Source organism: Pagrus major, chromosome 1 (genome assembly GCF_040436345.1).
Source record: "Pagrus major chromosome 1, Pma_NU_1.0".
Lineage (NCBI taxonomy): Eukaryota > Metazoa > Chordata > Actinopteri > Spariformes > Sparidae > Pagrus > Pagrus major.
Genome location: NC_133215.1, coordinates 8,545,729 through 8,671,180, shown reverse-complemented (window position 1 = coordinate 8,671,180; position 125,452 = coordinate 8,545,729). Strand labels below are relative to the sequence as shown.

Below are 125,452 nucleotides of genomic sequence, written 5' to 3'. Positions count from 1 at the left end.
ACTAGGGAGTCCAGTTTGAAGGCTTGTCAGAGGCAGTGCATAACAATTTGTTTCATGTCAGGATTTTAGCAATTATGGCAGCTGTAATTCACCCCTTCATCATGACGCCTGAGAGGACAACACAAGTGGTGATAAAACGCTATATTCAACACACAACAATGTAATCTAACTGAAATGTTGATGACATCTGTCTCGCAAAAGTTGAGGCAAGCTGTTTCGAAAGAAACAAACAAAAAACCACTGTTGTGCTACAGTGGGTTTTGTTGGCTGTGTTTTTTGAAGCAGTGCTGCTTGTCTGAACGCATCCTTAATGTCCTCTATCTTGTTGTTGTTTCATATCGCTATGCACAAGCCTGGAAAGGAGAGCTTGCAGTGCAGCCAGCTTAGCCAACAGATGTCTGTCGCAGGTTGTTTGGGTGGCCGGTGTGTCAGCACTTTCTTCTTGTGTAGCTTTAGTCGTTATGTATTCAAGAGAGTACGCTACCACCTGTGGTAGAGTCAGACTGTATCTTAGTCTGAGATCAGTGTTCCTGACTAGATGCTGGATCATTTCATTCCTTTCATCATCCTTTCTGCACCCCACTCTTTCATTGTTGTATATTCTGTCTTATCCCTTATTACAATTTACCTTGTTTTTATTACTTTCATTATAAAAAAATTGTTATAATCTTATTATAAGCTCTTACCAAACATCCCAATTATCTTTCCATTTATTCTGCTGTCATTAGGCGTGTAAGGTATTCGTGTGCGCATATCTAAGGTGTAAACATCCTTAGTGTGAGAGATATTGGACCATATCTCAACATTAAAAGGGCCTCAACACAATAAACAAAGCACCTTAATACAGACAGATCACTTGCAACAGGATGAAGTTGGCGTTATTGTATTTTTTGGCCGAGTTCTCCTCAGTGATTTTTCCTCGAGCCAAAGTTTCTTGTTCACGTTTGATGCATGTCATAAAAAAGAGATATAATGATATAAAGTGGTGAACCCCTGCTGTCTGTGCTCAGTGTGAACAACTGTACTATACATTGAAGTAGGCACAGGTACTGAATCACAAACACACATCAAAAAAGAAAATACCCTCTCCACCCTCTGGACACTTTATTTTTCTGCCGGGGATTCTGATGTTGAAGCAAGACTATAACTTATGACAGAATAAATAACTCATTCTTTCTCTTACATATAAAAAATTGAAATCACAGGCAGTAAAATGTATCTTTGCTCAGTTCAATTCACTCAGGGTTTGGCTGCTACAGCCTTAGTGGGTGTGGTATGACTAGTAGCTTATGGTGGCTAATATTACTTTTGAGAGTTCTCGACAGATGTCTACAAATAAAATCTTATCTTCTTTCATTATCCCAAATGTTTAAAACAATGTTTGAATCCAGAAACCCAGAAATCCTGTTGCATCAGATAGATTTTCATCAGTGATGGTGGTTGTTTAACGGTGTATATATCACCAGTGAGGCAAGTGACAAGTGTTGTAAAGCGCTTTGAGCGGTCAGTAGACTGGAAAAGCCAAAAGTCCATTTTCCATGTTTACTGTACTCAATTTTAGAGATGATGTTTGTCAGACTAGTTGTTTCCCCAAGTTTTTGGTCCTAAACTCATTGTCTCCTGGCTCCACTCTTAATGTGGCCATCGTAGAGGGGTATCGATCTTCTCATCTAACTCTCGGAAAGAAAGAGGATAAGCACTTACACCCTTAATGAAGCCTCGTAGGAAGTGTTGACAATTTGGATCATTTAACCATGACAGCAATCTTTACCTTACCTGAAAGTGTTTGTCAGTAAATCATGTTCCGTAAAGCTTTAGAGCTATAAGCAATAATCAATAATCTGGGCTATCTATCAGATAATAAACCAAGGCAAGATAATGAAGACCAGCGTAAGAGAAGGAAAAAGCATCAAGCTTTAGATTTAAACCACAGAAGCACATCGCAAATGACCGGGTAGCTCCAACCATCCATAGTGAGTCTTCAGCTGTGTGATCTCATGGAAGAGACAAAACAATAGAAATAAAGTATTCAAAGCAAAAATAATCGAGCCTTTTTTACATTCTTAGTGAATAACATCGAGGTAATTTCACACTCCAGTGGGCCTGTGCATTAATCACTCCATGTGTTTGCTGTCAGCGTTCCTGTAGTAGAATATTTAGCAGCCTTTGAAGTGAAGGGAATACACTGTGGTACTGTTAGTGTGAGAAGGGAGGGCAGTAGAACAGTAAGTAATAAGCAGAACAAATCTGGTTGTAAAATTAACCGATTTAGACAATGACCATCTTGAACAGGAAAGAGGTTAGTTTGGAAGGAATTGGCTTACATTCAAACCAATCTTCTAAAGCTCTTTACAGCTGGCAACGTGCCCGTAGCTTTGTCTTCTCTTGATGATTTATGTAGAAATAAAAGCTGGGGTGAAATGTTGGTCCACTAAATTCATTAGCTGTTTAAAGGGGTCCAAAACACTGTTTTATAAGCCATATCATAGTAATGAATTATTACATTAAAAAAACAAGTCAGTAAGTACTTTTCATATCAGAAATCACGAGTCATCGATTAAATGCAAATAAGGTGAAGAAGAAGAAGAAGAAGAAGAAGAAGGAGAAGAAGAAGGAGAAGAAGAAGAAGAGACTATAATTATGAATAGTCTACTGACTCCTGAAACAGCTGGTTCTTATAAGAGATGTTTTGCTACAAACATGCTTCTGCAGAATGAAATGTGGTTGATGAAAGTGCTAAGAGTGAACAGGACAGTAAAGTTGCGGGCCAGGAGACGAGTCAGAAAGTGCAGGAGGTATAAGCGGGACACCACCCCCTTTTTAGCCACCTTATTTCATTTTCTTTTTAACCGGTGCAGCATCTCTGGCCTTTTTCACACTAACAGCCCTGGAAACTTGCAGACCAGTTGCATGCATTAAATCGTCTAATGTGATGCTACTCAGCCAATCGAATCTGTGCATTACGTGACTCGATTCAGTGAGTGAGACAGATCCACACACAGGGAGAGTCGAGACGAATGACAACAGTCAAAGAAGTAATGTATGCTCTCAAGAGAGAAAAGCAGACAGCTGAAGCAGAGCTCTCAATCAGGAATGCGTAGACTTTTACCTGTTCATTCTTCCAATGGGCAGTTAAATAATGTATTAGATTAAAAGCAGCCATGCAAAGCAGCACCACTATATAAAGCACAATGCGTCTTTTAAATCACTCAAATCCAAACTGAGGGCACAGAAAATAAAATATTTCATATTGTACTGAACTGGACCTCTGAATCTCGCCTCTCTGTTGGTTTCAGCTTGGACCAATATTCTGTAGCTTTTCTGTGGCTTTTCATAAATGATAAAATCGCCGACTGCATGAGACCAAAGCGATGAGGCAGAGGCTCCTAAATACCCCACAGAGCTGAGGGGACCTGCAGAGTGAAGTTCTGTCTGGGTTTGGTACCACATGTGACCCCTGTCACATCATACACATTCGATCTATAGATGACGTACAGTACGATGAGTCACTGACAATGCAGCAGACCTCTGATAAATGTGCGTAAACCAAGACATGAACTCAAGCAATTGGAGTCCAGTTTATACACGACTGTCTGTTTTTGTTGGCTGGTCCAATGTCCAGAAAAAGTAGAAAGCATAACTGTTGGTGGTGTTTATGTAAGACCGTGAAGATGATGAAGACGATAAGGATCACTGTGTTCTTGCTGCCTGCTGTTATGGCTTTTCTTTCTGCTTCCATCTGAATTAAGCGAACCCTCTGCGGCAAAATGTTACCAGGCGAGACACAGCTGCCTTCCCAGGCTCGAGCCTGTTGCGACCACTTACTGTTGTTAAATAAAGCTATGTTCTTGTCCGTAGGCTCGATCTAGTGGGCAAGTTCATAAATTCCATAAATTTACTGCGGAACATTGTTATCATCGTACAGCTTCTCTCCACAGCTGTACCTGGGAAATCAGATTTGTTTTATGAACCTGTGAAGGCCTGGCTTTGTGTGGTACATTGTATAAAGGTAGAAAACTGTTTAGTAACACTGGTTTGGTAACATTACAATCTGGATGTTGTTGAATCGTTAGCCTCTTTCCAAATCTACTTACTAATTCCAACCAGGTTTTGTGTATTTACTGCCTCCACACTGGAAAAGTGATACAATGTATTCACTGCTGCATTGATTGTCTCTGCTATTCCCACATGTAATGCTCAAGGGAAACAGAGAAAGGCCAGAGTCTTTCTTAATGTCGCCTTCGTCTCAACTGTCACTTCACAGGCATCAGAAAAATGTGGATGAAAACACCTGCAGCCAATCACAGGAGGCGCACAACTGGCAGTGTCTTTCCAGCTGTAGTTTGATTGATTGCTCAGCAGTACAAAACACAACATTAATTTCCTGAAGTCTTGTACCAAATTAATATAGACGAGACTCAATCAGAGTTCTTTGTTTAACTTGACGGTTAGATTTATCTGGTCTTCCCTTCTCAAGCCATAAAGAGCTGATTGGCTGAGAGAGCACACAATTTAGGGAGAAGTGTGTCACAAATGACCCACACAACCCGTCACTTAAAGAGGCTCTGCACAGTAGGAGTTATGATGAATCATAAAGAAGGCTCAAAAGGCTTGCAGGTCTCCATTGGAGCCTGGGGTGGCAATGGCAGGCAGGGATGACCAGATAGTAGCGCTGACCCTCTATAATAGTGACTGCCTCCATTAGATAAGGTTAATTTTGTTCCTCCACGACTCTCAGCCCAGGTGATCCTCGGGGCTGCCTGTGCCCTCAGAGATCTCTCCCACGCAAGCTCCCAGTGTAGCATTTAACACTCTGGACTCATAACAGCTGCTGAGCTCTGGAAGTGGGTCTGAATTTTCTTGCTCTAATCAAAATTCTAATCCTGTTTCCAACAAGGTTCACACCCAGAGAAATCCACAAATAAGCTAAGGTAACTGTGCATTTCATACGATAGCCTGCCGCTATAACTTCCAGGATAGAGTGAGGAAGGAAGTCAGCGAATGCGACTAAATGTTTTTCATCAGTAATGGTGGTTGTTTAATGGAGCTCACAACCAACAAAGTGAGTTTGTCCACGGTATTATTTGTGTTTTACTTGCAGGAGTGTTTATTCACCCTAAACAGCCAGATTACCTTAAATTCGTCTTAAGCAAGCAAGAAAGCAACAATGCACAGAGGATGTGTGTATCTGTGTGCGTGATGCAGGTCAATCACCAAACCCAGCACTCACCAGAGACTCTGGTTCTTCTTCTTTGTCCCCTCTCTGCAATGTTACTGGACACTGGACAATGGAGGTCACCTCCGTGGATCGCTGCTGCAGAATCTCTCCCTCCTCCAGTGTGACTCCAGCTGTTTATTCCTGCAGAAGGTCTGGTCTTTCTCCTCTACAACTATCTGTTTTTTGGGGGCTTGTAGGATGCAGTTATAGAGGTACCTACTTAATTTTGACTCAACAGGGCGAAGGAATTTTTGACTATTGTTCATATGTTTTGAGAACTTGTATTTAAGGCTAGGCAAGGCAAGTGAACAATTTGGTATGCAGTATTTATGCTTGATATATAGTTTCATATAGGAAATTTAAATTTGGTATTTATCTCTTTATTTCTTGTGCTGAATGCGATTGGTTTCAGACTTGCAGTAGCTCCCTATTAAAGATGGCTTCTCATTTTAACAAACCTTTTTGCCTGATGAAGGTTGAGTACAGAAATGTTACATATAAATGCATTTTTTGCAAGTATTATGCAAAGAAATTCTTTATATATAAATATTGATTAAAGCAGCTTTATTTATTTTAGTCGGTGTTGTGCTTGCATGGCGCCTCCCTAATTTCAAATTACCACTAACAGAGACATGTATAAAAAACCAGCACAGGAGCACTGGTTGGTTTACAGCTGGTTTTAATATTAAAGCTGCTTTGCTGCTGTGTGCTCTGTCCTGTGGGGAACAGGTTACATACACGCAGCGTGCACAGTGTTTAGAAAATGGCAATGATGGGTCAACAGGTTTATCCAACCTCGCCGACTGATCAAGGCTCATGGGGCAATAGGTCATCCATCACTACAGTGTGAGTCATCCATGAAATATCTTCCGTTAAACTCTCCAAGGCCAGTGCCATTACGGCATAAATGAGGCTAGCATTATTAATGGTGGAGGCATTGATGTTCTCTGACAGGAGACAGACAGAGACAGTGGAGAGTCGCAGGTAAAAAGTTATCTGACTGTCCTGTGTTTCATCCTGTATTTCTCAAGGAAAAGGAAATTTCTCAGTTAGTGCCGGTATGTCCATAGCACTGTTTATCCCTTCTGAGGCAAGTACCCATTGTTATGAGTAATGTCACTGACTGAAGATGAATCCGCAGTTAAACTGAGCACAGATGGCAGTTTATTGCAACATAAGGACATAAAATTAAATTCTACATTATTATCATCCTGTCATAGTTGATAATAATGTCATTGTCATTGTTAGAAATGGCTTTTGATTGTGGGTGTACTTAACAAGCTGAAAGAGAGGATAATTAGTGCATCTTAACCCCTTTCTACCTCCTGAAAAGGATTTTCTTGTTTAATCAGCCATACAGTATGTTTCAATAGCTTCATGTTGCCTTCACATTCATATCATTCTCTGTGAGCCAATAAAACATACAGTAACACAGAAGAACTCACCTTAACACGCACACACACATAGCAAGAAGACAGTGGAGGAGGGCATACTTCACTTAAGTGAAAGTACCAGTACTTAACTGCAAAAATACTTCACTATGAGCGGTGGTGACTCCAGCTGTCTGAGGGGCAGAGGAGAAAAATAAAAAGGGCACCGTGGAGGGCACTTCATCATGTTTTCTCAACTGGAAAGGCACCAGAGACGGCACTTGATCACGTTTTCTTGCACAACGGGTCGCTGTAGAGGGCACTTTATCATTTTTTTAATCTACTACAGGGAAATCCAAGAGGACAAGAAGAGGGCACTACTGGAGCTTTTCAACATGGAGTGCGAATGTTTGTCGTAGTGATGATCCAACATAAAATTATTATCCAACCTTGCAGTTCTCCTCAACTTAACAGAGCATTTTAGCATCGTTCGGATTGGTGTTTTGGTTTTATGATCCACAAATGTTTTGGTTCGTTCTCACTGCTCTGATCAACTTTGTCTCCGGCGACAGGAGGCAGCTGTCACTGCACACCACCTGCCCAGCGCCAAACAGGTTAGACACAGTTACTCTCTTTGACTTCAGTCTCTTTTAAACTCAACTAAACAATGTTCGAGCACTGGATGGAAAACTATTTATGCGCCGACATCTGGAACTTTAAAGTGATAGTTCGGGTCTTTTGATGTGGGGTTGTATGAGGTACTTATCCCTTGTCAGTGTGTTACTTGCAGTAGATGACCATCAGCTCCCCCCCCCCCATGTTGAGAAGCAGCAAGTAGCACCGGCAGGAAGTAGGTAATACACTGACTAGGGATAAGTATCTCATGCAACCCCGCATCAAAAGACCCGAACTATCCCTTTAATGCACATTATCGTATAACACCGGAAAAGGGGCAAAAATGCGTTATTAACTCACCCACTCTGGATGAACAGCTTGGAAAGACTGACAGACAAACAGTAAACAATACATAATGCATATCATGTCAAAAGTAATAACCTTTGTAGGGAACACATTTTATATGTTAATCATTTTTCACCTCGTCTTTCACCTTTCACCATCTATCTCTGTTGTTCGACGATGCTCCCTTTGAGTATTTATTGTTTGAAGTACAGAGGGTGACTGCTGACAGGATGAGAGAGGACAAATTTCAAAAGCTGGCTGCTAGAAATAATAAGTGAGAAAATGACAGGCTGAACCTTTTGGCTAAAGAGAACAGAAGCTGGATGTGGGTTCATGTGTGAATCAGTGCGTGTTTGATAACAAGAGAGAATAATTGAAACGGAATGAAGACTAATGACAAAAAAAGGAAAAATATAACTGTCAGGACATTTTACAGAAGACATTTGTAAGAGATAAAATCCACATTTAGACAGGGTATTCATTAAACTCTATTTCCCTCTTTAGCACACACACATACACACAGCCCTCTGCTAATGTTAGAGGCCTTTTATGTGAGATAGGCCAATCTATTAGACAAGGCCTTTTATATTTCCCTGATTTATTCTTCCCTTTTCTCTTTTATACTCAGAGACAGGGTAACTATTTCAAGCTATAAAACCAGAAAACATTTTTGACGCTGGACGGATACTGATGCTTTGTATTTACGGTCTTATAAATATAGACTGTAAATATAGAAGCAAATAAATCCGTTGTCATCCATAATTGCTTTCTAAGTTAGTTCATACAATTGTGATGTATAATATAATATTGTGACAATTTGTGCTATTTATAGGCTGATAAACTTGAGCACCTCCTACACGCCACTACTACATATTTAATGTGTGCTTGGATGGGATTCTTTGTTTTGCTCTCGCCTCAAATTGACTTTATAATTCTCCAGTATATCACTTAATTAAAAAACAGTGAGACAAAAAGTATCGCACATTGCACCTTGATGTGTAGCCACAGGCCATTGGCTCCCATAATGTATATTCACATTGTAATGTAGTGATAGGTAATAATTAATTCTCAACAGGGATGACTGCTCTGTGTGGGGTTCACGATGCTGGAGGTGGAGTGAGAAGGTGGAACTGCACTAAAACTGATGAATGAATAAATAGGTTTATCTGACGCTCATGTTCGGGCTCATGTTCGGGCCAAACATTTGTTTATTCAAAGTATATTTGTTATCATTTTAAAGATGTAATATGTTACATTTCTGCATTAAAAATGATTAAACCTTTCTTATATATTATGTTGAGTTACATACTTCCAAATGTTTCTAATAATGTTCAAAACTTGACTTTCACATATATCTATAGTGATGTCAGTGTCAGTGGAGTTAATAAGAAAAGTCTAAAATGATCATCAGAGTTTGGAGAGAAAAGGGAGTGGGAGGAGAATCTTGGCATACAAAAAGGATGTATTTCATTTGTTGCTTGTTTCAGATAATCTCTCCTGCTGTTTCCTCCACCTGGCGTGTGCGAATGAATGAGCCTGAAAAGAAACTGTAGTCCACTGAAACTCGCAACACCCCTCTGTGCTGGAGTGGGCTGATGATAAATGATCCCACTGTTGATGGCAAGTTATAGTGATACATTACTCAGAAGTAAAGCAACACACACACCCACACAAACACACAAAATGACCGCAACATACTCAAAAACAATAAGTATTTCCAAAATTGTTGCTATTCACTGTTAGATGCACACCTTGGACTTGGAAACACTGCAAACAAATCAATGCACTCCCAACGTGTCAAACACAACAGCCTCCTCTCCTCTGACGTAGTCTTCAGGTGGAGTAGTATAAAGAGTGAGAACAGACCAAGTCAGGTGGTGATTGGGTGGGTCATACATTGAACTTTCCCGTCGGAGACCAGGGTTCGTGTTGTGTTTGGGACCAAGAGTCAAGAGTTATTTGTTTTAAAGTTATGTTTCATACATAAGTCAACGTTTGTAAATGATGTCATTTGTGTAATGTGAGTGACATACATACTTACTTTACGTTAATAACAATCCAAAAGCCATAATGTCATAATATGTGACATTTTTGTCAGCAAGCTTTATTTGAAGGTCTAGCTGGATGTTGCATATAGCTTGAACACGTGCCGTTCACGTGCAAAACTTCTGCTGGTGGTAGTGAGTCATAGTTTGAAGCTCAAGGCCACTGACCAAGCTGCTGTATTTGAGGACTTGGGAGTGAGACTGTGTTGTTCCAGCAGTAGACAACTTAGACAGCCAGATATTCCCTTCAGGAATTAGTGTTGACCAAAAACAGAGCTAAAAAGAGAATGAACGCTGGACGTACAGTATATTTGGTGGGCGGCCAGGCCAAAAATCCAACACCGTATCACAGTTCACAGGGTGATAATATGACAGTGTTTATTTACTCCTTGTTCCACTGCTCTTGAGTGGCCAAAAAAATGAATGAATACTGCTTTAAGAATCTTCAGTGATAAAGTGATTAAAAATAATAATAATAAAAAAGTAAACCTCCTCTTTAATTGCATCAAAATCAAATGTGTTGTTTCCTGGTTGAGATTTTCATTGTTCATTTTACAGCCGGACGTTGTGGCAAGATGGAGCAGGTGAAAACATGGCGTTACATTCATGGTGGACAGCTTTTGGAAGATTTACAACAAGTGATGAACGCATTTATCTGAAATTTGTGTTTAACAAGATATAGAATAATGGTTTTCTAATAAAGCTTCATCTCTCTATTTTTACTCCCTACCCCAGGAAGCCCATTTCCTCCAAGATTCAATTCCAACAGTGTTTAATAATCAACCCATGAGATACAAAACGTGAATAGATTTTTCATCTGTTCATATTTTACTTGGTTCATGATTCACTGTATGATCAATTTGTCTTGTACCCTGCTGTCTGACGTGCATGTCAGCACAGAAAAAATGACAGCTCAAGATAATGGTGACAGTATTGATGACTGAAGTAGGAAGAATAATAACAACATTAATATCTCTTTATGATTTATCCCTCTGCATTATTTTTCTTGCACAAACAAAATCATCCATCCACATACTACGATCATTTACATTTTCAGTCATTTCAAATAAATTGTTGAAGATGCTGCTGGATCCTTGTGAATTAATGCGCATCCAATTCCAGATGTTATGTGAACCAAAACATCTGTGACCACGGCAGCGTTCTCTCTTTTGCATTTCTAGTAAAGCTGTGTTCATTCATGGGAAATTCCACCACATGTGCTGAAGGTCTTCATCATGGATGAAGGAGGACTACAAAATAGAAAATCAATAGGTCAAAAATGTTGATTGATGAACTGACTGCCTGAGGTAGGAGAAGGTACAAGGGACCTCTCTTCTATTAGAAATTGGTCCCTCCCACGTGAACCCACTCATCTTTCCTGTTGTGAGACTCTGTCAGCCTCTATCTGATTTGCACCTAATCCAGTCACGGCTATCAGATCTGCAAAGGTCATGGGGGAAAGAGTCATTTTCTTCATAGTGTCACACAGATCACACAGATCACACAGCGCAGCGGAAGTCATCTCTGTAGGCTTCACTGATTACCAAGGATAGTCCTTGCAAGTCTGTTTAAAGTGCTGTAACATTAGTATTCAGTGTAAGGCTGCAGTACATGCTGCAAGACAGAAGAGAAGAATGTAAATTAGTGTATTACATCTTGAAGTAAAATTGCTTGTCATATACATCATAGTCTAAGTCACTGCTTAGGTTAGACTGATATATCAGATGAATGTTGTGAATTGCCTTAAGAAGCTGTTACTCAAATTGCTGCTACCTCAGTAGTTGAGAAAAAGCATTGACCTAACTTTGTCATGTGAAACCACCGTCCTCATCACCACTGTTTGAACAACAGAAATGGTTCAACCTGCGATTCCAGGAGAAAAATTAAAGTAAAGGTAAAAGTCATAAATCTCCCAGTAAAGACAAATAAAATATAAGCAAACTGCACACAAGTGCTGACCCTGCACATTCTGCATCTACTCGCATACTGTTGATGTAACAGGCCAAGTTGGCCCCAAAGGGACATCAGGGGCAGAACGTGGCATGATAATGCTCCCTCCATCTATGCCAGGTTGTGGCGGCAGCAGGCTAGGCATGGGAGTCCAGATGTCCTTCTCCCCAGCAAAGTTTTCAGCTTCTTCTCAGGGATCCCGAGGTGTTCCCAGGACAGATGAGACACAGTCCCTCCAGCGTGATTTGGGTCTACCTCGGGGTCTCCAGCCTGCTCCTGCGAGTCCTGTCTGCTCCTGCAGAACTTCTCAGGTGATGTCAGGTCACAAACACTATATCCATGTTTGTCTGAAGCAGGGCGGCTCAAAGTTTGATTGGCCTCCCAGATGTAATGTAATCATTAAATAGAAAAACTAGAATTGTACCTAAACTGCAAATACAAGTGCACCGATCATTTTTGTGCAGACTTTTTATTATGCAATCAAAATGAATCTGTGGATGACAGTATGGCAGTAAATGCAATGCGTCAGATATTAGATATAGGCCTATATGACCTCCGTGATCCTGCTCATGTTTTGACAAGAAAGAAAATCACTAATATGCTTCTAGAAAATAACCCATTTAATTAACTTTCCTGCTGAATAAAGGGGCTATAACTGAAGACAAGAACATGTGAGGTGGATCGCTGCATGCCAGTATCAGCTGCTAACCTGAAATACCTTTGTTGCCCCTGGGTTGTTGATGATAGTATCATCCATTATTGACTCTGCTGATATTGGCATTCGTATCAGCCTCTAAAATCCAATAAGAGTGAAAGTGCAGGATCAGCACATGAACACACATCACTCCACATGGGATTAATTCATGTATGTTGCTTATCTGAACATTGGTTGCAGCTGTTTTTCCACATCTGTGCCCCTCTACTCCACATCCCATCTTTTACCTCCTCTTCCCTTCCCTGTATCTTCAGTTTATTCCCCGTCTCCCTCTCTACCCACATTCTCAGTACCACCATCATGTCTCCACCTTCTCCTTTTTGTTATTGGTATTCTCCTTCCATTAACCCAACACACCTGCAGCAACGCCTTGGTGCTTCTTATTTCCGTGTGTCAATCAAGCCGCCCCGCAGATAAAACCCATCTGTGCAATTGGTCGTATTTCAGCTGATGGCTCGCATGAGCAGCCGCACGCACTCGCACAACTGCACACAACACAAATGCATATCTTTCATAACACAGTATGTGATTCCTTGTGGAATGCTGCTTGGTAGATTATTGACTGAAAAACAGATAAGCGGCAGCAGGTCATGAAAATGTGATGCAGGCCGCACATCAACAAACACTCACACAGTCATACAGAATGTAATACATGTGCTCATGAAATGACTGTGTATTAAACTTATCCTATACAGATTTATGGTTGAGCAGAAGAAAAACGCTCACAGCTTTGTGATGTGTCCTGCTCTGATGATATTGCCTCTCTCTGGAGGGCTGCCCCACGGACGGCAGACATGTTGTGGATGTTGGAGATCCCCCTGGGGTGGAGAATTCAGAAAATCACATGACACACACATCTCCTCCCCATCTTGACTGCTCCACTGAATTTGCTTATTTTATTAATTAGTAAGTGCAATTCTTAATCCCTCTTCAGTTTGTGGTTCCTCTATGCATCATCAGGTGTCTCTCCCTGTGTGTGTGTGTGTGTGTGTGTGTGTGTGTGTGTGTGTGTGTGTGTGTGTGTGTGTGTGTGTGTGCTAGGCGTATGAGCATGCACGGCAAGTTAATATTGTTAAAGTATTCCCTGGGGCTGGAGAACACAGGAAGCCTGAATCAGCTATTGACTCTGTCCTCCTTCATTAGAAGAGTATAAAATCACTACATTATTGATTCCTCTCTTTAACCTTTGCCTCATTTGATCTCTAACATCGTTTTCTTTCCCTCTCTCTGCTTTTTGCTCCAATTTTCTTTTTGTCGCCCTTGTTCTCTCCACTTTAGGGACCCTTCAGTGCCGCAAATTCCCATTTCTCTGTCCTCACCTCCCGCTCCCTCTTATCTATTTAATATCCTATTTTTCTCCTAATTGGCCATTTTCCACTTTTACAGTTACAATAGTTACTGAGGCAACACATTGTGTCTGAGTGACCTTGAAATTACCTCCTTCTCTGTCTACTGTGAGTGAAACATGATTTGACTGGCTTCGTTTCTATTTCAGGTCCTCGCACAGCAGTTCCCAAGAGGGGTATTTTCTGCATCACGACGACATCTTGCCTCAAAAATCAAGAGCCATTTTAATAAACATGAAGTCTATAACAGATTACAACTACGAGACATGAATATGAGTATAGTCTGGAAATAAAGACTATTTAAACGCACTGAAGCAATAAATGAATGTGTAAAAAAACTCACACGATTATGAATTCTCAGCATTTTGCTGTTAAGTTGTAAAAGTTGACATTGTTAGCAACAAGACAAGGTAACAAAATACAATACAGATTTTTCTATAGATTTCAGCCTCCAGACTCTTTACAAGCTCCATAAAGCCGGAGTGTTTGTGGTGATGTTTACATGCTGTGGGTGGAAAAGCTACTGAATGTAGGAAGTCTTTCTGTGAGCTGCTTTTACATTTTTCACAACAGATGGCAATGAAGGGCACATCTGCAGGCACTTCTGCTGATTTACTTCTTATGGTTTGTGTGTACATGTGTGTGCCGCATCTGTAAGTGTGTGGTTTTTCTTTTTTTTTTTTTTTTTGGTGCGTTTACGTCATCTAACAGAAATCACTGAGGCCGACCTCAGGAGGGCGAGGGCAGGTGGAGGCGGTGAGGAGTGCCACGGAACACCCGAGAGAGAGAGAGAGGGGAGCGACTGAGTGAGACTGTGACGAAGAAAAAAGGACAGTGAGGAAAAAAGTGTTATTAGCCAGTAAGCGGGGAAGATAAGGGGTCCAAGAAAAGGAGACAAGAGAGGCGGGAGGGGCGAAGGGGTGTGAGGACAGCGGGCCAAAACAGGCAGAATACTCTTGGGGGTGAGGAGATGAGAAAGAAAGAGACAGTGACAGAGAGAACGGGAGCTCTTGTGTCACTCTGAAGAGGACATGTCTTCTGCCTGACCTTTTCAGACAAATTCACACCCCTCCACCCTCTCCCTCTTGCATTTCACTCAAGTTATAAAAAACCTGCACTCTGTGGCTCCCCCTAGCTTTTATGTCATGCACTCAAGCTCTTTTCTCTCATAAATATTGGTGAGCGAGGGCGACGGCTCTGACCTCTTCAGCTGCTGCTCTCCACTGGGACCTTGGTGTGGTGATTTAGCAATTAAAGATTTACTCTTGCTGCATACCACTTTGGATTAGACCCTCTAATGGCCAAGATGTGAGAGTGTTGCTTCCTTCCTGCGTCTACCCTTCTCCCAGCTCGTCACAATCATTGAGCTGTTAACTGTTTTCTCTGCTTAATTGAGTGGCACAGTGTCTCAGCGTTCAGTGCTGTAATCTTACAGGTGGGGCCTTGGTTCTTATGAGCATTAATGTAAACATACATCCTCTGAGCCTTCCACTTCCTTCTCACATGAAAAGACATAAAATGTATGCAAGGTGTAATGAATACTAAAATGAATACTGCACTTGTCACAGAGCTAGAGTTGGTCCCTTGGTGCTAGGGTGCCCTGTGGCTGTCGAAAGCAGAGAATGCATGAATTTCCTCGTGGGGATCATGAAGTGTTTATGCAGAAGCCAACCGGATGCATAAATATGGGATATATAGTTGGCTATACAGTTTTGGTAACATCAACAAAACAGCGTTTTGTGGCTGAATCAAGGTCATCACTGACACAAACATAAGCCCATAATTGTGCCATCAGTGCCAGGCCTGGGCTCACATGTGCAGTGCCCAATGAAAGCCATCAGTGTCAGATCAGTCTACCATATGGGTACAATATCCATATCCAGTTGTTCACGTTAAAGAATAAAATGTGCATTTAGTAATGAAAGCCAATCAGCTTGCTGTCGGCCAGTTCCCCCCTCATGCTGTGTACAATACAGACTGATGAGTGTAGCAGTGCTGCTCTCTGTGGGACAAACTTGGCAACTGCAATTTTAGCTGTCAAAAACAGTCACTCATCTTGGTACATGGCTGGTGATCTTTTTATTTTTATTTTGTGAACTGATGTTGGTTGAATTTTTCTTTCTGACTCTGGAGGTGGATTCCATTGCATGAGAAAATGCATAAAATCTTCCATAACAGCTGCTCATCCAGCATCTGCGATCACCTATAAAGGTCACCGGTTTATGATTTAAAAAGTCTACTCATCCACACACGGAAAAAACGTGTATTTAATATGGTAAAACAACAGTACAGTGCTGCTTTGATCAGTTCCTCCATACACAACACCTTTAAAGCAAGTCTGCAACTGACACTCTCGCGATACGCGATCAAGTCTCGCGATACTACACGCATCTCATTCGAGCTAAACTGGAGGGATTTCTGCATGAATGTAGTGAGAGCAGCTAACACGCTAGCAGAGCAAAACAGAGTAGCAAAACAGAGATAACTTATCTACGAGCAACTTGCTCAGCTAGGCAAACAAGTCAGCTTCGAGGTGAGGGCATACTGCGTGCTTCCAAGCGAGACTGTAATAACGTAAATGCTAGCTGGCTGTTGTAAAGATTGTTAGCTTGTTAGCATCCCCTGAATAGCTGTAGAAAGTACTCACACCTAAAATGTAACGCTAACTTAGCAGTACGCCTGGTCTGTTAGCGGCATAGCAGCCAGAAAAACAGTTAAAACATAAACACTGAGACGAGAAAGATAAAACGCTAAGATATTTTAAATATTAGCTTTTGTTTTTCGCCGCTAGGTTAGCTTGGATAACTTCTTTTGCTGTGTTGCTGTTAGTGAGAATAGAAGCTAGCTAATGTCAGAGCTGTCTGACACTTAACTCAGCAGCCTTTGTGCGTTTTATAACATTGAGTTGGTGAACCTGACCTGGGACAAGTTATCATAAGAGTTATAGAGTCTGTCTGTTTATTTTCACATCATATTTGATCTTTTTGACTGAATAATAGCCACTAAAATAGCTATGTTTTGTTTCCAATACTGCTGTACAACTTTACAGACCCCTGCTTTTACTGTGAACCTTACATTTGTGCTCTGCAATACCAGCGACTCTCAAAATGGATTTAGAAGACGACACCACTGTGTTAACAACCTTGAAGTCCTTCAATTCCTTCATCAGCCACACTGAACCTCCACAGCGGCTGTCAGAGCACTCAGTGGGAAGTGGAAACCTGCAGAGCCAGTACAAACGCAGCATGGAGGTATACAGACACTGACCGCATAGACAATAAGCTGTGTAACATGCAACCTCTGCAACTACTGACTTGTGTTTCCTTTTAGTTGTTGGAGGCAGCAGAGAGGCTTCACTCCAAGAATCGCTACCTTCAGTTGGACCAGGAGAAGAAGCAGATGGAGATGAGTCACAAGCGAGCTCGATTTGAACTAGAGAAGGCTGCTTCTGACAGCGCACGAGACCTGGAGGTAACAGGTCACACATCCTTAAACATTCATATGATACGAATATGTGCATGGTTAAGTTAAGGGTTACTTTATTGTCTCTCGTAGGAGAGATTCTCTTGGATTCAAACATCACAGTAAAAACACTTTTAATACGAACACCTGCAAACATAAGCTTAGGATAAAACAACAAAGTAGTCATGAAGCCATTAAAAATGACCAAAAATTTAAGACGTACTGTTTATCTCAGAACATACACACCTTTAGTACATAAATCAAAAGCAAACGAACACCTCTCACTTTACATGCTACAAGCACAGGTCTCTAACCTTCTGTCTGTTCTCCAAGAGTTGTCCATCAATAGTTTCAGTAAAGGCACCCCATCAGAGGTTTTTTCCCCTCAGAGTTGCAAAAAGGCAAGAGTTGTTGGTGGTAATGACATGTAGGAGAGAAAATGAAAAGAAGTTTGTTGCTGCTCAGTGCATTAATGTTACATCTCCATGTCCCATTTACTTTCTTAATAAACCTGACCAGTTTTGTGAACCCAAGATGCTGGGTCAAATCATTGCAAGCGATCTTTTTTTTCCAATTGTGCCAATGATATTTGCATTTTCTTAGCTTAGCTTCCTCAGTACAGCAATATTCCTACAGACAACAAAAACTCAGAGTCTCCAGAGGAAATGGAGGCGCTGATGGATTTAAGCACCAACATTAGCAACATTTTTGTGCCAGCTAAAATCTATATAAATGTGGACTCCTAACTACTTATTTGTGGATTTGGAGTAGAAATGCTCCCCGGCAAGGATTGGTCTGTGTGCTCTTACAACGTGTACACGCCTGTTTCTTTGTTTTTGCGGGTCTTGGGACTGATAAAACACAACAGCAGAGCCTAATTTTTCGCTCCTTATCACTCTTTTTCGGTGCAGTCTCTGCAACTTCTCTTTCCTCTTCAGAACAACCCCCTGATGCATTTGAATACTGATTTGTACTTATGTAATTTTACTAAAACATTTGTACAAGCTTCAAAGTAATTGGGTCAGCCCTGTCTTACAGAGTAAACGAAAAGTGTGAACTAATCCATCATTAATACTACTGTATTAGAGAGTGCTGAATTAAATTTAACTTTGTAGCCTGTGAGCCTACCACTTAACATCAAAAAGGGTTTCACCTTCAAACAGAACAATTTTTTAAGCAAGATGTGTGGATGATTAGTGTTAAAAGCAGGAAAGAAATCTGTAAAACGCACTCTGGCATTAGCAACAGTGCTTCAATACAAGATTCAGTATTTTGGAAATGGCATCATTTGTGCCATATGGTGAAGATTATCTCTAATATTAAGTTACACTAAGACTTAGTGGGCAGAGATTTTTTCCTGCCTACTCTCATACACAGAGAATCCTGCATAAAGTGTGAGAAACCATTGGGTAAAACATGTTTCTTAACCCTTCATGTTACAGCATGAGTTTGGCCGGAACCAGGAGCTTGTGGGGCAAATAAAAAAGTTGGAGGAGAGAGAGACCGGGGCCGCTAAGAACCTAACAGAGCAGATGGAGGTGAATCGTGCTGTCCGTAAGAACCTGGAAAGCCTGAACAAGAAACTGGAGGAGCGAGATATGAGACTGAACACTGCTAACCAGGTACACACGCACACACGCACGCATGCAGACACGCAGACACACAGACACACACTCACTGTGTTTGTACTCTGGTCATGTCTCTTATCTTATGTCGGCTTACGTCTGTAATCTGTTCCCAGCACATCAGTTCTTTGAAGGATGAGATCAGAGAGCTGAAGCAGAAGATTCAAAACCAAGACTCGACAATTTCTACTCAAACTCTGGAAAACCAGGAACTGCAAGAACAGTTAGATTTACAACGCAGGTACAGACACGTATAGAGGCTCTCTTTCATGCTGCTGGATTGTAAGCTGTGCTGCATAAGATAAATGCTGACCACACACTTCTATCTGATCTGTATTATAATCAGGAAGTATCAGGAAGTCTCTCAGCTTTGCCAAAGTCTCCAAGCTGCTCAGTCCTCCTGCTCAGAGCACATCATCAAGATTAAGGTATGTTACACACATTTCTTTTGGCCACTCTGTGATCTCATGATAGACTAACTTGTCCCACTATGTACAAACAGATCACATCATGTGCTCAGTTCATTGATGCCCTAGCTGATTGTAACGGTACAGAGAAGTCACGTTTGAGTACGTACCGTGGTGTGGGAGCCGTGGTTAATTTATTTTCAACAGACGGTATTGTGAGTTCCAGTTTGTTCCACCTAATGTAATTTTGTCCCCCCTGAGATAGTTAGTACCGCCTGTAGTGCATTATGCAGTAAACAGTGAACATACATTCTCAAGTAGGTCATATTTTAATGCAGGGCTCATAAGAAAACAAATAATAAATGCAGTGTTTCCTCTGTAATTGTTTTTTAGCAGTGGTGGCAGGGAGTAAATTTTAGTATTTAGCATCCATCCCTGTTGGTCTTCGTTTCGGTTTGGCTGCACTGTATTTAGTTACCTGATCATAACTGAAGGCAGACTTCTCTGCACTATGCTTGTTTATGTTATGTTTTGTTTTGTTATCTAGATTAAAATATTCAGTTTCTCATTTTATCTCGCTGTGGTGGTAATGTTTTTACAGTGGTGGTCCACTACCTCCTGAATGAATGTAGAGGAAAAACTGGTAAAGGTGATGTAAATGCCAATCCCTTTCGGTAAGGTCTTTGGCCTTGTCTGCTTTCTCATCTAGAGGCTGTTTAAAAACAGTGGGTAAAAGTTGTTGGACTGATTGACACATCTGGCTCATGCCTTCTAATATGCATATTGTTTGATGGGGTTTTACTCACAAGCAACTGTTGAACAACGCTGACACACTGTCCTTTTCCGATCCACTCCTCGCTCGCCGAAATTTTCCCACACTGCTGTTTTAAAAGAAACTGGATAACGTAATGTCCAATATCTCCGGTGTCCCATTTCAAGTTGCCATAGTGTATAGGCACTCACAATGTTTCCTCCTTCTCCTTTTTCTGCTTTTGTTGTTAAATGTTTGTTGGAAAACAGCTTTTAAGTTTATTACTGCTGCTTACTCAGCTGGATTATGGATCAGAACCTTAATACTCTCACCCATTGACATATACTCTCGCCATACTGGGACTGCATGCACCGAACCATTTTGTCTGTACCGTGACTGTTTGGGATGAATACATGTTACACCCTTGGTGAGCATGACTTTTGGCCACTCTGTGGTCTTGGTTTGTGATTACAGTGTTTGAACAAAGTGGCCTAACTTGTCTGCTATGCACATACTGAGATCAAAACATGTGCTGTCATCAATTTAAGGATGCGGTTGTTGATATAGTAAGTCAATAAAACAAAAATATGATGATCAACACTGTATTTATGATGTACATGCTGAAATGAAAGCAGGAAGTGACATTGGTAATGTATAAAATAAGTTGCATTGCTTGTTGCTCTCGCCCCTCATTACTGATGATAAGTTAGAGAAGCCAAATCGTACTGAGTCGGAGCATCCAGCTAATAACTAAAAATGACTTGGTGAGGAAAAGTCAAGGACAAATGCAAACAATAACACAACCAGGTTTTGACTTACAACCAAGACAATCTAGTGCATAAAAAGATACTCCATACCTCATGTATAGTTTATCATTTGAATTATTGGACGTCGGTTTTAAAAAAACATAGTGTATGTTTAAGGCTTGTTGCATGTGTGTATGCATGTGAGTTTTCCATGATAAAAATTCATGTTCATAAACTCTGTAATTTGCCTATGATTAAAAACGGCAAGGAGTGCTGAATTATTTTGCAGTGCACTGAACAGACACATTCTGTTTATTTTTTTCGGCTGATTTCTCTCTTCACGCTTTGGCAGGAATTGGAGTTACGTCTCACCCTCCAAGAGCAAGACATCGCCATCGTGAAGACTGTTAAGGCGGAGGTTGCAAAGGTTCCAGACCTCGAAAAGGAGTTGAAGCGCCTCAGAGAGGATAATGCCTTTCTCAGGTCAAATACATTTGAAAGTTTTTAATGCCTTCCAAAATGTTTCACATTTCAATAGAATAGAGTGCTCAAAGTTTTTGCTTCAAACTTGTTGACATTTCATTGTGACTTGGGGTCAACAAACCACAACAGAAGGCATTGAGTGACAAGTGACTGTGCTGCTCATGTTGTTTTTGCATCCTCCAAACCAGAGGATGTGTTGAGGTTTTTGCTGTGTATTTAGCGTAGTCTGGATGCCTCCAAACCACATTGTGGATACAATCACTGTGAAAAGCTGAGGAGGGAAATTGGGAGAGAAGTAGTGCTGCATGAGAAATGTCAACAAACTGTCAGACCGAGTGCAGAAAGCAGCATTCAGTGTTGCACAAGATAATGGATTAGAAATAATATTGCTAACACCACAATAAATCTGCAGAAGATCTTGTAACAGACTGCTGGTTCATGTCACTGCTTTGCTGGTTTTAGGATAGTTCTCATTAGGCAAATGTGCATGAGAAAGAAGCAGAATATCACGTTGGAAAGTAAACTGATAACATCATCACTGATAATATCTATTGGCTGTCCTCTGCAGTACTAAAGGATTTCTAATTTGCAGCTGAAGAAGTGCTGTACAAAACTCAACACTCGTTTCTTTTGTGCTCATCTTTGTAATTATAACCTGTTTGATCCATTTTTAGAGAGAAACTACACGTAATGTGGGTTTTAGGATAATAAGATTACTGTGATACAGATTAATATGTTGCCCAAATTCCTGCATTAACCTGCTCATTTAGAGTAATCCTTGTGTGTGTACAGTTACTGTGATCTCCCTACATCCAAATCAGATTTTAAAATTAAGCGTGAATGTAAAAGTATGCCATTCCTACATCCGACACAAAGCCCAAAGCTTTGAAGTTAATTTTCTTCTTTGTTTTTTTGTCTTTGCACCGATCACTCCGCTTTGTCCAGGGAGAGCAGAGAGAATTGCAGCCTTTTGAAGGAGGAGGTGGAGGGGCTGATGAGGAAGCTGGAGAGGACGGCGAAAACAAAAGAAGAGCTTGTCAATATGGAACTGGAGAAAGAGGTAAACTCTGGAGTTGTGAGATTGTACACCAGTAGTTTGAATTTTGCAGATTATGTTTTAGGGTGCATGTTTGTGTATTTTTGACCAACTTTATATTTTTTGTAGTTAAAAGAGGCAACATCACACAGATCAAAGAAATAACTAACAAACAAACAATATGACATAACTGAAAGAGAGAGAAAAAAAATATACTCAATGTAAGCATTGGTTTTACATATGACATTGCTAAAACATTCGAACGGCTGTAATTATGTACATAGTATATAGAATACATAGTGAGTAAAGTGGACATAGTAAGTATAATTATCCCTCCTGTATCAAAATGACAGTAACAACCAAGGCAAGTACTACTGATACATCATGCTACCATTTACATTTTTACCTTTACAAAGGTAACAATCCTTTAAATATACTAATCACAGCTTAAATCATATAGTTATCATTCATATTCAACCAGCTTTTCTTAACTCAGGTTTAACATATCGTTTTTGTTGTTGTTCTTCTAATATTTGTATAATTTCCAGTGAAGTCTACCATAAAGTACCACTGTTATGTTGTTAAACTGTGGTCTATCATATTTTCTTTGCACTTGACTGTTTTCATAATAACTATGTAATGTACTATCTATACATGGACAAGCATGTGATCTTTTGTGTCTTAAATCCTTAGAGGTTGGCGGAGAAGCTCCAAGCCTGGGAGAACCTGGGACAGTCTACAGGACTCAACATCAGGTCAGTCACACACTGTGTCAAACTGTGCCTGTGTGTGTGATTATGAGATGGACAAGAGACGGAGACAAGTGTTCAAACATCTTACATTTTTATCAAATATGAATAAGAACCACTAGGTGGAGCTCTGGTCATTGCGAATAAATGTGCCTGATCACTCTGGATTGATTTCACCAGCGTCTATAGGTGTATGTGGTTGTTTTATACCTGCTCATGTGTGCGTTTAGTGTGTCTCAATGCATCCAGTCAAAACTGGTAATGAGAGAATGATTGCATGTTTCCCTGTGAGCAGTGGAGCAGGTCTGACAGATTATAAACACTGCAGCCTTGTCCTATCGCATGCCTGCATGCACATATGCACGCACGCACGCACACCACGCACCATTTTCTCTATGATTAACTCTAGCTGTGATATAAACGAGATGTTAAATGGAACACATCCACACAGCAACTCTGGTTTGTCTTGTAGTGTGTATGTGTGTGCGTATAAAATGTGTGTTTGTGTGAAAAAGGTAGATGTTCTATAAAAATTATTAAATGAAATCTTTCCTCTTTTAAGATTTCATTTTAGTCTTATGTTATATGTTGTGGAATCTGATTTCATTTGTTAAAGTTTGCAGTTATTAAAAGACCTGGGAGGTTCACAAGAATGCAATATCAAACTCAGTTTGATATACACAATATTTGGTTGGGCTGTCCATCATTTTTCTGAAAATTTAAGCCAGTCTAGGCTGTCATCCTGGGTAAATTGAGTTGGAAAATTTGAAAGCCTTCTTCAAAATTCAGGTGTTCAGGCTGCCATGTCATTGGCTGCCTGAGTGCTGTTGCTGGGAAAAAAGAAAACTGCGTTGCACATAAGGCTTCTAAAGGGCAGCCATATGTGTGAGGCTCATACTGATCAAAAGTAAAGGTTAATGCAGCTTGCAAACAGCAGTTAGAAACTCCTTCCAGCTGTTTTTACTGTTTACTAAATGGCCAAGTTAATTGTCAGGATGTTGTTTTCCCCGACACAGTCCTGTGATATGAAGGCAAATGGAAAGCAGGAGTGTTTCAGTCAGCAGTCTGTTTACCTTTATTTCACTCAGTACAACAGTGCAGCGTGAAAATTAGTATTGATTCTCATTTTTGCGTTAGTGGCATATTTTGATTGCCTTAAGCAGTCACAATTTAATCATTTGCTTTGTGCTGAACCTTTTTAGGCATGTAATTTCTTTATATGTTTTATGAGGAAGTTAAAGTCCCCCTCCACTCAAAAATGTGTATTTCCTTTCTGTTCCTACAGTTAAATGTTTGTGCATCACTACGTCGAATGTTGTATGTGCAAAGTTTGACTCTCGAAGGCTCTTTTCCCATTAATCTACTCAAAGTATAAAGCTTCTCTGTGCTTATTGTACATTGGATTTTAAGAGGTGGGCCTACAAGCATGATTTCTGACATCACTCAGTGAAGTGGCAGACATCTTCTGTGAAATAGATAAACTTTTGAAATGATGCATATTCAGGGTTAGGGTTAACCCCAACCTAACCCTAAACCTAACCCTCCCAGAAAATCTCTGCCTCCATCCGACATGCCTCCTACATAAGTACTGTTGCCAAATGTCCGCCCACAATTCAAAACATGGGAGCAACATTGCGACATAACTTTATTGTCCAGCTGAGGACAATCAATAATCAACATAAGCTGCAGACTCTCGATTATGCTCGGTCTCTGCATTGATGCAGAATCTTCCATGTCCGCATCGTGATGCATCTTTTAAGCGAGAAATTTCGACGCCTCTCGTAGAAAAATGACTGAATTTTCATTTTGGGTGAACTTTTCCTTTAAAACATGTCTGAAGGGGACCTTTTAAAGAATGATGACATAACTGAAACTTAAACTGGATTTATGTCATTAAATTGTTTTGTATGATTGTCAAGTTTCAATAGAACAGAAAATTGATGACACCGCATTGATAGAATAATATCACAGTGAATTAATGCTGGTGTCTACACAAACCTTTGTCTTTCCACCCCATTTCTAGGCTGCTTCTGTCATTATATATGAAATATCTCATAGGGGCTGTAGTGTTTTGGCAATCTAGTGTGTATTTATATTATTGAGTCGTTAATTTTGCTTGGCTGTAAGTCATTTCTTATAACTGCAAGCTACTGACATACTTAATACACTGACTGGCTTTAGTTTACATATTGGATGCTTTCTGTCAGTAGACATTACGGGGTGGTCATTAGTGGTGTGGCGAGAATATGTTGTGGAGCAGTTGTTAATGAGGACTAAACACATTGGCGCTGTGGTTAAGGAGTCTGTCTCTTACAGGATTTGGTTTCTTACCAGCTATCTATCGTGTTTTGCCAGATGAAAATAACTTTTTGGACAGAAGTTAACCCTTCCCAACAACAATCAGTGTGACTGCCTGGTGGAGTAGACAAGCCCCACAGCCGCAGCTTGAATTTGCCAGCAGTTGGCTGGTTGCTGGTGTTTATTTCCTTTCCTTCTGTTACACAGTCTGATAACATTGTGCTTGCCTGTGTGTGTACCCATGTGGTTGACAATTGAAAATAAGATTGACAGAAACAAAATGAAAATATTTTCAATGTTGAAGAGACAGACGATGAAAATATACAGGGAGGTTTTCAGGAAATGGATTTCTTTTTCTGTAATGCTTTCACCAGCTAAGGAGAGAATTGTCACAAGAAGAACGAAAGAAGTTTGAAATACGGCTTTAGTTGTTTATATGTGAGTTTGTGTGTATTGTCTATGTATACCCTGAACCTGTTCTCAACAATAAGTAATTCTTTCTTTGCATTTGTATTTTCTAAACTGTTCCTAAGTTTCTCAAATTAACATTTTCATTCTTGCATTTGGCAAGAAAATATGGTTCTCACTCTGGGCTATACTACTAAATAATTATACAATGCAGGCAGTCAAACTTTCTTTGTCTGAACCCTATATATTGTTTCCTAAAAAAAGTAAAACAACAAGAGTATTAGACTCCAACCTCCAACCTGGGGATTGACTGTTTCTCTCCTTCAGTCTTTGTTAACTTAATATCTTTGTGTCAGGCGGGAAAAGATGAGCTAATTTAAGATGTTCCCCGACGCTGTGGGAAAAAGTTTTTAGAGGATTTTGGAGCAATGGATGTAAATTGAAGTTTATTTTCTAAAACTGAACCCGCTACACCGAAAGGGGCAATTTGTTATATATGGCGGAAATTTTAGTTTAGAATGCACTTCATTCAAGCTCAAAATGAAATAAAACTCACCAAAACGGCAGTGGTTTGTCTTTACAAATAAATCCTCAATTTACGGAGTAAGATGTGAAAATATTCCAGCTCTACACTCTGATTTTGCTTGCTACTGATGCCCAGCTCTCTCTCTGTCCTCTGACTCTTCATTCCTATCCTATTACATGTCTTCTCATCCCAGGAGTCATAGTCCTGATCAGAGATGATGTAAATCACCTCCCTACCTACTTTTATCGGCCTCAGGGTCTGTGTTCAGTCCCAGTATGACACTCAAGGTTGCGGTTAAGGCTGACTTTTGTCGCCTAATAGCACCACTTAGCACCACTTAGCTCCATGGCTGACTAACAGTAGCTAGTTTCTGCATTCAAAGATAGCCACAGCAAAGTGCTCAGTAAGTGCTTATGCTGCCCCCTGTACTTTGTGAACTTCAAATTCTGTCCATTTTGACAAATGGCACCTTTAAACATTCTCTGGTGTTAGAATCATTTCCCTTTCTTTTGTTAACTAGCACCACCTTGCCAGTGCATATACTCATGGTAACCTCCTAGTAGTTCACAACCTCCCACCGAATAATAACCAAGAAACATGTTATTTGCAACATCAACAGAGATGTCTGGCTCGTGACCTGCAAAAATCCCCCCCAAAATCGGCACAACACAGAGAAAGAGCCTCTCATATAAGATTAGGAGAAGGCTAATCCCTCTCTGCTCTGGGCAATGTGGAATTACCTACTTTGGGTACCATAGTTATTCCATCGTATGATTCATGAACTCATATTTTAGTCATGAGATTATTTCCATACCTAAGGCTCCACCTAGCGGATGTGGGAGTGGTGATGAATCCACGCCACCCAACATTCACATGGCACACTCCAGCTTTGCAGCCTTGATGTTCACCTCAACTGCTCAGCCTTTTCTAATTTGCCTCATGACTCAGCGGATTGCCCGATGCTGGACCACAATAACAGATCTCTTGTGAAAACTGAAGTTGGATTACATGCATGATTTGTGTTATGGAAGAAAAGCACTGACCGCCCATGGGTTAAAAGTTACAAATCTTTTGCTCTCATGTCCACACCTAACCTCATGATGTCAAGTTGCAACTCAGATCGATGAATCAGTTTTCACTTGTGTCATTTTGGCAGTGAAGTGCCATTTTGAGCTAAACGTCCCACATGTCTGCCCATTTCAGAAGAGATAATGGAATTCTTTTTGTTGGACAGATCTGTAGTTCAGGATTTTGGAGGTCATGTGATCCATCTGTCAGAATATGTGACCTTCTGCATTGTTGCCTTCCCACTGAGTGTTCCTGTGTGTGTGTGTTTTGTAATCAGTCAATCTCTCCCACAAAGTGAGTTTGTTTTGTAGAATTGTGACCAGTATTTAGCCCACTATCCTCCACTCATCTCTCCCTCTGCTGCTCATGCCATTTTATTTTCCAGCTCCCTACCGGCCGACTAACAAAGGAATATGGAAAAGCCATCGTTTCCATCTATTCTCTGTCCTTTCTGCTCTCTCTTGTATTGATTTTTCATTGTGTGTGTCTGTGAATGCGTGTGTGTCTGTACACATGTGTATGCTAACTGTTCTGTGTGTCTGTCTGTAGGAAACCAGAGGATCTGTCCAGGGAGGTGATTCAGATCCAGCAGAGAGAATTTACTCTGAAAGAGCAGAACTACACACTCAACAGCCGGTAACAAACACTTCTTCACACACACACACAAAATCCCTCTCTCTGCCTTCAGACCTTTTTCTCTCATTCTGTCTGCCTGTATGCCTCTCTCCCCCCATGTATCTATTAGAGCGTATCTCTGAGAAGTCCTTAATTGTCACAAAGTTAATTAAACTGGTCCTGATTCTGATAGCACTCCTGACAGTAACCACTGGTGTGTGAGTGCGTGTGTATGAGAGAGATTGCGATTGAGAGAGAGGGGGAATTCACTAATTAAACTTGTCCTGTTTAGGCAGAGGTGATGTCTGTAGGGAGGGCTGCGCGCATGCTCTGGTATATTCATGCTGCAGCTCAGTCCAGCTAAGAAAGCTTTCATTAGCTAACAAGCGTCTCTCTTCTGCTGAGCGTATTGGGCTCATTATGAAATATTAGAAACGGCAGAATGGGAGAGTGGTGGGTGTGGGAGGGAAGGGTGAAGGGAACGTGTGGTGTAATTATTGTCCTCTGGTATAATTATTGTCCTATTGATCAGTCCTGGCACAAATCTCTGCTGCAAATCATTTCTGGACTGTTGTCTGGGAATTATTAGGTGTCAGTCAGGTACGTTTTCTGTTAGGGAGTATTATTCTAAATTGACTATAAATTGCTTTCTCAGATTGTCTTAACATTCAGCTCTAATCCTCCTGTTTCCCTTTTCCTCTGCCCTCTCCTCTCCCCTATTATTAACCTACACACACGCGCGCTTTTGATTCTCACCTATTCATTTATCGTGGTCTGTCAGTGTGAGGAGTGTGGAGCGTTCTCAGTCTGAGCTCCGTGCAGAGCTGACCCAGCAGCGCGGCAAGACTCTTGAGGAGCAGAAGAAGAGGGAGACGCAGGACGCCCTTGTCCGTCGACTACAGAAGAGAGTGCTGTTATTAACAAAGGTACCACGACGATCAAAGACACACACCTTTAAATACAGATACATGAACAAGTATTCAGACCCTCCACTATCACCCCAAGGCCAGAATTTTACTTTAAACGCTCAGGGAACACAGAACACACTCGAATCTCAAGGCCAGCACAGAATTCCTAATCTGCCCTTCTACCCTCGCGTCCCTCTGATTGGTCGATGAATGTCATGTGACTCCTCAATCTGTCTGGCCTGCTTCCCCCTGCTCTGCAGTTCCTGACTAGACCTCCCTGTGATATTGATTTCTCAGTGTGTGTAATTCCCTAGGTCAACATGCTCAGTCTCTTAGTACACAAATCACACACACACACACACACACCACTGTAACTAGGCAGGGCTACAGGCAAACTGAAAATATGGTTTGGCCCAACACTGTCTTGGCAGAGAATGCATAAAACCATTCGCACTTTACCAAACGCTGAAAGGGTGTGAATAAATGCTGTTTCTCATCCAGTCCCAATGTATTGTGAAATGATATCCAATCTTTTGAATACTGGGGTCTTTAGGACTTTTACTTATTCAAGGGTGTTTTACTGAACATCTTGGTTCTCACCAGCCAAATATTAAGTTATACTAAGCTTAATGACTAGTTGAGCATGTTAATCCCTCTTAGTCTGACTCGAGGGGAAGAAGGCTATCGGTATAAACCTGCCATTAGCCGAATATTTCATAGCATATTTCATAATATTGCATTTTCCTTCCCTTTCCGCTATCCGCTACATGAAACAAAAACAGCCTCAGAAACATAACACTGAAAATATCAAGTTTTGAAGAAGATTTGGATGGCGTGTTTTGTTTCTAGAGCCTGACCGATGCTATGGGCAACCCCAATCAAGGGGTGAAGTGTATGACTTTCTGGTTGAGAAATAACTGAAAGTATTAATTAAATTGATATTGATTGTGTATTGATCAAATGTTTATTTAGAGCTCGAAGGTATATCGATCTCCAATTCTCCCCACTACCTGTGGGAATGATTGTAGCCACATATTGGTGCTCAATGATGATAAAGTGCCTTGCTCAGCTGCACCTTGACAGTGCTTATTAGAGAAGTGGAAAGGAGAACAAATGCCATCCTGCCCTCTCTGCCACAAGGCTGCAGCTCCTTTATGCCACTGCTTAGATGTTTTGTTTATCACATACTTTTGTGGAACAGACGTGCTGACCCATTAGAGGCACAGTCACATCTTTACGCACTAGATAAAACCGTTGACATAAAAGCAATTTTTAAAAAAGAGATGATGAAAACTGTAATGATAGTTTTATCACGCTTTCCTCCTGCTCTCTGTTTGTGTGTTTTTTAGAATGGGAGTTTTTATCGGAGAAATGCCGACAGATTTTTGATTTAGATTGAGTGCATTTTGAGTGCACGTTAATAGGCAGTAAATAGCCAAAGGGCTTGCTGGTTAGGATTGGCAGCAGATGCATACACACTGACCTCTAAATGTGTTTGTACTTTTTTGTAGTTACTTTTGTTCAGTCTGTCCTCACCTAGGTTTTTCTCTTTTCTCCTTTTCAAGTTTATCAAGGGATGTATTCGGCAATTGTGTTATGTTGCATGACAAATGATGCTGCTTTGGTGCCGGAACAAGTAAAGTTGAATTAAGGACGATTTCACATATAGTGTTTTTAAATGAAACAGACTCTTCTGTCTGTCATCTTTTAACGGATTATGTTGGTTTTGATCTGGCTAATCACAGGCTGAATCTGAGTAGGGTAATCATGGTTTGTTTTCCAATACTAGCCTATTAGCTAATCTGACAGGACTGTTGCACCCAATTATTCACAGAATTTTAAATGCAGGAATTACAAGGTGCCTTTAAGCCACTCTTTGAAAAAAAACCAAAAAACCAAAAAAACAAAACACTTAGCAATCAACATAGTGCATGCAGTTAACTCAACTTCAACCTGAATTGCATACGCTTCTCTAAATTAGCCTCCTTAATAATAGACTATTGAGCTTTTAATGACCCTCAAAATTCAAGGATGGTCGAAAGCAGAAAAGGCTGTTTGTGAGATGTTTATTAAAAGCCTGATTGCCACAAAATGCCACCTGCTTGGCTTTATAATACAGGGCGGACGAGCGCAGTGAAGGGAGGGGAGGAAACGCATCATTTTAACAGTCTTGACTGACACTTAATTTGCATTAATAAACGGGCCGTTTGCCAGTTTTAAACAGATTAGATTGTTCTCACTCATCATGTTACTTGGAAACCAGTACAGATTTACTGTGTCAACACATGAATTAAATGTTGTAATCAATCATTACTGTTACAAGCTAGATATTGTTTCAAGAAGAATGTTCATATATTTTATGGATGGTGCATTTTTTTAATTAATGTTTTTTTTTTGTTTGTTTTTTTAACTAGATGACATTTTTCTAGCATCAAATAATAGGCCGGTGGCTGATAACATTGTTGGCTCTTAACATATCAAACATTGACTTAACAGCGATTGCAGTCTTGTTATTCAAAGTTAGGAAGTTGAAAAGGACCGTTGAATTGAATGACTTAGATACTGTTACATGGCTTTTGCTGTTTGTTTGTGTTCTGTGTTCATTAATGCACATTATAATTTCTTTTTTTTTCACAGTCTTTAATTTCTAATTAGTCCTATAGATGGTTTAATTTTCTTTCTATACTTTTTTGTTTGCGTTTTTTGGGAACCATATCAAGCCATGCATGTTTTTTTTGTGTGAGAATGAACATACTGTAGACTCTCAAACATCAAGCAGACAGACACGCACTGACAGAGACTCGTGAGCTATTTGGAGACGATGTTTCAGGCTGAGTGACACTTGAGAAGACGTTGACTTTGTGAAGAGCTTTTTATCCTCTCGTCTCTGAGAGAAGCGTCTGCTTGGTGTGTTTATTCACTGGACTGAGTGTGTTGAGGACAAGTCTTTCATTCCAGCATTATAGAGGAGAAAAAATTCATTTGAATTTTTAAATTATCTCATCACATTTCAGATAAGAGAGATGAGGCAGCATAATATTATATGCTTCATTTGCAGAGACATTTCTCTGTCATGACTCTCTGATTTAATTTTTTGATTTATTCTTTATCCTTTGTCGACAAAGACATTTGTCTTTGATTTGATTATTACATGAGGAGAAATGCAGATGAGCACGACCATAACCTTAAGCCTCTCTTGTCACAGCTTGGATGAGAAAGACGCTGCTGCCTCATACTTTGTTCTTCATTTACAAAGACATTTGCCTGTCATATTAATGCATCACACAGTCATACAGAAGTAACACAGACAAATCAGAAAAAGATCAAAGAGCTTTGATTTTCTCAATTTATTCACTCTCATGCACATAGACATCACACATCCAAGAGCACAAAATTCTGTAAGGTCAGGACTTTCTTACACGTTGGCTACATGAAAATTTGTGTACTGTAGGATTTTTTTGAAATGTTGTACTATTAATGTGTATGTGTGTTTGTTACAGGAGCGTGATGGAATGCGTGCCATACTTGAGTCCTATGACAACGAGCTGGCGCCAACTGAGTATGCCCCTCAACTCAGCAAACGGCTGAGAGAGGCAGAGGACATCCTGCAGAAGACTCAGAACCACAATGCAGAGATGGAGGTGCGTTTGCATGCATGTGCACACTCAAGTACACACATACAGTAGTAGTATCCTACTTTGGCTTCCATATAACCAAGTGTATTGTTTTCAAAGCAACATTTAAAAATAAAGTACGTTTTTATACTCTGCTTAGCTGGCAGCCCATTCGGTGTGCATGTTGCCGAGTGACACTTTTGTCATAGCCTAAGGTGATGCTTAGCTGCTCCTTGTCAACATATTCAGTGCTCCTGCTTAGTGGACAAATTGACAGATATCTGGTCGGAAAACTGATAAAACTGCACTTGTGGTAGACGGGGCATTGTGAGCAACACTAGCACAAAATGGAGAAGGCTCAGTGAATGAACTGCACACTTAGGATAATATATGGCTGCTCCTGCTTCTGCTCCGCTCACATGCTCTGTTTTTGTCAATACTGTATATCAGTAGGTGAGGACAGGAAGTTATTTGTTGTCCTTCTCATCTGTAACTCTCTCTCTTTGTACTGTCCTTCGATTCAGGGCCAGCTGAGCAAAGCACAGGAAGAGACAGGGATTCTCAAACTGCAGCTGCAAACAGTACGTATACATATACATACACTCCACACACACACTAGAGTTTTTTTTTTATGACGTACAGACAAAACACACACATTGATTTCTTTCATAAATTAACATATTTGACTGTAGTCAACTTAAATTCGTATTCCACCAGTAACTACAAACAAAAAACACACAACACACTATACATTTATTAGAGCTATAGAAATCTTAATTGCTACTTGGAGGGAGATTTTCTGTCTTTTGATTATAAAACAGGTCTAGGTTCTAGTGGTTCACCGATAGTGGATTATAAAAGCCGATATAATAACGATTGTTGGGAGAAGGAAAAAGCTGATAGCCGATTAATCGGCCTATATTAAAAATATGTGTATATATGCGTATATGAATGTATATGTATATATGAATGTATATGTATACATGTGTGTGTATATGTGTATATATAGATACTGTGCTTCTAAACATCCCTTTTTAATGATTAGTCAAATGAACACAGACCTTGTAACTTCAGCCAGCACATAAGCTGTCTCAGGTACCTTTTTAGTCACGACTGTTATCCTTGCAGGTGTATGGTGGCTTTCTGTGAGTCAAAGATGCTCTAATGCCTCTGTGACTAACATGCTGACAAACGTCTTTTTTTTCCATCTGTGCCAAACAGTGACATAAGTCCTGTAGACCTCTTTTAAATGAACAGTCTTATTTAGAAGCTGCATTAGCATTTAAAGTGCAAGTGCAGTAGCTTCCTAGTGTTAAGTAATGTCTCCCTCCTCTTACATCCTGACTGAAGTGACACTAATTGACATGTACTACTAATATAGGAACCTCTTTTTAGAATGATTACTTGAGGTTGCAAGGCTTCACTGAAAACATATTGTGGTCTGTGTTGAGTTGTGTTACAGAAAAGTTACAAAAAAGTGGACTACTTTAAAAAAAAATACTGAATAGAGCAGAAAGTTGGCAGGTGTGACCAAAACTCTCTCATACACTGTGCATCTATCTTTGTGTCTTCACTTGTTCTATGATCTCCCTTCTTTTCATGGCTCCTTGTTGCCGAGGAGACATCAGCATAGCCATGGCAATGAGTATTGACGCGTGAAATCCACCTGTCTGGTATAGCAGTAATTACTTATCCGTCTTGGGAAGCCTGAGAGTGAGGATGAGCTGAGAGACAGACAGATGCTGTCAGAAAAAGAGGAAAAAGGGTGTGCAAATGGAAATGAGGGATAATTGCAGACAGGAGGGCAAGATCAGAGAGAGGAACTAAGACACAGACTGACTAAAAACAAGTACAGGGGAAAAGAAGATTGTGAAATGTAAAATGAATCTTTGGGCTAATGGTGTATAAGGAATATGTCTGTTTGTCTGGATGTCAGTCTCGGAAAAAGATAGCAGTACACTGGAACAGAGTCATCAGGATTTATCTGCAGCCAAAAGGTTTCTGCCAGGCACAGGGCCAAAGGTGTTTGGATGTTAGTGCACCATGCCCATTTTCTCCTCTGTCTGTCCCAGGTGGAGCTGGAACTGGAGTCTCTAAAGAAACAGCAGGCCTCTGCAACTGACAGTAGCTCTTTAGTGACCAAGGAAGAGGTCAGCATACTCAGGTAGTTGGCGCACACACTAACACACACACAACCTGTTGCTAAAGACCAGTTCATAACCTGGGACATAAAAGATTCATGCATGTTACCGAGGTTGGGTTCACTCGGGCAGACCTCACATACCCTGTTTGTGAGCAGACCTATACCCCTGGGATTAACCTATGGAGTCAAAGATAAGCCTAGTAATTATTCTGCATGGTTGGATATTAATAAGCAAGGTGTGTGTGTGTGTGTGTGTGTGTGTGTGTGTGTGTGTGTGTGTGTGTGTGTATAGACAGAAAATTGAAGATTTAGAGGCGGAGCGGCAGCGTCTGGAGGAGCAGAACAACATTCTGGAGATGAGACTGGAGAGACACAACCTACAGGTAGGCACCGAGTCTTCCCTCCAACTGTTTTCTGTGATGGATTTAGTCGTCTGGCACAAAGGAACCAATTTAATAACCCCAATGGCAGCAGCCCTGCCCGTGTGACACCGCAGATTGATTCTCACCAACACCTCCCATATCTGACAGTTTTTCAAGCACAATTGGACCCAGGTGTGATTCCAGCATCGCCCAATGGAAAAGCCGTAGAACCTGTGGCTGATTTTCAAGTTTTCCTTTATTGGTTCAAGGGATTAGAATGGACAGAGCAGTGGGGGTAGATATCGTCAGAATAAATGCAGACCTTCCGTAGTGTCAGCTGGGAATGAAACCGGCTGAAATGAAATGAATCCTGGTTGGTAGCCACCTTCATATTACTCACACACACAAACACACACATGCATGACTGTTCATCTAATCCAGCTACTTTCATCTTGCAGAGTTACTTAACTAACTCCCTCTGTTATACCTGAGCCCTTCTCCTTTTTAAATTGTCTCTCTCTATATATCTGTGTGTGTGTGTGTGTGTGTGTGTGTGCTTCATCTCAGTCAGGTCCTCTTACTCCCTGACTCATACTGTGCCAAACTAAGTCTACTAGGGCACTTTAATGAAACGTGTGTGGGCAAGCGTGTTGGTTCCATTTAGCCGTGGGGTGAATGAAATTCATGTGTTCTCAAGCATGACCACCACTTTTAAGGCAATTGACAACTGAGTGTGTGTAGGAGTATGTGTGTGTGTGTGCGTGCACAGGTTTCAAGGTTGCACGGTCAATGGATCAGTTCTTAAGAGTTAATTTATATGACTCCTCCATGGTCTAATGCACACCAAGAGACCTCTACATCAGACGGAGTGAAGAGATGAGTGACTGAATGGAGAAGCATTTGAGAGGGGAAATGAATGGCTGAATGAGTAGGCATGAATGACTTACAGAATTGAATGCTTGAATAGATTGACAATGGGATTTTCACTATATCAACTTGCACGCCAGATTTTTGTGGCCTAATCCATCATTTCCACCCTGTCTTTATATTTAGATCATACTGACTAGTGTGACTGTCAACTGCTCAGATTACCAGTGTAATGAGACTGCTTCTTGTAGACTCAGGCTCAGTCATCCCCACCAGTAATCTGTCAGGAGGTGCTCCTGAAAAATTCAGTACTAATATATGTACAGTATTCTCAATGGACATTTTTTAAAGACGAGTACACCTCTTACTGTGCAAATAGAATGAGTGCAACTGACTCAATCTGTATCATGAAATTTATAAATGCCCACCAAGGATATGACCATATGAAATAGAGGTGTCAACATTCTTGACATGTAATGAATGTCAGACTGTAGTTTAATTTGCATACACACACTTCCCTAGCTAGCAGTCTGCAGTGATAAATGGAGTGCGCTAAACAAACAAAGCTTGGGGTGGGAAAATTTCCTCCAGAAAGTTTAATAATGGTAATGGCGAAATCACGTTGCTGCTAGCTGGAGGGAGAAAGCGTGACGTGTGCTGGCTTTAGGGCTATCGCACCTTTGGTCTCCTGTTGAGACCAATCAGCATGGTATGTGATGAGGGATTCAAAGAGCTAGTTTGGTAACTTTGGTACGGTATACCATTGAGAGCCACTGTGACTAAACAAATTGAAAAACACTTTTAGAAGAAGAAGGATGAGCAAAAAACTAAACTAGCCATGATAGACAAGTTGGCTCTGACTACTTGACAGCTCTCACAAAAGAAAGCAACATCTCAACTAACTGTAATTACTGGAATTTGAATCCAGTGTGCTCCCCACTCAGAGGCTCCATGTCCAGCACACGCCAGACAACTTCTGCGAGAAGCTGACTTGTGTGGTGGAGACATGGCGCCTCAAAGGCTGTGTGGTGGCCTGCATCCAGGATAACTCCAAAAACATTGTGCCAGCTAACTCCCCCTCGTGCGTCCAAGGGGAGCATATTATGGGCACAAACTCAGACTTGCCATCAATGCTTAAAGCGCCTCTTGTATTATATGTCAGGTTTTGTTGTTACTTAAGAACGTAATGGTTGTTGGGCTATAGAATGAAAAACTAACCAAAACTGACATGGCTTGTATAAAACTTTAATGCTTTAATAATTGCGACTAAAAATATGGCTATGAAATGGAATACTCACAACATTGCATCAAACGTTCCTGAAACACAACTGTTGGAAATACTATCAATACTGCTAGTGTGTTGAATTTACTTTAAATTTTGCCTTTGATTTTATGAAACCAAACCAAACTGAACAATGAACCAGTATCTTTCTCATCTCTGCTGATCTGGTGCTGTATTACAAATCTGACAGAGCTAATTTGACTTTTTTCTTTGCCAGTTGCGTAAAATGCATGTTCTCCCTCTCAGCAACACAAACTGTTTGCACTTCAGTAAGCTGACTAAGTAATTGTTGGCCTTGTCATGCTACGCACCTTAAGCCAGACATGTGCTTCGGGCTAAATTTGCAACAGACAAACTTGCATACATTTCTTTAAGCAGCTTCTTTTTTTCTTCGTTTTCAAATATATGGTTGCTGTTGTTGCTCATGCTAACGAATAAGTTCTCTCTCTGAGAATGGAGCAAGCTGAATTGTCAGCTCTAAGGTTATGTACGAGCACTGCTGCAAAGCTTTCATCTTTTTATTTTCAGACCTACCAGATTCTCTGTTTATTCCAACCATTCATTATTGATGATGAGAGAAACGTCAACATATTGCGTCCTGTGCACCATATTTTTTTCCCCTACACCTTCTCCGTTGTTCAGAATATTAAATGTAGAAGCTTTATGAATTGGTTATAGGTGTTACCACTTATCATTTGACGACAAGAGAAGAGAAAAACTTAAACTGAAGTTATTGCCTTCTCAAAGAACTATGAACAATGTAATTTCCAGATGGGTTTTTTGCCTTAAGTAACCCCTTGGTGGTTTGGACCCCCTTTCTGAGAATTAATGTTTATTAATATGGAGGCAAATACAATCATTTTTATGGCTTCACTAACTGCAGCAGCATTGTAGCTATTTTGATTTTATCTGGTAAACAGAACAAAAAAAGATCTGTAGTTGTATATCAATCCATTCCTTACAGTTTCTTTCTTGTTTTGTTTTTGTTCACTGGTTTTTATTACCTTTCACAACACACCGTAGCAGTAATAATGGTAGACTTGATACTGCTGTACTTGGTCTTTTGCTCTTGTTGTCATGCCTGTGTCTAGACAGAGATAATTGTTGCTGTTGCAAGAGGTTGCATCAACGTAGTCTCTCTGTTGTACATGTGCTTACATGAGCATGCCAAATTGTGTAATACTCAGCCACAGCAACATTACGTTTAGACATTATTTTCAGATAGAAAGACACATAGTACTAGATGATAAAGCTGTTGATATTTTGTCTTGACCATGCTGTGCTAGTCCCCAAGTAAGATTTTTTTTCTGGTCTTAATGGACGTTTTAAGCTGTGCTGCTGCTTTTGTCATGATGTAATTTGAAGGTTTGAATGTTGACGGCAGTTTTACCTATTTAAAGGTTTGATCAAGTAAATGTTTAAGGCCTTCAAGCAATCCCTTGAGGCTGCACTGTTGACATTTTTGCATTTGCTATTCCAGTAATGGGGCTAAAAATATAGTTCACCCTGAATATGGGGTTTTTATGGCAATGTGGGAAGTAGTTGTGGAAATATTTTGTTCTCTTGTTAGATGTTTTGTTTTCCATAATGTTGGCCAGAAAGACGGACCAGGTAATTGCTAGCATGTAAAATAAAATCCAAGCCTACTCGCACAAGGACGACAGCTGCGAATGAGGGCAAGTAGGAACCGTCTCTTCAATCAGGTTTGGTTTAGTTGGAGGAGGCCTGCATAGTATTGGACTTCCATATGCCAACCTTACTTTTGAATTTTTATTGCATTGAGACTTGTGTCCCACCAGATGGTGTGTTGTGTACACTGGTAGGAAGAAAAAAATCATGGCGTTCCTGAATTAAAAAATCATTACAGCCTCCTGACTCTTGATCTGAAGAGATGATGGCAGTGCTGCTCCGTTTTATCGACTAAATCAGTGAAATGATTCAAGACGTCAGCCTGCTCAGTGTAAGATGTAATTTCAGAGAGAAATGTCAGTAATGACAGTTATGGTGAAACCCATTCGATTGAACATACAATAACGTTTTTGCTTCTACGTAAAAGCTCCCAAAGGGGAAAAAAAAAAACAGCTGGAAAAGTTTCCAAACACTCACTGAAATCTTCCCTTTACAAGTCTTAAAGCCATAATACAGCTATATTTTGTTATACGGATAAATATTTCAGTGATAAATCAGAAAAAAAAAACGCATTTGTCCAGTGGCTGTCACACTGCAACAAACAACTGTGGGAGTCCAATTACCAGCCGTAAGACACCCAGAAAGGTCACTCCAACACTTGGTTCACAGGTGAGATGTCATTTTCCACATTCCTGTTCCTGAGGGAATCTTTGACCCTGTACTTTTCTCCATGTTGAAAAGCTGATTAACTATGAAGGCAGAGGAGTGACCTTGCAGCTCGGTCTTCCATGGAAGATACTGCAGCTCTGCAAACCTTTGCCTTCATGTTTTCTAAGCACAGCGTCAACCTACTCTTGCTTATCTATGAACTCAAAAAGCTTAGGTGCCTGTGGCAGAGTCTACCGAAGATGCTAATACTACATGGTCTAAAAAGCTTTTCAACTTCATCTCCACCAAAGCTACTCAGCTGGTCCCCTACCACAGTGGGCCTGCAAGGAGGAAGAAGTTGTCTAATCAGTTCAACCAACACAAGCACTCTCCTGCTATTCCTTTTTTGCTATCTTGGTTTTGGAGGGAAAATGGCAGGCCAGCATTCACTTACCAGCTGTTTTATAAAAGGCTTGGAGACTATGACCTGTCTTCAATCCTTTTTTTTTTTTTAATCTCTTGAGATTCAGTGATTGCGATGTGGGCCCTTAAAAACAAACAAACTGAAGACAGAGACGTAAGAGTGTTGTCTTTTTAAGATATGATCATTATATTGGCTCTAACCATAGAGGGGCAAGTTTGTGATATTTATTTCCTGTGCAATTTTACCACTAGTATATCTGAAGGTGACCTCACAGCCTTCTTTTGCTTTTATCCCAAAGATGACCAACTCAAGCTGACATGTGGACCTTGGAGCCCTTCAGCAGTAGTCCTACTGCTTTTCAAAACAGCATATTCTATTCCCAGTTTGTGCTTTGCATGTGTATCTGAGCTTAACGGTACTATGCATAGTACTTATTGATTTAAAAATATAGGATATAAAAATATCGGATTTAAAATACAATTTATGAGGAAGAAATTGTACTTGACGCAGTGGATCTCAAGGATACACACAATGTGATATTGTGAGTAATACTATATTCATGCCAACATTTGTGCGTTTATGCAGGTTTTTTAATTACGGATTAACCTGCTTACAATTTCAGAATGACACCTTTTCAGTTGCGAGCGGAACAAGAAAGATGCATTGTTTTTTCCAGAGCTGATGATGGAAGTAGCTCATCTTTGTTGAGAGATACACTGTCACAGTACCTATCTGGCAGTTGGTGCAGATCAGGTACAGTCATGGAGGCCAGTGACAATATTATGGTGGCTACTTTATTAAAATATCTTTTACTTCGGTCTTGCTTTCAAAGTCAGTGCTGATGGAAATTGCTGAACATTAGCTTGTCCATCCGGGTGTCATGTTTCCATCACTTCCTATCAGAGCTAGAGCCGAGCCGATTAATACCCGAGACTACTGCAGAGTCAGTTGAGGCAAGACAGTATGCCATACCTTTTTTCACTGAAGGCACAACCAGATGTTAATGAGGGACAGTCTGGGTTTTCTCCGGTGTGAAAGGGGTATTATACTGAATTTACATAACTTTTGTTTGTTTACAAGAGAACTCCACAGGGCCCCTTAAACTAAGGATATTATCAAAGGATACCAGATATTTGTGTCCTGGCCTAAGCCTTATAAGGATAAGCCCATTACTAAACAAATCTTTCTCAGAGCATAGTGGATGCTTTTGCACATGTACTACTACTCCTAACTCCATCGTGAGCTTTCAAGCTCCAATTGGCTTATGTCTACCTTCCACCAGGGACCTGGTGACCTCTCTGGGCCCTGTATAAGTGAGCCTCCAACAGACTTTCTGTGCTACAGCTATCTGGTTATCCTCAGATTTGACCCATGTAGGAGAAACCACTGAAGTGTAACTTTCTCCTGGATTTAGTCATGGTTCCCTCATTGCCTTTCGGACAGGTAGCAGTACCTGTTTAGCAACTGCTCGGCATTCAGCATAGCCAATTTGTATCCCAGAAAAGCCAAAGCAGAGTTTGTCAGTTGTATCAGAACTGGAGAGTATTTGTTTGAAGCAAAGAATGGCACGGTAGCACTCTCCTACTAAAAACATATGGTTCGTTGATCTGATCTGCTAGCCTGTTATAGACAGTGATAGACAGATGGTTCATCCAATCACATGCCAAGTATATTTTGAAAGCGCCTGCCCTTTTTCAAACAGTTTCCAAGGACAATTTCTCAGATGGTTCTGTGTAACAAACCATCTGGCGCTTCAGGTTGTCCTTCCCCCAGAAAATAGGGGAAATGGATCATCTTCACTGCAAACAATGAGGACCTTATATCTGGATCTCATTATATCTAACAACAATATGGACATTAAGATGAAAGATTAAGAAATGTATACACTGCTTTTGATATTTTTCAAGTCACGTCAAATTTATTCCTATAGCAAGTGCATTACAAATAAAGAGGAAAGAAAATAAGGACAACAGAACAGACAATAGAAGATCACGCCCATATCCGTGGCTCAAGATAAAATCCCTGAGCAATATGAAAACTAGTAAAAAAACAACATTATGAGAGCCCATAATTTGGTTGAACTGATGGCTTGATATTGGCTAAAACAGCCAATATCAAGGAAAGAGCTCCAATCCGTTAAACCCTCCAGTTTCTCCAACTGCTTCGCCGTTCAACCTCACTTTATCAGTTCATGCGGTTCAAGGGTTTGCGTTTGTGCGTATTTTTTATTTTTTTTTACTTGTTATTTTTTGATGGTGCCTCTTCACTCTGCACACTCACTCACCATTAGTGTGTCACCTGTTCCATCAGTGACTCGTGTCCCCTGTGGCCGGTGCTGGATTTAGTATATAAGTGGAGGTTGCAGCGCAATTTGTTCAGCTGTGTTAAAAACAGACATTGTTCCCTGGACTTCGATGCCCCCTCCCTCATATACCTTCGCTCCTTCTCTCACACACACACACACTCTCTCTCTTTCTCTCTCTCTCTTTTTCAGGCTCTTGATCTCCCGCTCAGTTGCTCTCTCTCCCTGCCTCTTGCTCTTTTTTAAAACAGACTCTGCTCCCTGGTATTAGATGTGTTGTTATTGTTGTTCTATGAATAAGAGATATGTAGCCTTGGGCACTTAGAATGGCGCTCCACCTTTCTGCACTGTAAATACTGTGTGGAAGAGTAGGCTGTATATATGCATGTAAAAACACACACACGAAAATAGGCCAGCTGAAATACTGTAATATTTAGTAGCAGTTTTCTAACATCCACTTTGAAACTCAGGCAATTTGTCATTTTTCTGTCATTGCAGCAGCAAACTAAATTAGAATTAATAAACATGTAGTGCATCGCCTTCCCTTTGTTTTCTCAAATGCAGACATGCATGTACAGTGAAAGGTTATTATAGCTGTCTTCTTTAAATAGATGATGCCTGTTAGATTTTTAGATTTAGTTTTTAATTTCAGTGGCTCGTACTCATTCACGCGATTGTTTTTTGTCTTTCATACCCCCATACTCTGCACAGAAGGTGAAGTGGATGAAGACAAGAACATTTCCCATTTTCTCACTTTGGTGTGATATATGAGGAGACTTCAACCAATTAAAAAATTATTATGAAAGCGACGTGCTTTAATGCCAGAGAAGAGAAATACATTTCCATTGTTTTTGCTGTTGAGCAGTCAATTAAAAACTTTGCCCGTTGGCTCAGTCCAGGCATTCAAAAAGTAAAAATATGAATTGCACGGCCAAATCGCTCTAATTTTCTGTAACTTGACCTAATTTTTAGGAAGTATGTTTAAAAGAGTCTTCACTTTTTGACAGCGTGTAGCTGTTGGCTGCGTTTTGAGGACTTTACTCTTCTTTTTGTGCTGGGTTTACAGCTCTAATCTACATATCTGTCTCACACTATTTGGCTCTTCCTTCCTCTCCTTTTCTCTCGTTGTTTATCACGACACACATATACAGATGCATCCTTGAATGAACCCTCCATATACAGATGTAGAACTTGAAAAGATTTATGCAAGAAAAAAATAAGCCAGTGCTTTCTTTGGCTGTGACGTGTGTGCAGTCCAGTTGAAAATGTTCCGATATAAATACACATCCTCTTTACCTCGTTTTGGTAAGCTCAATCCTTCTGTTCCTTTTAAATTATACAAAGCGTTATTTATAAGCGTGCAAGGCTTTTTTCCCTCCATCCATGCTACTACTCCTCTACGCCGAAGGCAATGATACCCCAACCCTCTTTGTTTTCACCGTGTTCTTTTCTATGTCCTTCATCGTTTCCCATCTTCACATCCCCTTTCTCCTTGTCTGCCTCTTGCTCCCCCCCACGCCTGTAGTTTATTTGGCAACTGTCGCTTCGGGGCATGTGGAATCTAATTTAGCCAGTAATCAAGAGCTCAGATTGGTGTGTGTTCCTGTTTGTGTGTGTCTTCTTATTTTGGCATTACGCTAAGATAGTCTCTCCTCATTTACCCACACCTCATAGAGTCCGAAGAAAACAAAGTAAGAAAAGAAAGAAAATCATGTTTTCTGGAAGCAACGTTTTTTGCTTTAGTACTGACAGCTATTCAATTCTTTTTCTTTTGTCGCTACCATCCATATATATATTTACCACACACTGTTTGTTGTGTGATTTTGTGTTAATCTGCTTGATAAATATACTGCTACTGTTAAATGATGTTATGGCATCAAGCTGTAATAAAACATTAAGTTTCAGTGACTTCAGAGTTGATGAAACATTCTGTAAAACTATTTTACTGCCTACATGCTCTATTTATCGTTGTAGTATATTCTTCACATTATATGTTGATATGGTTAAAACACAACAAAACAGCACATTGATTAACATCCCAAAAAATTATGAAACACTTTTAGTCCTACTCTGTAGAGGTGTGAAATCTTCACCGGCCTCATGATTTGATTGTGATTCATCTGTCAACGATTTGAATGCACAATGATTCTCAATGCATCTTGATGCATCTCAATGATAATCCAAGCTCAATTTTCTTTATTACTTCACACCTCTACCTTTTCATTATTTAATACAAGCTGTTACAGAACTCTAAATTCCCTTTTTATTGAGAAAGTCCTTCCAAAAAATGAGCATTTAACAGTAAGCTGCATCTTTTCAATACCATTATATGTGTGACTCACCTCAGTACATAAACATTATAAAAACACAACATAAATCTGCGTGCTGAGTTGAACCGCAGAGTTGACAGCACTTCCTCAAATCTTGGCTGATTACCTGGGCTTGCTGATATTTTTATGGTTGCAGACCATCAGTTGATCATTCAGGTGAAAACAGATCACCTCCTAAATAGATGTTGAGGCAGATTTTACACAGTGTGCATCTTGTCCAGTATGTGCTTCCTAGAGAGTTCATAAAATCTGAAAGGTTCCCAGATGTTCGCTTTCATAATACTGGGTGCGACATGTCTCCTAACATAAGTAACGCTAGCATTTTGTTTGCCCACAATTCAGAGTGAGAGTGACGTTGCAACGTGACATTACAGCTTTATCGTCTAGTGCAAACTCCTGATTATGCTCTGTCTCTGCATTGATGCAGAATCGTCCCCGTCCACATTGCAATGCATCTTGTAATCGAGAAATTTCCACACCTCTACTACTCTGACAGTTTTGTTCACATTGTAGAGCAAAAAAAAGCTTTGAAAAAACTGTACTTCTTTCGCTGCATACAGTGTATCAGTGCAGTGAAATCTGCTAAAGTGGTCCAGGCTGCTCTGTGCTGAGGGCAAAGAGTAGCACACTGGGAAATAAGGCAGGTAGGCAGTCTGATGCTCATAACTTCACTGTATGCTCCTGTAGCCTCTGCAGAGAAGATTTTGGCAGGCTAGGTAAGGCAGAGCATTCAGAGGTTACACAAAATAATATCTTTAGAAACAGAAAGTTGGAAATAAAGTTACATGTTTAGTCCAAATTCAGTCTCCTACACAAACGTTTAGTAGCAGACCTGCTTCACCCATGCAAGGTTGGCACCAGCAGTTATTGCATCAAATAAATGTGAACACAAGCTTCCATTTATTTTGTGGATGTATGAGGTATTTCATGCATGAAAGTATGTAAATGTGTTTGTTTTGTAAATGTAGCACTTGCAGCAGTTCATCATATTTGATGAAGTCGATGAACTTGCATGATTAATGCAATTTTTGTGTTGCATCCACACGGTTGGAGACACTTATAGCGAGTTGCTTTTTTTAGAATGAAATGTCAGCTAAATGGAATAAATGTTATATTTCTGAAAACTGCCAAAATGCTATAAAGTTGCATTCTAATTCAGTCAGGTAATAACAGAACCATTGTTGTATGCTTCCCAGATGAAATGAAATAGAAAATAACCTTTGTGCACTGAGCAAGATGACCAAGATCACATAGGAAAGGTCAGACTCCTCAACTGCCTTCACCTGCCAAGTCTAGACACCAATAAACTAAACTATTGGAACACAGTTGTTGAAATAAAGTAACCTAAAGTACTACTTACATCACACAAACCAAACATTGTGACTGTCTAAAATCTAACGGTGCTAAGCATGGAGATGGAGACATGGCTTTTTATTCACTCTTTTCAGCAGCACTTGAGTAGAAAAAAATTAAGATGCAGTTAAACGATAAATATCACTGAAGTGTCTAATATTTAAAATAAACAAGTTTTCTTGAGTCATTGTGACTGAAAGCATGGATTGATTTCTTGGAAAGCACTTTTGTGCACGCACTTCACCTCTCGTCTCCTCCTCATTTATTCCTCTGAATCATAGTCAGCACACCCTCTGTGATGGTTTACATAAAACTCTTCCCGGCCTTTTGATTATGAAAGTATATTCAAGCTTTTCTGATATGCCAATGTTGTTACCACATGCATTTCACAGAAATATATCAGAACAATGAATGTTTCATGTGCTGGAGCCTTGTGCAGTGCACATATTCTAAAGGTTGCTGTTGCTAATGCTGTTTAATTGATCAATAGGAGAATAAAAGTGGATCCTGGATACTAAATACTTTTAAGTCCTATGTTCTTTTTCATCCAAACCATAACCCAAGGACCTAAATTAACTACATTATCTGAAGTTGACACATTAATGTGACAGAAGATGCATTTCAGCCCAAAGTGTAATGAAAGCTGAACAAAGACTACCCAGTCCATCAACAGAAAATTAATTGCAGCTGTTTGTGTTGGTTAATCATTTATATCATTATTTTGAAGTAAAATTGTAAACTGTTCTCCAGAGAACACATTTTCCAGCAGGACAATGACCACAAACATGGATGATGGCTATGCAAGGGCTATTTTCATATTTGGCATTTTGGGAAATATGCTGTTTTGTTTTCTTTCCAGGAGTGAGATAAGTAGGTTGATAACCCTGACTATCTGTCTGTTAAATATGAAGCTAGAGCCAAGTTTAATTCAGCATGACGACCCCAAACAGGAGAGGCACCCATAGAGCTCAGGAATTAACACATTATATCTAATTTGTATAAATCGTACAAATAACAAAGTGTAAAATCGATAATTCTTGGTCTGATGTGGGGTTATGCACTGGACTATATCTTAATTGGGCACAGTGACCTCCCTGCGCTTAAACAAACCATTCACATGTGGCAATCAACTCAAGAAAATGGCTATAAGTAAGCAGAGCACACTGGTTCAGCAGGGATGGATTCTCTTGGTGTTCCAAACCAAAATACAATTTTGGACACCATTGACAATAATGCCATTTAAAGAGTAGGGTAATAATGTGAATTCTCAACAAGTTATGCCAGCCAACAGAAGAAAATGGTGACTACAAGAGATTTTTGGCACATGATGAAATAAGAGTTTTGGTGGAGGACTCAGACTTTGGACTGTATGCACTATTGTTAAGTTATCTATCACATTGCCATTAACAGTATATCTGTCTGTATTTTTCTTTAAAAGTAATGTATTCATATTCTACAAAGAGAAATTGAAGAATTGCTGGAGGTCTCATCTTTGTCTCTTGTGTCTCTTTCTGTCTCAGGGAGACTATGATCCAGTGAAAACCAGAGTTCTCCACCTAAAAATGAACCCTACTACTGTTGCCAAGCAACAGCGGCAGCAGGAAGTTGAGGCTCTTCGGGAGGAAGTGACGCATCTCAGGGAACTCTTGCGCTCAGTGCAGGATGGAGCCGCTCTCGCCCATTCACAAGACGACTCCAGTATGCACACCTCCGGACTTGGCCTCAGTTTGCCGCCATCGAAGGAGGTGCTGGGTAAGATCCACAAAACAGACTCACATTTATAGCCTCGCTTGTACTAATTTAACTCATTAGCTTGCACCAGTATTATAATTAATGAACCTCGGTAGGGCAGGTGCATTGACTCTTTCATTGTCCATCACATTTCCATTACCATAAATTTTTATGAAGCTGAACATTGTTGTCTCAGCTGAGATCACAGCCAGAGCAAACGCTGTATAAGAAATAAATCTTCAACAACACGGAGTACATTAACCTAGGACACAGTAGGTACATGCACGTAAAGGGCTCATCTTGAGCTGACATTAGTTATAGCCAGTTAATAAATAGTGCTATGCTTGAAGTGTTCTGTATGTACTATCGTGACCATTACGTTCATTATGATTACATAACCGAAACTGTTATAAAATGGTTATAAAACAGTTAAATGTTTGGATGATTACTTACCTGTATTTGGTAACTTATACTTTTAGCTGCTAACGTGAAGAAGACTGTCATAGTAACCTTTTACAAGATACAAGGTTAATTTATTTATCATTCTACAACACTGGGTTGTACAACAAAATACAAGCTGTGGTCCCTTTATGCTACTCACAAAAGACAAAGCAGTCTGGTGGTATGGCAGTGGTTGTGTGCTGTCGTTTGGTGTATCTTGGGATCTGTGCCCGCACCTTATCTCACCAATATTCCTGCAGCTTGGTCGATGTGTACCGCTGATGTTCTGGGCAATTTTAATCATCCATCCACTGCAGAGCCTTCCTGTCCTGTCATGCACAGCCCAATTTGTAATGTTTCTAGTCGTAATGCTTTCTGTCACTCTTCTGTAAAAGAGTTTGGCAAGGGAATTTTGCCTTGAGAAATAGAGTCACATCTTTACCAGGATGGGGATGGTGATGTCTGATGTCCATGACAGGTTCTCTGTGATTTGACTTCTTTATAAGGAAGCGCTTTGATATTTTACTGCTTTCCACACAGCGCATTTTTGACAAGTGTTTAGGTCCTGTTCACTTTTAGACTAATGAAAAAAGATTAAATGAGAGGAACTGTTAACCTACGTCCTTTACTGGTTGCGCTCTTAAAGTAAGAAGGAAATTGCTTCATTGATATTTATATGTGAGGTCACTGAGGCTTTTGTCCTCTTAGGTGTGAGTATATGACAGGCAGTTAGAGGGTGGAAGTGTAGTTATGACAGGGTTAAATATTTAATTGGAGTTCAGGGCAGTTCAGTGCCGGAAGTCTGGTGGCTAATTTGTCTTCTGAGGAGAACACTGCTCTGTCTCATTCACACTTCTTCTGTCTCTGGCTCACTAACAACTCATCTCTGGTCTCTTCTCTTTTTCCAACTTCCACACTTCTTTTTCCTTCCTTTCACTCTTGTCTTTTCTTTGCCATTTCCTCCATCATTAGTCTTAGTATTCTGTCTGTTCCTGACCCATTCTTTGACCATTCTTTTTTTTTTTTTTTATTTGAAATGATAATTGAGCTTTCACCGGTGGGCTCAATTTATACTCTGGCAGATAATGGAGACCGAATGTGTGATATCTGTTCTTATCTTCAGACCAGGTCGGCAGGATGTCGAAAAGTATCAAAGATACACTAAATGATTTTTATTCCTTTGAGATTACCCTAGGTTTATATAAAAAAGGTATTATTTCATATCCTTTATATGGCTAAACCTTAGTTATAGACCCCACTGACACTGAGTAATGGTCAAATGTCACCATGAAATAATAATAGATCTAAAATATACCTTATTATTATAATCATTTCTTGTTGATAATATCATGATTTTAGTTCCTTAGAACATTTTTTGCTAATAGAAATTCAAAGTTAAATTCTTAATAATTATTTTCAGATTCCCTTTTTGCATCTCTTCTCCCTACATTATCTTCCTAAGATGTAATATCGGTTAAAGATTAAAATTGCTCAGGCACAACCACAATTAATGCTCTCACTCTCCACTAAGATTTTTAATGGCAGCCAAAAAATTACAACGGGCATCTGCTTTTACTGGCACTGTGTGTATGTGTATGGGTGAACAGAGCTTCCAGTGACTTTTGAGCCAGGTAAGCTCTACAGTTAAGTTTTTAATGAGATTTTAAACAAAAATGATAACAAATACATGTAAAATTAAGTTTAGGTTCAAAGTGACAAGAATTATCACTTAACTTGGCTCATTTTTGGACTAGATTGGAACCCCCTCTATTGTACTTATCAAACATAAAAAGAAAATTCAATTAAAACAGTGAATTGAGCTGTTATTAGTTAGTATTATTCCTAGCTTTACACATGACTACATTTTGTGAATGAAGGATTATTTTTGCTCCTTCATGGAAGCTGAGGGTCTCCAAATCTCCAGCTGAAAGTGAAAATATTATTGAACATATTGAGTTTGAACACAAAATTAACCTTCCTTTCTGCTGTAAGGCATCTAGATCGATTTTATATCCCTACCAATTTTTGTCAGCGGCCTATAATCTAGCCAGGAATTAGACCATGCCATTTACAGATTAATCTACTCAGGAAATTATAACCTCTTTGTGTATGTCATAATCCTCATGCTGTGTGTGTGTGTGTGTGTGTTTTATGTTACAAAATTTTCATAACTTTTTACTTTAGAAAAATGGTCCTTTCTTCTTTTCTCCCGTTCAACTTGAGCAGTCTTTAGAAGTCACAACAAACAAGGACAGGACAATATTATGATTGTGTTGGGTTTCCTGGGTAGATAGGTCACACTTCTGCTACACTTCTGTAAACTTCTGCTGTTGGTAACTTCTCATTTGTGTCACTACCCATTTTTGATCATCCATCTTGCATTTAACTGATGCCAATACATACTTCGGGCCTACTTCAGGTTGAAAAATGAGCAGGCCAAAATATATAAAATATATAAATAAGAAACTTCCGCAGCAGTGGAATTTTCTTGACAGCTTTTAAGAGACAGTGTGCCCAGACCCGTAGAGACCAATTAAGGGCAAAAGTCAGAAGTCACTAACTTTCTCAAGACTTGACAGTTTGTGTTAAAATCTTCAAACCCTGAATACTTTGATCTTGTAGCAACTAAACACACACTTTGTGTGTGCACTTGTGCACATTCGTTTTTGGGATTTCTCAGGCAATAACATGCCCATGTCCCTGCGTATGTCTCCATTTGTCTGCATGTTAACAGTAACTTTAAGCAGCGCCTACTTCATGCTGTCACTTGAGAATTAAAAGCCATTTTCTGGGCAGTTTGATAGCTGTCATATAGTGACAGTTTTGTCACAATGCTGAAGTCTTGAAACAGTATTTATCAGCACTGACTGACACTCAAGAGGAGCCCAGTTACCCAGGAGACAGACTGGCACACAGTCAGACACACTCACAGACTCTTAAGTTTATACTTTCTTGCCTTTTAGTTGTGTAGTAATGATGGATAAAAGTGTAATAGGTTAAGATGTATGAAGGATAGAATGATGGATAGGATAATTATCAATCGTTGTCAGGGTTGGAACCCTGGGCTATAAACATGCACCACTGTCACTATTAACAGCTCTTGTAAGAATATGTAATGTGATGACACAAGAGAATTGAAAATGTCTGAATGGCTGTTGCTGACTGTAAGAAGGTGTCAGCACTAGTTAGGGAGAATTGTTTTAGGAATAGATGCACATTTGAGGATCTGAAATGCTTTTGACCTTGAAAAAATTAATCAGAGCAGGCTAAGCTTTTTCAGAGTTTTAAATAAGCGCTTTCTCTGCTTTGGTCAAATAGTTTTTCACCCTTTTTAATTCTGTCTGTGGTCCTCTTACCTGTTTTTATCACCCATGTTTTTATGCCTCTGCGCTGGCTTGTCAGTTACATATTGTTTTTAAGTTGATAGTAGCTGTATGCAGCACGATTGACCAAGCAAAATATTCCCCATTGACCAGTAAAATATATCTTATCTTAAATTTTCGGGTAGTCCATCTGTCCCATTCTTATGAAAGCGATATCTCAGGAACGCCTGCAGGGAATTTCTTCAAATTTGGCACAACAGTCCAAACTTTGTTGATTGTATAGATACTGTGCTGCCACATTGAAGATGTGTGTGAAGCTTCAACATTTTAGAATTTATAGCTTTTTTTTTCAGCAACATCCATATTTTAACTGTTGCCTTCAGTCATTGCTACAACTTTGTGTTCTATCAGAATCAGTTTTATTAGGCGAGCATGTGAACACATACAAGGACTTTGCTTTTTTGGTTCTCACAATGAACTTATAAACTGACAGTCATACAGCAGTAGTTGTAGCCTATACCACCATAGGCTCCTTGGTGCAACGATTATCACCTGAAGCCCAATTTCAGCAAACCATGTGATGAATCTCCTTTGTACCCTTATGTATAAATAGTCTCTAAGTGAAGATGCCGTGTATCTTACTGGAAGTTATTCACTGGCAACATATACGTCAACATAGTGATAACTTCCATTTCACCAAGAACAACACTTACTACCTTTTTATCAAATTTCCTCAAAGCCTTCGCTACATATACTGTATTATGAGTCTGGAGAGACATGTATGTGAACTGCAACTTGACTGGCTGCTGGAGGCATACAACTGCAAGGCAGTAACTCTAGGTAATACTTGCCGTTTTGTTTAACTTTTCATAGAAATGAAACAGCCAAGACAGGCACATTGTGTGGTGTAAATGGCAGGGACAAGATTGAGGACAATTGTCTATGATTTGGTGAAGTCCAAATTTACACCATGATACTTAATGCTATTTAAATGGAGCAATCTGTCCACTTTTCATCCTGTTAGGACCTTTTTCGAAGGGTAGAGCATGCACTCCCACTAAATATGCCTGGTTCAGATGAAAGCTTCCAGACTAAGCTCCAATTTTTGGCTGAAATTATAGAAATGGCAATCAAATGACACTGACTGTTGATGACTCTGCCAGTATCAATGGAGACTAAAAGTGGGCCTCAGCTGTCTGACACTGTGGTTAGATGTTTCAGTAGTACATAGACAAACATATGAAGAATGTTTTCAGTAAATGTGAACACTGACATCATGGAAGCGTTTGACTCTTTGCTGTTGTTCTGTTCTCTTCTCACTCCTTTTACCATTCCTAATGTTCCATTATATTAATGCACAATTACACCGATCACTTTTAACATTGTAAATAATTCCCTCCATAATGACTCATTTTTGTTCAGACAAACTCATTTCTCTGCCTTTTCAAATAAAGTCTTCAAATTAAAGTAATTATCGCAAATTGATTTTCAACAAATTAAAGCCGAGCTCCATCCCGCTTCTCCTCTCCGTGAATTGCTCTGCTCCCAGCTAGGAGACACAGCTGACTGCTTTAGTCACCACTACTCTCAGTGTATCACAGTGTTTTGTAGACCCTAAGTGAGCAGATGGAGTGCCTTAGGGATTTTATATTTGATATGGAGTCGTCCATCTATGCTGCTTTAGCTAAATGAGTTGAGCATGTACTTGTGGAGCTTCATAGGGATGACATCTTGAACATGTAGCTTAGACTTAAAATGGATTTCCTGAGCTGCCCATCCTTACAGTTTTCACTTTTTACTGTCATGCCTTTATCTGTGTTTAGTCTGTACAAGACACTGCCTGAATTCATGACAACAGCTGTCTGACTTCAACTTTTATTGGCCAGATGGCTAATGAAAAAGAAAAGACGGGCAACAGTGTTATCTTCTCCAGCTTAGCTTCGCCAACAGGCTAATATCAGTGTTGGCTTCACCAACAGTTACAATTTGAGTGCCGTTTGAGTTGTAACATTTCAGTGTTAATGTTGTTCCCCATCGTCCTTGTCTTGTACGATACAGACCGGACAACAGTGGTGCTGCCATTTCTGGTAGTTATTTTGAATTGGGGACAGCATCAATGCTGTCATAACTTTGGTATCATAACATATATTATTTAGTTAGGATGTTTCTATAATTGCTAAATTCTTATCCTAACATAAGATAAGAGAGGTTCCTACATGCAAGTAGGAAAACATGTGTCTGTAATAAAAAAGGTCCTAAATGACATGCTAAACTGAGATAAAACTTAGGAAGTTTCTGTAATACCCAGTATCCAAATATCTCATGGATGTATTCTCCCATCTTTTGTGTATGTTGCAGATTTACGTAAGCAGATGGAGAGTTCGGAGCTCAGGAACCAGAGGCTGAAGGAGGTGTTTCAGAGAAAAATTCAGGAGTTCCGCACAGTCTGCTACGTCCTGACCGGCTACCAGATAGATATCACCACTGAGAACCAATACAGGCTCACCTCAGTCTATGCAGAGCACATGGATGACTCCTTGCTCTTCAAAAAGGTACACACACTTCATATGCAGGGCAGGGCAATTTGAACACAATCAAATTGAATACTTTAATGTGGATGTATTGTGAATTTGGTACTTTCATAGACACAGTATTTACACACAAGGAAGCAATAAAAGTTATGAGAAAAAGTTAGGAATGGCCTTAAACTGCAGTACAACCTTTAGGACAAGACTATTCAAAACTAGAGTATACCACTTTATTATTAGCATGAACAAAATCCCAGATATCCAGTCTCATTTACTGATATCAGTATCATCAATATTTACTTAGCTTTGTATACATCTATATATACATACTTGCTGAGATCAGATATTAATGCAGGTTGCTATGAGCCACTGGCGATGTGGATTTCTGTAAGCATATGCACTTGATCATTAACATAGAAGTGTGAAGTTAAGAGAGAAACACTGTCAATATCAAATTTCCTACAGGCTGTAGCATCTGTGCGAGTGCTGATGTCTGTCTTGGTGAGATCACAAATGCTTCAGGAAGTGAAAATTTGACCTTGAGAGTTTTTTTCTCCCCCCTCCCCTTTCTTTAACTGTATCCCCTATATCCACTACTATGCATCATTAGGCCACGTTATAGCTTTGTGCCTGACTCGGCCGTGCGGGCAGAGGAACGCTACGCGACAGGGACTCTCCTCTGCTGTGTGTATTGAATGTGTGTGTGTGTGTGTACCTCATGAGTGCAGGAATGATGGTGTGTGTGTTTGTGTGTGTGCGGGAGAGAGTGATGACTGGGCAATGTCACAAGGCTGGGCTGCATTAATCGATCACCACTCCCCATACACTCATTGAGTGGGCTAAATAAAAACTGTATGTGTGTCTGTCCCCTAGCTGTTGAGCAAATCCTTTTTCTTAAGTAGCTTTACAGTGAAAACATCCTGCTGTGCTCCCTTTGCACTTACCTCTTTGTCTCCTTCCTTCCTCTTCTCTCCTCTCTCCATCCTGCCCTGCCACACTTTTTTTCTCTCTTTATCTCTCCCTTGTTGTTTATCTCTCTCCCTCTCTCTGTTACTCTCTGATCTGAGTGTGTAGCAGAAGCTAATCGCCGTGTTGTTGCTGTGTTGTGTTATGATAGGGGGGCCTCTAGCTAGAACAGAAGCCGTGGAGAATCTATACTGGCGAGGTAGAAGGCAGCCTTATTATCTTGGCAGGGTAATTATTGTGGTCAAGTGCCAGACGATTGAGCCTGGGCATTACTGCCTTGCTCAAGAACTTACTTGAATGCTAGCGGAGTAGAGGATAACACAAGAATAAGAAACAGGTTGGGTTTGAACGTGCACGTGTGCGCGTACGTATATCTTTTTTTTCCTTGCTGGTATGTCAAATCTGCTCCATCGAGCCCACCTGCGACCCTGCCAGAAGAGATAATTCAGTGTCAATATTGATTAACCTCAGACTGCGTCCATAGAACACACAGAAGGACACACACGCACACACACACACACACACACGTACACACAGTCGTAATGCCCTCATAGTGCGCACTGTCACACTCAAATGCACACATACTCCAATCTCAACACTCTCCGTCACACCACACTTCACCACACAGCGGCCCCACTCCCCCCACCCCTCTGTTGGCTGCACATGCATACAGATGTACAGAGACAAACACACACATACACACACAAAACAGATGCTAACACCTCCTGTATTAGTATTCTGGGTGTTCTCCACTGTTTGAGTGTGTATGACACACACGCCTGGTGGCCTATGGGAGCAGAGAAGCCTGTACTACTAATGTAATACGACACTCACACTGTGCACACACATATAAAGGAACACCCACACATAAAGGAACCATAAGTACACATGAATACAATGTACATAACATGCATAACTTGCTCTTTACGTGTGTGTGTGTGTGTGTGTGAGAGAGTGTAATAGGGGTTATGAGAATATAAAGTGGACTAATTGTAGGATGAGGCAGGAGTAAGTGGAGAGAAAATGGGGGATTTTGGACAGGAACCATAGAAGTCTTTACAAATAGGATTCTAATGTTATTCACCTCAGCAACAGGGTTGCCAGATAATCCCGCTAATATCCCCCTCTTGCAGAGGCACCCAAATCCCCCCTCCTATGGCGTAAGCTGTTTAACCTGCAAACTATCACATCCCCCTCCTCTCTCTTTTCTCACACACATCGCACTTTCACTCAAATGATTTCTTCAACCTTTATTCATGTTTAGTTTTCAGCCTTCTAACATTGCTGTAATTTGGTAATTGAAATGTTTTAACCTAAATTGTCAAATGAGATGTTTTCTGACTCATTCAGTCCTGTGTTAGTCTCAACAGGGATGGCAGAGAGACACAATAATAGTGGTAATTAAGACTGCAAGAAATGTTTTGTTTATTCGTTCTTTGTTACTTGGCTCAGATGTAATTATAACTACTTTATCCCCATTTCATCTCTCAGAAGCGTCAGCACAATTAAATGCTAACTTAGGGTTTGGGGGGGAGACTGAAACAATACTTAAGTGATAATACCTTTATATAACTTATGATCACTTGCTTAAGATTGATAGAAAATAAGTTACTGTTACTAGCAATGGTTTTTATTTGTGATTGATAGACTTACCAATAAAGTAAAAAAGAAGAGTAGTTGAGTTGGGTAGTTTTTCTGTAAATCAGCTAATTCATAAATTGACCAATCAATTCAACTGAAGTTCAGGGTTTATTGTGCCCCTTGACATACTCACCCTACCCAACGGAAATATCTCTGCACTATATACAACAACGCCATGAATTACAGCCCTAAAAAGTGCCACATAGCTGAATCAACAGCTCTCACAAGCTTCATAAAGATTGTGGTTTGGGAGGAATGCATTAGCTCTCACAGGTGTTCAAGATGTTGTGTCCAACCTCTCTTTATTTCACAGAACTGCTATAATTTTGCTTTAACACTGATTACTGTAGCATAGTAGAAGTCCTTTGAGAGCTGATGGCATTTAAATCAGCTCTCTAGTCAACATCATTACAAAAACAAAAATGTAAATGTTCCTTCCTCAGGATTGCTCTTTAACTTACTAGTGGCATTGCTCTGGGATTGGCGATGTTAAGGTTTAGACACAGGAAATCCAATGATTTTCCATTTTCTTTGGAGATCTGGAGATCCGGCCACATTGTGCATGATGCATACAGCAGGGCAAGTGGACGGACCTGTCGTCGCATTTCAATTTGCATCATCAGGACTCAACTGCAACTTAATGCAAATGAGTCCATCCGGTCTGACGTACCAGGCTCATGAAATTCAGATCGAACTGTCAAACTGGACAGTGCTGATAGAGAATCAAGATTCTGTTAATGCATTTTCTATTTCTTACTTAAAAGGTTTTCAGAAATGTATTTTAGTGCACCATTTTGCTTGCATGAAAAAGTTTGTTACCTCGCTGTGATGATGAAAATAGACGAGCCAAAACCAAATAACATTTAGTGGTCCAGTGCGTCCAAATGTGTCCTCGCCCGATTCTGTGTGTCTGCACCATTAGTCAGCTGTTAATTAGTCAATCATTCCTTAATATAATGACTGGATTCCTGTTAAGATTCCTTAGTGCTGACATAGTCGGCTAACATGCTAACTGTTTATTTCATCGTTATGTTAACTTTATCTTCTGTTTCCACAGTATTTAACCTAAACTTCAAAGTCAAAAGGGATCTCATTATATTGGCACCTTCATGCTGTTGGTTTTGATCAACCTTGCAGAATAAAGTCAGAAGTTAGAATGCGTTTCCGTTAACAGTCAGTATTAGAGTGGTGGAAAAAACAAAAAGTTAAGGGCTTCAAAGTCATCTATAACTCTGTGGGTCTTTTTATAGTGTTACAAACAAGAACCATTCAGGTTCAAAAGGTACTTAGTCATAGCTAGTTTATATGGGGAAATACTGCTTGTCAATTAATAATGAATTTATGCAATGTTATGTTAAAATGACTGTGATCACAGAATTAGTTTGATAGGGAAAGTGCGCATAAGATGTTTGTGTGTATTAGCCTAACTTGAGCATGTGTGTAAATCATATTTTTAGCTCACCCCTAGGTGAGAGGGCTGATTAGCATCAGTGATTAGGTATTTATGAGGCCCTGCTAATCAGTGAGATAAACACCTTAGCTGTGCAAGTGAGTGAGTTATTTGAACATTTTTCTTCCAGAAGTTTCAAGGAGGAGGGAGGCGCTGCTTACATATCACATTAACTTATGCCCATTTAAAATTACAGATAAACACACAAGCCCAAAAAGTCAGTTTGACATTGCATACAGTGATTAGATTTATTAGATAAGATAAGTTGTATTCATTTAAATAAAAAGGTTTTTATAAAAAACGTGTAATCCTGCTGGCTCAGACTTGTCAGATGAAGACCTATGATGTTCTGTTGTTCTAATTTCTACATGAGAAACTTTAGCAACTCAAGTTTAGTCGGATCATTAAAAAAACTCGAGAGGCACATTGTAGACAAACAGGTCTTACAAGTTGTGCGTCTCTTTAAGTAATCTCCCAAAGCAGACCCACTGCTGGGCTTACACACCTCTGCTATTGATTAGCTCATTAACAAATAAACAAACACACACGCAGAGCTGTGCTCTCCGGAGCAGCGACTAAAAACTTCTAGATGTTCTCTATCGACCTGACTTTTCCGTCTTTTTTTTTCCTTTTACTTTCTTCTTTCCTTCCCTTGCTATCTCTCACTTTTCCTTCACTTCCTTGACACCCTCTCCCCTGTCTTCCCTTCCTAATGAAAGGAGAAGATAGGATCTCAGGGCCGGCTCATTAAAACATACTCCCAATTAACTGTCAACCCTCTCACCAGAGAGAGATGGAGGGAAAGAAAAGAATCTGTGGAGGAATGGTGGAAGGTAGGTGATGCGTAGACAGAGCAGAAGGTTTAAAATGGCAAAGATCTCAAGAAGCAATGAATCGGTGCCTTTTGAAAAAAGCAAAATAATCTGTATCTTGGTCTCTATGAGAGGATGGGAGAAGGCAGAGGACAGTTAATAAAGTACAGTTTATGAACACTGTTGAGTCTTAATGACCTGTCTGTGGTTTATCAGCCACTTGGGAGTGATTAATGCCACACAAATGTGTGTTTGCCTGTGTGTAAGACAGATTGTAAGCCATCGCTGCATGAATGGTTCAGTCATTTGTCTGTTATAGCTTAATTTTAAAATAACTTTGAAGCTCGACACAGCTCGACTGTCGGGAAAGCTGCTGGCTACAGTTCCAATAAGATTCGAGCCATGGGAGCGGTCAGAGGGTGGTGCAGTGGGACTCAGCTGGGCCACTAGCCAAAACGTTTCTGGTGTCACTCTTTCTCACCCAGTGATAAGATGGTTATCTTTGCCTCTCTCTTTTTTTGACCAATCAGAATTAATGCTACCAGAGTGTTAGAGTGTGATTTGTAGCAGGCAGAGTGGCAACTACTTAAACTGATAAGGACCTCCAAAGATGTTGTGTTGTCCTTTTTAACCATTTTTTTTATTGATTAGAGTAAAGTGGAATGAGTGAGATCATTTTAAAGAGAATGGCACTTACAGCACATTCATTGCTCACAACAACACTATTGACAGAAGCCAGCAGTGTGTAAAAATACCAATAAGGCTGATTTTTAAAAGGACAGTTTTATTGATGCAAACAACTGCACTGTCTGTACTCCACATGTGAACACGACTGTAACCAAACAGTAGCAACAGGTACAGTAACAGATTCAACAGATAAAATAAGAGGGATTGCATTTTGTGAAGCAACCAAAGTAGACTCTGCTTTGTTTGATAAATCGATCAGGAAAGACTGTGATTGGTGGTTCACTGTGTATGCAGAGCCTTCATGCCACTCTGAAGTAACAAACTCCAATGTGTTTAGATCCCTTAAATTAGACTAAATTAGGTTGACCTCTCATGGAAAATGAGAACCGTGCAATTTTTGCGTTTCTATCAAGCAGCAAAAAAGTCGAAGCATGACGTGTTTGCGTTAATTTGCCCTTCTTGACATTGAAATACATGCGATGAGACCAAACTATATATATTGTGTAGCCCTATCCAGTATACTGTTAATCACAGAGAGATTTATCTGGCAGCAATAGGCCCAGTCAGCATTGTTTCAACTTGTTTGGCAAGGGCTTGAATGTAATGGACATTCACTTAGATGTAAAAATCCTGCACTGCTGATAAAGGAAATAATGTCGGACTTTGAGATTTTGTGCCTTCACCCATTGCACTATTTTATGAAACATTTTATTTTCACATTGATAATGCAGTCATGCATTGTAGCCTTTAAAAGTGTTTGTTTATAGAAGCCATTGTCTTGCATAAAGAATGCATGAAGAATCATATATCCAATTGAATCATAGCTTTGAAATGAAACGTTTATGGTACCTTGTGTGATACTTGGCCTTGCTAAAACCCCTTCATTAAGCATGTTGAATGAATGTGGAGACTTAAAGTGCTACTTTAATGTCAGCTTATTACTGGCTTTATTTACCATATTTATGTATTCAGGTTTCATCCATGAAGACTGTGCCTACTGTACTCCCCACTGTTCAGCTCTTGCTCTAACAATGTAGTGTAGCTATTTTTAGCTGAATCAGATCAAACAAGGTCATGATGCAGACTTAAGACCAATGCAGTTAAAAAAGATTGCTGAGCCATTGTTTGTGGGTTTGTAGTGTGTGTGTGAACTGTATGTGTATCCTAAATCTTCCCCTGTTCAAGTGGTCTTGTATTATTACTGAAATGACATTAAGATCCATTATGTCTTACATTCCCATCATAGTCATCTAAAATGTCTGTGTGTGTGCACATGCATGGGCTCTTGTTCATGTGTGTAAGACAGAGAAATAAAATGAATATGAAACTAAAAAGGGTAGATGAGTGGGTGTTAGGGAAAAGACAGAAGGCTTACTGGGACTACATTTCACTTTGCTCACTGACTGAAACAAAACACTCACTGATGTATCGCTGATAGCTATGAAGATAAACATGAGCAAAGCACTAATAAACAGTAAACACAAAGGCTGGTGGGAATACAAGGGTGAATAAATTAACTGGATTTTCAGTGGATATGACTTTATGTACTTAAACCTTCAGAGAGGAATCTTGGAGTTGAAATCCCAGAGAACGAAGAGAATGTTGACTCTGATTTCTCCTGACAGTTTCCTGTCCTGCTTGCCCTCAGGGTGTGTATATGCGTGTGTGTGTTTGTGCATGCACACTTGTGTGCGCGCTCGTTGGCGTCACTAGCTCCTCTGGTCGATGTTCGGAACATATGTCTGCTGTCTCCATGGTAACGTGATACATCAGAACCGCGCATAAGTCCACCTGAGGTCATGAATATTCTTCAACCGGAATATGGTCTCTGAAGCTCTGTGAAGAGTCACTGCAGTTCGCACATTGATGTTGTCTTCATAACTGTGCTCATCACTTAACCCCGTCAGTCTCATCATTTTATCCCCACATTGAGTTTGGAATTTAGAAAAAAGATCCAGTTTTGATAGGGCTGGGCCATATATACGATATATATATCATTATCGTGATACGAGACTATATATATCGTCTGAGATTTTGGATGTTGTTATATCATGATGTGGTATCGGTGTTAAAGGCTGCAAAACAGTAAAGTGATGTAATTTTCTTAACTTACCAGACTCTTCCACTTGTTATAATACTCACATTTACCCATTTAGTCATTATATCGACACTACAGATGATTATTTATCATAAATCTCATTGTATTAATTTTTTGCGAAAGTACCAATGGTCGTCCGTACAATATTGTTGCAGTACCAATATTGAGGTATTGTCAAAAAATATTGTGATGATTGATTTTTGTTGCTCTATTCTAACAGTTAAGTGCTTTTGAGGACATTTCAAAATATTGAGGATATATATTGTGTATTGGGAAAACAGTTTAAAAATATTATGATATTATTTAAAGGCCATACCGCCCAGTTCAGTTTGACTGTTGAGCATCAAGGTCATAAAGAATCCGATTAGTCTGGACGTTAATAAGTGCACTCAGAAGGATTCACAAATATATTTTGTAAAAAAACTGTCTGCAATATTTTGTTTTTACTTATATACGTGTGTACTGTATTTAAAAGTATTTGCACTTTTCATCAAACTATACAATACTTGGATGTTGTTTAATGTACTTTTACAAAGTTGTTATATATCTAGGTATAAGACAGGTTTGTGTTACGCAAACATACAATTTTAGCTAAGCAATTCCAACAAGCTGCATTACACGTCTGCCAAAAACTGCGTCTGTAACGGTAAATATATGCGGATAACAAACTGAGTATCACTGCAAATTCACAGTTAGTTTGGAAAAAGCTCGCCTGTTGCTGAGCTTCCAGCAGCTAAATCTTGTTTACCAGCCCAGTTTGTTTTGTTTGACTCCTATCTAAAATGCATACTGCGTTTTGTATTGGGTTCTGGCTGAAATTCACACTGCATATAAATACCCCTTTTTCTTCCTCACTTGGAATACACTGTTAGGAATATTAATGGTGAAAAATCCACTCCAGTGGTCGGGTTTCTCCTCTGATAGTCCCAGCTTTGTTAAATACTACACAGAGGTCAGCGCACTGTCATCCTCTCAACTCTAACTGGCTGATTAATGACCTGTCAATCACACATCAAGGGTGACTCCCAGGGCTGAGCAGTGTTGCATATTTTTCTCTCTGTGTCAAAGTGATTCACAACAGTTCAAAATCAAACAAAATATGATGAAGTTAAGAACCAACAGGGAAGCTGTTCTTGATGCCATTTCTGTGAGCTTAGCCCACTGCCACCGTTAACTCCATTTGAGTTATAAATGCAGATTTTTTTGACTTTGCTCTCGCTTTGAAATGCTCAGTAAATGAAGTTGAGGCAAGGATGAGTCAAATCCAAAATAAACAAAACAACAAAGAGTTGTGAGTTCTTTGAACATCTAACACATGTTAAGTTTTAAGGGTCTTATATTGACAACTGTGACTAATTCCATGTTTTATTTATTTATGCTAGTGAGCTTCAGGTTGATCAGTCGTTGGGTTAATGGTGTTTATCATACCCCTCACAAAATAGTTTTCTGTTAGATGTATGTATTCATTAGTTATTTATTGCTCGCAACATGAACAACGCTTTAACAACAGTAAACAAAAAGCTGATTAGAATATAAATATGGATAGAACTGATGCTGATTTAATTATTTTTGGTGAGAGCTGTACCCCATCTCTCTCTCTCTCTTTCTCCCTCTCCATCCTCTCACTGACATCCTCCTCCCGACTGCAGAAAAATGCCAAAATCTGCATTTAAATTGAAAGCTATTCATCTGCATATTTCTGATTATTCAATTAATTTGCCTTCTGTTTTTTTCACCCCCACCAATCAGCAGCCATACAGTGGAATTGTTTATTGTTGATGATGAAGCTGCTGTTGGTGGGAAAGGGGTGTATTTGTTAGTACCGTATATGTGTGCAGAGCAAAGGTGCAAATGAGAATTGAATAAAAACTGAATTGGAGAGACATCCATGCAGCAGAGGGAGGAGAGGACAAGACAGGGAGGGTGAGGTGGAGAAGAAAAGTCCCCTCATTAGCGGCAGAGAGCGGAGACAGGGGTCAACTGATCTGTGAACGGCATGCCATCACCTCAATATAGAGCCATCTGTCACATCCTCACATGCACACGTAGTCTGAGGACTCTGTTTTAACAGTAAGCAGTATGTCATGACTGTAAGGACAGTGAAGCTGTCTTTAAGCATTTCATATAGGTTTAAACAGCTCTGAGAATTGTGTAAATTGTAGGGGAATGGTCATCATCTTTCAGCCACATTACTTGTCTTGCCAATCACAGTTACACATAATAGAAACCGCTCATTAAATGGAGATGAGAATGCAGCAAGCTTTTCAAAGTCCAAATAAACAAAAAAAAATTGTTGTCTGGGGACCTAAAAGTTGCAAAACAAGAATATAATTAAAACATGCTTTGAAAAGGAGCAGCTGTTTTCCTTTTAAAGTAGAGTTTATGTTTTAGGAGATGTCATGTTTTCTGAGTGATGCGAGTTTGTTTTTTGCAAAACAATGATACAAATTACTACATTATGAAATAAGTTGGAATTAGTACAGTAAAGGTTTGTGCAGTTTGTTAGACTGCCGTGATTAATTAGGTTGCATTTAATTAGTTTTGGTTACATTTACATGAAACAGTTATGTTGTTGCAACCAAAACCATGAATACATGGGATCAGTTGACTCGCCTAAGGAAAACCTGTTTTTTTGCCTATTAAATTAAAACAGTTACATCCACAATTTAGCTGAATCGCTTACATCACAATTAAAAATGTATTTTAGAAAAAATAAATTAAACACCACTTTAGCCAGACAAATTTGAAGAGAGCCATGACAGTCACGGCGCTCGCCCATGGTTACCCTAACCCTACCCAACCCTTCTCCCTGAGCCTATTCAAATACTTCCCACCATTATGCCACAAGTGATGTGAAAAGCAAAAAAGAAAAGAATAAGAATAATGCAGAATGGTTCTCAGTAGAGCACAAAACCTCTGCCAAGCCCCAACAGTCCCCTTTAATTCAATCAAGCCTAATCCAATATCAAATACAATTTATCATCAAGATCCATGCACTTTTGCCTGAGAAATTTACAAAAATAGCAAAAAGTCCTATCTCGCAAAGTTAAAGAAAGTGAGAAAAAACTTTGATCCGCACCAAAAGTGAATGAGTCTAAGACTCATCCTCCATCCGTTTTTCACATCAACCGACCAACAGACCCGTAAACAAAAAATAAAGAACATGGCGAAAACATAACCTGAAACATAACCTATGAAACATACTTTAGAAGTAAAGCTCATTTTAAGGTCAGGAAATAGCAACAAGTAGAGTTGCCTCTCATCTTTGTGTTGGCAGTAAAACAAAGGCCTCAGTCATTGGTTTCATGTGTTTCTGTCTAACTGTCTAAGGGGCGAGGGTGTGCACCTTTACTCTGAACCTGTCTGCTTTGGGAGAGAAGCATGATTTGTCATTCAGGCAGCATGCAGCTCCTTGGTTGGATGAGGTCACTATAAAGCCCCGCCCTGCATCTCAAGCCAGGAAGTATCGATTTCCTTTAATTGGATAGACAAATGAAAAGAGGGGATGAATGGGATAGCACTGCTCCTCTCCATTGTTGAGGTGTGTCCTTCTTCGGTTTTGTGTGCAAGTTTATCTTGTTAGGTTCTTACCGCTGATCTCGGGGAAACAAATAAAAGTTTTATTCCGTCTGTCTGTTTTATATGCTAGGTGAGGTTGATGTCATGCTGTAGAAGGAACCTGTAGTATTGATATTTACCTAAACCTCACGTTGCATTTTTTCTGCATCTCCATCCCTTTGCTGGTGAGAGAAATCCAGTTGTTTTCAAATATAAACAGATCGTGTTAGTTTCATAAAGGTCAGATATTGTTTAAAACACTTTTTGGTGAAGTGTGAATATGCAAATAAACATTGATAAGGTCAGTATTTGAATAAAACTGATTTAAAGAAATACCTCCCCTGACCTTTTATTAACTTCTGTTGAATTTGTTCCCTGCATAAGGAAGGAGAAACAAGTGGTGCTGAATGTTACACTCTGGGGCACTTTAAAAAACACTTTGCTTCTCTTTCAACCATTACATTTTTTTTTTCTTGAAAAATTTCTGTTGAATTTTAGTCAAAAACTACTAATGAATTAGTCAGTCTGCAAGATGTTTTACTATTTGTGAATAGAATCACATAATATTAGTGCTTCATTCAAGTACTTCATTAGGCAGATGAGCCATTAGAAGTACAGCTACATTTGCTGTCATTTAGGCAACCAGGTAGGGTCCCTCTGTGAAACATTACCAGAACAAGCATGCTAATTTCATTAATTCACTCATAAATCAATTATGCACTGATATTAGTAGAACAACTGTCAATCATTTGAAGAGCGCTTTCATTTTTCTTCCCCAGAACAACAGGATGTGTTTCAGCACAGTCGACTTTTATTTGAACTGGCAATAGGCAAGCTTTTTGTTTTAACGTATCATTATGAAGTAAAGTGTTGATGGCACAATTTACTGACTGTAAAATAAAGACACCATTGGCGTTTAGATTGGTTCCCTACAAACTTTGCTTTCACTCTGCTATTTTGTATGCCAGCGGGTCACAGGATCTCTTGGGAAAATTAAGGCTGACTGGAGTTCCAATCAGGCTGGCAGCCTTTCATGTCTCCATTATAGACTTAATGAATGAATAAACTTGTGTTTTGTCCTGTTGTTGCTGGTAGTTGCCACTTTGAGGAGAACAAAGAGAAATCCAGTTGTCTTTGCGACAGTGGCACCCACAATAATACCAGTTGGAAACGCTTGGAGGGGGAGAGTTATCCGTTTCCACATGAAGACAGATTACCCAAACCCAAGTCAAACACAGAAAAGAAGCACTGGTTTAAAAAAAAGAGAAGCAATTGGCTTTTGCGATTTTCTGGGTTTCTGTGTTTGGTTGTGTTACTGACTGTGTAGAATGTAGATTATGCAATTATGGTAGAGGACAGAGTTGGAAGCATTATTTCTTTTCAAACATTCCTGGCATGACATTTACTTTTGGTGTAAACTTTTAAATTACAATTGGAAACTCTCTGGATACAGCAGGTAGAGAGGGAAGGAAGATACAATTAAAAGGTGAATTACAGCATCATTAAACAGAAACCCCATCATTTACACACTGTTAATCACAATGTTAAGGTGGAATTGTCCTTCAGCGCAGGAAGTCCAGCCAGTGATTCTCATCTAAACTTACGAACTAGATGAATAGCAGCATTCACATAAGGAAATATTTCCCCTCTCACTAGACACTTGCCATTCAAGCAGCAAGGTTGAGTCCATTTTACTGATACAATCAGGAATAGTAGACAACTGCACTGAAGATTACCTTGACCGTATAATACCTCAACATTACACACATGTACAAGACAATCTCTATAACATTTACATTTATGTCTTATCTTTTTCAAATACATCTTTATGTAGGTGTAATTTCATACCATTTTGTTTGGTCTGAAGTTTGAATGTAGAAGTACGCTGGTTGAAAAACAGACATCTGAGACACAACCTTCACCGTGTGGGATGTTTGTGTGAAGGCTTTGCACATCAAGTGTCACCAAGTTATGGAGTTGTTATGCTTTCCTTGTGTGCACTGGTATCCTGTCTACTGCTCTCACTCCCTTTCACATGATGAAGACTAGCCTTGGTGGAAATGTCTGTGCACACAACTAGCCTTGCTTTTTCTTTGACACTTAATAGATGTAATTGGTCAGTCAGTCCACTCACCACTTTCATCCTGCCTGGAAGGTCTCAAGAACTCTTTGATAGCACATATCTATAATTAACAGAAGATGAGCCCCAATAATTTTGATACTTCCTTGATGTTTCCTCTAGCACCACCAACATGTCAAAAGTTTAGTGTGAAGTTTAGTGTGACCAATAACTTGGTTTATGATCACATTCCCATCAGCCTCAGCTGTACTTTGTCTGTTTAGAGCTAATTAGTAAATGTTGGTGTCACGGTCTCGGCAATATTGTCATAGCTTTGTCAGAGTGAGCTCGTTAGCATGCTGACGCTAGCATTCTGCTCAAGCCACCGCTGTGCCAAAATAAAGTCTGACAGGGCTCCTAGAACGCCTGTAGACTCTGAGTCTGTAAAGAAAAAGACAATTCAGGGTTCAACGTTAATGTTTTTTTCCCTTACCTGGTCAGGCAAGTGGGTCAGAAATGTGTTTGCACAAATTCAGTTCTTACGTGCTCCTTTACAAATTGTTTTTCTATTAGCAGTTGTCAAGTAACGACAAGACCTAACCGCAGGCCACTAACAGGCAGGGCGGCTGTGCTTTGGCCCCACACCAGAGAGGGTCCATCTCGGGTGCGGTGTGTCTCAAGTCGGCATGTTTAAACTGGTAATGGAAAAGCGAATCAGTGCGGCACAGTTAAACTAAAACAGTTGAGTGGAAAATGGATTCTCCTTCTTGTGCTTACTACCTTGGGTTTACACTAACATCCCCTTCCAGACCTAGACCACTGCCACTTCAGTTTTGTGCCCATAACCTCTTTTTTAATCTTTATAAATCTGTATAACCTTTGCTCAGCCACCTGTGTATGTGTGCGTGTCGGCAACCACATTTGGACACTTAAAATCCAAATGTTATGTAAGGACACTGGTGTTTCTCCAGACGATGAAGCGGTTATCTCAGTTTTCCTTTCCAACTGACTGTGGGAGGCCTCACCGTCCTTGGCTCCCAAAGGCCTCAATCAACTCGTCCACTGTGTCTCTCACACACACACACACACACACACACACACACACACACACACACACACACACACACACACACACACACACACTCATACACTAAGTCTGTTCTGAGGACAAACTTGGGCAGAAGGTGTTTCAGACATTGGGATCTCCATGGTAACTGCTCGCAGTGTTTTTCTTTGATGTATGTGCTTCATGTTCCCAGAGCCCCAGCAGTTTCTCGAGCCGTGTGCACACACGTGTTTGTGTGTTCGCTTGTGATGAGAGTAGCAGCCTGAGGATATGGCATAGCTTTCAGACAGGCATGCAGGGAGAGCAAACACCAGGGACCGTCAGGGAAATAAAGCCTCAGAGTGAGGCACTTAGATGGAGCGGCGGACAGTCGTCACGAGAAAGCTGGTGTGATTAGAAAAGCCTCTCTGCGGTGTCCAGGCCTGTGCAATAAAGATTGATTTAGAATGAAATAAAGACCACATAGAAGGAGTAATGCTTGAGGAGGGGACCAAAACAGTGCTGTTGTGAGGTGTCCTTCATATCAAATGTTCTACAAATGCTTGTCTGCTAAATGTAAACAAGATTTTAAGTAATAAGCTATGTTGAGAAAGTCCCTCCTTAAGTCAAAGTAGTCATACTCTAATTTAGGAAGCAGAATGTCTGAGATGCTTTGAATTATAGGATTTGTAGCCTCTGTCAGTTCTCCCTTAATAACATTTTACATCCCAAACATGTCAGCCTCATTTGAGATTTTTCACCACCTCACCGTTTATTCATACATCAAACCCAGAGGAAGGAGCTTATTTTATACTTTAGAGTTCTTTGTTTGGCAACTTTTTTGATAATGACCCAATTAATGACAGGAGTACACATTTAAATAGCACTGTGTCCGGGTGTCACGGTGGCCTAGTAGTCTAAGACGCTTACCACGTAACCGCAACAAATCCAGATGGAGACCTTTGTTGCATATCATCCCCCAATTTCCTGTCTACAGCCTCTTGACTGTACACTGTCCAAAGAAAAGGCCAATTGCCAACAAATACTAATAAAAAGAAAAGATAATGCCACAAGGTTAAAATGACTTATTAGAAAATAGGAAGAAAATTGAAATAATAAAGCAGCAGTAGCTTGCATTAGCTTGAAAGACTCCCTTCACATATACAAAAAAGGACAAAATCCTGTAGATGTCTTTTTCTTTTTATGTTTTGACAGCGGTGGCATTGCCCACGTCAGAGTGAATGTCATCTTCTCTTGTTCTTTTAAGCTGGAATGAAAAGGCGCCATCAAAAATCAGTTTTTTGGTCTGGAATTCAGAAATAACTTGATTTTCTGTAAGGTAAAGAACTGCTGTTGCAATAAACATTGTAAACTGTAGGAACCATAATCAGTTTATAGGATGATAGAATCACTACATAGAACGTTCTCCTTGAAAAAAGTGGATTTAGACTTGAATTACTCTGAAAGAAGACTCCATTCAGGCAGAATGAATCGACTGTGCTGTTGTATCATAGAAATCTTACTAGATAGACCAGATTAAGCCTTTAAGTGAAGATGAGCAGGAAGCTTTCAGTGCTAAAAATCAATTAACCCTAAATCTTCTCTCAGCTTCTCTCTGTCAGCTTTGACTGTAAGCTAATGTTGGTTGCATTTTTGTACATTTAGCTAAAGAACAACACTGAAACAGCAAGTCATTCTATCTGTGTCTCTGGAGCACTCTCCATACTGCTTTTAGCCTCGGTTTAGCACTGTGCAGTCAGCTAGCAAATGTCATTAGTTCAGTTATCCTCTCCTCTCTCCCATTAGAGATTTGTGGCTGTTGACACAAAAGTGAACAGCTGAGTTCACCTCATCCTGTTGTGTGTGAGGAAGCACACTAATTGGTTTATCAAGTAGGATTTACTTCATTTAAAAAAAAACAAAAAAAAAATCAGCTACCCTTCTTTCCAATGTCCTATTAATAAAGCCTGTTCAATTTTCAGATGATAATGCTGAGCTTAATTGTATGATAATGAACTTCCTAACATGTAGGTAAGAATTATCATTTGGTAGCCTGTTGCTATAACTTCTGGGAGAGAGTGAGGAAGAAAGTCTTCACCTCCAGCAAAGTGAGTTTGACTGCGAGATTGTTTGTATATTTGTACATTACTCGTTACTGTACATTAGCCATCTACTTTTCACCCTCTCCTCATCGTAACATTACGTTCACGAAGTAAAGTACATTTTCCCTCTGGCCTCAGTCAACATAAACACACAACAATGAAGGTCGACTGCAAATAGAAGTTATATTACCTCATCACCATGCATCCTGCAAAAAGAAGTGTAGAAAAGTGAGAAATGGTATTAAAAAATACTTGTATATGCTAGTCAGATCAAGATCTTCATGACAGCAGGCGGTTGGTGCTCATACCGCTTTTCTAACAACAACAAAATGTTGCTGCTTTAAGTCAGATCATATTCTATCATGTTTTTTGGGAAGATCTGTGTCTCTTCCACACATTGATGCAGGACATTTCTCAGACGTCTCCATATCTTCCCAGCATGTCATGGGACTGTGCTCCTCACTACCTTCCTCCCCTCCCTGCAATGCCTTAATTACTTTATCCCTCGTTTCTCTCCTCATCCTTTTCTCCTTCACTCCATCGCCCCGAGCTGCTCCTCATTCCTTTTAATTAATCCACACAGATTTAGACACCTTCACCCTGCTGTGAATGCGTACACACACACACACACACACACACACACACACACACACACAACACACACTCACATACTCACTTGACAATCCCCTCTAGACAATAACAACTTTAAGTGAGCTTGCTTCACTTTGAAAGTTTTTCTCTGGAGAGGGATGTAGTGAAAAACCCAGGTCTTATTGTTTGGTATTGTCTTTTGATACCTGTGTGTTTGTGTCTCTGTGTGCAGGGCTCGAATGGAAGCATGCAGCTCATGGAGACCGAGTTCTCCAAAACTCTGGGAGAGATGGTGGCCCTTCATCTGCATCACCAGAAGAGCATCCCGGCGTTCCTCTCTGCTGTGACCCTCGACCTCTTCAGTCGACAAACCACAGTCTGAAGTAATTTGACACCATTTCAGACACGAGGATATAGAGTTTAAGATGGTTTTGTTTTTAATTTCCTGTGTTTTTCGCTTTCTTCCTTGCCTTCTTTCTGTCTCATAGGATATTCACAAAGTGTTCAAAATGTGACGGTATTTTCTCAAAAGCTCTGACATATGAATAGGGCCGTCAGTGCTGTGTTGTGGAGGATGAACACCTTGTTTGATGGAATACCTCCAACTTGCATTCAGACAGCTATGAAAGCTACTTGGTATCCCCATTTGTACACTGAATATTTCATCAATGACACATTGAAAGATACATTTTTTTTTAACACAACAAAGTTGTCATCGAAACAACACAAAAACGCTCGGAGTTGGAGCTTTTTCTTTTGTTTGTTTGTTTTTTTTACAGTGGGATTTTGCAAGAGACTTCCCACCGAGTTTAATAAACACCGCATGGAGCAAACGCTATGTTTGTGTGGGTCTCTGGATCTGCAGCAGACGTGTTTTGCGTGGTCTTTACCAAGTCTTTGACTCTTTTTATTCCGTCTTTTGTGGCCTTTCTCTTGGGGCCTTATAAAAGGTTTCACCCAAATGTTTTGTGGTTGCAAATAATCCAAGCCAGTCCAAAGATAGAGTTAAAGAATTCATTTGAATACAAGCTTTTTTTCCCTTTTACTTGTGTCCTGAGATGAATTGGAATTTGAAGTTGGTTTTCATCAGTACATCCATACAATTTTATTATTCTGATTAGTGATTATGTGCTTAAATTGAATATAAAATGAGAACTTGTATCTCTAGACCTTTCTATTAGAAGGGAAGATACAGAGATGAGAGCTGACCTTGCCTCCCTCTCGACACATTCAAAATTGGCTCTATGGTTTGACTGTAGAGAAACAAAATCAATATTTGATCTGTAATAACCTCACTAAATCGCAAAATACACAGTTCATATGCACAACAGGCATTATGATGTACTCAAATGGAGAGAGTTCAAGAGCGTTTGTCTGCCACCTGGCCCTGTTGCATGCCCTGTTGACCTCAATAAGCTCGTCTCTTGTTTTTTCTTCATTGGTGCATAATAGAGAAAACTGAACAAACAGCCATGACATCAAACCATTTAAGTAAGTAAGTAAATGTGTGGAGTCATTTCAGGTATTCTAGACAGAAGACTCGTGGATGTAGGTACGGATGTTTCTAGCATTTGCAGTAAGTTTAGGATGAGATTACCTGGGTTGCAGTTTAATCAATTTGAACAAATGTGTTAGTTCTCATTAGCTTGAGCCGTTTGTTTAAAAAAACAGTGTCAGCCTTATCACAGATAACCGTTTTTTTATGACAGGGTTTTTACACGGTAGACACATTCTTTCCTCGACTCACCTTCTTCATTCATATTGATAATAGTGTGTCGTAAAGTAGAGATTGGACTGAGAGAACACACACACACACACAGATCACAGGGATGCTATAATGTCATGGAAACATTTTCGCTGTTGTAACCTTTGTGACACAAGTCTTCGGATGTGAATTTGATCAACTGTGAATTTTTCCTATTATTCATTTAGTTAATGATTGCGCCTGTGTGTGTGATGGCGCGAGCTCGAACATGAGATGAGAAATTTCTTGGTAGCGATAAAGAGAAATGGCAGAAATAAACATGGGGTGAAGAGGAAGCGAGGGAGCAATCCAATAAAAGTGAGAAACAAAAGGAAGTGAACTGAGAATAAAGCCACTTATCACAGCGACAATATAAGATCTCCAGCTGGCGCAGCCATATGTCTCATGAGAAAACATATTCTCCATGTACAGTACATGCCACATACTGTCCTTGTTTTTCTCTTCTTTTTTTCCATGCCCTTGCTCATTTTCACGACACCACATCTTCTGCACACCCCACAGCTTTCACCTAAAGGTGATCTTTTAGAGGGTTTCATATTAGATGTGCAGTACGTATAGCACTCGAGCGCACAACACTCTCCTACAGCCGTGTGTGATGTATTGTGCCTTTATCATGAATGCATCTGATAAAATGACTGTACGTTCTTACCCTTTGACTTGCTGAAATGTAATCAATAAAGCATATGTGTGACTGACTGGGAAATTTGAATTGACTTGACAGAACATAAATTCCGCAGCAACATATAAGTGTTATTACTCACCTGCCGCATGTCCGAACAGAGCGAGATCAGCGGCTTATGAGAAACTGGAAGATTCAATAACTCTTCTCACCACCCTGTTGTCTCGTGGCCCTGTGACCCTGGGTGCTGAGTCGTCAGGTGAAACTCCCTGGTAGGTTCTCCAAAGGCTGTTAGTTCAAGGCTAGAGGCCAGGCTACGTGTGACTCAAAGGCCTCTGTGAAACAGTGTCTTTGTGAAAGAGCAACATCAACAGGGACTCCTGGAAGGAATTCTGTGGTTTTCCTTTATCCTGGTTGAAAAAGAGAGTAAGTGGGGAAAGTGGGAGGGGAGGGGGAGAAAAAAAGGGTACACCAGAAAAGCCCTTCACCTGTTGTGTGTATTCTCTTCATGTCTGTGACCTTCCACAGACAGTTAAACTGTAGTGAAATGCTGCTATAATGTCGATATGACTGTCCACAGGTTGTTTGTCAGGTCTATTTTCAGGCTGAGCGCTTGTCGTGATAAAAGCAGGCGAGACTCCGAATCTCTAGATGATGCGCTGCTGCAGCCTCGCTTGGCACGTGCGTGAACCACGCTAGTCACGGCAGCTGTGTGGCTGTGCTAACCTGTTTACATAGGCACTGAAATGAAAAGCAAGACTTTCTGCCATGCACACGCACTGCACATGCAGGATGTGTGTTCAGCCTGTCAGTGTTGTGACTCTGTTGCCATCTTGGCATTGACTCTGCTGACCTCCTGGCCAATCCAAAAATGGGAAAAGAGGTGAAGCAGAGGCAGGCCGAATGAAGCCTGGTGCAGATATCTAGACAGCAAGTGGCTCGCTGTCACTCAAAGTGGCCATGCCCTTAACTATGCATAACTTTAATTATTAATATGATTGAATGAGTTTTATAGGAAAAAATCCACCCCCCATAAAGTGGTCACAAACAAGGAAATTATCTTTAGAGACCACACACACTGTTGTTGTTTTTTATCAGGCTGTAAACATGTTTATTTTTTCTATAAAGTTAGGCTTTTTAAGAGGAGGTCTGTGGGGACTGACCTGCTTTCGGAGCCAACCACAAGTGACCATTTAAGGAACTAAAGTTTTTTTGGCACATCTCCGTTGGCTTCATTTTTCGGGTCCTGGAGGTTGCCACTTGGTTCAAACTATTTTTAGTGCTTCGTAAAATAACTTGACCCATCGTTTATTTGAATGAGGCCGCTCCATTGAGGCACTAGAAGTGCAAACACAGGAGAGCTTTAGCAAGAAGAAACACCGGGTTATTCACCAAAAAAATGAAAACGGCTCAACTATTACTGCAATGCAATGTCATCTGGCAAGGCACTGCACTGGGAAATCAAATGTTCACAGTCCTTGTAGATTACTGTAATCTGGACACCAAATTTCTATTTACCTGGTGAAAAAAATACAATGCTATAATTTGCCAGAGCAGTAAAATCCATCTTCATAATGTTTTAAACCACTGCAGCATTTTAGCATCTCATAAACTGTCACATACATTGCACGACTTCCTTTATCATATTTCACTATCTCACCCGTACCTGAAGCACACCTCCTCTAACGCAGCCTGCTGTTTTCTGTCTGAACGCCTACCAAGTGTGACTCAAAGACCTTTATCTGCCTGGACCAGGATACCAGGGGACCCCTGGGAGTGCAGCTTGTAGGCGAGCATCTCATGGCTGAGCCTGTACCTATTTGCCTGCTCAGCCTCAACCTGAAGAAGTAACATGGGGGCAACCACCCACAAAAATGAACAAGTGCACAGGTCCAGTGCGTTGCCAATTGGGTGGAAGGGAAATTTTTATTTGCTGAACCTTGCCAGCAAAAACTAGCTTTTGGGAGGTAAAATCTCACCCCTTTGTCACCGCAGTGGAAGGTGGAGAATTACCAACTAGATGTAAATATCACCTCTATGGACGGCGCCTGTTCTGGGGCTCCCAGATAAAGGCTGGACTGGATAAAGTTTCTGGTGACTGCCTTGGTGGCTGTAAAAGAGCTGGACACTGAGAACGAATCTGTCAAGCTGAAGACCGAGGTATTCCTGGCTTAGGAGGCCAGAAAAACAGAATCTGCTGGTCACAGGAGCAAAAGCTCAGATGTGGGACGAGTTTGAAACCCGATACTGTTTGGAAAAGGGCAGACACTTTCAAAAAAATGCTCGGCAGGTGATTGTAAGAATGATTTCTCTAATAATGTCTATCGCAGGCTGACTTCAGCCAATCAGATTAACAGTAGGACAGCGCCACCACCAACAGAGCCTGTCGGTAAGTCACAGTCCTGCTGAAGCTTGTTCAGAAAAGAGCTGCCATTGAGTCACATCTCTTGCTGTTTGTCATACCTAAACCACTTCCTACAGTAAGTGCCAGCAGTTCCTCATTGGTTCAACCAGTGTTCAGCCACAAGCGCATCACTTGAGGCCAGGAAAGGTGGATATACGATATCACATGATCAAGTAATCTTGCGAATTCGAGTTGAAAACGAGTTCAGCAGGTCATAAAACAGGATTTATCTGACAAACTGTCAGTCGACACAGGCAGAGGTGAGACGTAGTCTTCCCAGGCATTTCTGAGCAGAGGAGAACAGCTGACCTCTTTGAGAGATATGTTGGATGGTGGAAGGAACATTTTTTATTTCATTTCCTTGGTGTGCTTTTACAATCTAGAAATGTGTATAGATAACAGCAGAAAGAGCAACTCTGTGGTGATTCCTGAATGTGCTTCTATGGCTGTAATGTTTGAGTTCTGCCTGCAGAGAAAGAATAGTAAAACCTTCTCTATTCAGCTGTCATCCACTTTATTTCAATTTCGGTCTCTCACTACCTGTTATACCCTAATTTTCTTCCTGCCCCTCATCCTCTGCGCTTTTCCCGCTTCTTTCCACTCTTTTATTCATTCCTTTATCTTTATTTCATCAGCCCATCATCTCTCAGTCGAAAACAATTAGTACGCCCCCTGATATCTCATTAACTATAAATGAGATGGCAGAGTGAAGTTGAAAATGCCAAAGCTGAGCTTAATAACTCCGCAGCATACATCAGGTTTCACACACACACAAACACGCACCAGTCCTCGCCGAGCAATAAACAATCCATTTTGAAAGGCCTGTTTTTAAAAAAATAGGCAGCAGAAATAATTTCAAGGCAGCACTAAATTTTTAAAATGCATGTTTAATTTATAAAAAAAAGAGTACAGGAGTGGGATTTCAACTTCATCTTTCAGCATTATTTTTTTTTTTTCCCACCACAGAGAAATATTGATAAGTGAGACCTGCTGAGAAGAGACATCCCCACTACAGAGGAGAATCTCAGCTGGAAACCAGAAAGACTTATGGGGCAGAAAGAGCAGAGAGAAAGAGGACCTGTCACTTCTGTCTTTCATCTCTCATCCCTCTTCTCTTCCTGTCTATACCTTCTTCACTTAACTCTCCATCTGCCTGTTTCCACTCACACAGGAAGCTCAGTATCTTTTTCTCTGAAGAGTCTTTTTCCCGCCTCTTCCTCCAGGCTCCCACTCACTCCTTCGCTAAAATCCCAGCAGAGAGAGACAGAGCAGCTGTCGTGCTTTCGTTCAGATCTGAGCCTCTTTTCCTTGGGTTTCCCTCAGAGTAGAAGCAGCATGATATTGTACTCGCTGAGAAAAGGTGTGTGAGAGTGTGACGAAGCCTTCATGTGTACATACAGTAATGTGTGGTGGGACAGCAGTCAAACTCTATTTGCGGTTTGACCTTTTTTTGGCACCTGAATTCAGTCGAACCTTTACCTGTAGTCGCACTGTAGCTAATGCTCATCTTTTAAAGGGTTATTCCTAAGTTTTGCAACATGGTTCTTACTACCATATTTTTTGGCCATCATTTCCAGCTGTAATAATACAATTGTTCGCTGAGATCTAGAAATGCTCCCACATTACTTAAAAGAAGCCCAGCAGGACAGAAAACACGAGCAGTCAGATGATCATAAAGCTTTTGAACAATTAATCACAGACCAACTTTCTGGTTCAACTCTGACCTGATACATGATCTAACAACCCAATCGCCACGATTAAATGTTAGTACTTTTCTTTCTTTCTTCTTGTGACAATGCTGTGCTTATGCTCTGGTTAGGTTTAGGTTTTGGCTTAAAATACCTCTTTTAGTCGCCACGGGCGGGCTGGAAATGTCCCGGGGTCTCCTTAAAAACACCCGGTTTTGTCGCTACAAACACAACTGGAGATGACTAATCCTTGCGTCAAAAGTAACCGTTTTTTGTTGGCAAAAACGCAGCTGGAGCGATCCCGAGGTCTCTGTTGGGTTTTCTCTTTTTCTTTTTTTACAACCTGTCTGAACAGAGATATATTGATATATTTTCAAATGAGATATAGTTTATGACAATGCCGTTTGTATCATTGTAGTGTTGTAGGGTTGTACTCTCTCACACTCTCCGTACAACCCTACATCACCCACTCACAAGTTCTGCAACACTGAGGGAGACACAGCGCCCCAGCTCTATTTTAATCAGTCTGTTAATTAGTCTACAGTGCGACATAGGCCTGTATGTTGCACGTGCTGCACAACAATCTGTCTGTCCATGAATAAAGTTACCGCAGTAGCACACTTGCAAAACAGCATTGAGCTGTGTGTGTGTGTGTGTGTGTGTGTGTGAGAGAGAGAGAGAGAGAGAGAGAGAGAGAGAGAGAGAGAGAGACGCTTGTTTGTGTGTGAGGTGAATCATAGTGCATCGCTGCTCTGCCTGGTAGTCGTGTGACAGTGAGACGGCGCCTGGTTTAGGGCGACAGATGTGTTTGCAGCATAAAATACAAAATGCAGCACAGCGATGGTACAGACGTTTCACACATGACAAGTATATAACGTAGACTCTGTCCATGCTATGTGCATAAATAAGTGAAGATATTTAAAACGATGTCTGCATTTATTCTGTACTATTTTCAGCTGACAGATCATAGGCAACACTGAATTTTAAGTGTCTCAAACTGCAGTGGACTTTATGTGATGCAATTATAATCATGCTCGTACTCTACTTCTACTAATGCATTTGAGGCCTGTGCTGCAAAACTTTGAAACCTCTAGCACCATCGCTACAGCATGTAGAGAAAGTTAACAGCCCTGCTATTTGCTTTATAGTAAGGCTTGGCAATACATACAATATATATCATTATTGTTTAAGAGATTATAGATTATATACCATATTAGATTTTGGGTATTGGTATATCGTGATAGGGCATAATTGTTAAAATCAATTTCAAATCGAATACGTTTTATTTATATAGCCAAAAATCACAATCACATTCTGGCCCATACCGCCCAGCCCGATCAGGTTTCTTGCTCCATCAGTATAGCCGTGTTCTCAGATGTCAGCAATTAAGTTGATGATTGCAATAAGACAAGCTGTCATTAAAGATTGCTCCACTGATTTACGACAAAGTCTTTTTAAAAATTGATCAAAACCGTTGCAGCAGAACCAGACTTATCAGAGATTCAGATCTGTTATGCTAGTAGTGGTTACAGTAGCCTTGAACTGTTAGCCTCAAGCAGAGATGAGGATCAGACCTCTGGTCTGGTAAACACTTCTTTCTCCGCAGTCACAGATGTGTTTTTTTGTTTTTCATTTTCAGACTCTTAGTCTTCAGCCCCGACTGACCTTGTTTCATCATATTTTCACATATACAGCACCTTCTACCCAACACCTGTATACAGACTTTGATGTTTAAAGTGGTTTAAATTCTTTAACCACAATCATCCTTTAATTTCAAGTATTGAATTTATTGGCTTGATTCCCAACCCTTTTGGATTGGGACTCAAAATGAAGTCAGTTCAACAAGACAATGAGCCATGTAGAAGCAAGAATATCCTTTATTTCAGTCAGAAATCATGTCAAAAAGTAATATATCATTTTCTGTCTTATCCCTTTTATTATGTTATAACCCCATAGATGTACCATGGGACCACTGGCTTAGCTCATTCACTGATCACACATTGTTTACCTTAAAATTTTGCTGACCATTTTACAAAGCAAACCTTTATTTGAAAAGCTTTCAGGATTGATTTCCTGTGTTCCGGGTCTCCATTGTGTTCTGGCATACCCCAGTTGACAATACAATGAGCTTGCAGAGACATAAAACCTGAAATTGGAAATCCATCAGAGTGCTTTTTGTTTTTGGTTGTTTATGCTATTGTCATTTTGTAATACACCTATGAGCAAAGATTTCTTTGAAATCTCTTTGTGGCAGTGACTTTCACAAAGTTCTGACATCTAAGATTGATCAGTGCACCGACTGCATAACATCAACGAGCTACAGGACAAGCAATGTGATTTTTTTCTGTTCTGCTTTTGTTTTTGGGGGGTTTTCTTGCATGGACTAAGTTTCTGTCTGTGGCTGACTCTGAAATGTCAGTTGTCAGTGTGAGCTCGACAACACCAACATGGAGAGTTTTTAGATCACTCTGTGTTCCCTATTTGATGACGATAACAAAACTTTGAGAAAACCTTAATGTGAGGAACTGTTGATTGTGATGGATCACCAGAGTCAACCATATTTCAGGTTTCTGAAAGTTGAGTTTAATGCTTTCCAGACATAAACTGCTATAAAGGGCTGTCTGAATGATGGGGAATCAGTCTTTAAATCAGTCTACTTGACATATTTGGAAACCGTTCGGTAGCGATGTAATGTATAGATGGTTTTCAATTCACTCTGTGGACTAAAATCTGATAAACCTTCGAGGTAAAGGAAATGACAGAAAGCAACACAGACTGCTCAAGCTTTTAATGGGTTGTTATTTACTTTTGGACAAATAAAACATACAAAAAAATAACTGAGATATGCTTAATGACAAAACAAATCTAAGCAGCACAAACTCTGCTTAAATTGACACGGCTGTTGGTTTCTGCCAAAATATGCAAAGGCCCTGCGGTGTCCTTAAACAATGCACTCTGTAAATATGTAACCGCTGCCGCTAAGTGTCTCTCAATCGAAACAAAGAAAACAAAAGACGTAGTCTAGACAGTAATGGAAAGGTGTGTGTAAGGAGACCAACAGAAGAGAGAATGATAACGAGTTTCAAACCGACAGTGAAACTTGGTGGTGGGATCATTCAAGTCTGGGGCTGTTTTGCCTCCTCTGGGATTTGACACCTGGACAGAATTGACTCCACCCCTACTGAGAAGTACCACTCCATTCTTCAGAGACATGCTCCACCCTCTGGTCTGCTTCTTAGCGGAGAAGGACTCATACTGCAGTAGGATAATGATCCCAAACACACACATCAAAGCTTTGCAAGAACTACCTGAAGACAAGAGAAGACCAAAAAGTCCCGACTGTCATGGACTTTCCTCCACAGTCGCCTGACCCCAGCACCATTAAACATTTTTGGGGCCACTTGAGACTCTTTGAAACACCGTCAAATCATGCTGGGGTAACATGAGTCTTCAGGTTTTGCACAAACTTGTGGAGTCCATGCCAGCTCGAGTGCATGCTGTCATTAAAGCAAAGGGACGTACCAAATATTAAGGCATTCTGAAATGAAATGAAACATTCAACTTCTCACTCAAATTGTTAAGCTGATATCATTTGTATTGTGTGTCTTGATTCAGTGGTCTCAGACTTTTGGACCTTATTGTATTTTTGAACTTGAAAGTAAAATTATGCCTCATTTGAAATTTTGGGTAATTTCGGCCATTACCTCAGGCTACTTAGTGATCATCCTCTGGCATAACAATTAGCCAAAGCTAATGGTGCAATAATGCACTCAGAAATGGTGCCAGACCAAAAGAACACATTTGGAAGGAGTTGTTACGGGGCAAAGTTTACACCTCTGATGATGGACCTCCACAGAGCAGCTTCATTAACACAGATCTCTCCATTCATTATAACATTTTGGAGCTGATGCAGTGCTTAACGTCTGGCAAGCGTAATTCTCAACAGCCGCTGCCTCTAATCCTCACTTCTATGCAGTATATATGGCTGTTCAGAGGGCCAGTGGAAATGTGCAGGCAGGCAGGTCTCCAGGCAGACTCCAATATGGCTGCCAGAGCAGGAGAGTGACAGTTTGGCTAATTAGAGCGCTTTTAATTTGCACTGCCTTGATCTCTCGTCTTAGCCTCCTTCAATCTGGGAGCTTGTGTGCGTGTGCAGGAATGCATGCGGGTGTGTGTGTGTGTGTTTGTATATTTTCAGCTAGTTCAGTGTCACCTTGTGTGGTAATTTAGAGAGGTGAGATAGTTTGAGGAAGGCTAAACGACCAAATATCTGTCATTAAGCCTTCCTCAAACTTTGTCCATCCTCTACTTCTCTTTCCCTGGTAATTCATTTGTCTTTCCAACAATTATTGTCTTCACGGCTCAAATCTTGTCCCTTGTTTTTCGGCATCTGGCTCCAAATTTCTCCACAAACACACTTTATTTCCCCTTAATGAAAGCTGCAGAAGAGTTTCAGGGTCAGCAATCTCCCGTACTTCAGCTTCAGTTGTTCAGCTGGTGTCCTTGTTTTTGAAACAAAATGCAAATAGTCTTGTTTTTAAAAAGAATTCGGCCTGGAAATGTTGCCGCTCCTCTTTGAGATTTGATCTCCCGGAAGATCGCCCTTATAAGATATTTAAACAGGAGCAGGTCGGTTACGTTCATGCAGCCAAAGAGAAGATAACCAGTGTAACCACTGACCTAATAACTCATAAGTCGTGTTGTTCGCCTCTCAGGCACCCTCGACCTTTCCACAGTGTTCTCTCATTTACACTGTACATTATTAATGCTCCTTGGCCTATCGTTTACGTGTGTGACTGTGTGTGTGTGTGTGTGTTGCAGAGAGGCTCCTTTTGGAGGGTTGATTTTAATATGTATTAATACAGTGGTGAGAATGTTTCCCATTATCACTCTTAACATCATGCTCTATCAAACCGCCTCCTTCTACAGGCTGGCCCACATTAGGCTGTGATCTTTAATGGAGACAGCGAGTCTAATTCCCATTTTTAAAAGAAGGTTATTTCACAAAGACAACCCCCAGGGCTAGGAGGGAAATCAAAACTCTGAAAATGAGCAAAGAATCCCGTCTTTCTCTCCTCTTTTATCTTCCCCAGCCCCTTATTCTTAATTCCGTTTCCTGCTTTTCTTTTTTTCCCTTCTCTTTCTGTCTTCATATCTCCTCTACCCTCCATCCCTGCCGGAGGTGTCATTGTAAATGCCATGTGGAGAATAGAGGAGTGGGGGGTTACTGTTTGTGCCTGGGGAAGCCTCTTTTTGTACTCGGGCAGGCATCAGTGTGGACAGCTATAGAGTGAAGGGGGGAGACGGGCAGCACACGCACATAAAAAGACAGATATTTTGGTCACTGCAGCTCCGGCTGTGACAAGCCTGACAACTACTTGTGTTCCAAACTCTGACACCGGGGCAAGCTGCAGGCTCCTTCTCCGCTCTGCGTCAGACTTCTTTGATAAGACCACGTCTAGAAAGGGCAGCCCTCAACCACAGCGCTTCAAAACTAGACTTAATGTAGGTTCTCTTAAAGCTGTAATACCAGGAGTTGTTTGGCTGCCCTTTTCAAATGCCCCACTGGGTACAGGACTGAAATCTTTCATTCTGCTGGCCAGGAGTGCTCTTTAATAAGCCGGCCTGCATCATGACTGCATTATGTGCATATCTGTAAATATCACGTGCAGTTCAAAAGTTCAGCATCAAAATCAGATCTAAAAAAGTTTTAAATTAAAACTTAAAAACTGTCTCTCACTCTCCAAGTATGTGTTAAAGTCCTGCCAATAACAGTTGAGCAAGCTTGGTACCCAGATAGGCCTCGGTCAACTTCCCTGTCTCTGTTAAACTCATGTGCTAGGTTTGTCTGTATTGAAAATGAAAGTTAAAGATATGGTTAAAGATGTTGCAGGGAGACGTCATCATTTGTTCAAAGGCATGATGTAAGGTCACATTATATTGATGCCACGGTCTTCACGGATACAACCAGTGTTACTATCTTTTTAACGTATAACACCTACACACCTACTGTCATATGCATTCGAGGCAATGACTCACAGTTTGGGAGACACCTCCAGTATCTCGACAGCGTCTCAAGCTGTCTTCTCAGTGCACCTGTGCAAGCTTGGAGGATGACCTGTAGATTATTCTATACATCATACGTCATTGTCCCATTTGTCAACAGCTTGCATTTCCTAAGTTTGAGCACAAAAGTCAGTTATTTGCCCAAAAAATACTTTGCCAGGTGTGTGGCTGTTCAACATTGTCAGGAAATGACTCTGACAAATACAAAATGTCATAAGATGCTCACACCACAAGATGAATGCTGGCAACTACACTCAGTGCGCCAATCTCTGTTTGGGAGTCTGAGAGTGAGCAAGAGATTTGAGGTGTCACAAAGGGAGGAAAATGAGGTTGGGGAGACCGATGATGTAACTGCAGAGACATACCAAATTCACCTGCCCTGGGTTAAAATCGCACAAGGACAGATAGGAGATGGAAGGATAATGAACAGACCCTGTTAAGACGTGTTCTCTTCGCACCGTCTTGATAGAAGCCGCCCACTGACAGGCCCCAAAGCCACTTGTACGGCAGCAGTCTAAAGATAAGGAGTAATGAACCTCGGCAGTGTTGTACTGAAGTTGCGATTTCCAGTCAGTCGTTTCAGAATGGAATAGGATTGGGCTCCTGCACATGAATTACACCACCGTTATGAATCTAAAGGGTTATTTCACCTGGAAAGATAAGCCCCTGGTTCAGGCTTATTGTACTGTGGGTCTGTGTCATTGCCTACGTTTGCACTTGACTGTGCCGCAAGATGAGACCAAGCGTGGGTGTACACCAGAATCGTATTATAAAATTTAAATGAGAGATTTCTTTTTGCTTTTAGATCAGTTGAAGAGTTTCCTCTGCTGTCAGTTTTTTTTTTTTTTTTTTACTTCAGAGACATTTTTATTATACCACTCTAACGTCTGTGTGTTAGAAGTACAATGACGACTTCTGACTACTAGTAGGGCTATGGAGCAATGTTGATGAAGGTTCTCAGTCATCCAGGTCATGGTAAATCTAAGGCAACAGGACTTGTTTCAGTTTCTTGAAGACGTTTCACCTCTCATCCAAGAGGCTTCTTCAGTTCTAACTAACTGGAGGGGAGTTGCAGGCTTTTAAACTCTGTGTGGGAGTGTCCTTAGAGTCGTTATGGACACGTGTGAGCTCTGAGTTTCAGAGTTGTTAGGGCCACTTGTGGGTCGTTGACACAACTGGCCTTCATGTGGGTTGCTGAGGCTAGGTGAGCCCAGGTGTGAATGGTTGTTAAGCAGTCTGGGGAGAGAACTCAGTACTGCATTGTACGTGGGTGATAAGTAATGTCTTAGGCCATCTCCTCTGTTCCAAGACGCCAGTTTGACATAAATGGATTCCTTTACTCCTCTTTCAGACCGTCTGGCCAAGATGTTTACATTGTTGTCCTCGAAGGAATGATTTTTCTCCTTCAGATGTAAGTGGACAGCAGAGTCTTGACCTGAGGAGATGGCCCTCCTGTGTTGTGTCGTGTGTTCATGGAGAGGTTGTTTTGTCTCCCCAGTATACAAATCTGTGCATTTCTGGCTGCATTGAACAGCATAAAGTACACTACTCTGTTTTCTCAAAATCAACTTTTGCGCTTTCAAGGTGCTTAGCACACCTCTAGCTCAGCTGTTTCCTTCTGCTTCAAGCGGGAGGGAGTTTGAGATCTCCTCACCAGCTCCTCCAAAGCTTAGTAATTAACATACTTTGGATAGTTTGATCCATACACGAACAGAAATTCAAAAATGACGGTTTCTTATTGCAAGAGAGGTATATTGTGCAGCTGTTTCAGCACTTATGTGCAGCTGTTTCCCTGCTTCCAATCTCTCTACAGAGCTAAATTTACCTAATCACCTCCCGCTGATGCCGATCTTCTCATATACAGTAAGTGTCGTCAAGAAAACGAATTAAGGCAATCTCCTTGTCATACTATATCTTTAAACAGTTTTTAATGTTAAAAAGCTCCATAAAAGTTGGCAATTTGAAGAACAGCAATATTTTATCACCAATTTAACATCACTTAAATGTCTGTACGCCATCTCAGCAGAGGCTGAGAATATATGAGAGTGAATTGAGTTAGCAAAACAAGGCAAGCAAGAACCCTGGATCCACCTTTTCCCAAAATGCAACATGATTGTGTTCTCATTTCACCTTACCTGCCTCATAGCACCCACATTTTCCAACCCCTACACCGCCCAGTTTGTAGCCGAGGCTTTGTGTTCACAGTGTTTAGTCCCCAAGCAAAATACCAGGTCGATGTCACTTTAGTGGTTTTCTTCAGACTCGACAATGTACAACTGTCTTCAGGGGCTGAGTAGTGCTCATCTTGATGTGTAAAATCACAGCAGTTCGGCACTGGAGTACTCGTGACATAACAATCCATGTTGTGAAAGACAACCAGCAGTTGAATAGCAGTTGTGTTTTTGTGATCAGGTCTTTGTAACCACGGTATCAGACGGTGTTAAAACGTGTATGAGAAGTGGAAAAGTGAAGCTGCAGCCTCGTGTTGCATTTCTGATGCCTCTCAGAACAAAGCACTTACCTGCTTCATGCACAGTAAAGCTTCTCATTTAAAGCCGCTGAATGAAATTGGAGAGCGTAACTGTGTAGAAAATGGCTGTGTGGAGGGAGAAGAGCAAGTTAAGACCCCCTTTTGGTAAGTAAAGGTAGCCTGGATTTTAGATGATGATGTTTACACTGCCGACAGTTAAAACTCCAACCACGTCCAACCTTTTGTTCGGTAAAAAAACACATCCTGAAATTGCTGGAGGAAGTAAAGCACATCACTGGTGTTGTAAGAACAAACACAGAGTAGCTCCTTACACATAGAAAAGGAGACTGTCTCTGTCTAATTTAACCTAATTTATTGTAAATGCTGCATTTTCTTGGCGTAATAAACACCAACATTTCTAAATACGTTCTGACTCGCTCGATGCAGAGATACTCCCAAGACACTCCTCATTAGATGGTTCACTTGGTCCATTCAGTCGCTGCTGTCAAATTAAAATTCAGCAAAGTAAGCACCCTAATTCATCTCACCAAGGACGCGCTCCAAATAGGGCCTTTCATTCACACTGCCAATCCAACATGACATTACTCTTTCCCTCTTTTTTGAAGTCTCAGTATTTTGACTGAGGATGTCTTGGGCTTGTCAGAGTTCATCCAATTTTTCCTACAGCAAATTTGGCCCGACATTACATTTACCCACATTTTGACTTGACTGAGACATCTGTAGGTTTTCCAAAATGATTTTTTTTTTTTTTTAAACATTAGTTATGCAATTTATTTAACAGGATTATATTTAACTACAAGCCAGACTGTCCACAATCATCAGTCAGTCACGGATTATCCAATTTGAATTGTTAATTATTGTGATGTTTTCATGTTGTCGTGTGATTTCAGTTAAATGTATGAGCAGTAATTATTGAACTCTGGAACTGGGTTCAACCACAGAGGCGACCACATATCTGATAACATGACACTGTTAAAGTACTTTTCTCACCTGTCTTCAGTAGGATCTCTTCATACAGATAGTTTAAGGGAACATTTTCCACGCTGCAGTTGAATTGTTTTGCTCTCTGGATGGCAATGATGGCCGTTTGTTTCACCACTTTGGTCCAGACTGAAATTTCTCAACAACTTTTTGATTGTTTGACAAATCCTGATTACTTTGGTGATAAGTCGGCTGTTCCTCTAGGTCTCTAACATTTTTACTTATCTAATAATGTCTCTAAATGTCTCAACAGCTACAGGGAGGATTGGCGAACACGTTCAGACATTCATAGTTCCTGAATGATCCCGGCACTTTGTTCCCATTACTTTCCACTCATGTTTAACTCTCATGAATGATAATGACTTTGGTGATCCCTTCCAATGCCATTACTTGGTCAAAGTAATGGTTTTTGACCTGCAAAGCTAGTAACTTTCCCACCAGCCTCAGCTGTAGTTTGTGTTTAGTGCTAATTACCAGCCTCGTCTGGTAATGTTTTCAACTTGTGAGCATGTACATGTGTGTCATCAACACAAAATTGGTCCCTGAGACACCTGTTGTAGCAACGACTAACATAGAAGCAATTTGTGTATTTTGCCAGGTGTGTGTGAACAGATTTTGTCAGCATGATAGTGTCACAGCCGTACCAGATACAGTCTCAACGAGTCCGAAGTTGGGTTTGGTCCGACCTATTTGAGTGCGAATGTAAAAACGCAGTAACGACTACATGGCTCAGAATGTCGTAGGCTGGTGTGATCCCATCGCAAAATTATCTCCAGTGACTGAATGTTAGCATGATAATATGTGAAAGTTATGCACTAAACTGAGATGGCGACCACTACCATGGCAGCTGACGTTAGCGTTTAGCTGGCTTTAGGCTGTAGACTCTTTGATGATGTGAGAACACAAATGCAGTGTCATTCACCTTAATTGTGTTGTTTGGAGGCAGATTTGAGAGACAGATTGAAAAAAAACATCTGAATAACCAGATGGAATTTGAGGTTAAGTGAGAAAATGTGATTTTTATAATCTTGAATTTTCATTATCATGATTGTATCTGTGTTGCTGCGCTATGACTGGTGTCACTGTGGTCTGTATTTGTGTATTGGTCACATTTCCATGCTGTTCCATGATAATATGGACAATCATTGAGATTCAGATCATTGACAGTGATCTGATGACCTGATCCAACATTGATAATGAATGTAATTCCACCTGTTGCAGTCGACATGACAACAGATATATATGATTAGTTATTTCCATGACTTATACATAACTGGCAAACACCTACTCGCAGGCACTTGACTCGTTATGTTTGTCAGATAATTCATGACCCTGTTTCTGGCACCAAAACACCTTTAATTTTAATCACACAATTATATAAGTTTGACACTTGTGTATAGTGTTGGACTAAAAAGAGCATAAATTAGATTTTTAACAATGTTATCTGAGCTGTTTACATACTGTATGCCCTTATACTGAACTTAATGACTTTAAACCTCAGTTAAACCAGGTCTGCAGCAGGTTTAAACCTAAGAAACTGTAACCTCAGTAGTAGTAGAAGATTTCTACGGGAAACAGCAACCGGGTTCAAACTAAACCACTGCTGCAGCTTCTGAGGACACAGCAATATGGTTTAAATGATCATGTGATTTTGACCCAGGCAACTCCAGTTTAAACCCGCGCTCAACTTTAATCCACAGCTTAAGCCAGCATCGTTGCAGAGCAGCGGCCCGTGCATGTCTTGTGCTTATTGTTCGACCGTTTGTTATTTCATTCCAGAAACAGTGTCGCTATTATTCTGGATCATTTTCCAGAATTATAGCGACACTCACTACCAACAGTTGTAACAGGAATTACTTTATTTCAAAAAAACTTTCGATTACGTGTTCTGTAGATCGTCAGAGTCAGAGACACAATAGATATCTAAAAACATTTAACACATTACACAAACGGCCTATGGCTAGATACCATTGGAACTAAGTAAAAAGACCCTTTTTTCAGTCAAGCTAAAGAAATCGATCAAATGTTGCTGAAATGAAAGTCCTGAGTGTGTTTGAAACTTCTGGCATATGTGAGGTTTTCTCCAGGAAAGGAGACAGTGAAAGAAAGGCTATTTTATTGTGCTCATTTTAATCTTTTGACAAGAAAATAAAGAAAGAAAGCCTCTGAGAGATCCTATGGCAGAGCGTTCTCTCTCTCTCTCTCTCTCTCACTCGCTCGCTCCTGAGTCAGTCACTAGAAGAATACAACACAAGCTTCCACTGAAGGTTTCCTCGCAGCATGCTCCTCTGTCGTTTCTCTCTGTTGTCAGTAAGACCTCTATTTATTTCAACTTTCTAGGCATTGTTGTTTTCAAAAACACAGTTTCTCTTCATCACGCCTCAAAGAACAGCAGCACTGATTAGGGTCGCTGTCGACCGGTCGCCTCGACCTGCCCGGCTCGTCGTCGTCGTCAGATTTCTAGACGAGCTCTGCTACTCTCTGACACGTGATGAACTCAGGCCATTATTGTTCATAAACAGAATGGTAAACAAAAAACAAAAACAGTAGTTTAATACATCGCTACATTGATATTACTGTTACTCAAAGAATGCTCAAGTGAGGCTTAAGAATCAAGCAATTATAAAATTGCAGTCAGGAAAGTATAAGTTAAGAAACCAGGACTTTTTTTTTTGTTTTTCAAAGCAATGCTAAAGTTAAAAAGATTAAAGAAAATTGAATGTTTTAAGGCTGTTGTTTAGTTAAAGCCACAATCTGGGACGTGTAATGCAGAAACAACCACGGCTCATCAGTTCCCTTTTTGGATCAGAGTTAGATTGTTTGCCGCAGCAGCCGAGGAATCACGTCGTGGCTGCTGCAGTACGAGGGGAGAAAAAAAACTGCTTTTGTTTGTTTTGTTTTTTTTAACCACACAAATGAATGTGCTTTCGCAGTGCTACAAACAGCTGTGGCGATTTCACTAACCCGCGATTATGGCTTTAACTGGGCTTAATGACTTGAGCATTCTGAACTCATTATAGCAGAGAAAAAAGATTTTATACAGTGTTTCCTTTCACCAATAAACTTTTCATTGTTCGCCAGCTCTGTTGTTTCTATTGTTTAGTTTTCAGTGTTGTTTCAAGGAGTCAATTCTGTTTCAATTCAGAAAGCGAACTGGATTGCGATTCAGTCGGTATAAGCACTTGTTATTACAAATTGGTTTTCAATACTGTGAAAACTACAAGCTTGTTTAATTGAAAATCCACTGAATTGAAATGTCCTTGACTCCATCCCTGGTTTACAGACTTCTTACATGAGTTATTATAGCACAGTTCAGTATAGAATAAACAGCAGTATTTCTCTTATCACATTTTTCTCCTCTTTACAGCCTCCAGATATATATGTAGTCTCTTTTCACCACGCTAGTGATACTAATCACATTTGACAATAACACTTTTCATATCAGGATCAGTAGAAAGTAGACCTTTGATAAGGCAAAACCCCATTGCTATTACTTGAATAGACGTCTACAGTGGCAATTTTGGGCTTCTTGTGGACAACATTTGGCTCCATTGGTGGCACAAACTGATGTGAGCAAAGTCATCCATGAGAATCCGCCCTAAGTGGGCCAGATTGAGTGTTTTAGGGAGCCAAATATTCCTCATTTATCTCCAAATCTGCAAGACAAGTGGCCATCTGAGCAAAGTTTTCTATCAGACAGATGAGGACACTGTTTGAATACAGCTTGTACATCAGAAACAGAAAATCCAGCTGCTGAACAGTGTTAATTTCTCAAAGAATACATTCATCTGTGTGTGGCTGTGTGTGCATGAGTACATTTGAATGTAACTGTAAGGATGATGGTGGGTCAGTAGCTGGGGCCAGGTCAGGGGCTATAAGGGTCAATTTACTACCACAGTACTTTGGTCTTAGAAATGATTGGAGGATAGAAAGGGGAGCAGTGAGCCAATGGGGGTGGATCTTTTTGTGCAAATCGTCGTTCTGTTTGGCAAACGGATGTGTATCGATGTGAAGGAGAAGAGGTCTGTAAATAGTATTTAAAATCATTTCAAATACTTCTTTGTGATCTATCAAGTTGGCACAATGGCACCACAGTGGAACCAGATGAATCCACAGAAATTAAAAGTAAAAACCTGGGAGAGATGGGAGGAGGAAAAGAAAATGAATTGTTGATAAAACACAGTGGATCTACAGTGTATCGGGAAGGAAGCTGAGAGTTTTAGGTCTTTTTCCTAAGAGTCGTTTTTTGATTTTGAACAGTGCAGATATGTTTCCCCTGTGGGAATTGAAGACATTCATTTGAAGATTAGAATTTTTAGTTCGATTTTCAAAATCAAAAACGTACCATTGTAAGTGAGCAGGTAGGTAACTAACTTGGGATTCTGGTTTCTGAAAAGTCTGAAAGATTTCAAAACCCATGTTGTACAAACAAAACAGTCACCTCTGTTGCAAATATAGAACTTCTCTCTCTCATCTGTACAGCGTTCCCTCTTTAGGAGGATGAGGAGCAGGTGTAGCAGGGGTTCACCAAGAGAAAAGACGGGCTTGTTTTTCGGCTCAGCGGAGAGCACATTCCTCTTGGTTAGAAAAGAAGAACTCAAATGTCTCGTCCATCACACGGTTTGTCTCTGTTGGTGTGCACTTCTCAGCTGAGAGGTTCAAAAGAGTCAAAACACAGTCACACGACAGAGCCATGCCATATTCAAATAATAGAGTATTAATGATGAGGAGCATAGGAATAATAAGAAGACCAGTAATGTAATAAGAATAATTAATAGTAATAACATATCATTCTAGGTTTTTTTAAATTCTGTATATAAAAACAGTGGCGAGGAGAAGTTGGTACACAGTAGGGCTCTACTATCCCCTTGGTTGATTTGGCACATTAAACTCACTCTCTGTTGAGAGCTACCTACTCGTTCTCAGCACAGTTGAATATTACTGTTGCCTGGCGACCCATCCAGAGTTTGTCGTTTTGATGTTTTAAATCGTCCAAATCAAGGCAAATCTTTCTTTCAAAGTTTCTTTTCTCGCAGCAGTATCGCAGGGCGCGATGCAACAACCACCACAGCAAAATCTCGTCCAATCCACTGCCGTTAATGACAGTTGGTGAGGTTAATCTGCCGTTATCAGGTTTGATGAATGTCAGTCTCGAGGCAGATTAAAAGCCAGGCTGTTCAGGATGGGTTGCCTGGCAACGTTTAAGGTTTCTGTTTCTTCTGATTTTTTTTTTTCCTTCATTCAAAACTTAGTACAAATAGCTACATAAGTCTGAGCTATAATTTTCATTACATTACAAAAAGTAACTCAGTCTCTCTATAAGTTATGATTTTTGTTGTTCAATGTAATATATTAGTTTGGTCCTCCTTCATGTTCTCAGAAGCAAAGGCTTGGTTTGTGTAAAGTGTGAGCCAATGTGTGTGTATGTGTTTGTATATAGGTGTATGTGTGCAATCTGATTCGTTAGATCCTGTAAGTTGTGTGCGTTTGTGTTTATTTACAGGTCTGTGTATCTGTATCAATATGTTATGGGTGCAGTGTTGGTGTTTTCCATCTTCAGAGTGTTTGGGGTCTCCAGATGTGGGATCAGGTCTTCTGCTGGGCGGACACACCCTTCCAGTAGTCCAGTATGTCGTGAAGATCCTCATCCTTGGCAAACTGAACTTTTCGCCTCAGCGCGTGTCCGGCTGCCACGTATCCTTCGTCCTCCATGGACGCCTGCCGGTGCCTTTTGCGGTGCAGCTTGAACCTCTCCCACAGCCCCAGGGTCGGGGTGCAGAGGAGCCCTTCCTCCTCCTCATCTTCATCTGGGCTGGAGCAGTAGCTGAGGTTGTGGTACTGGGGCGAGAGTGGGTAGTGTGGCGAGAGCTGGGAGTAGGCCAGCTCCCGCTGCTTGGCCTGCCTGCTGAGGGTGAGGGGGTCTAACACGGAGGGCTTACGGCCCCCTGGGTGGTGGTGGAGCTCCTGTAGGATCTGGGGGTGGTGCTGCAGATCCTGGAGGTGCTGCTGGGAGCCGGGATAGGAGTGGCGGTGTTCATTGTACTGGCGGATTCTCTGGGCTTCAGCTCGTAGGATAGCTGCTGCTGGGGTGACTGTACGGATTGCCTCTCCACCTCCCCTTTCTCCCCTTTCTCCCCTTTCTCCCCTTTCTCCCCTCTCTCCGGGTGAGGTCCTCTCGATATAACGGGTCTCTGACGTGTGGTAGCCTCCCTCTGAGCGGAATGAGCGAGGGCTCCGGGCAGAGCCTGGAGAAGAGGAGGTGCTGGGCCTTTTGGATGTTGGAGGGGCCTCCATGCTGTGGTGTCGCTGTAGTGAATGATGGTAGCTTCTCCCTCTCTCTTCCCTTCCTCCTCTTCCTCCCTTATACACCGGGGAGAGGAACTCGCCTCCTCTATCTCCTCTCTCTACTTGCTCAGAGAGAAGCACCAGCTGCGGCTCAGCGGTGGAAACGGCCCCTCCGCCAGCAGAAGAGGGGGATTTCATCCCCTGTTGAAAGGAGGTAGACTCAGATTTGAGAGCATCTATACAGTTGTTGATGATCTGGTTCACTTTATCGACTTCTTTAGCGATGGTTGAGATCTCTGCTACTGAGCCCTGGGGATTTGCTTGTGGCGACATCTCTCTTTCTCGCTCACGCTCTCTTTCTCGCTCTCTCTCCCGTTCTCTCTCCCTTTCAATGCCGGACCCTCTCACCTCCATATAGTTAAGTTTAGCAGGCTTGTGCGGTGGTGTTTCTATCACCTCCTGCAACTTGTATGGATCTATCTCGCCACCCTGAGACAGGTAGGGCATTCTGGACAGACTGTCCCCAGCAGCAAGCTTCTGGGATCCTCCACTCCCTCCCTCTATATCCCCTTCTCCACCATACTTGAGCTCTATCAGAGTCCTCTGGATCCTGCTCATCTTCCTCTCCTTCTCTTCCATGATCCTCCTCTTCCTCAGGCAGTGGACAACTAGGCCAAGGAAGAGTAGCATGCCGAACAAACAGCCTAAAATAGTCATAATGTAGTGGGTGGCTGACGACTGATTGGCTATCCTTGCACCCCCGGCCCGGCGGCCAGTGGAGATGGTCAGGCAGGTGTGGTTGAAGCGCAAGGAGTTTCGTATAGATGCCACACAGTACGTGTAGTCCGTGTTAGGTTTTAAGTTCTTTAGCTCAATATCTTCTCTTTGATTTTTGAGATTCTGGATATCTGTGAAGAAGCTGTTGTTGTAAAGCACCAGGATGTACATTTTCCTGTACGGATGAGGAATCTGAACCGTTATCACAGCGCTCGAATGTAGCACCTGCTTCAGCATCATGATCGGATTGGCTTCAGAGATAATCGGGCCCGAGTTGATTTCCTCTTCAGGAATCGTTCCAGAAGAACAATCCTCCAGTACGCAGGGAGAGGAAAAATCCGGGGCCATGGTGGTAGAATCGCCCCCGCCGAGGATATAGAATGATGTCACACTGCTGCCGTCGTCCGTGCATACAAGACTTAACACGTGCAGAGCGTTGCGTTGGGTAGGCATGCGGGGGTTCTGGCTCAGGAGGTTGTAGCCAAAGAATCCTTGAGGTGAGTCGCACACCATCCTCTCACTGGTCCTGTTGGGGAAGGCCGAGAGCCAGCGCAGGAAACCCAGCAGCTCACAGGAGCAGTTGAAGGGGTTGGTGTAAAGTTCACAGGTGGTCAGCTTAGAGAGTCCAGAGAACAAACTACCATCCAGCACCTGGATCCTGAAAAGAGACAAAGGAGAAATAATAGATTTAAATTTTCAGCTTCAGATACACTCACATGGCTCAATACAGTATCACCAATCTGTCACAATAAAAATTTCATTTTCATAACACTGAGGGAATTCAGACTTGGTATTAACATTCGTCTTGAGTGATCCGATTACAAGTAGACAGCTCTAGGTCCGTCAGTTCACACCTGGCATTAACATGCATCTGACCATCTCCCTACTCTTAACAGTTGGATACGATTATTTTTACACCAATAAGAAATATCTTGTAAACTAAAAGAAAAAATCATTTGCCGAATTTACGAGAAGGCCCAGATAATTCAGAATTTGTTTTAGACAGCGTTTCACAAAGTTTATAAAGTTCCTACTAACTCAACATCTCACAAAATTGAAAGATTTTTTAAGGGACTCAGGATGCATGTTGATACCAGGTGTGACTGTCAATGTCAGACCCATGATCAAAAACCACCTTTTTTATCCATAGATTCTTCCCTCTTGTGGAAACCGTCCTCCTAAATTACTCACAATGCAACACAGTCACCAGCAGTACAGGCAGAGTTGGGTGTGTTATGTTAGCACCACCTATATTGCCTCAAGCTGTTAGCCTGGAGCAGAGGTCTGGTGAGTTCACTTCTTTCTAACTCCATGCCCCCAATTTTGTTTCATTTTCAAACTTGTAGTCTTCAGCTCCCTCGAGTGACATCACAATCATGTGGGTCACGTTGACAGACTCTGCAAAGCTTCTTCTGGAGCTGCAGAAGGCTATATACTGTATTTTCAGTACTTTTCTATCAAATATGCAGCAGTACTCTGAGACCTGTCCACAGATTTTGATGTGTAAAATCAGTTCACTTCCCCTTTAAAAGCACTTCTTACAGAGGCTTCTTATATTTTAGTTTATGGTGTTAAACATCTCCCAGAATACCTTTCAACAAGCCCAAAAGAACAGTTAAACCTGTTACTATTACATTTAAGTCAAGAAATCAATACCAGTTACAGAACCGATGGCAAGAACAAGACAGTTATACACACTGTGAAAAAGTAGGAATCTCAACTTGTATTGAAAAGACGGCTTGTTTGCCGCATTGCATCATGCTTTACTGAGGAAAAGGACTATCTCTGCATCCCCTGCAGTGCTTTCTTTTTCTTGGTAAGTCTGCCCAACATCAGTGCAAATTGGTGAATTTGGAAGTCAGCCCTCTGGGCGATGACACCGAGCCTGTTTTAAGAAACTTACTGCATTCTTTCATCTCGCTTTGCTGTGCTGGAAATGTTTAAACTGTTTTTTTATTACTTGTTTTTGATGTTTTTGTTATCATATACTGAAGAAACAGCTCACCGGGGGTAATACAACACAACTCATATAATAATAGTTGGCTTTGTGTTAAGGGTTACTTTTGCAATCGTCCCAGGAAGAGTGAATTTTGATGTATCTCACAAACACGCATAGAAACCCAGTGAAAACTCACTTAGCATGAATATGAATATGAAATTTGTAATAACGGCGAAGGATGTCTGTGATCTTAATCCCGTGAAATCTGTCATGTCCATAATTCATATGATAAAATTAGCTCCGTACGAATCATCATGTCGGTGATTTGTAGTTATATTTCTCTTTAAACAAGAAATGTGTAAGAAATGTGATTGTGGCTCAAAATGATATGTTTAACAGCAGTTAACAGTTGTGCTGTATGATCTCCTGTACTGACGTTTCAGTGTGATGACAGAGAAGGTTTGCGGCAATGAAAGGTTGTCATATTCAAGTACACAGCTGCAAATGTGTAGTTTTAGTTGCAACACATGCAGAATGCGGGCAAATCAACTTGAAACCTTATGTCATCTAATTAATTAATCAACTGATTGTTTCAGCACTATGACAGCTTGTTTTCTCTCTCTGTCATTAGACACACACATACATGGACCCAGGTGATACCTGTTCATGGAGAGGTCTATATTCTCTATGTTGGGGCATTCCCAGAAGGTATTGGGTGTAACAGTCTCAATGAGGTTGGCTTGCAAGTAGAGATACTGCAGCTTGCCCAGGCCCCGCAGCATCCCCTCTGTCAGGTTCCTTAACTTGTTAAAACCCATCTGGAGAACCTGGGGAGACAAAGACAAGTGGGATTATTCTAATCTCTGAAGAGGCGGCCAGCGCCAGGCATCACTCACCACGAGCCGGGAACATACAGAACAAACAAACTACAGTTCTGTACAATTCATGTTTCACATGGTGATCTAAGCCTCTACGCTGTGCTGAATTTACTAAGATCCTGTTTCACATTTTACCTCCTGGCACAGCTCCAGCAGCCGGGGTAGATGTGTGAGCATGCCAGCTCATTATGGCCACGCTCTGCTCAGGTGCAAACACTTTCGCTTCAATGTCTCTGGAAGCCATAATGAGAGGGTGTTGTCTTTCATGTGTACGTGTGTAATACTGGGAGAATTTGGATCCTTTACTTAAGAGAAAGTATCAGTAACAGTGTAAAAATACTCATTTTGATTACAGTTACTTCTAAGTCCTTTAATCAAAAGCTTACTTAGGTAAAACTACTGGAGTATTATCAGCAAAATGTACTTAAACTGGCAATAGCTTCTACTTATCCTTCTTAATAAATACTGATTGCACAGTGTAAATATGACACTGCATATAAATCGTTCCAGCTTTAATTATGCTACTCTGTCTGCCACTGGGTTCAATCTTTCCCAGGAAAATGAAGAAAGCGTGTCTGCATTTGCGCAACCAAAACAGGAAGAGTCATTGATTTCCCCTGTAGCTATCCACAGGTAACGGTGGAACAAATGAATTAACAGTGGAAAGCTGATGGGAGGCAAGGAAGGCGAAGAGGGAGAGAAACCGAGGTAAAAACCTTTGCCTTTGACAGTAGCCATTTTGCAAAAGTGGCAATACCACAGAGAAACGCAAGGGGGGAGGGAAAGTTGAAAATTTGTCTATGTCTGCTTTAAATATAAAAAGTAATGGTGATCATTATGATGAAGTTAAGGGTGTTTCTGTAACAATTCAAAAACAATATCTTACTTTGAGACATGTACACATGTTAAATTCACAAAAATGTTTTGAGTCGGTTGCCAAAATATTTTATATCTTATCAAATCTTCTGATTGTGAAACTTTAACATCATAACTTTAAAATAAATGTAGTGAAGTCAAAAGTGTAATATTTATAAAGTTTTGTAAAGAAAAAAAACAAGTTAACTAACTGTAAGCTTAACACATCCAAGTACTTGATTAATGTACTTCCTCCATTGTGTGTATGACCCTAGTGAGTGCATTCATGAATGTATTTGTGTGGTTGTACCTTATGTTGTTGCTCACCTGCAGATTGAATTGTGCTGAGAACGCTCCGTCCTCCACATAGCTGATGTCGTTCTTGGTGAGGTTCAGATAGGTGAGGTTGCCAAAGCGACTGAGCGAAGAATAATGCACCGAGCGTATCTTGTTCTCGTTCAGCCTCAGATCCACAATAGTGCTGTTGAGAGAAGTTTGAAGGTCGTTTTGGAAAGATGCGAAATAATGTCGACCAAACTCGCTTTCACTGTAACTTTTCTCACCTGTTAATGTGGGAGGGGATGGCCTCGTAAGGCGGCTGGTTCATACTGCAGATAGCCAGCCACACAAAGCCTTTCTCCCCTTCGATTAGCCAGCAGTCGGCTGTTACCATTGGCAACCGCATTATTGACAGCAGGGCGAACCAACAGAGGAAGGAGCTGGCTGTGGACAGGACCGCTGATGAAGAGCCTCCAGTTACGTTATGTCTCTGCCGTCCCTGTCCTGTTCTCTGGGCCATTTGGGATGTCATCACAATATCCATTGGAGAAAGCCGACCAGAGACCATCTAACATTTATTCATGCAGGCGAGCGCCATTTGAAAGGGAGTGAGGGCTGCTTTATAGAGTCATATATTAGTTTATGGTGACCTGGTGTTGTCGTCAGATTTGTGTCTGCTCTGCTTGAGGTATAGTCACAGCATGGTAAAACGCTCCTGTTTCTCCTTAGCTTCTCTTAATCGTACGGCAAATTGAAGTTTGAGTCGAAGTCGTGTTCAGGATTAAGGATTTATGTGCAGGACATGATGGATCACTTCATTGGCAGTATGTGTGTCTAGGTAAACTGTATCTGTTGTTCAATTAGGGGGTCACATTTGATTTGTTATGTATAAATTGGCAAGCGGAAGTTGTCCTGGTGCCAGATTGGCTGGTTCTCATGTCTTCTGTGGCCATCTGCATATCTGATTAGACAAGCACCTCTTTTCTTTCTTCCTCATTGCTCTCTGCTCTGTACTTGGTGTGAGAACTCGTCCCTGGAGGGAGAGAGAGAGAGAGGAGGGTGTTAGAAGAGAGGCGCTAATGAAACACAGTGGTTTATTCTGTGAGATACCAACAAACACAACCCTGTTACCAGCATGATGAGATAGAGGTAGTTATTTCTTCTTATATAACGGGGCTGGCACAAACACATTTATGCATGCACACACACATTTCCTATACTCATAAGACTTTTCTTGACAAGTCCAATTAGCGCACATCGGTGCAGATACACAAAAAGCACCTGCAAATCTTATAAATACACACAGCTTGTCCCTGCTGTACGTACACACATTTTCCGCCACACTACTAGCCTCGAGTGCCTTGATAGGCCTGGGCTAAGAATGGCCGTTACTCTGATACTGTATCTAATTAATTAATCTGCTCTAAATAAAACACTTCCTGGGAAAACAGCTGATGTCTGATGGAACAGGAGAGATGAAGGAGGGCAGAGAACAGAGAGAGGCTCGCAAAGCGCTGTGGAGTGGCGAGGCGGAGGAGGAAAAAGTGGGTGCAAGGGAGTGTTGAGGAGTGATGTTTGGGGGGGAGGATGGCGAGATGGAGTAAAAAGGGAAGTGGAGGGAGGGGTAAGGCAGTGAAAGAGGCAGTGATTCTGTGAGAAAGAGACGAGGCTGGGAAGAGAGAGGGCTGTAGAGTGGCTCTCTGTCTGGGGAATGTGCTAGAATAGTGGCTTCCTCTTCTCTTTGAGAGCCTGTTTCTCAGCTACGAGAGCAGCAAACAGGATGTGACATCATGGAGGTGAAGGAGAAGGAGCAAAAGGTCTGGCCTTCCTCACAAACATCTTTTGGCTGCTGTTCCCTCCTTATTGATTACAGATGAATAGCGAGGCAGAGAGGTGCTGATGTGTCACCTCTAATCTGAGAAGGAGGGTAATGCTTTTTGTGAATGGGACAGAGCGTCTCTGAACTATGGGTGTCCTTGTAGAGAGCGAAAAGTCCTGAGTCCTGTGTTATCTCCCAAGGGTCTCTCTGATCTTTCATTCTAAAGAAGTGAAACCTGTTCATGGAGTATGCATTAGATAATCAAGTATCTACTGCAGCATTTGATGGATTTGATGGATTTAGGGAGCAGCTAGGAAGGGACTTGGTGTTGGTGTTTACAGTAGCAAAAATAATTTTAAATGTGCGTTACGGTACGTTAATTTTATGACGCATCAAAGTTGCTCAGTTGAGCTGTAATTAAAAACAACTACCATGATTATTGGCCAGCATGGCAGCATGTGTGGTATAAATCATTCAATCACCTTTCAAACAACTCAAATACAGTTCAAAGTGCTGTACATGTACATGACAAAAACAAAAATACATCATTACAGCTGTTTATTATCCGTGATGTTGACTATCGCTCTCTTCTCATATCATTCCGGCTTCTTAGCTTAGCTGCCATCTCTGCTGGCTGAACAAGACAAAGATCCTGCAGCCACACTAGTGCGACAGTGCTAACATGCTAAGGTTTTGCATGTATAATGTTTACCATGTTCTCTATCTTAGTTTAGCCTGTTAGCATTCTAACACTTGCTAATTAGAAGTTAACACATTGTAGTTGAGGTTGATGTCGTTAGTTTTGCCGGTATTTTATCATAAACCAAAGTATCTGACAAATGAACATTTTGGCCTGATGATGGCCCTAGATGAGAAGTTGGAGGCTCACCAAAGATATTATACAGTTATTGTAACCCTGAGGGGAGCATAAATGTGTGGACAAAATGTCATGTTGCTTCATCTTTTAGTAGTCGAGACATTTCCTTGACATCCTCAGAGCTGCAGCACTAGCATCTATAAGGGGTCGGTATTTTGATACTTCAATTATTAATACAACCAATACACAAACTGGACTGGTACAATAGTAATCCTTCTCGTGTTATATTAAGCTATCGGAACATGAGCACACTTCTTAGTGCATGGCAGGGGGTCTTGTACAGTGTCATTTAGATTACGCATGCCTTTCCTTGCATAATCTCCTTTTATGATGCCCTAAAGTGCCTGTGTAACTACTTCACCAGAACTGAGGAATACCATAATTACGCCACACAGATTACAACTGATTTGGTTCCCTTTAGGTTCAAGAGCTGTATGAGGGAGGACAGCTTCCTGTACTCAGCTGCCATTCAGTGGATCGCTACCAATGAGCATTAAGATGATTAACTCTGTACTTAGCATTAAGTCCTAGCGTTAAGGCTGCATGGAACAGTAGCTATAATGGTGATGTTTCAGGTACTTTTCAATTAAGGATTATGGGATCAGTGCACACTTTACCTGCACTGGATATTGGAATGTTTTCTGAATTGATATCATTCTACATAATAAAGACAATCAATCAGTTCCTGCACATTTCTTTTGTTTACCATCAAAATCTGTCCTGTGGTAAAACGTGTTTGATCATCTGGTGGTGATGGAGATGTGTTCAGAAGCCTTTTAATGATACATTGAGCTCATTACTCATGACACATGACTCTCCCCCACACATATACATCATCAGACTCTTTAAATAATAAAAATATTGATATTGATATTTGTGATTCTGGCCCTGGTATTACTTGGCATCATACTGAAATCAGATTTTGTCACATTGCCCATCCCTACTGTTCGGCGCTCCTTGTTCATTCTCACAGCTCATCAGTCAACTGGCGTTAGCCTGTCTTTCAGCCTGGTGACATTTAATCTGCAACAGTTTTGGCCTTGTGGGACATGGTGTTTTTAAAGGCAGAAATATTAAGTAGACCGAAACAAAAATACATTTAAAACTGCACCATCCTTGTCTGGACAAAATGGAGTGGATCACACAGCATTCTGGTCAGGATTTCATTCATTTGTTTTTGGTAATGTGATTTTGAAAGGAAGGAGGAAGTTCTGATCTCGCCTCTCTATATAAACGTCAGAAATGCACACTTGTAGGTGTGCAAACGCACACACATAGGCTTTTCCATCCAGTCAGCACAATCTATAATTGATGCTGAGACTTCCTCCCACATAGCATGAGACAAACTACCCAGTTAGGCCACCAGAGAAAGGGTATGAACTGCTGCCAGCCACACAAACACATATGCACAGGAAGTGTCCATTTTGCTGACCAAGGGTTAAGCCCGGGTAAACAAGCTGTTGAGAACGGAGAACACGAGGGTGTATCGAGGATGCAGAGCAGTCGGGGAGGCCAGACAGTTTAGTTAACATGCGGAGACGGCTGAATTCTGCCTGACCTCTTTTTGTATCGAGGTAAGCGATGTCGGCTGAAGAGCCATGAGACAGAGGAGCAGCAGAGAGCAGAAACAGATACAGTAGCAGTAACTGGTTTGTACTTAACCTACTTTTGTAGTAAATACACTTGTAGTAGCTAACGTGAAATACGCAGAAGGAACTGTTAGGAGTCTGTCGGCCTCTTTTCCATTTTGCATCATTCATCGCCTTCCCTGACCGCGCTCGAGCTCTCAGTGCACCCTTCACACACGCCGCTGCCTCGGCTGCTGAGAACAATCCTGTGGAATATTCCAGCACTCAGCATCATGACCGGCTCGCTTTCCAGTCATGTCACACTCAAAGATTTATAGGGTACAAACCGTCATATGGAGGGGAGGGAGACTGAGGTGGACTCTAACCTTGCTTTACTGAAAGGGTGACTGGTTACGCTGGCTGGACCGTGGTGGTTTCAGGATATATTGCGTAGAGGCACACGTTTTCTGAGAAAGAAAAAAAAAAAACGTGTGAAAAACCTTGAGTGTTAAGAACCGGTCTCAGTACTCTGATACACACAAACAGACAGCGGTGCGTCACCTTTCTCACACACTCTGCTTAACAGCAGGGTACTGAGGCTCTCGACAGGAGTGTTTTTTGGTGTAACATCCCCATTATACACACCGTCAGAAGCAGCCAAACTTGCTTCTAAAAAGACAAAAAAAAAGTCCAGCATCCTCCGACTCAATGACGACGATGCTGTTGTAAAACCGACATCTTGCACCAGCCAGCCAGCAGCTTGTCGGAAATAAACTAATGGCAGCAAGTAAGGCAAGTTGACAAATGTATATTGAAAAAGTTTAAAGCCTCAGCAACAGAAAACAACATCTTTATTGTGTTTCCGATCCTCGATTCTCCTCTCTGTCTCACAAATATCCAGAGTTGAGCCTAAAAGATACAAGAAAGATGTTGTATCCTGTTGGAGTGTTAAAGCTTTTCTTTCTACGTCTGTCAAGAAAGCTGGGTTTCCAATCCCGTTTGTTTGGTACTTAACAGATTTCAGTGACATCTGGTTAGGGGGTTAGGCCACGGGCCAAAGAAAAAGTGGTTACGTTTTGGTGCAGATCCAGAGTTTACTGACTAATACTCTTATCTGAATAACATGCTGTGCATGCATTCATTGTTTGCCAGTGATGTGTGTGTATTTTGATCCAGATGCTGATTACCCTATTGAATAGTTCTCTTAATTAAAACACCAAAAATGAGATGATTGTACAGGTTTGGTTAAAGTATACACTCAATTTGTGCATTCTCATTTGCTGTGATTTAGTTCCAAATGATTTGTTATTAATTGGCCACATCTGCTGCTGTTTATTTCTGAGGGAGCTGCCGTCCAAGGAATAATCCGGCACAAAACTCCTGTTAAAGCCTTAACAACAAACAAAATATGATAGTTGCCTGCCTTCAGTCTTTATACGGTCTCTTTACTGTAGCTTCATATTTAACATACAGACATGAGCGGTATTGATCTTCTCATCTCTTGGTGAGAAAACAAGCATATATCTCAATATGTCTGTCTTCAAATGTAACTGCTATATGTCACGACCCTCAGCCAGGGGGACTTAAAACGAAGTCTAAGTAACTCTGGTTTTTGTCTTTGAACTCACCAGAGCTTTTGCTGAGATCTGGGAACACAGCAAACGTCACTACTACAAAGTTAAACAGTGAGCAGCCAGACGATCAGACAGGCTGTAAACAAGCCAGTAAACAGTTTAGTCAGATTATTTAATGCACTTCATTTGGAGGTAAATGGTTTATGTGAGAGCTCCAGAAATGTCAGTATTAATCCCTCATTGGACAGGAGCTGTGTGCATGCTCAGCTACGGGAAGTGCTGTAGGTCAAAGCTGCAACAGGAAGTCATCTCATAAACTGATGGATGTTTTGAAAAAACTGTTTGGATGAATTTTTTTTCTTTTGCCTTCATTTAAATACATTTGGCTAATCTAGAGGTTTATTTAAAATCTGCGTGACCGTTCCAAACTGGCTGGTTTTCTCGCAGGGTAAAATGTTATCGTTAATAAAATTATTGTGTTACATCTCTTTTGTGAAAATACAGCAAAAACAGGGATACTAGCACGACAACCAAAAAAACAGAGGAGTAAAAGTGGAAGTGAGAATGAAGATGATTTATTTTGTGCTCAACATACTTTTGGCCCCAAAAAAATAAAATAAAAATGGCCAAAACTAACAAAATAAAACTATTGTCCCTTAGCACTGTAATAGATTTTTGTCTCCACACTGTGATAAATACCAACTCAAAACACACACACACACACACACACACACCCCATCCCAGCACCCAACTGTCCCTTTCTCTTCCCTGTGAATGATGAACAGCACTTAGGAGATGGGTTACACTTCTGGGCAGGTTGTAAGCGAGCCAGAAATATGAGCACATTAATAACAGGAGCACATTAAAATATGCACGTGCAGTTCATGGACACACTACACATCTCGGTGTGTAGCGGGGCGTCTCACACTCCGCCACTAATCCCATTACTATTCCGAACCGGTGTGGAAAACAGCAGCACCCAACAAAGCTGCAGGGAGCCATCAACAGAAAAATGATGATGAAGGAAAAGCAGGATGACAAATGGCCCGTGATGCCCATATGAGGTGCCGTACGTGTGTGTGTTGGGACTGTAAATCCATATAAAGTTGTAGTTGATTGTGAGGGAAACTCCTCTGAGGTAATGATGAAGAGTCTCTTATTCACTGTTCAGCACCCAAGGAGGACGATGGGATTGCATTTTGTTGCAACGAGGAATCAAAATGTGGTGTTGTTATCTGCAGTGAACAAAAAAATAGACATTGAATAAAAACAAGTAAAAATATGTGCCCGGTACTAAAATATATAACAATATCTATAGCAATATGAAAATGTTAAACATATATGTGCATGATACTAAAAGAAACAAGGCATTGATTTAATCCAGCGCAGTTTAATCTAATGCACGTGAGCCTCACTGTTTACCATTCACTCTATGTACAGTGTCACAGCTGTATTAACTTACTGCTACGCAAACCCACCTAGCGCTGATGTGTCATTTAAAAAGCATTTAACTGGCAAAACAGTGTCATTCGTTGCTTTTATTTGGCACTTTTCGACGGCGGATCAGTTTTAAACACTGTACGGAGTAATAAAACATGACCGAGCAGCCACATCGAGCTGTTAGATGAAGAGCTGAAGGTGACAGGCTGCACACCTTCAGCTCCTCAGCAAGTTAACCAACTCCATGTCCTGCTGCTGTGTGGAAAGTCTCGCAGCATGAAATCAGATCGCGGTCGCAATTATTTTTGACTGACTTCTTATTAAAACAGTGTTCGGCTTCACTCTAAACAGATACACCAGCTGGTTTTCTGGTTGTCACATTTCTGACGGAGAAAATACGACAAAGTTGCTGTTACTGTGAGTTTTCATGGTCTGGTTATTTGCTGTCGCCGTAAATGGACCCAACAAAGAGAGACAGCCAACGACTCAGCGGGTGTAGAGATATGAACCAACAGTACCTTCAAGTTAACGTTCCTGTTTCATCCCAGGGTCACGATTCTCCCGTATTTCTCCCGATTTATGACAATTTTTCAAACTTTCAAACGTCTGATGTTTCTGTTACCTTGAAAAACATTATAGATATCGCTGGGTTTGATGTTATGTAACTACACAACTCAACAAAAACACATATTGATGTATAACTGTTTCTGGCTATTTTAATGTGGAAATGTTACATATTATATCTTTGAGGCCTCAGAGGCCTTAATCTTACATGCTGTATGTCCAAAAACAGTTTTATCTTCTTTTGAAAAGTGGAAAATTATGCATAAAAGCAGCTCTATCATTTTACTTCATATTTCCTTATACAAGAAGCGCAGAGAATTCAAAGTTCTGTTCAACTTTCATGTTTTCCTTCTGACTGCAAAGTTCTTGATTCTGCTTTGAAACGCTCTCCAGCTGCTCGGCAAGCGCTGTCACAGGCAGCTTCTCTTAATGCCGTATGTATCCTTAAATTTTCCAGGCTATTTTTGGATTGCTCCCAAATAATTTAGGTATTTATGTAACACAGAGATATGGACGTTAGTGGTGTACAGTTCTCCCTTTGTTGCCTCGAGCCCTGACAGAGATGTACTCGACAGTCTTTATGATGCTTTGGGTTCATCGTTTAAATTTGTCTGCTTAAAGGCTTGAAAATTCAGAAACTCATTTCTCTGCCGGAGTTCAAAGCCTTTCGTCGGAGCGGCGCGAGATGAATCCATGGGACTTGTCATCGCTCTGAATAAGTTGTTGGTTTTGGGGCTTTTTGGGATGCTAGTCCTTTGTCTCGCAGTCTTTGTGTCTGTCTGTCCGTCCCCAGAACCTCTTCTATTATTTATCTAAAACTTCATCCACAGTATGCTTCCACCTTGTCGGTGAGGTCTCCCTCGCAGATTTTAGATTTCAGATGCTGTAACCTGGTTAAATATAGATTTCAACAAAAGAAAAAAGGAAAAAAAGTGAATTCCCTTTGCCTGTGTTTCTACTATGAAGCCTATTGATTCCCCAGGACGCAGAGATGTCAAACTGTGGACGAGCTTGTGAAGAATTAATCTTTCCTCGGCGTCTCGGGACCACACATCAAACCGTATTACGCAGTCAGTTCTGAACAGTACAAAACTACTCGCCCCCTGGTGTATACGCACTCACACACACAAACACATACTTTACAGGGCACAAATGACACACGAGATTTGTGCAATCGATGAAAGTGAGTCATCTGGATTAGATTAGATTACGGAGTAGAAGAAGTGAGGAGGAAGGAAGGAAAGAGGGAGAGAGAGGAGGTGAAAGAGAAGTCGGATCAAAAAGCGGCTCGCTCCGAGGCAAGAACAACTACATGTCTCACGACGGGAGCGAGCGAGTGTGCGTCTGTCTGTCGTCGGCACGATTCAAAGACATCCGTGAGAATGTAATTTGTTTTGACTCCCAGTCTCACCCATCTCCACTCGGCCGTTTTACAATCCCCTCCCCCTCTTCCCCCCTCTATCAGAGTGATTGACTTTTACGGAAATAAGGCTTCAACATCACACAAAATCACACATCCCTGATGGGGATCACAGGCTCTTTTCTTCCCCCTCCCCCCCCAGCCTCCCCCCACCCCAGGGTTTTTAAAAGAAGGAGGGTTGTGGGGGAGTTTGGAGGTTGAGCTGACGTCCAGACTTGGCGTGATGGACGTTTCTATAAGAGATATGGAAACACGGAGCGTGACGGACATTTCTATTATAGAAATATTCCGCTGCGTGCTACCCAGCCTGTGGTGTTGACAGAGAGAGAGAGAGAGAGACATTCACTGCTGTGTTGTAGAGAATGGGAACTGGGACAAAATTGGAGAAATAATAATGCTATTGATACAAGTTCTTTTATTTATACTTATCACGGTATAAAATCTTTGCCTCATCTGTCTCTGTCTTTTTCCTGCTGCAGAGTCTCTGGCTGTCTGTCTGTCTATCTCTGTCTCTGTCTTCGCAGTGTGGGGGTTACGCCAGAATAATAGGCACTGCTGATATAAATCTCCTCCATCGGCCCCGCGGTGCTCCACTTGTCACTCCCCTGCAGAGAGAAGTGAACATGTGAGATGCCATGGATGATCCTCTGTGGCGAAGCAATGTATGGTTACGTAATCCATTTAGTATTCAGAGAGGAGAGAAGGGAAGAGGAGAGAACGGGGACAGAGAAAAGATGGGAAGCAGTGGTGGGAAGAGTCAGAGCTACATGAAAGAGAGTCGAGTAACTGAGAGCAAGGCGCAGAATGGAAACATGTCATTGAATAATATATAACGTGTACTATGCAGATTAATTATACATAATATATGCTAAAGTCACTCTGACCTCAAGGTCCACGATCTCCATTAATGGTAATCATGATAGTTGTTACAGCTGCTAAATGGTTCTTGAGGTGAGATTGTTTCCAACTGCTGTTTCCAAGGTCAAGAATAAACTCTGAACATCAGCTATTCTACACTGGCTATAGTTTTTCAGTAATTATTTTAAATCATTAAAAAGGGTTGGATAAGATTTTTTTGAAGTGGGGTTGCATGAAGTACTTATCCATAATCAAAAAGAAAATGTGTTTGGCACGATCAGAGATCTTCCCCAGGACCTCTCCGGGATGAAAGGGATTTTTTAAGCAAATGACGAACTGAAGCGAGCGCCAACTACAACGGAGCGCTTCTTCTCACCATGTTACCATACTTATCTCTCTCTCTCAGTGCTGGATACTCTCACTGGCTGGCTAGGCCTATTTACTGGAGACCTAAAAAAAAAAAAAAAAATCTGACATTGTAATATTCATCCCAGATAGCAAAATTGTACCAGACATGTTCATCTGGCCCACATACTGCATGGGATGATGGCACTTGGGCAGACCGCTCCTGTTTGCAGATGTTCCCAGATCTGGCAAACAGGAGTGGACTGCCAAGAAGCCATGGTTCCAAGTGGTATGTGGGCCAGATCTGGGCCACAACAATTTTGCTATCTGGGATAGTAAATGTACTACTGATGCAGGAAACATCATGTTTTTTCCCTGAACAAAAAAATCTGTGGAGAGGAGCTAGTTAGTTAGTTAGTTAGCTAATGTGTTAGCAGACAGTGGGCTGCAGCGTCCTGCGACGTTTTGGGCTAAGGGAGCTAACAGCTAATGGAGCTAAAAGCTAAACACACAGCAGGACTGAGAGTTTCTGCTCAGAGCAACATGAAGCCTTAAACAGTGAACTGCAGTTTAATCTGCTAACTCCACAAGTTTACAGTGAAAAGTACTTCAGCTGATAAAAGAAGCCTACTTTGAATTCTTACACTTTTAACTAATAACTATAGATGATAACAACAAAGTAAAGAAGCAACATTTTGATTTCCGTACGGTTAATAGGCCTGTTGTCCATTCAGCTACAGTAGATGGTGATCGGCATATCCCCAGTCTGGAGAAGCCAAAAGGAAAACCAGTACAGAGGCTAAGCAATGTACTGTTGTATGCTATGTTTAGAATATTTTCAACGCTTTGTCTTGCAATCAGACAGCCCTTTCCAACTGGAGACTGAAGCTATTTATTAATCTATACTCTCTTCAAAGCCACAGGACTCCTTTGATAAAAAACATAATTTGGATCCAAACAAACCCTTTAAAAACACCAAAGTCACGCAGTAACAAAAACAAAATCAAGGCAGTGGTGGACCAGCAGCTCCTATGTTCTGTGAGGTAAAAATTACTGTTTTTGTTAAGGAGTCTGGTTGTGCACTATATGGCCAAAGGTATGTGGACATGCTTGTTTTTATTCTTTTATTCTTTTTGTTGTCTGGGGCTGTTTTTCATGGTTTGTGCTAGTTTCCTCGGTTCAAATGTAATGCTGCAGCATGTTACATAACAGTGTTTTAGACCAGTGATACCCACACTTTTTTTTTCTAATGACCCCTTTTACAAAAGTCAAGTGTATATCACACATACTTGTGCTCTTCATAATAGATCCCATTTTTATGAGCTTTTAACATGTGAGGCAGCCAATTTTCAGGCCTTTAAAAGTGTCGAATCTAGTATTTCACACAGAAAAGCTAAGAACAGAGAAAAAGAAAAGTACACATAACAATGTTGTTTTTATATTTCTCACTCATCCATAATCATCTGGGGACCGCTTGTGTGGTTGTGAATCACAGCTGTAAACAATAACATGCTCCTAGCTTTGCAGCAGAAGTTTGTTTAAGGACTTATTCTGTTTCATCATGCTAATGCCCCCCTGCAGAAAACAACGGCTATAAAGAAACGGTGACCTCAACCTCATCCAACAAATGGATTACTGACTGTGAGCCAGCGATATCACCCAACATAAGTAATTGACCTTACTGCAGCTTTTTTATCTGAATGGGAATAAATGCATAAAGACCTCACAGAGCAGCAAAGGTGTCGACATATATTGTTTTTTTAATCTACATAAATCACATGCAAGTGTAATGTTTGGCTGTCCACATACTTTTGGTCACATGTTTTTTTTCCTTAGATTGTTATGGATTATACCTGAATTAAAAAAAGTAATAAAAATGAATTATTTTTTAACAGAATTATTACATTTTATTTCAATATTGAAAATATTTACTCCTTTTGTTGTATTGAATTTCAAAATAAAAGCCTTTTGAAAAAGCAAGTACGTGATTTAATTAAAAGATAGTTAATTGCCAAATGTATTGATATATATATATATATATTTTATTAGAGTTTTAATTCAGCATTTTATGATTGTTTTTTTAAATATATAAATGTATTAATTTTATTATAATTAAACACTGAAAATGTCTATATATACTTTGATGGCACACGTTGAAGGTATTAAATAAGATGTCAGAGGTAAAACCTGTCAGATGAACGACAGACAACAGTGTTGATGGTGTTCGATGTACATCAGAAAATTACATCGCACTTCTCCAGAGGCTGACACACACACACACACACACACACCGTTATCACACCTGTGTATGTATTTGTTTTTCTGTGTGTGTGTGTGTGTGTGTGTGTGTTTAGTCTCTCTCTCTCTCCCTCTCTCTCTCTCTCTCTCTCTCTCTCTCTCTCTGAGCGGGCAGTAGGCCAAAGAGGGTTTTAACACACTTAATGGGATTTCACACTCCGAAGTACACACACGTACACACACTCGGACACACAATAATGTTGAAGATAAACATGTCTGAAAGCTATGTGTGATCCCAGACAAATAAACACACACCCACACATGCACACTCTGATATAAAAGGATTTGTCAGGCTCCCACATTCTACACATGCAAAACTAATGGACTCCAATATCCTCACAGTCACGTTACTGTGACTCACTCATTTCCAAAAGACGCGACTTTACACACCTGCCAGAGTGGAAACACAGGAGCACATACAGCTGTCCTCCCCTTTAAATCTGTCATTATATGTGTGTCAAGCATCAGTGTTGCAGTAGTCCTACAGTGATCATTGTGACCCGGTACTCTCCAGGTGGTGCTACAGGTATTACAGGAGTTCCCTGTTGCAAATCGGTCTGTTGAGTATAAAACACTTGGAGCATAAAGATCTCGAAAGGTGACTCGGAGAAGTCTGTAGCATGCTTTTTTTTTGCAGAGGAGGTCAGTTCAAGTAACATTGGATTCACAGTAGTTACTATAGATCCCAATGGTGACTCAGAGATATAAAAAAAAAAGAAATGTGTCAAAATCTGTATAGAAACTTCTCAAACTGCTCCTTCACCATGACCTATTTTTCCACTGTGGATCTGTGCATTCAGCTTGTTCCAAACAGTCATTGCTTTGCCAATACAAACTAAATACAACACTTCTGATAGAGCCTTTGAGCTCCACTACAGGCACAGTGCTACATAAAAGTAGTGTAAATAGCTTCAGTGTGTTGTGTGTGTTGAACAATATGCTGCCGGAGCAGTGTGAGAAGTTACCGTGGACGTTTTGACACTTTTTTTAATCCATTGTAAGGGCCAAATAACACCATCATTTATATATTAATTTAAATAGAGTCACTGAAATCTGAAGACTCATATAAAGTGTTTGTTTCTTCTGTTCTAGGTGCAGCACTGATGGCTGACTGAACGCACCTGTGAAGCTGTGGACTGGGTCTATAAGAGGCTCGACAGAAGAGCTATCATTTGTTTGTTCTCCATCTTTTCTGTCCTTTTTGTAAATAAATGTTATATTATTTTGCATCTAATCCAGCGTCGCGTCCCTCCTTATGTTGCGGCTCTCAAGCCGGTCGTAGCAGTGGTCATTATAGTTCTTACCATCATTTCCATCATGTTTTCTACATCGTTTTTGTTTGCCGAAGGTTGTACTTTAATTACATCATCATTGCACCGTCTTCTTCCGCAGTTGTTAAATGGCACCCGACCGGAGAAGCAATGCCACCAACTGTTTATCCAGATGTGCCCAATTTGCTTAACAGTGACTGGAAATGCAGATTTTCGGGGACATTTTCATTGAAATTTGCAGTAAATGTTGGTGGAAACCTTGTTACTGCCACAGGTTGTGCTCTCCTCTCTCTCCCCATGTTTCTTGTCTGTATCTAAACTGTTGTTATCCAATAAAGGCAAAATGCAGAAAAGAGGATATTTTGAAAATATTCCTTGTATTGTTTTATAATCCTGTTCTGAGGGATTATAAACTCATCCACACAGTTGTGTAGCGTGGCTTTCAATCATGTGACAGCAGTGAATTGTACAAAGAGGTTGTCTTGATTTAATTGTTGTCTGGTTAGAGGCAGCCAGTCCTCCCAGCAAAAAAATGACAATATTGGTTGACTGTGAAAGGAGATCATAACAATGACCCACATTTACGTGTCTTTATTAGGCGGCAACCTCTAGTAGCTGTAATAAATATTATGGCAGCAAATAAAGTAATCAGGTATCAAGTGTGACCTAACCATCCATCCCCGATGCTCCCTTAAAGGTACTATTTGTAAGAAAAATAGATTTTTGAGTCTTATTCCCAACGCTTTTGGATGGCGACCGGCCCGTCCTACAATGCCAAAGCGTCAGTTCTTGATGACACTCAAAAATAAACTTTGCTTACAAATAAGGGGACATCAGGGATGGTTGGTTGGGTCACACAAGCACAGTGCTTTCACCCAGGAGACTGCTGTGTGTGTCCAGTGGGGAACCAAAAGTAAACAGTAAGTTATTAAACTTTTTTTTGAGAGTCACTGGCAATTGACCTACAAGTTTTCGAGGATGTGTTGGTATTTAAATTCATTTCACTGTGCTGCACTCTGCACTGTACCTGCTGTGGATCCAAGCTGACTAAAGCTGCCAGTCTCCACAAATTAACAAGCCACAAACTTTCCAGTGGCACCTTTCATGCCTACCGGCGGTGACAGTTTGATACTCAGAAGATTGATTTTTTTTGTGAATTATTCCTCTAACAGCACCTCAGTTTGATAAAACTCAAAAGCAGGTTTGTTTGAGATCAATCAATTCCTCCAGAAAATAGTCTCCAGCGTTCTCTGAGAGGTGGACTGATTTCTTTTACCGAACAAGCAGCTCCACTGTAGTTATCTGTTGTCTTCGGAGCATGCAGAAAAATATGGGACCTCTACACCGCGAGAGTGAGTGAGGGCGAGAAAGAGAGATTTCCTAGTAATAGAAAGCAGAGCTTATGTGCTCTGGTAGGTGGACCGTGTTATGGCCTGTCTGAAAACTTCTGCAAAGTTTGGCTTTAGAACTTCAACAGACAAATGACCGGGTCTTCATTCCATAACTCATAGAGGAAAGCATCCCTCTCGCTCTCTCTCTCTCTCTTTATTTCTACAGTATCTGTCTTCTCTCTCTCTCTCTCACACACACACACACACACATATACGCACATGCCCTCACAGCTAGCAGCAGCTGAAGAAGCATCACTCAGACACCTCAAGCTGTTAATTTCCTTCCTGTCTCGATACATGCAGCCAACTGTGAAATGTTATAAAAGCAACATGAGTGTGTCCGCTTAGCACACACACATGCACACACATACAGCCAGGATCACTTTTTTCCCCCACTGCCACTTCCTGATAAACACATTATGGTTGAAAGTATTCATACGACCCGTAACTCTGCCACCAGTGCGTGTTTGTGTCTCTGCATGCCTGCCAGCTTGTGTCGTTGGTTTTCTGTGTATTTGCATGCGTGTGTTTGTGTGTGACAGACACGAGCGAGTCTGTGACTGAGCTCCGGAGGTCGAACATAATGGAAATGCTGCTCACCTGCTATCCAGGTTGACGCTGTGTTGACAGAGAGAGAGAGACAACCTCTGATGTGATGGTGGGAACAGCAATTGAGATAAATGATGGAGATAATGGAACACTGTGGTCCAAACTTTTATTTTTATCTCTCTCGTGGTTGTACGATCCTTCTCTCACACACACCGCAAAAAACTACAGATAGCACTATTCAGTTACATTTTGTGCAACCACCACCAGCAAAGCGTCACATCATGAATACTAAAACCTGCTTTTATCACAGACTGTGTAAGAAATCAGTCTGACTTTTCCAATTGATGAATTAAAGTATGCAGAGTGTTTATTCAGGTTCAGTGAGTATTGGCTAAAAACGAGCATTCGGTACAGATTATGTGCTTTTTGCGAGTATCATCTGCATAAAATGTGTCAGTATTCATACTCGTGATGCAGGAAAATCCTCATTGGGTATCTGACTGAAGTTTATTCATGCAAGTTAGTAAAAAGCTTCTCCGTAAGTTCTCTTTCTCGTGTGATTAAAAACAGTGATCCGAAAATTTCTCAAATAGATAATAATTAATGCAACTTCTGATCTATGTCAAATTTCAGGCTTGTAGTTAGCTCCTCTGACGTGAATACAGATCATAGATTTTAATAGAACTTAGATAGGATGGTGCCACTCAGCCTTGCTTCCAGTTTTGCCCAGTGGTCGCTTGCTGTATTGCAGCAAAAAATTCCCACGGAGCCAACAGAGCGCCATTATAAAAGATAAGTCCGTAAAAAAACAGCTAAAAAGGACACCTCAAACTGCAAACAAGGTCAATTATGACTCTTTATATTATGAATTTTTATGAATTTTTATTTATTTTTTAAACATGACGTCACTACATTGTAAAGTCACCGGGCCGAGCAGGATCTCGCAGGCAGGGCCAGCTGTATGCATATTCAGTGGGCCAAGTAACCCGGACGTAAACCCAGAAGCTAGAAAACATTTTTAGTGTATGTACTGCACTATAGACGAGCAAATAGACGAGCAACATCTACTTCTTCTATATAAATCTATGACATGGATTTTTTTTTCTGGTGCTCCTTTTTCTAAGATCTAAAATATTTTTTGTGAAACAGTAAAAAAAAAATTTTTTCACAGGTGAAATTTTTTTTTCATGTGTCGAGCCGAGTGAAAAACATTTTTTTTTCACGAGTGAATTTTTTTTTTCATGTGTTGAGAGGAGTAAAATAATTTTTTTTTTTCCATGTGTGTGAAACCCAGTGAAAAAAATAGTTTTCCAGAGGAACGAAGGCTCAAGTGTTTCTTTCTGTAATAATCATTTTGACCACAAAAGGGAAGGGTTTTTCACTGAAATTTATTTTTTTATTTTTTTATTTTAATATTTCACGAGTGAACTTTTTTTTTACTCCTCTCAACACATGAAAAAAGAAACTGACTCGGCTTGACACATGAAATTAAAAAATTTCATCTGTGAAAAATTTTTTTTTTCACTCTGTTTCACACACGAAAAAAGAAATTTAGAATATAGAAAAAGGAGCACCAGAAAAAAAAAATGTTCTCCCTTGCCTGTCAGGGCTTCCGTACCGTCCCCTTGACACAGAAAGTACAGAAGTATTAACAAAGGTGAAAATCACAATAAACGTGGACATATAATAATAACAGAAGAGACAGAAGGCTTTGTGTTGCATCACCTCCCTTTGTGTAGCTGACAAGGTTTTATAGCTGAAATTCCACTTTTTGTTCTAATCTGATTTATTCTAGAAGACCGGATGATTTATGGACAGTGGAGGAAAGTTGTACAACAGGACATAAACTTTAGAATTTGACTTTATTTGTTCTGTGTCAGTGAAACATTGCAGCCTCAGTCTGTGCAACACTTGTCAAATTGATAAATTGGCTTTAATGATGTATCTTAAGATTATCCCCCACCTTTTTTTGTCATAATGCACCTCCTCCGGTTTTGCCCTGGAGCTGGTACCGAGCCACTGAATGAAACGGCAGCAGCTGTCTCGCTCTTCCCTGCCATTAAAACTCATCTGTACTTTTTAGTACTTAAAGTTGCACTTGGCAGGTCTGCGCTGCACTGGCAAGATGGACCGGGCTTTAATACCAAGTAATCATGTAACATAATGCCAGTAAACTGCACATGGTGGGTCAATACTTGCCAAAGTCCTGCTTTAACTTTATGGAGCTCTGACTCATCTCCCTAAGAGAAACTTTTGTGCTTTGTTTGAACTCTGGATAGATGTTTATCTCCCTCATAATATGATATATTTAACTTAAGAAGATAAAAGAAAAAAAGGTCGCACTGGGTGAAGATAAATCACGGAGATATTATGTAAAAATCTCAGCAGCATCAATTGCATAAATACTTTGCTGCTTTGAAATTCAGCTCTGATGCCGACCAGCACTGAGGCTCTGAGCAGCAGGACACTGAATGCGTTTCCTACTGGTCTGGTTAAACAGGCCAAATCGTCCACGACTCGTTTAGTTTGGAGATCTTCTCTAATGCAGCTCTACTTCGTGATGTGGGCTGATAAAGTTACATAAAAATCCTCTTTAATCAGTCACTCTGAAATCAAGAGGATTCAGCTGCAGCAGTCCTGTAGCTAAAGGTGATCTAAACTGAACTAAATCTTGTCCTGTGTATGAAGTGTCTTATCTTTCTCAGTAATCTAATAGTCTATTGTTCCCTGGTCTGCAATAAGCCACCACTGAAACTGCTAAACGTTAGCTGCAGGGCACCTACAGCCTCAATGACACAACAGGACAACGGACCACTTGCTCTCTCTCACTGACACACACACACACACACACACACACACTGAATAATCAGGCTTGAAACATTAGTATGCCTTTGTTGTTGCTCGTGTGCAAATACAGTCGTGTGTCAGCAGAAAATGTCCATACAGTTAACATACACTAAGTACACAAGCACACAAATGCTTTTAAGAAACACTACAAGGACCTTCGAGAGCGTTATTTAATCAGAACCCATCTGAGGATAAAGGACAGTGATTGAGCGCTGACTGGATGACTGGATGTATTTATAACTTAAGGCACCTGGAAACATAAAAACGTTAGAGCAAACGGATGGATAAGGGGGTAGGGGTAAAGAGTTGAGTCATAATTTTAATAATAGATGACAGGTCGGAAAATTATTTCTCGTCGATTGTGATCAAATTTGATTTGAAGGTTTTGGCTCGAGCAGAGACGATGAATGTGCTCACTGTATCTCTGCTTCTCCTGAGTAAACATTCTTTTTATTCACACCATTTATTTTTATATTTCACTCCGTGTCACTCTGTGGATGTAAATTTATGTACATTTATAATGCGTACGTGATAACCTCGGTGAATAGATGTGGATGTGTTCTGCATTTTTAACTAATATTTCAGTTACTTGATTGTCACATGTAATGTCTCCTCCTCAGTGAATGCAAAGAAAAGGTGGTTTAATTACTTTATATAGTTTATCTGCTGGTTAGCTTGTGAGTAGTACAGTACTTGAGTAAAAGTACTTTCTACCACTGATGATGTTTAATATATTAGCCGGGTAAACTTGCTATATTAATAATGTCCTATTTCTAACTGCTCCGTCTTTTAGCGAGAGACCATTTGTGAGCAAAGTTACAACATTATTAAACCAAGTGAACAGTAGCGACCCTGGAGCTTGTACAAGTAGGAGTAGCCAGTTGCCATGACAGTGATGTATTCTGCTGTTGCCCATAATACAGAAGATGCGTCAACAGTATTTTACTGTCTGACAGCACCTTAATTGTTCTGTTGTTGAATTCGAAATTCACAAATATGGACATTTCTCCTATAAAATAAAATAACCAGTGTTGTCCTAACTTCTATTAACTTTTAAACATGGGTAAACCCACTAAAAATGAGCGATTGACTCATTTCCCGCTGTTTGTTTCTCCTTGTGTGTCATATTCATCATGACCGCATTGGAAAAACAGGGAGCAGTAGTAAGCATCAAATCATATACGTCATCAGAATGCATCTAGAAGATGATAAAACATGCTTTAAAAAGTTGCTGAGGAGTGAGTCATCGCGCTTCCTCATCTCTGTGGAGAGTACCTATCAGGCACCTGACAAGGACTGACTGACTGAAGCCACTGACAATGTTATGGTGATTAATTTTTGAATATCTTTGACTTCATTCTCTCTTGCCGACTCAACTGAATGATGTTCGAGTGCTGCCTGAACAGAGATGAATGGAAAAGTCTCTACCTTAAACACACGTCGTAACATCGAGCCTGAAGGGCTGAAAATTGTGTTTGCATGGGAGAAGATCAGAGCTGGAGCCGATAAACACCCGTGACTACTGCAGAGTCATTTCACGCAGGAGTAAATGCCGGTGGACCCATTCACATTAAAGACAAATGCCATATGTTAGTGGGTGTTAGTGGGTTTTTTGTCCACTGCGCAAAGGGTATTATAGCAAAGACATAATAGGATTTTCTTATTCCATGTTTGTATGACTGTGTTTCTCTCACTCAGATCACGTGGGGCTCGGCGTGTGCCTGCTTTGTAAACGTGTGTCTGGATAATGGAGGGACCAGTGATTGATGGAAAGGTTAATCATTCCAGACAGATGGTATGTGCTGCTAAATCAGCATTAGGTGAAGTCAGACTCAGTGTGTATGTGTGTGTGTGTGTGTGTGTGTGTCTGTGTACATCAATGTGTGCATGCCTGCTTAGGCTGTAATGAGCGGTTGCCCGCCACTTGATTGGCCCTGAGTGGAGGGAGACCCGGCCAGTCAGGCATCATGGGAACCAGCAGCCTCATTATTTCCAGTGTATAGAAACGAGAGGAAACCGTGTATCCGCCTCCTAGCTTGTATTGTGAGTGTGTGTGAAAGCTGCTATGTGACATGAGAGACAAAACAGCTACCGACCAGGCGGGAGCGGAGGTCAGCACCTCATCACGCCGGAGCTCCATCCAAGTCCATACAAGCCAATGGAAACCTCGCCAAGGTCATTTCTTAGCAACTGTGAATCAAGTGGTGATTGGAATGACCCGACACTGAGAGGTTGTGTGCGTGTGTGTGTGTGTGTGTGTGTGTGTGTGTGCGTGTGTGTGTGCGGGCATGTGTGTGTGTACCAGATCTGATGAGACTCAGTAAACCTTTTGTCTAAGCCTCATAAAATCTGTTGACCTCAGGACACGGCTTCACTGAATGGGCCACGCCAGCACACACATGTAAACACACACACACACAGTTTTAATGCATAGCTTGTTGATTTGCTAAGACATGCATTATGGCAGCGATGCTTCCATGCATTACATACATAAAACATGACTCCGAGTTAAGACAAAATGCCTTCGCACAAGCAAACTCCGGCACAGCCCCCCCGACCAGAACACACGCACACAACAACTCATTCACACATGAGTTGAAAAGGGAAACGGAGGCAGCAAACTACAGCTAGCACAATGTGATAAATGTGTTTTTAGATCCAGTAAACACACAGAAACTCGCTCGCACAAACACATGCAGCTACAGAGGAGGAAGGGGAGTCAAAGAGAAATGGAGAGTGGCAGGTTTTGCAATTGAAACGAAAGATTCTAGTATATTCCTGTGCATTTAAAATAAACAGGAGCTCAATTATTTTGTGTGTATCACACCCTGCATGGACAGGACACTGTCCTCAAATGAAAACAGCCAGTACCGGTTGCTCAAAATGACCTGTTTATGTTTTCCTGGCGCGCAGCCATGTGGACAATGACTGACCTCCCTCGGTAGCAAGGGAGGAGGTAGCATGATGTTGTTCTACTGCAGCAAAACCTCCAAGGCTGTGTTCAGACTGTTAAAAAAAGCTGTGTTTAGTAAATCACAAGGGGCTTCATGGGTGTAGGCAGGATGCTACAGGTACTGTTGAGAATACAAAACACAATCCTGGACGTGGGGTTTAAGTGTTACATCCACAAGATTGATCGTTGCTGCAAAGGTTTAAAGCTGCTATACTCAATATGCTTTATGGTAACAATGGATCACATGACTGTGTGTATGTGAAATGTGCTACAGGTAGTGATGAAGCCAAAGGTAATTATCACAGTTGTGTCTGGCTCTTTCAGCTCTTTGTCTTGGTTTTTACAGAGCAGTTGTGACCATTCTTCAACTTATTCATTCGGTCGTTGTCGTCTTTGTTCCCAGCTGTATGTCTACGTCTGTGTAAGTACACTGAGAGGAATGTAAATTCCTTGTATGTACACACACTTTGCCAATAAAGCCGATTGTGATTCAGATTTCTCCTGACGCTGCTCTTCCTCTGTCATTATGTACCGCAGCACAGCTCAGCTCTGATACTGTCATTGTCATACACTGCCCTCCTCACAGCTCCATGCATATCAACACGCCTCATATGCATACAGATGTACAGAGACATACAACCCAGCTTTACACGTCAACAACAAATGTTTTCTCTTGATATCAACATGTTTCTTTTCTCCCTCTTACTTATCTATTTATTTTTAGTCTTGTGTTTTTCTTGTCATTTTCTTTGATGTCACACTTTTGTCACATTTAAATAAAATATAAAATGGATGAATAAATAAATAAGACCCCCGCTGTACTAAAACTGTATCTCTTTGAAATGAAAAAAAAATCATTTTTAGCGCTTTTGACAGTCTGAAAGCACTTTTGGGAGGAAGTGGATGGTTGGATCTAAAAAGCACATGAATTTGATACTAGAGAGTATAGTTGAAAAATCCTGTTTCCTACCAGTGGTTAACATTTGATTCTTTGAACCAGCAGGCGATTTATTCCTCCACAATATCCAGAATTGACTGGCTGAGTAGCGTTACGTGAGTGATTTACATTGCATGCGATTTGCCTGTGAGTTTCCAGGGCAGCTAGTGCTGTAAAGGCTAGAAAAGCTGCACAGGTTAAAACAGAAACACTCTGTCAAAATGTAATAATTCTCAATAATTTGTCAGTTATAGATCTGTTTGCAGATAGGAGGGTGTCTGGGTTCAGACCTGGAACATGGCCCACCTACAGTATTAGTGATCTCTGGGAGGATGGAGAGGGATGGCAGGTTAACAAGGGGAATGGATTCCCCCTGAGGCCCATTTTGTTCTCACTCATAGATAGCAGCTACCAAAATACACCTTTCATCAAGATCCATGCATTATTCCTGGAGACAATAACGGAAATATTAACCCGTCAAAAACTGTCGGCCTCCTCCTCGGCCTCCTCGGCAGAGGTAATAAATAAAACAAAATAAAGACACTGGCCTTGCTCACACCATGAGATGACGACAGATTTCAAAAGGAATAAAACATGTTTAATGGGATATGAACTGCATTTAACACGCCAAACACAAACAAACTCACTCGAGTCGCCCACTCACCACACTATGACTTTATCCTTAACTAGTCCAGAGTATCTCCACAGGCACAGGTGTTGAATTTAAACGGATACGGTCTTTATTATAGGGAAACGGTTCAGATCCTCCATCTCTGACCTCTGCTTGTGACTTCAGTGTCAGAGTCGAAGGAAGCTGTATTCTCCTCAGGGAAAGCAAAAAAGTCCTTCACTGCTGCTGGAGGTAAACAACTTATGTAACACAAGCAGTGACATAATCGTTTTGATTATTAACTGTAATGTGATTACTGAATTTAGGAATATTAATGTGTTAGAAGGTTTTAGGTCTGGGTTTATACATAGAGGGTTAGGTTTTAAATAATTTGCCATAATAACACAATTAGACAGTTCTCCATTGAAAACGGCTCCGATATCTTTTCTCACCTCACCTCTTTGTGTAACTACTCAGTGAGGAATTGCTTACACAACCAGCACAACACAGTTTGATTGGCATCTCTGAGTGAGCTGGAGGTGCTGCATCAAAAGCTTCATTTTCCATGGTTTCACTTCCACTCACACACAACAAGCTGCTAATAATCTGTTTGACCACCGTCGTATTTCACCACCGCTTCCCTCTTTGTTATGCCAACCTCCTCATATACTCTGTATTATGTTTCAGCGATTGAAGACTTGGCGAACATGCACACATTAAAAGGGCCATTCAACATCACTCAGACCCACTGAAATGCCTGCTACGCTTCTTATACATCCGCATGAGTGCATGAGATCAATTCAAACAACTGTCAATCTGATGAAACCAGTACCAAAAAATGAAAAGAATAAGACACAAGTGTCATCTTCTCCAGGTTACATTCGTTCTTAATGATTTATGATGCCCCAAAACATGTTTAATTCCTTCACAGATAAGCCAGCTGTGTTTGACAGTTAAGGCCCTGACAGAAAGGTTGTTTCTGGAAGGATTTTGTCGATATAATTCATCATCAGCTCCGACATGCTTGACAATTGTGACTTTAACACTTGTGGAACAGCAGGAAAATCCAGCACATTTGAGGATTTGATGCTCTTCTCTTTGAGGTGTCACATTTACCTAAAAACATGCAAAATGTTGTAATACAGATCTTTACAAAGACAGAGTTTATACAGCAAGTCTATCTTTATCAGTTCTACCACATCACACAATCGCACACAGACACACCTGTGGACCAGCCTGTTCCTATAGCAGCAGGTGACCTTAAATGTGTTGGAACATGAGGCTGTTATTGACAAAAGAGTATGCTTCAGTTTAAATGCTCTGGTGAAATAAATAATAACTCGGTACATTTACTCCGATACATATTTGAGGTACGTCTGCTTTACTTGAGTATCTTCATGCTCTGCTACATTGTAACTATTGTACTTTTTAGCCCACAATATTTATTTAGCAGCTGTTAACTTTATATGAATAACGCAGCATTACATAAAGTCACTTAGCTTCCCCATGACCCACCACAACATCAAGTGATGCCGACACAGTTTGATATAGAAGCCCTGAGGGGCAAGTGAGAATTGTTTTGTTTTTTTCTGCCGATCAATTTTCTAAGATCTAAAAAATGTTTTTTATCATGTGTGACAGAGTGATTTTTTTTTTTTCACAAGAAACTTTTTATCCATGAGAACAGTTTTTTTCACGAGAAAACATTATTTTTTAGTTTGAAATGGAGCGATTTTGGTTTTGCGCGAGAATTTTTTTCATAAGAAAGTTTATTTCACAAGAAAAAAAATTCCCAAGGAAAAAGTTGTTTTCACAAGAGTTTTTACGTACAAAAAGAAAATACGTACAAAAAGAAAAGAAAAAGAGTGATTAATTTTTTCCACAAATGGAACCGAGTGAAAAAACATGTTTGCTTTATTCACTGCGTTTCAAACATGAAAAAAAGAGTTTTCTTGTGAAAAAAGTTTTCTTGTGAAAAAAAAAGTTTTCTTCAGAAAAAAAAAGTTTTCTTGTGAAAAAAAAGTTTTCTTGTGAAAAAAAGTTTTCTTGTGAAAAAAAATTCTTGTGAAAAAAGTTTTCTTGTGAAAACAATTTTTCCTTGTGAATTTTTTTTCTTATGAAAAAAATTCTGGTGCAAAAACATTTTCTTGTGAAAAAAAATGTTTCATGGAAAAACAAAAAGATCACTCCATTTCAAACATGAAAAAAGGTTTCTCGTGAAAGAATGTTTTTGTGAAACAATTTTTTTCCTTGTGAAAAAAAAATTCTTGTGATTTTTTTCCTTGTGAAATGATTTTCTTGTGAAATAAACTTTCTTATGAAAAAAATTGTTGTGAAAAAAAATTTGTCATGGAAAAACAAAAAATTCACTCCGTTTCAAACATGAAAAAAAAAGTTTTCTCGTGAAAACGTTTTTATCTTGTGACAAAAAATAAAGAAAAAAAGATAAAAGATGTTCCTTTCTTTATCTCCCTTGTACGGAGGCCCTAAAGGGCCATGCATTCATACATTTTATTTCCTCCATTTTCCCGTGATAACGAGTTAATTTCATTTGTTTTCTCGAGATCTCGAGTTATTATCTCGAAATAACAACTGCCGTTTTCCCGAGATAACGGGATAATTTTCTCGAGATCTTGAGAAAACAAAACGATAGTGTAGTATATTAAATCATTGCAGGAAACATCATTCAGTGTAGCAATGTCAGAGGAGCAGGAGCATATCGATCACCACGTCACATATCGTTTCAATCAAGGCCTGACACAGGCTGAAATAGCATTATGCCTTGCTATTACAGATAATATACACATTAGTGTGCGTAATCTAAAAAGACGGTTAGCAAGGCTTCAGCTATATCGGCGGCGCAATCTAAGTGAGCCTGATGTCGTCATTAACTACATAGCTGACCAGCTATGTAGTTAATGAGGAGATCTCAAATTAATTATATCGTTATCTCGGGAAAACAAAGGTTCGTTATCTCGAGATCTCGAGAAAATTATCTCGTTATCTCGGGAAAACGGCAGTTGTTATTTCCAGATAATAACTCGAGATCTCGAGAAAACAAATGAAATTAACTCGTTATCACGGGAAAACGGAGGTAATAAAATGTATGAATGCATGGCCCTTTAGGACTTCCGTACCCTTGGGAGAAATTTGCAGGTAGCACAGCAGTGAAGAGGGAAATAAGTGTTCACAAGAATTTTAAGTGAAGAAAAATAAGTGTTTTCTTGTGAAAAAAAAATATTGTGAATTTTTTTCCCTTGGGAATTTTTTTTCTTGTGAAATAAACTTTCTTAAAAAAAAAATTCTCGTGCAAAAAAAATTTTCTTGTGAAAAAAAAATTGTCATGGAGAAACAAAGAAATCACTCATTCATTCATTCATTCATTCATCACTGATTCATCAATCATTTCAAACATGAAAAATAATGTTTTCTCGTGAAAAAATGTTTTTGTGAAAACCTTTTTTTTTTTAAAACAAAAAGTTCTCATGGAAAGAGGGAAATAAGTAGCAGCACAAAAGTAAGTCTCAAAAAGTAGAGACAATAATAAAAAGATATTGGAAAGTGTTCTCGTCAAAAACAGTGATAAATGTACAGTGAACTGTCACCTTCCTTCAGCTGTAAGGAGATGTAAGCGATGGTGGTGGAGTTACAAGCGAGGAGGCTGCAAAGCCAGTCACCACAGTTAGAAACTGCATTAACGTTTGTAAGCATGACATCACCAGATAAGGAGACGATTTCCAGCCAAAACAGGCATTTTAAGACAAAACATGATCTTTTCCTCACTCCAACCAATTAATAACAAGCATTTGATATAACTGCCATTTCTGTATAATACTATATTCAGTCATTACTCACATGAGGTTTGTCTGTTTGTATTATTTTTCGCCCCAAGAACAGTTAATACAGGTTTCTATGATCATACATTCAAAACAATATGCACTTAATGACCAGAAAGACTCATGTAAGAATTAATTATGAAAAAGAGTTTCCAATGTGTGGCTCCCTGACCATGACTGTCCATGCTCTTGTTTTTCAGGTTTATGGGAACTGTTGTGTTCTGCTTAATATAAAACATTACATCTGCTTTAAGTAGTTAAAGTCTAAGTGCTTTTCCAGCTCTTGTTCAAAAGCACAGTATGCCAAAAAATCTTTTCATATCTGCCTGAATCACAGAAATACTCCACTGGAGAAGAGAGCAGAGCTTTCCCAGATGAATATTCATGAGGTGAAACATTGTGGAGCACTTTTACAAATCTGTTCCAAATGAAGCACCTCACATTTATGCCTGCTATCACAGGACTTATCTCGCAAAACACCGATTATTGCTGAAAATGAGCTCTTTCTTTCGCTGCACCTCACCTGCCTTCCCCCGCCACAAAAAAACAACATCTGCACGGCTTATTTTTGGGTTTCCTCTGCCTCAGACGGGCAT

At 40.5% G+C, this 125,452-nt stretch overlaps 2 protein-coding genes across 4 annotated transcripts; one reads left to right on the top strand and one right to left on the bottom strand.

The window, feature by feature from the left end:
- Positions 1-16,026: 16,026 nt before the first annotated feature.
- Positions 16,027-111,636, top strand: mad1l1 (mitotic arrest deficient 1 like 1). 3 transcript variants are annotated; one of them, XM_073477313.1, is made up of 18 exons: positions 16,027-16,137; positions 16,701-16,855; positions 16,935-17,075; positions 18,509-18,688; positions 18,808-18,932; positions 19,038-19,119; positions 20,948-21,078; positions 22,024-22,138; positions 22,808-22,869; positions 27,713-27,799; positions 28,560-28,704; positions 32,187-32,327; positions 32,825-32,881; positions 34,373-34,464; positions 34,736-34,826; positions 47,161-47,392; positions 53,494-53,687; positions 70,905-73,133. In XM_073477313.1, exons 2-18 carry the CDS (start codon positions 16,712-16,714, stop codon positions 71,052-71,054), a joined length of 2,169 nt encoding a protein of 722 aa, XP_073333414.1. In that variant the 5' UTR covers positions 16,027-16,137; positions 16,701-16,711; the 3' UTR covers positions 71,055-73,133. The 3 variants fall into 3 exon arrangements, with proteins under 3 accessions (XP_073333414.1, XP_073333422.1, XP_073333431.1); XM_073477321.1 differs by lacking the exon at positions 16,027-16,137 and adding an exon at positions 111,555-111,636 and having other exon boundaries at positions 16,706-16,855; positions 70,905-71,055; XM_073477330.1 differs by lacking the exon at positions 16,027-16,137 and having other exon boundaries at positions 16,706-16,855; positions 70,905-71,055; positions 71,161-71,241.
- LOC141004156 (protein ELFN1-like) lies at positions 92,273-98,267 on the bottom strand. Its single transcript, XM_073475659.1, has 4 exons — positions 97,984-98,267; positions 97,748-97,901; positions 96,348-96,514; positions 92,273-94,406 (listed from the first exon to the last, which is right to left on the bottom strand). Exons 1-4 carry the CDS (start codon positions 98,265-98,267, stop codon positions 92,273-92,275), a joined length of 2,739 nt encoding a protein of 912 aa, XP_073331760.1.
- Positions 111,637-125,452: the final 13,816 nt, after the last annotated feature.

Coding starts and splice junctions, on each gene's coding strand:
- mad1l1 (XM_073477321.1), top strand. CDS start 16,712: ATGGATTTAGAAGACGACACCACTGTGTTAACAACCTTGAAGTCCTTC. Junction 18,689..18,807: donor GACTGAACACTGCTAACCAG/GTACACACGCAC, acceptor ATCTGTTCCCAG/CACATCAGTTCTTTGAAGGA. Junction 34,827..47,160: donor TGGAGAGACACAACCTACAG/GTAGGCACCGAG, acceptor TTTCTGTCTCAG/GGAGACTATGATCCAGTGAA.
- LOC141004156 (XM_073475659.1), bottom strand. CDS start 98,267: ATGGTCTCTGGTCGGCTTTCTCCAATGGATATTGTGATGACATCCCAA. Junction 97,902..97,983: donor ATCCCCTCCCACATTAACAG/GTGAGAAAAGTT, acceptor TTCTCTCAACAG/CACTATTGTGGATCTGAGGC. Junction 96,515..97,747: donor CAGCACAATTCAATCTGCAG/GTGAGCAACAAC, acceptor TTGTCTCCCCAG/GTTCTCCAGATGGGTTTTAA.